This window comes from Medicago truncatula, chromosome 1 (assembly GCF_003473485.1).
Source record: "Medicago truncatula cultivar Jemalong A17 chromosome 1, MtrunA17r5.0-ANR, whole genome shotgun sequence".
Classification (NCBI taxonomy): Eukaryota; Viridiplantae; Streptophyta; class Magnoliopsida; order Fabales; family Fabaceae; genus Medicago; species Medicago truncatula.
Genome location: NC_053042.1, coordinates 36,602,840 through 36,734,725, shown reverse-complemented (window position 1 = coordinate 36,734,725; position 131,886 = coordinate 36,602,840). Strand labels below are relative to the sequence as shown.

General features: G+C 32.6%; 11 protein-coding genes and 1 pseudogene across 15 annotated transcripts; 7 read left to right on the top strand and 5 right to left on the bottom strand.

The window, feature by feature from the left end:
- Window positions 1-1,152: 1,152 nt before the first annotated feature.
- On the top strand, window positions 1,153-1,885 carry LOC25484400 (AT-hook motif nuclear-localized protein 20-like; annotated as a pseudogene).
- Window positions 1,886-7,524: 5,639 nt separating this feature from the next.
- On the top strand, window positions 7,525-8,731 carry LOC25484399 (AT-hook motif nuclear-localized protein 20; the record flags this gene model as incomplete). Its single annotated transcript, XM_024775040.2, has 1 exon — window positions 7,525-8,731. A coding segment is annotated over one exon (930 nt), but the record flags the coding sequence as incomplete, so codon positions are not given.
- Window positions 8,732-19,235: 10,504 nt separating this feature from the next.
- LOC25484398 (ethylene receptor 2) lies at window positions 19,236-23,412 on the bottom strand. The gene is made up of 3 exons (XM_013613204.3): window positions 22,903-23,412; window positions 20,603-22,463; window positions 19,236-20,059 (listed from the first exon to the last, which is right to left on the bottom strand). Exons 2-3 carry the CDS (start codon window positions 22,343-22,345, stop codon window positions 19,523-19,525), a joined length of 2,280 nt encoding a protein of 759 aa, XP_013468658.1. The 5' UTR covers window positions 22,346-22,463; window positions 22,903-23,412; the 3' UTR covers window positions 19,236-19,522.
- Window positions 23,413-36,246: 12,834 nt separating this feature from the next.
- Window positions 36,247-47,402, top strand: LOC25484397 (TNF receptor-associated factor homolog 1b). Its single transcript, XM_039831025.1, has 11 exons — window positions 36,247-36,477; window positions 42,675-42,795; window positions 43,534-43,654; window positions 44,437-44,525; window positions 44,640-44,708; window positions 44,795-44,933; window positions 45,089-45,247; window positions 45,697-46,042; window positions 46,478-46,590; window positions 46,985-47,138; window positions 47,346-47,402. The coding sequence occupies exons 1-11, from the start codon at window positions 36,247-36,249 to the stop codon at window positions 47,400-47,402; spliced, it is 1,599 nt and encodes a 532-aa protein (XP_039686959.1).
- Window positions 47,403-51,787: 4,385 nt separating this feature from the next.
- On the top strand, window positions 51,788-64,947 carry LOC25484396 (TNF receptor-associated factor homolog 1b). The gene is made up of 13 exons (XM_013613202.3): window positions 51,788-51,939; window positions 52,481-52,640; window positions 53,923-54,034; window positions 54,817-54,905; window positions 55,022-55,090; window positions 55,174-55,306; window positions 55,473-55,631; window positions 56,395-56,740; window positions 57,950-58,062; window positions 59,910-60,060; window positions 61,541-62,013; window positions 62,126-62,327; window positions 63,190-64,947. Exons 2-13 carry the CDS (start codon window positions 52,484-52,486, stop codon window positions 64,579-64,581), a joined length of 3,396 nt encoding a protein of 1,131 aa, XP_013468656.1. The 5' UTR covers window positions 51,788-51,939; window positions 52,481-52,483; the 3' UTR covers window positions 64,582-64,947.
- A 9,760-nt stretch (window positions 64,948-74,707) lies between these two features.
- On the bottom strand, window positions 74,708-79,319 carry LOC25484393 (protein unc-13 homolog). The gene is made up of 5 exons (XM_013613199.3): window positions 78,597-79,319; window positions 77,136-78,017; window positions 76,492-76,947; window positions 76,184-76,370; window positions 74,708-75,922 (listed from the first exon to the last, which is right to left on the bottom strand). The coding sequence occupies exons 1-5, from the start codon at window positions 79,140-79,142 to the stop codon at window positions 74,943-74,945; spliced, it is 3,051 nt and encodes a 1,016-aa protein (XP_013468653.1). The 5' UTR covers window positions 79,143-79,319; the 3' UTR covers window positions 74,708-74,942.
- A 7,921-nt stretch (window positions 79,320-87,240) lies between these two features.
- On the top strand, window positions 87,241-91,287 carry LOC25484392 (cellulose synthase-like protein G2). Its single transcript, XM_013613198.3, has 8 exons — window positions 87,241-87,915; window positions 88,002-88,100; window positions 88,577-88,699; window positions 89,066-89,278; window positions 89,377-89,476; window positions 89,809-89,978; window positions 90,074-90,421; window positions 90,565-91,287. Exons 1-8 carry the CDS (start codon window positions 87,298-87,300, stop codon window positions 91,114-91,116), a joined length of 2,223 nt encoding a protein of 740 aa, XP_013468652.1. The 5' UTR covers window positions 87,241-87,297; the 3' UTR covers window positions 91,117-91,287.
- A 308-nt stretch (window positions 91,288-91,595) lies between these two features.
- Window positions 91,596-94,420, bottom strand: LOC25484390 (splicing factor YJU2). 2 transcript variants are annotated; one of them, XM_039828419.1, is made up of 2 exons: window positions 93,327-94,420; window positions 91,596-92,982 (listed from the first exon to the last, which is right to left on the bottom strand). In XM_039828419.1, the coding sequence occupies exon 1, from the start codon at window positions 94,261-94,263 to the stop codon at window positions 93,367-93,369; it is 897 nt and encodes a 298-aa protein (XP_039684353.1). In that variant the 5' UTR covers window positions 94,264-94,420; the 3' UTR covers window positions 91,596-92,982; window positions 93,327-93,366. The 2 variants fall into 2 exon arrangements, with proteins under 2 accessions (XP_039684353.1, XP_039684352.1); XM_039828418.1 differs by having other exon boundaries at window positions 91,596-92,979.
- A 7,970-nt stretch (window positions 94,421-102,390) lies between these two features.
- LOC25484389 (uncharacterized) lies at window positions 102,391-110,797 on the top strand. Its single transcript, XM_013613195.3, has 24 exons — window positions 102,391-102,751; window positions 104,354-104,568; window positions 105,188-105,293; window positions 105,396-105,497; window positions 105,597-105,656; window positions 105,980-106,058; window positions 106,173-106,320; window positions 106,400-106,523; window positions 106,609-106,789; window positions 106,943-106,971; window positions 107,110-107,258; window positions 107,710-107,812; window positions 108,192-108,287; window positions 108,375-108,427; window positions 108,510-108,633; window positions 108,734-108,796; window positions 108,916-108,975; window positions 109,060-109,221; window positions 109,383-109,456; window positions 109,547-109,640; window positions 109,825-109,961; window positions 110,115-110,195; window positions 110,291-110,396; window positions 110,488-110,797. The coding sequence occupies exons 1-24, from the start codon at window positions 102,578-102,580 to the stop codon at window positions 110,548-110,550; spliced, it is 2,583 nt and encodes an 860-aa protein (XP_013468649.1). The 5' UTR covers window positions 102,391-102,577; the 3' UTR covers window positions 110,551-110,797.
- A 1,168-nt stretch (window positions 110,798-111,965) lies between these two features.
- LOC25484388 (heterogeneous nuclear ribonucleoprotein 1) lies at window positions 111,966-115,754 on the bottom strand. 2 transcript variants are annotated; one of them, XR_005643364.1, is made up of 3 exons: window positions 115,296-115,754; window positions 112,860-114,176; window positions 111,966-112,385 (listed from the first exon to the last, which is right to left on the bottom strand). XR_005643364.1 is itself a non-coding variant. In XM_013613194.3 (2 exons), exons 1-2 carry the CDS (start codon window positions 115,515-115,517, stop codon window positions 112,989-112,991), a joined length of 1,410 nt encoding a protein of 469 aa, XP_013468648.1. In that variant the 5' UTR covers window positions 115,518-115,754; the 3' UTR covers window positions 112,636-112,988. The 2 variants fall into 2 exon arrangements, 1 of the variants encoding a protein (XP_013468648.1); XM_013613194.3 differs by lacking the exon at window positions 111,966-112,385 and having other exon boundaries at window positions 112,636-114,176.
- A 9,590-nt stretch (window positions 115,755-125,344) lies between these two features.
- Window positions 125,345-126,854, top strand: LOC25484386 (nuclear polyadenylated RNA-binding protein 3). 2 transcript variants are annotated; one of them, XM_039828407.1, is made up of 3 exons: window positions 125,345-125,680; window positions 125,757-125,827; window positions 125,925-126,854. In XM_039828407.1, the coding sequence occupies exons 1-3, from the start codon at window positions 125,594-125,596 to the stop codon at window positions 126,664-126,666; spliced, it is 900 nt and encodes a 299-aa protein (XP_039684341.1). In that variant the 5' UTR covers window positions 125,345-125,593; the 3' UTR covers window positions 126,667-126,854. The 2 variants fall into 2 exon arrangements, with proteins under 2 accessions (XP_039684341.1, XP_013468646.1); XM_013613192.3 differs by having other exon boundaries at window positions 125,347-125,680; window positions 125,760-125,827.
- Window positions 126,855-126,970: 116 nt separating this feature from the next.
- LOC25484385 (uncharacterized) lies at window positions 126,971-129,943 on the bottom strand. Of its 2 annotated transcripts, XM_024780612.2 has the most exons (3): window positions 129,154-129,943; window positions 128,270-128,330; window positions 127,513-128,198 (listed from the first exon to the last, which is right to left on the bottom strand). In XM_024780612.2, the coding sequence occupies exons 1-3, from the start codon at window positions 129,411-129,413 to the stop codon at window positions 128,175-128,177; spliced, it is 345 nt and encodes a 114-aa protein (XP_024636380.1). In that variant the 5' UTR covers window positions 129,414-129,943; the 3' UTR covers window positions 127,513-128,174. The 2 variants fall into 2 exon arrangements, with proteins under 2 accessions (XP_013468644.1, XP_024636380.1); XM_013613190.3 differs by lacking the exons at window positions 127,513-128,198; window positions 128,270-128,330 and adding an exon at window positions 126,971-127,505 and having other exon boundaries at window positions 129,154-129,939.
- Window positions 129,944-131,886: the final 1,943 nt, after the last annotated feature.

The following is a 131,886-nucleotide window of genomic DNA, read 5'->3' as shown; positions in this document are numbered from 1 at the left end:
ACTATGATATATCTTGCTAGTGCGATTTGGTATAAAATATCTAATTTGTTCAGATTGTCTTTGGTTTTGTCTAAGGAGCCTTTTGTCATGCTTCAAATGAACATAAGTATGTCACTCATTATAGGATGGAAACTTATAAATAATACATGAAGGCTTATTTATTTACATAAACAGTTTTACACAAACTCTAAGATATGCCAATCTAAACAGGCCCATAGTCTTAAACATCCTAAAAAAGTGCTAGAAACATAGGAATTACAAATAATAACTAATATATAAAAATTACTAAATAGCATATTTACACTAATAATTTATTAATTCAACTAAGCATCCTCTGTCATTTAGTTCTCTATCATGTTTTAAATATATGTAACTCTAGTAAACAAAATATATAAAAATAAAAGTAAAAAAGAAGAACTGTTATTGAAAAATAAAAATGAGAAAACAACCAACCGGTAACAATGTTTGTTGGGTTGGATAGTGTGCTAGTAGCTGAAATGGTTACAACTTACAAGGTTGAAAGGTTCACCAATATGTATGTCTTTTTTCTTTGAACGCTTACATAGACTCACTCTACTCATAAGGTCTAGTTCTTCTTTTTGGACAAGAATTTAATGCTATTAAACTATCTAATTTGAATAATCACTTAATCAATCAATTTGAAAAGCTATTTCAAAGAATCCTAATAATCCTTTCTTTTTTCGCATAATTGTGTTTTTATTTTATAAAGGGCTTATTTTTATTATGAGAAATGAGCTTCCAATTTCATAGAAACGACCCTGACATTTAGGTGAATTTGGACACCACATATTTTCACTCAAAATTCTAAGGCATTAGGTATATAATTTATTTCACTTATATTCTCTGTAATATTTACTCTTCTATCTGTGAAATTTTATCTCACACTTGACATATCAGAACATCAATTTATCATGTAAACTTTACCTAATTCTAACTCAATTTGATATTGGGGAACATGAGATTAATGACGTTCAGTAAAAGCGGATAATACCTTAGTTTTGATGAGTCAATAACATACCATATGATTTCAAATTTGTTTAAGAGTTTAAAATTTTGTATTCGTTTAAACTTTATCGACCGGTGCAACATCACTTAAATGCTACACTAGTGTAATCTAATCACTCCATATAAATGTATGTTCTAATATCAAGTCGACATGACCACATTTTTATGATTTTTTTCATTGAATCTTGCGTAAACAATCACAAAAATCACGATGAAGAAGAAGAAGAAGACAATGAGAAAAGAGATGAACCTAGAGAAGATGCAACTGAAATTGGTAACCGAAGACCAAGAGGAAGACCACCTGGATCCAAAAACATAGCACAATTCGCAAGAAGGCGTCAATGTGGTGCTTTTTTTTTTTAGTGGAAGTGGCTCTGTATAGCAGCTAATGTTACTCTTAGACAACCTTCAGCTCTTGGTGCTGTTGTAGCACTTCACAGGATTGAGATTTTGTCCTTAACTAGGAAGTTTCTACTCGGTCATGCTTCGATTGGCCTTATAGTGTACCTGGATGGAGGTCAAGGTCACGTAGTTAAAGGTTTTGTTGTTGGAACTCTTGTTGTAGTAGGACTTTTTATGCTTATTGCAGCTACTTTTACTAATGCAACTTATCAGAGACTTCGACTTGATAACAATGATAATGATAATAATGAAAAACCTAGTTCTGTGGCGCTGTGCATTGTGGAGGAACGTCTGGTGGATCGCCTTCGCCGGTAATTGTCTATTAGTTGTAGGGTGGACTTCCAGACCCTTCTATGCTTTTGTACAATTTGCCTCCAAATTTGATGCCTACAATGGAGGGCATATGGGACATGAGGCTCTTGCCTGCGCTACTGCTCATGGAAGATCACCTTATTGAGTGGAGCTGTTTGATTTGCCAACAATTTAGAGAGGTTGAGATCATATATCTAAAAATCAAATGTTGATATGTGAATTTGTCTGGTATTTTCAAGGATAGGGTATTGGGAAGAAGACTGTGAGGAAGCATGCTTCTTAATTCTTAGTAATATTGATGTATATGAATTATTTTTATGAAATAAGCTAAATGACAAGATCAAAAATATAGAAGATGAGAGTTTTTGTCTTATTCTCATTTCAAGTGTGTCATTACGCTAAAATATGAGTTTTATTTATAGAAAATAATTGAGCAAGTGAATATTCAAATCAATTAAGGACCACTAACCATATATTCACTAATGGGGTTATAGGAAGGTGGAAGATTAAGGATGGAAATCCATGAAGTTTATTATTCATAATACTCCCCCTTGAATGTCCATAATGGACATGCCTCATTAAAATCTTACATGGAAAAAACCTTGTAGGAAAAAAATCTCAGTGAAAAAAAAAGAGTACGATATCTGATATATCTGCCTCGTTAGAAGCCTTACCAAAAAAATTCAGGGGAACAAAATCATGGTTAAGGAAAAAGAGTGCAGAATATATTTATTTCTCCCTCTCAACTAAACAACCATCTTCGAGAATATGAAGATCAATCTTTCATACCAGTTGCTCAATTAAACTAAAATATGGTATTTCAAGACCAATTAGTTCTTCATTATTTAATCAAGTTCTCAGACAATCATTGAAGTGTACAACAAATGAGATTTTCCTATATATAACCATTTTAGCACTTTGCTATATAAGTTTCATGATTTAAAAGATTGTCATTCTTCAAATATTCAACTTGTAATCTCAAATAAATATTTATCATTCCTACATATTTTATCTCGATATCTATTATTTAATAAATCATCTTCAAAAAACTCTTCAGAAGTTCTCAGATTTATTTTAAAATGAACAAATGATATCATTTTTATACCTCTCTTTAGAAAATATTCACTAAGAATATCATACAACATGTTTCTATATTTCAAGTTGATTAAGTAATCTCTTCAAGAATATGAATTGCATGCCCCGATAAAATAATTTCTTCGGAAAACTTTATATAAAAATATCAAGTGAGTCATATAAATATATTGTAACATGTACTTCATATATAGATAGATTGCAGCTTTCAAGTGTTGCTATAATTCACTTCAGGTGAATACTCATGAACCATTCAAAATTAATAGTAGTTTTTAACCACTACTCATGAACGATAAGTCCGACTTTACATATAGATAATCCATAATTCTCATTTTATTTTTACATAATGGACTACTGACCCAAAAACCATTCGCTTTGCAAAGCTAATTTAATTTTGCACAAAATGCATCTTTATATTATGTCAATCATTGTAATATCCTAATCTTTAATAGACTATGATTCACGATCCTCGTTATCATTTTTCACATATAACGCTATATTTTGTATAAAAATATTGTCAACGTTGACTTTTTTTTGGTTCCATCGCATTTCATTCATGACATAGTTTATCGAGATCTCTATATTCTCATAAGTTTCAGGTACCTGAAAAGTTCTGCTAGAACTAAAAGATAAATTATGTATAATTTCTCTTTTGAAATTTTTATATCCTCACATGGGTCATCTTTCTTTTGAGATCATTTTCAAGGATTTTCGTATGTGGAACCGACTGCTCTACCATGCTTAAGGTGAATTAGAAATTCATTTACAATATTAGATTGTCCAACCCGAACTTCTCTAATGGTATGAGCATTAACATTATATATTTATTTTGCGTAACTTTTCAAATGAAATCATGTTTTAAACTTCTGGCTGAGATTGGTCTATACAAGATCATGGTTAGATAGTAGTAATTTATTTCAAATTTTCATTTAAACTTTTGTTTCAGATATTTGACCGTTTATTCTCCCCCTAATATTGGGAAAATAAATTCATCAATTGATACAACATACTAGGCTGAAAATATGTGTTCAATTATTAACTCAATATACTTTATAATATATGAAGATTCATATCAAATACTCCCTCCGTTTCAAAATGAGTGTCGTTTTAGCCTAAAAAAATTGTTTCAAAATGAATGTCACTTTCAGTTTCCAATGCAATAATAACTTTTTCTTTTCAATTGTACCCTTCAAATAATACTATGTTACACTACTTTCAAAGTATTATTTTTTCTTTAATGAAAAACAAACCAATAGTTGATTAGGATAATTCGGTAAAATTGCTATGACATTTGACTACTTTATTCCATTCCTTAATATGTGTGCAACTGGCTAAAGCGACAATCATTTTGAAACGGAGAGAGTATATTTTTCTAATATTCGTTTACAACTCCTCTAAGCGCATTGTATTGGAGCAATTGAATCATACACAACACATTAAAAAAATGCTTCTATAGTAAATATTAGCCTAATAAACCAAACTTCAAATTTTGTATCAGGGAACGATCTGTATATGATAACTTGTTGGCTTGATGTGAATCAATGTCTCATAATGCAAGATGTTATATTCTCAAGTACAAAGTTGAAAGATCTTATCTTATAAGTATTGATCGTACAATTAACATTAGTCGTCTAATGAATGGATCTTTAAGTCCATTCTTAAAAATGAATATATGTTACTGAATGTTTGATATCAATTTTCATATACATTCAATACTTATCAAATGAGTAAAATGAAATGTTAGTCAAATACTCTCACAAACTTCTGGTTGTGAGTTAACAACAATAAACATACATGTGACCATAATTGATGCATCAATTGAATTTATAAAATATATATCTGGTCCACATGATTGTTATGTGTGTATTGATTCAAAAATCTCCCCAAATGTGAGACCCATTTCCTCAAATTATCAACTTTTTTTTGGGAATTAAAAAAGTTATTAAATTTGAAGAAACTTCTAACTCTTCAATACATATCCATAAAAAAAAAAAAAAAATCAACTATTTTTTCTTCGCATTGTAATATACTCAAGATGACCCTACCGGTCTAGCCAACAACAAACTTAATATGATTTTGTAAACTCCTGATTTACAATAATATGTGTCAATATTGATTTGTGAGTGTACCGTAGAAGTTCTCTTTCTTAATTTGTTATATATAGCTATTTGTCAATATTTATAGTTTATAGAGCAACATTTCATAAGAAAAAGCATCATTTAATTGTTTATAAGAATCATAGTAACTTTTTTTTACATATTATCGTAAAAAATAATGAATGTTCTTAATTATGAGTGATAAAAATTTAAAAAAATAAAAAATTATTTCGTTGACACTTTTGATGAATAAGATTTAGTTATTATAATTATAAATGATAAAAAAAAAAGATTTTTCTTCAAAAATCAACTCATTTAACTTTGAATTTAAAGAGTGAGTGTACCAATACACTTAAATATAGTGGATGTACCATAGAATTTCCTAAGAATGACGGATAGAATTTACCTAAGAATGGCTGATTAATTAATTAGTATACGGAATAGAAAACACTAATCATAATATATAAAAATATAAAAAAAATAAAAAAAAAATTCAATTCTGTAACCGAGACTTATCGGCCACTACAAACAAGAATATGACAAATCAATATTAGGAACAAGAAAGTATCAATATTACCTCTTAGTGGAACATTAACTTACCTTCATCTCCACAACTCTACTATTGGCTATAAACTTTCGAACATCGGTTGATTAGAGTTTCATACTTCGTGCTAATGAAATAAACTAAATAACAAGATCAAGAGAATTTAAGAGTTTTTGTCTTCTTTTCTTTACAAGTGTGTTATTACACTAAAATATGAGTCTTATCTATAGGACATGATTGAGTATGTGAATGATCAAATCAATTAAAAATTAATAATCATACATTTATTAATAAAGGTTATAGAAAAGTAGAAGATTAAGGATGGATATCCGCTAAATTTATTATTCATAACAATTAGTAGCACTCCATTTACCCTTTGTTATAGTAACCATTATTGTAAGATATATACTCCCGACATTGTAAGTTGTAGTAGTGCTTAAACTGAGGTTAAACATTAGCTAGTAGCTACTTCTGACACAACCATTTACCCTTTTTATGATCTGGGAACTAGAGAAAGAATCCACTGCATGTTAGGGTTTCTCAACACAAACTTTTTCTGCATTTGGAGTAACTTATTCTACTTGTTTTGAGAGACTACTTCTACTACTTCTTCTTCATCCCACGTTTTCTGCTTCCCTCGACTGCTTCATCGCCGCCGCAAAGGCCCATAATTCTGCCAATTTCGACACAGCGTGGTGGAGGTAACGAGCCTTGTCGAAACATCATGTCGGACGAAAGATGACAAGCAGAGATGTTTTCATGAACTACATGATCTCTTTTGGAGCGTCTCTATTGTGTTTTCTTTCAGATGTTTTGTGAGTAATAAGAAGAACAAAGACACAGTGGTGGTGGATCACGGCGGAGTCATTGACCTTCACGGCAGCGCTTAAGGAAGCAGAAAACGTGAGAGGGAGAAGAAAGGGAACAGTGAAAGGTTCATTTACATTTTAATCTCGGCCATTGATTTTTTACATGCCTGCCACTTGTCATACATCTAAGAAAGGGATTATTGGACTGTTGTTTATCTTATTTGTTTGGTCAAGTAGTTAATGACTTAAATAATACTCCATTCTTCTTATAATAATTGAGTATTGTGTTCATTTCACGAATTTAAGAAAAAAATGTATAAATGCAAACTAAAATATATGAAATTGAGAGTGATAAAATTAGTAGTAATTAATACTTCCTCCGGTCAAATTTATAAGTAAAAAACAGTTTTTTTAGGTACATTGAATCATTAATGTATCTATCATATAAATGTGACTGAATACATTAATTATTATCTAAAATGTTTTTCCTTATAAATGTGATCAGAGAGAGTAATAAAAAAAATAATTAATATTGTATTGAAAAATGAGATGAATTAAATATTTTGGAACACTTTATTTTAACAAATGACTCGATTATCATAGAACGTATGGAATATCAATAAACGACAAAATCAATAAAGTAAGTAAGAAAACAAATATTTTATCTCCCCATGTCAACAACAACACAGCTCACACTAACAGTAATGAAATCAATTTATTCAAAAACACTTTTTCTCTCCTTAATTTGTCCTCCTCAAACAGTTAGTTAGTTTCGTGTTCTTCTCAAATTACTTCATTATTATAACATCTTTGTCTCACTGTCTATGTTCTAAATTTTTATTTCTTAATTCTCTCTCTTTTTACTTGAGTTGAGTCTCTGAAAGGTTTGGTATCTCTTCTATCTTGTAACCAATAGAATAAACAAAACAAATAAATGAAAGAAAAAAAATTAGACAGTGTTTTTTTTTTTAATCAAACCCCTTACTTGATTCTCATCCAATAATTGCATCTAATTCTCTCTTCTAAGCACATCACTTTCCTTTACCCTATCATCATCCATTTGAGTAAGTTAGTGAGTGAGCATCATATGTTAGGTCATCATAAACATACATATCCCTTTTGTTTCTTTTTTCAGCTTTCTTATTGAGTTTGACTTTTTTGTTTCATCCCTATATTTCAAACATCAAAACAAACATCTGAAATCAAACAAAACTAATCAAGCTCAATTGTTTTCTCATAACATCATCAACAAAAGCATCATCTTCTTCTTCTTAAGTGTAGAAATACTACAACAGCAGTTCTGGCTAATCCTTGGTGGACAATTCAAGGAGGGTTATCTGGGGTTGACCCAGGAACCCACTCCCCAAGTGATTTAAACAAACACCACAACACAAACCTAACGATCAACGAAAATCACGATGATGAAGAAGAAGACGATGACAACAGAGATGAACCTAGAGAAGGTGCAGTCGAAGTTGGTAACCGAAGACCAAGAGGAAGACCACCTGGATCCAAAAACAGACCAAAACCACCTATCTTTGTAACAAGAGATAGCCCAAATGCTTTGAAGAGCCATGTCATGGAGGTAGCCGGTGGAGCTGATATAGCAGAAAGTGTAGCACAATTCGCAAGGAGGCGTCAACGCGGTGTTTGTGTTCTCAGTGGAAGTGGCTCTGTAGCTAATGTTACTCTTAGACAACCTTCAGCTCCTGGTGCCGTTGTAGCACTTCATGGCAGGTTTGAGATTTTGTCCTTAACCGGGACATTTCTACCTGGTCCTGCTCCACCAGGTTCAACTGGTCTTACAGTGTACCTGGCTGGAGGTCAGGGCCAGGTTGTTGGAGGTTGTGTTGTTGGAACTCTTGTTGCAGTTGGACCTGTTATGCTTATTGCCGCTACTTTTACTAATGCTACTTATGAGAGACTTCCACTTGATGACGATGATAATGATAATAATGAAGGGCCTAATTCTGCAGGCGGTGTGCAAGGTGGAGGAGCGTCGACTGGTGGATCGCCTCCACCAGGAATTGGTCATCAGTTGCAGGGTGGGCTTCCAGATCCTTCTTCCATGCCTTTGTATAATTTGCCACCAAATTTGTTGCCTAATAATGGAGGGCAGATGGGACATGAGGCTCTTGCCTGGGCTGCTGCTCATGGAAGACCACCTTATTGAGTTGAGTTGTGTGAATTTTCGAATAATTTAGGGAGGTAGAGATCAAATATATCTAAAAATCAAATTTAGATCTGTGAATTTGTCTTGTATTTTGAAGGATATATGTATTGTGAAGAAGACTCTGAGGAAGCATGCATCTTAGTTCTTAGTAATATTGTTGTATATGGATTATGAACTTCTTTTTTATTCTCTTTTGCTTCTGTGTTTTGAATAAAAAATATGATTGTGGGCGTCTTTTTATTTTATATATCTATGAATGAATAATTTAGTAGTTTTATCTCCTTTACATATGTATATTGGTGAGTTGGTTGCATTTTATATATCTCTTGGTTGCTTTTTAAATTTTATTTTATTAATCTCATGTGGAAATTTCATGGCTGTAGATCTGTAGTTTAATATGATATCGATGCTGTTGTTTTAATGATTAGACTTTGCAATTTTGTGTTTTGAGGGGGGAATCATGTTCTTAATTGGATTTATATTTCAATAACCAGTAGTAGTACACCATTTACCATTTGTAAGATATACTCCCTGAGTCCCTGTATCTAAGCACCATTTTATTATACGTAAATGGTGCTTACATGTTGAGACAGAGGGAATAATTAATAACCATTATTGTAAGATATATACTCTTGACATTGCAAGTTGGAGTAGGGCTTAAACTGAAGTTAAAAATTAGCTTCTTCTGACACATCCATTTAACCTTTTTATGATCTGGGAACTAGAGAAAGAAACCACTGCATGTTAGGGTTTCTCAACACAAACTTTTTCTGCATTTGGAATTTTGCTGCAGTGAATAGTGATAGTTGCTGCCCAAATCTTAGAAAATTGTTCTTTAAATATATGTTTTTTAAGAAGAAAATTAGCATTTTTTTAATATTAGAAGAAATCAATTTATTCAATAAGAGGTAAACAAAATACAAATAGATTAAGTACAAATTGTACTCTATTTTTTACCCACAACTTATTGATATCGATCTAAACTTCATGTTAGCTGAGAACTTACCTTAAAAAATTTGCTTAAAATAGATAGGTTGATTTTACCTAAACAATACCTCCATCGATGATTTGACATCACTACGAATCTTTGATTGAACCAAGTAAAGTGGTTGAATAAAAAACCAACAAATTTGAGAGATGTTCTTCCCTCAAAAAGGAATTGTCTTCTCCAAACGAAATTTCCGACACCAATTAAATTATTCGTTTTGCAGAGGAATCTGGGGAAGTAGGTGAGTTTCTTTGTTTTATAATAGACTATAGATCTCCGAAATTTATTTCAGTTTATGAAGAAATTCATCCCATTTATTATTAACTTTAAAGTCTAATCGGTTTTTTTAGGCAAGGTTTCATGCTTTTGTATATAGATAAAATAAAAATTATAAATTTTATCAACAAAATAAAGTTAGGGTTTTTCTATCCTTACAATATTGCATAGGTTAAGACCACTAAAAATAATAAGTTTTTATTGAATGCAACAATTATTTATTATAAAAATTACTATATATTTTTAATTTTGGAACTTATGCAAGTTTGCACATGATAGAAAAATCTATAAAGTTATAATAACTTTTGTGAAGAAAGTGGTTGATTACTTCAATAAAGAAGTCGAGACATTACTGAATTTAATAACATTATGAATGTATGTAAACATTTGTGTAATGTTTGTTTTTAAAGCTTTCATGTTGAGTAAAGGTAGCCCATTATTGACTTGTACAAGTATTTGCACTTTAAATGTCAATATGCTATGAGATTTTTCCAATATAAAATTATAACAGCTTCCATTCAGCACCAAATATATATACAAATTAATATTGCTAGGATCTTTGAATTAGATGCAAAAACATCGGGACAACATTTCTTGTATACGGATTTGGATCCTCTTCAACCATTCCTCTCATGTTGTTTGTCTTGCTATAATTTAAGCCATTTTTTATTCACCTATTTTCTCTCTCTTTAGTGCTGATTTTTGTTCTTTTATGAACCAATCAACTATTGGATCAGAAAAGGAGAGGAAGCTGCGCAAAAAATGCAGGAGAGGTTCCAGATCTCTTGTATACTGTCTGATCCTTATTATAAGAAGAAAAACCAAAAAAACATCAAAATCAATAGAAGCATTAATTGTTTCACTTTTTGAATGTTTTTACAAATGTATCCACTCATAGAAATTTGTGAAATATTAAATATACTCTCACTAATATAATAAAATAAAGGGTCAAATAAGTAAATAGTCCCACTAAATATATCAATATTTGATTTTAATCCTCATAAAATATTATGTAGGTTTTTGGTCCCTCTAAAATTTTTTATGTATGAAATTAGCCCCGATGTAGAGCAAAAAAAAAAAAAAAAGTCTTTTACATCATAATTAAATACACCTTAAAAGATTTTTTGAATCGTCTTTTCTTATATAGGTTAATTAATTATAATAATGAGGAGGTCATTTTCCCGTCAAAACAAGAATCTGAACTATAGTATTAGTGTACCTTGTACTGATCTGTATCCATTTTTAAGTGGTTGATACAACAAATGTGCAGGCCATGAATAAATAGCGTAACATATTTGTCTTTTGATGAAAATAGTAGAAGTCTTGGCTAAAAAGTAAACCTTTGAAGTACATATACCTTTTGTTTTTGAAAATTTGTTGTATTTCTTCTTACTCGTATTAGGTGTTGTACCAATATCTTTTTTTATTGAGTCTCACACCCGTATCTATGTATCATAGTGTTTAACTTAAGTCTTAACTATCAAATTCTTGTATAAAAAAATCTTAACGCTCTTTGAACAAATTATGAATCTCATCAAACCATAATATAATTCTCTTTTGTCGAATTATTTCAAAAAAGAGAATTCTCCTTTGTTACGTCACCTCAGTGTTGCACAATGGAAGTACTATTTATAAGCTTTCTGTGGACTGTGGAATATGTATATATCCTGTTTGTTCATGGTCTTAGTTTTGACGATAACTTCATACAAGTGATTCGTTGGCTTTATCTGCCTAGTGCAAAGTCTCATTTTATTAAATTGAAATGTTGTTTATTTTTATAGCCCATATAGATATACTAATTTAAATAATATATATCGTTTTTTTAGCGTGGGAAGAGGATTCCGTTGTGGAATGCTCGTCCTTATTGTGTAATGTTCTTTTGCAGGATTCTACTCTTGATAGGTGGCGTTGGATTATTGATCCTAATTAGTGGTTATACCGTTAAGGGGACTTATCAGTACCTCACGATATGTCGGCCATACCTATAGAGACAGGCCTTTTCGATACTGCCTGGTTGAAACATGTTCCGTTAAAGGTGTCTATGTTCGTTTGGAGATTACTTCGCAATCGACTCCCCACCAAAGATAATCTTCTTCGTAGGAGAATATTCCCGCATGACGACACTATTTGTGTGGGTGGGTGTGGCTGCCCGGAGTCCCTGGGTCATCTATTTTTTCATTGCGACTTCTTCGGTAGCTTGTGGCACCTTGTTTATCGGTGGATCGTTATCATTTTCACACCTCCCCAATCCGTCTGAGAACATCTACATCAATTTGGACATTTGGCAGGATTACCGCGGTCAACTCATTCTTTTCTCCAAGTGATCTGGCTGCTGGGTGATAAGTGCTAGGAAGTGTTAAATTCATGATATATTTTAGGCACTTTTGTTACTTGTTTTGCAAGTTATAAGGGAAAAGCCGAGAGATAAGTGATTATTGCCCTTTTTACGCTTTATCTATCTTACTTTACCCATTTGTGCAGGATTCTAACTCAAGACACCAAGAAAAGATGAAAAAACAAAGAAAAGTACAAAATAGGCAGGGGCACCACTTTGCTCGCCTCCAACTCGCAGTGGCGAGCAGCAAAGGTTAGCAAGAGACAGGAAGGCTTATGTACTCGCCATCAACTCGCAACGGCGAACGAGCAACTCGCCATGGCGAGTGCATGTACTCGCGAGGCGAGTTAGGGCGGCCTAAACTCCTCACAGATGACGTGGCACAAACCCAATCGTGAAGGAACTTCACTTGCCATAGCGAATGAAGGAGCTCGCGAGGCGAGTTGAAGCAGATCAGAAGTTCTATAAATAGCCCTTAATCATTTCAATCGAGAGATAGTTTTTTATCTTAGTTTTTCTCAAATTTTTCACTTGTACTACTTTTAGAGAGAGATAGGGCTTGTTCTTCATAGAGTGAGAGTGATAGAAAGTGGATTCTTTCTCATTTTGTTGAGAGATCACAAGTTTGTAATGAATCCTTCTCTTTCAATTCATTCTTGCAAGGCTTCCATGACAATGAGTAGCTAAATCTCCTTTGTTGGGATTAGAGGTACTTGATCTTAGCTTAACATGTAATCTTTTGATGTAGAAATATATGGTTCTAGCATTTGATTTGATATTGATGTTATTCTTGCACTTTAATGCTTATGTTTGATTTAATTGTGATTGAGAAAATACTTTTGAATCTAGGTTTAGAATAATCATCTATCAAAACATAAGTTCTAGACATGGAATTGATGTTTTGATAATCACATTTTGTATCCAAACTTAAAGTTTTCTTATCATTCGATAGATTGAGAAATCATCGATTAAATGATAAGACCGACTTTTGAATCATTCAATACTTTGAGACATCAACGATTGAATGATACAATTGATTTCACAATATTGTTTGGACACGAATGGTGTTGTCGAGGGATACGTGATAATATCAAAGAAAAGCTAGAATCCATGTATGGTCATTAGGTTACGTGTGACGCTTGATTAAGGAACTCTAATCCTAACAAGTTTTTACGCCCTATTACTCTTGCAACTTAGTTTCTAAAACAAACAACAAATTATCTTTAACTTAGAATGATATTTGGTGTCGAACGGTCCGTGATATCGCACTAGTCTCTGAGGAGACGATATAAATACTTACTATTGTTTGATGCAAAAATACCACATCACTGGGTTGTCTGAAAGGAAAGAAATAGCAAGTATATTAACAAACACAAGAAACCAATCATAGGCTCGTAGCATATCAACATAAATATAAGTAATATTGACGATTAAGAGAGTGATGATTAGTCAATTACATATATAATATATCCCAAAAAGAGCACCATCAATGATATACTATATCCAAAATGAACATTATTAGTGTTATAGTAATATAATGTTTATTTCTTACTTTTTAAAGAAAAAAACAGAAATCAAAAAAATTAAGGCTCTATATATTTCCCTAAAAAAAAATTACGGCTCTTTGCAATCTCTTCAGAGTGATTTTATTTTTAATGTTTTTAATGACAAATATTAATATGTTTATTGCATTCATAGAAACGAGAATTTAAAATGCATTGTAATTTCATCTTAATCAAAGATATTTAGTTACACGTTGTGGAAAATATGCAAATACAGAAATTGAAATTTCTTGATACTTCAATTTCTTGTCCCAAGGTCAAATCCTCAATTTATGACACACCTTCTCAATAATGCACTTAAATATTGTGCAAAATTAAACACCATCGGTTGACAAAAGTGTCCTCCATCGTCAGGCGATCTCAGTCACTTCGTTAGGCAATGCGAGACGATACGTAGCTTCAATATTTTGAAAACTCCTTCCTCAGAAAATATATGACCCTCATGTTGGGCCATGAGATGAAATCTTATTGGATGGGATCGATAATTGGGTTAAGAGCAACCATTCTAATGCACACGACTACCCAAGTCGTAGTACGTGCTCCCTCCGATCACTATTATAAACAAAAATTCACTTTTTAGATTCATTTAATAAATAATGCATGGTAAAGAAAAACTCAAACGAACTCCATATTTATATCAAGTGTCTACTACTTTTTTCTTTCCACCATCCATCGTGGGACTTGGGTGAATACTTGTTTAACACAACATCCTATTAGGCGATGCATCAGATAGTCCCACTGGTGCAATGCAACTTCCCACTAAGCAGCCACTTGCTTCGCTAAGTAAATAACAAAACAAAACTACAATAAAGGGTTTGATTAATCATAAAAGTAAAAGCATAATTCCTACTTCAAAATGTTAGATTTCATAGACCGATTAACTCCTAAAATATACTAATTAATGACCTCAGATAACAAATATAAATATAGAGTAATGTAATCGATATAAGTTAACATTGGCTTCTCCATTAATTAGCTAAAAGCGACAAGTTAAACATTTCAATATGTTTACTCTCACCCCCATATGTTTTACTGGCACCCCACCAGGTTAGAGTCATCTCTATTTTTAAAACAAAATGGAGGGTTCCGTTTGAAAATAGATAATCCTAAAAGCTTTCTTTTACACGAAGTTGGGATTTTTATTCAAATGTTTGTTAAGGTAAATAAAACATTGTTTTTGCAGTCAAAAGCAGAGAAGTTAGTTGTCCGATCAAAAGGTGTAAATTTTATTAATACATAAGTTGCATAAAGAATCTCTAAGTACATGAAGAGTAGTTTCATTCTCCATCCTATAGGGGCCCAAACCCCACATAATGTGAAGAATTTTCAAAATATGTGAAGAACCTTGTGATGTTGAAAGGACTTGTTTGGTCTAGTGGTTTGATAGTTGTTCGGTCATGGGGTCGATTTTGTTCAGCCACAAATTATGTTTAAATTTTTATTTGCAAAATGCATTATATTTCAAAACATTAATCGACACCGGTTGGTTTCGAACAAGCAACCTTTCAACAAAGGGTTACAAAGTGCTTATTTATATATGTAGTGTTCGGATCTAGAAACTATTTCCGTATGTTTTTCCCTTTGCTGAGTGGCATGAGTTTCTCTATAAATTGAGTCTACAAGCAGTAATAGAGAAAGAATTTATGATTTTCATGTGGCAAAATTCTATCAAAATTATTTCTAAGTCATTTTTTATTTTCTCTAGTGCATAGTAAATTGGTGAACTTTTTTATAAACTATCATTGATCAATACATTTGATATAATTGTGTAATTCATGCTAAGGATTCCAATATATCGTAAAAGAGATTTGCAAAATTTTCAATTTACATCCGGTTTGCATAAATTGATTGGGGTGAACAGAGTCTAAAGTTTAGTTTGTCGTCCACACACATTTCAGAGTTCATGTGAAACCACCATTTTCGTCTTAATCTTCTCTTTAGTAAGTTTTGCAGTGATTTTCTAACACATACTACGACGATAATTATTTAAAATACTATCATGAACTATCAGTCCAAATGAAGGATTTATATCATGGGGATCCTTCCGGTTCCAATTTTTTTTTCCTATAATCATATCATTTACGGTTTTTACATATATTAAGACAAACATGTAGTGTATTTAAAGGATTGTTTATGCATAATTGCATCTAAAATACTCTTTTGTATATGAATAAAATTAGTACTTACTTCTCATATTCAACAATTGATTAGAGGTTTAAGCCTATGAAATAAATATACCGCGTAGCTCAACTTCAAGAACAAAACATAGAGGAATTTTTTTCTCAATATGTTAGTAAAAGAAGGACATTCAAAATATATAATTATAAAAAAAATGGGGATACAGAGCCCCTCGCACAACAGTCACCATTATATCTATATACTACTAATATAGTTTTGGGCAAGTTGGATTTTTGTATATAAAGATAAAGTCTTCACCATAACATATTATATCAACTTTCTTAATTAAATGACCTACTAACTAAAATCACCCCAGACAAATCATCTCTTTCTTAATAAAAAGGTCCGGCTGCAAAGTGACCTAATAAAATGATATATGAGGGAAACACGGTATTGGACACTACCTAATTGTGCGGTAACAAAAATAGAATTTTATAAAATTATTTTAGCTTAAAGTAAGTTGAATGTAAAGTAAATAATTGATAGATGTTTAAATGCTTAGACATTTTCATAGCATAGTTAAAAGTCTCTTGATATTTAATGAGTTTAATAGATTAAATTGTATATGCTTAAGTGTCCTAATTTTTCTTCCGTTAATCGATTAAACAAAAGTAATCACACTTTCGTGTGTAGACAATCGTAAATAAAACTTAATATGGGAAGGAGAAAGTATATTTTACTATGTATTATTTTTAGTTGCTATTGTGAAAAAACCAATAATTTTTTTCTTTTACAAATCAAAATGAGATATATTAAACCAAGATGCTACCCTTCCGTCACAACGTGTGTCAAAGGAGATAGTAAATAATTACATCAGTGTCTCAAACAGTAAGAAAGCATTAGCCAACACTCAAACATAACAAAGGGTGCTGATACCAATCATGGAATTTAAAATGATAAACAACAAATTGCGCTTTATACCACCAAAAGGAAAGAAGCTTGATATTTTTCAAGAGCTGGTAAAGTGTGCTCTCTTTTGATCGGAAAGTTCTAGCATTCTTTTCCTTCCAAATTACTCATGAACTTGCAAACCATATGAGATACATAAAAGAACACCGCGATTTTGCAAGACCTGAAGAGTACCAAATTGGATAAAATGGTTAACAATGGTTAAGGGGTCTGCTGAATGAACACCCAACCATCGCCGAACAAGTTGTCAAACCTGCCCGAAAATACAAGACAAGAAAAGATGAGCATCCGTCTCAATCTCCGCACAACCTGTAATACACAGCTGATCATCAAACTGAATTATTCCACGAAGAAATAAATTAGCCTTCATAGGCAATCTATTCTGAAAATGGCGCCAACCGAAAATAGATGCCTTTGAAGGAACATTTTTCCTCCAAATAAGAGCCGCAGGTACCACTGGAGTATTATGAACTAGAACCATCCCACTTGTAAGCGCGCAATAAGCCCCTTTAACAGTGTAACCAAGTGAAGGATCAGGGATCCAAGACCAGGCATCATCAACATTAAAAAAAAAAAAAACAAATAAATTTTGATACTTCTGACCGAATAATTAATCTTTTTTTGTAATAGTAAAAAAAATGTCAAGTAGCTTAGTGACCAAAATTTCAAGTAGTTTAGTGACCAAAATTTTACCCGTTAAGATGAATAATTGAGAAATCTTGGTTCAAATTAAACATCAACCCCTACATATTATAATGTTCTCACTAACTGAGTTGTGATCACGGAGAACTATTTATTGACTTATTATACATGTTTTTCTCTCTTCAATAATTAACCTCTATATTAATATTACATTGAACTTTGAAAAACACAAACTAAATATATACACAATTATTCTATTGAAACGAATATTAAAAATGAAAGAAAGGAATAACATTAAAAAGAAAATAAGAACTCAATTATTGAAAATTTCGCTATTGAAAGCCAATTCAAAGCCTCAAACCGTTAGCATGTCAAGTGTGAGTAAAAATCACATATATTATTATATAAAAAAAGTGGATGTTTAACACTAAATAAGTGATATAAATCATGACTCATGCATAATGCATTAGGATTTTGGGTGAATATGTAATATTCAATTTCACTTTTATTTAAAAAAGGTATGGCTAAATTTACTCATGTGATTGTTATAAGCTTAGTGTGATGATTCCCATGTTCTCCTCAAGACACAACACAAGCTTGGAGACATGGCTTGGTCTCCTCCACAGAATTGACCCAAAATCTATTAGGGAGATCACCATTTGTCTATTCATGTCTTGGTGTGAGTTGAAATGTTAAGAAAGGTCAAGTTTGCACATAACCTAACTCTTTTTTATATATCTCTGATGGAAAACACTAATTCATTTTTGTTAGTAGGAAAGTTATTTGTAAAAAACACATGAAGGATTTTTTACAGAAAATTTACAAGTTAAAAAAAAAATCATGATTTACAATTTTGGTATTTTTTTTTTATAATAAATAGTATATTTGATGAAGCATCATAACCGGCCAAGTAATCTTAAAAACTAAATGAAATTTAATGTAAATTTTGATATATAAAACATTTTTTATAAATTTTAAAAAGAAAATTATTGATAGGTCTAAATCGAAGGCTTTAATGGTCTTACCTTTAAACCGACCGTGACATCATCATAAATTACGTTTATTAAAGTGTGACAATGGTTTTTCTTCCTTAATATAATACTCTCATGAACCAAAATAGAAGCCAAAGTTAAAAAATCATCCAAATAGACAGGCAAAAGAAATGATATAATAATGAAAATAATAAAAAAGAAACCAAGTTGGGCAATTGGAATGGTGTTGGGATATGGGGAAATTAAAATAAAACAATGGGTCCACGTGACAAAGACAAGTGTTCAGGTACGTGCCCAGGTTCATGCATGGTTTCAACTTCAACGTTAATTGGCCCATAACATGAATTGAACTTAACAATTCAAATTTCTTAAACCACTAAAAACTTTTCCTCTTTGCAAATGTACCTACAAATTCTATATTCATACGTCTTCCAAATATTCACCTTTTTTCTTTTGCTTACTAATTTTGATTATCTATAAAAGAAAACAAATTAATATCTTGTTATAGTAGTAAGTTGTTAAACGTTCTCTCTCTCTCTCTCTCGGTGCGTGCCAAACGTTGAAATAAACTTTCATTATTCTGTCACCTTTTGTGAACCAAACTTTAATACTAAACTTTTTTATGTTCAATGAACTTGATTTAATTATGTATATTTTTGATAGACCAATAAACTTTATTTAAGGAAACAATAATGACTCATATCGCATATATAACATTGTCAAAGTAAGAAACGATAAAATCATCATAGATCATCTGAAAACTATTTGGTTTCATTCAAAATTCAATATTCTTTTTCAAGACTTGAAAACCAAGAAATAGGAAGGATGGTGATAGATGCAATATTTATACTATTATTCTCATTAATAAATGTACAAAATATCAAACAAGATAAAATTAATTATATTTTCTAATTTTAATTTTTCTTTTCCATTCTTCTGATTATATTAGATTTGAAAACTACATACACAACAATAACTTGAACACGTTGAAAGAAAGAAAGAAACTAATCTGTGTAACATTTTTTCTTCTTATGTATGACATCTCTACGTGGAAAATTGGTAGCAAGGTAGAGCCAAAGAGAACTGTGTTCTATAAATTTCTACCAAGAACAAGAATGTGACTTCAAATAACTTTAATTAATTACTAGATGCTGTAGTGATTTTTTTAACTTGCACCATCCATTTTTCAAAGATTTCCCTGCATCAGAATTCTTCTGAGTTCACTAGCAATTCCTTGCATCAAAACCGGTTTTCGGATTACTCCATTAACACCAATCTGCATACACTTTTCCCACAAATCTTCTTCTGCACTTGCAGTCAAGGCAACAATTATAGGCCTATTTCCGCTTTTAAACTTCCGAATCCTTGCGGCGACTTCGAATCCATCTATATCAGGCATTTGGAGATCCAAAAGAATGACTTGAATGGAAGATCCGACAGGTCCAATGACAGTAAGGCATTCGAATCCTGTAGAAGCGGAAGTCACGGAACAACCTAGTTTCTGAAGCAGTTTTTGTGTCACTGCTCTATTTACATCGTCGTTGTCAACCAACAGAACTTGCAGACCTCTCAACAATGAATTTGAGTAGTTGCGTTCTGAAGATTCTCCGGGTTCAGAGATGGCTATTGCAATGGAAGGCCGTAATTGAAACCGAAGAAGAAGTGTCATGCTTTGAGGAATACCGTGAGTATATGGTACCAACCATAAGTTTCCTTGCATCAACTGCAATTAATATAGTAAACAGAAATTAAGTAATCAAATCAAGGTAAGAAAGAAATTAACTCACAGAATACAAGGATTGCAAAATAACAGTACAACACATAGCTTGGCTCCTAAGCAAAATTAAAAACTACAGCTAAAATATTTAATACACTAACAAATATACCTAACGCACATTACTTCTAAGATCCTAGAGATACAACACCTATAACATTCCAATTCCAGATTTGCTCATATGATGGGAAAATAGGATTCTAACTAACATCACAAGTCAGTAAAACACATCTCGTCAATTGAAGCTTAATACGGCTTTTGAAACATAATCCACAGTATTCAAGGAAAACACACAAGTAAAAATAATGCAAGTTCTGATCAAAAGAACCAAATTCAGCTATTTATGTCACAAACAATGAAAAGGTTTTGACAGATGTCTATCTAAATTCAGTTTTGCAAGATGTATATAGGACATGACTCAAGAATCAAATGAAATCAATGATATGATGCAGTTATTATCTATGAACACATATAACAAACAATGTAACTCACCTGGACTATCCTCTTGCAAATACTAAAGCTCAATCTGCCCTCATATCTATCGCTGGTATATGTCCGACCCCCAGGACCTGAGGACACTGAGCTCCCAACTTCAGAATCACTACCGTTGATCCCTATCTCAAATCTAATATTTACATCACCGCTAGATGAGCTTGGTCTCCAGGTTGCCCATCCTTTTTCATTCCTCCCTTGACTTCCAGCATCTGCCGAAACCCGAAATACTAGGATCCCCCCTTCCCCATGGTTACAATCCAGTAGATTCCCAACCATATGCAAAATCACCTGAAAAACCCTCCTCTCATCACCCATAACATGGTTTGGTAAAGACTTATCAACCTCAACCATAAAACCCAAGCCCTTATAAACACACATGCATTTGGCAAGGCACGCTGCTTCTTTTATCATGGAATGTAACCCAAAAGACCTTATCTCCAAAGGAAATCTTCCATCATCCTTTGCAGAGCTGTCCATGGCATCATTTATCAAGTTTGATAGGACATTGCTCGTCTTTAACATTGCATCCACAATAAGCTTCTGTTCATTCTTTAAATTATCGTCTTGTATCATTGAAAGCAATCCCAAAATCGAGTGCATAGGCCTCCTCATACCATCACTCATGACTTTCTGAAATGAGTTTCTTGCCTGGCTTGCCATCATAGCATTCCTTCTCGCCAGTTGCAAAGCTCGATTGCGTTCTTCCAACTTCTCTCTCATGAGTTGAGACTCTTCAAGAATTGCAGCATGTGATAGAGCCACGGCGACCTGATCAGCAACCACCTTAATTATCTCCAGCTCCTGATTGCTCCAAGATCTAGGTTCTTCGGCCGGAAGAATCAAGACCAATATTGCATAACAAGCCTGAGTTAGCTCAGGTGTTCCTCCTTTAAAATTACAAACACGTAACATTGGCATTCGAATTGCAGCAACCGGACCTGCGTCACCAGAAACACCAACACTGGAAACAGCAAGCGCTGATTCAGAGCTAAGTATATTCACTCCATTGCTTCCCTTAATTTTTACAACATCTGGATCAGTAATCGGTATAGAAATATCCAAGTTCCTTGCGTTCAATTCATGAGTGAGATTCATCACTGTCTTTTCTTCATTTGGCATCCACACAGCACAATTTTGCAAACCTAATGTTTTCGAAAGCTCCACCAAAGTAGTATACAGAATAGTATGTCTATCGAGGGATTTCCGAATCTCTTGAGTAAGCATTCTTACATGCATTGCAGCCTCCTTTTGCTTCATAATAAGACCAACCTCCCGTCCAAGATCCCATGTCTTTTTCTTGAGCATGAATTCCCTGACCTTCACTTTGAGAAGCAAAGGAATCAAAGTGACAAGTGTTATCGCAGTTGCACAAGACACCAAGGCGGTGAGAATCTTAAAGATGGTAAGTGCCACCATAAGCTGAAAAGTGTGAGGACCATAAGTCCAACCATTCAAAAAATGTGTCAATCCACATAGTACTATAAAAGCAATGAACTGAACAAGGACCCATTTGAAAGGGACGTTCGAGCAACTGACAAAATAAAGCAGCTCAAGAGGGATTGAGAAGTAGGCCACAGCAATCAAGAAATCACCAACTCTTTGACACTCCAAAATACTCTCAATAGTCCAGAAACTGGTCTCATCATCACAATTACATCTAGGAAATTCATTATCTGTTGTTGCAGATACACACAAGAGGATAGAGGCAATCAACAGCACAGATACTATTGCTTTTACCATTGATCCAATATGCTGTTGATTCTTCAATCCATCTTAAATTATTGGACCATAGTCATTCCCCAAGATAACTTAAGTTACAAAACAAGAAAAGTCTTAATCAATTTCAACCAGTCTGGCCCTGTCAACAGTTCAAAAACAAAATTCAAAACTCAGTAAGATCCAAATCAAACAAAAAATAATATGAAATCCTAAACAAAACTTAACCATATTTTTTCACAAATTAAATGACCTAAACTATTCCAATCTTATAATTTAAGTTTAACCTAGTTTCAGTCAACATAGACCTAAGGTATAGACTGGAATAAATCAATGAATAAGACAGTACCAACCGATACAGAGGATATAACCACCATCAACACATATACCATAGAATAAAAAATAAAAAAACATGAAAATCCAAGATATACTAAACCTGATGAAAGCCAAATCCAAAAAATAATATTAAAAAAACCAAAGTCCAACAATTTCTAAGTTTAATACTCCCTTAATCCCCCACCTAAAAAAAATTAAACAATAAACAATAAATCAAGTAATGCAGACCAAAAAAGAAATAGTACCTGAAAAAAATAAAGCAACAAGATATTCCACCTTGATCAGATCTTAACAAAGCTTTGTCAGGAATGCATTATCAACAATACATTGAACAAATCTTCAGCACTTTCTTTAGCATCAAATCAAAATAGCCCAGTAACAAAGTTCATTACTTTATGATGAATAAATTTGAACAAAGTGCACCCACCTTCTTGTCATTGGAAAAGAGACACTAATTCAAAACAAAATAATTAAAAAAATAATTTCTACTGTGCTAGAGATTCTGCGGCACGAAACCGGGTGCGACCCTTTATTGAAAATGGCTTCATAAGCTAGAATTTCATAGCAGAAAATGAGAAAAAGTAAAATAAAAAAAAGTTGTTAAGAAAGAACAAGGTGAAGAGAAAATGAAAGTGTTGTGGTTTTGAGAATGTTAAGGTTTGGAGAAATTAGAGTTTGTGTTGTGTTTTTTTGATATGGCAAAGGAAAAAAATAAAATAAAACCACGTATAAGAAGAAAAGAAGAGAGAGAAAGCGCCGTTGTTTTAGTTTTGAGAGAGAAAGAAGGTGAGTTGTATTTAGAAGAGAAGAAGGACAGAAAGTGGGACCCACTTTCTTACATGAAGAGAACTTGGACGCCCTTGTGTTTTTTGTTTTAAATATTCCTTCCATATTTTATTCATCTCTCTTTCCTTTTCAGTTTCCCCTCTCTCTCTCTCTCTTCTTTGGGTATATGCGTTTTATCAATTCATTAATAATTAATAAGGTTTTTTAATTCATATTTAAAGAGTGTCCCGTGACACTCTTTAAATGTTTTAAATTAAGTAATTAATCTTTAAAAATGTTAAAGTGTTCAATTCCTAATACATTTTATTACACAAATTTTTATAAAAAGTTACTATTTAAAATATTTAATCAATGCCCGAGGGACACTAGTTAACGTTTTCCTAATTAATAATGTTAAGTCTCTCAAATAATACTTAGGTGATATTGTGATTCGTGATATTTGTGACATTGACCAATCACAATATCACAAGTGGACAAAAAACAAAAACACCTTGTGAAAGAGAGAGAAGAAAACCACTGGCGATATTGTCATTGGTCAATTTCATTAATGTCACCCAAGTACTACTCAAGTCTCTCACATTTTATGTTAAAAATATCATGGGAGATGTTCAGAAGAATTTGAGTTTGAATCTTACATCGATTTTAGTTACTCTAGCTTGAATTATGGGGTATTTTTTTATATGTTAAACGGTAAATACCCGTTCTCGTGAGCTTAGATCAGTTGGTATGGACAAGTGCATAATATATGCAGAGGTTAGGGTTGGAACCTCGAACACCCTGAAGGTGAGAAAAACACAAGAAGGGGGGTTGAATTGTGTTAGATTTTTTTTCTTTTTCTCCTAAGTTGTAAACACTGATCAGAAGCAGATAAAGTTCCACTTCTGAAGTGATGTTCGTAATTAGATGCAGCGGATAAAACAGAGAGAGAGAAAGAGAAGAAAGACACAAAGCAATTATACAGGTTCCTTCCACAAACTGGAAGTCAATCCTGTCTCCCTTGCACTTCCAAGGAGAGTTCACTATGTAATATCTGATTACAATTGCTCACTGCTAAAACTAACAAGAGACTTCAAATTGCTCAAGCACAACTGCAAGAGACTTCCTATGCTCCTGAACACAATCAAAAGACTTCTAATGCTCGAGCACAACTGCAAGAGACTTCTTAATTCTAACAGAATTACAAGAAAAATGTTTGAGGTTGAACACTTGATATACAATCAATGGTGTTCGCAATACAAATCAGATACAGACTCTTAAGACTCTAGAATTTCTAAGATATGAACTTTGATAAGAAATTCTAAGTGAACTTTTGAATGCAGAACAATTTCAGCAGAGTTTTGGCACTTGTAATTCTTGGTATTGTTCTGTATAAAACTCTAAGTCTTCACTCCTTTATATAGAGGTGTAAAAGAGACGTTGTGAATTGTCAGCGCATTCAAAATAGAGCCGTTTGAAGCTTTGATCAATCATCAATGATCTTTTGCCTGATATGGTTATTGTCCTATGAAGGATCAATTTCAAATGCATTCCCATTGTGAAGGAACATCTTTGCAAGCAGAGCTGTTTTTCTTGTCTTTTAGCGGAGACAAAAACATAGTAGTGGAGATAGTGGTTGTACACTTCGTACAATTGTACTTTGTCAACGCTCTTTGAAGAACAAGCATCCAATGCCTTCAAATCCTTTCAAACTAGTCGTTGCTTCACTTTTCCAGTCTTCTGCAATGCTTAGACGAGATTAAATCCATGAACAACCTTTGAAGCTTTAAGTCTTGCATCTCATGATGAACTACAACTTCTAGTGATTTTCAGCTTCTAATGAACTTGCTTCTAATGACGTTACCACTTCAGGGGCACTTTGCCTTCAGGAGCAGTTTTCTTCAGACGCTTTAAGCTTCCTTTTTGTTGATTCATTTGCTTTCTATTGTTCTTCCAGAACCTTTTTAAGATGTCAAATTTTTGTCTATGGTCCTGTATACTTGAACAAATATTAGCATATCCAATGGACAATTTCTAATACCTTGTTATCATCAAAACTCTCAAAGGGTAATGTTAAACACATTTTGTTCCAACACACCCCACTTCTGCACATTTAAAATGAGTGATCTCCAATGACTATGCTATTTGACCAAAAAAATACATTAAACACTGGACAAAACAATACAAGATAAAACAATATAATACAAGGCAGAACAACACAAGACAAACTTTTATGGTAATGAATAATTTTTGGTCTTAAACATATTTTTTTTTTATAAAAGCTATTTTGATATTTTTTAACAACTCGTACGTGGGAAAAAAGTTGTGTAGATTTAACGACGGATGAGAATTTCAGTTTTTGTCATATCTCTTGTCTCCGGCCAAAAACAGCTTTATAAATCAAACATACAACTGAAATTATCTTATCATATCCTTCACTTTTTAGCAAATCAAGCACACTCGTAGATTACCAACCTATTCTCTTGAGAATCAAAGATTTCTTTTAGAGAGTTAAAAGGTTTACGTTAAAAGAAAAATTATCTTTATGGATGTATGTATTTCATATGGATTTGTTGTGGTCAGTGTAATTATGATATCAAGCATGCCTCATGCATAGATGAAAATATCTCAAAAAATTGAGTTATACTATAATAAATTAGATTGTCATGCTAACAAAGGTTTTAAGGAGATTTGTTTAAAGAACTCACACAAAAAAATATTATCTTTGAAAATATAAGTTAAACACATGTAAAAATCATAACTACATAATTTTTAATGTAAAAATTGCTACTTTTAAATGTTTAAATAATGTCTAAGAGCATTTGTTAGCATCTTCCTAGATTTGATGAATCAATAATAACTAATAAATTGATTTTATAGTATTCTCTTCGTCTCATTTGCTATAGAAAAGTGTTAAAAAGTGTCTGTAAAATGTTTGTTAAGAAGATAAAAATAGAAATATTGTGTTAAAAATGATCAATTTAATTTATGAAAACTTTATAAATTTGTTTTCAATACAAACCTACTAATTTTGATTTTCTTAACCATAAGACTTGTTAACATTTTGTAAAATTTGACAAAAATAAACTATATTCATTAATTCAAATTGATAGAGTACATCGATACAATACAAATTCAAATTCGCTAAAAACAAAAATGATGAATTTTTTAACAAACTCACAACATTCATGTTAATAACATATAACGGCAAACTACTTATGCCTACAAATATGACTAATATGACTATATTTATGTCTCCGGAATACTCATGTCTCCGGATCTGCAACGTTGACGACGCTAAAGTCATTGTTATTGATCGAATTTGCACTTGCTCAAAGCTAATCTTTCAGCCTGAATCAAATAAACACCGCACTAAGACGGAAAATCAAAAGAAACATAGTCGTTCAGAGACGACGAAATCACAAAAACAAACAAAAGAAAACAGAAAATATGTGAAATCACTTATTCAATAAGGATAGAAGGAAAAACAATTCGGAGGGGTGATTTTTGGGTCAAAATTGACCCTAAATCACCCCTTTGAAAAGAAGAAGAAAGGGGTGACAGCTGGGGTTTGAGAAGAGAAGAGAGAGACGAAGAAAGGGGAGGATAAAAACACTTGTTAAAATGACAATTTACAATATCTAACTCAAATTTTTCTTAGTTACATTTCTTGCTGTAAAAAAAATGAACGGTATGCATTTAAATAAGACGGAGAAATACCAGAAAAGACTAAAATTAAATGTTAAAACATGATTTTAAGGCATTGTTTAAAGTATAAAAATGTAATTTTTACATAAAAATTTATGTTGTTATGATTTTGACAAGCATTCGACTTGTATTTTTAATACAAAATTTATTTTTAATGATTCTTTAAACAATATTCTTAAAATGCTTATTAGCATAACTTATCTTCAAAAGAAACTCAATAATATAGCTCTAAAACAATAGTAGTCCTTCGAAACGATCTTTAAAAAGATTAAATGATAAGTTTGTATGAAAATTTATGTATTCAGTTTATTATATGCTGACTATTATATGCTGAAGTATTTGATTTTTTGAACAAATACTTCCACCCCTCTCAAAAAATAAATAAATAAATATTTCATTCGGTCGCAATTATAAATAAATTTTTTATTTTTTAAGTTTATTGAATAAATGATATAGACCACACATATCATCTAGTATTGAATTTAAAAGGTAAAAATTGCTCATATTTAAGATTGAAGTTGTTAAGAGTCTCACATCGGATAATAGATGGTTTGACATGTGTTTATAAGCGGGGGCAATCTTCATCTCACAAGCTAGTTTTATGGAATTTTGTTAGATCCAACCACGATTTCTAAGATGGTATCAGAGTCTCTTCAAGATCCATTGTACCACCTGCTATCAGGTTTCTGCTATCAGGTTTCTAAGATGGTATAAGAGCCTCTTCAAGATTCATTGTAGCACCTGCTATCAGGTTTCTGCTATTGGTTGTGACGGATGTTAGATGGATAAATCTAATGATGGGGCAATCATCACCTCACAAGTCGATTTTGTTTGATTGAATGTATTGAAATTTATAATATTTAACTTTTTTTGAATGAATAATTTTTAAAATTAAAAAATTATTCATAGTTAGATAGATGGATAAAAAAGTCCTATGAATTCTCGTTCAATGTTCGATCTTCTCGTGTCAGAACCCCGACCTGTTTCCCATCCCTATTAATTTTCTCTGTCTCTCTCTAGAATTAGGATATTTTTTTGGGTGCTACGTCGTTCCACCAAGTCCAAATGCGTGGATACACTGTATGTATACTGTATACTTTGGGGATGTCTCCTTACTTATTTGGGGGCACACAGATTTAGCCTTAGATATGTTGATGGTATCAAAGTAAGGCCATCTTATTCTTATCAAATCCAAATCAAAATTAATAGTACAATATATGACTAAGACACGTACCATAAATTTAATAATACAGTCCTTGTTTAGTTGGCCTTATTTTTTTTTTTTGTCAAATAATCTAGTGATTAAAGCTCACACAATTTAATTGTGAGTTGACTTTATTTAACCTCTCAAAACAAGCCTTATTTAATGTGGGTTAGTCTAGAATCAATTAGTTGAAAATTTACTCATGAATTTTGATGATTTAGATTTGATACTCCGGCATGCTAAAAAAATTGTCTTATTTAAAATGAACGGGCTTTAGAGAATTGGAAATTTGCCGGGGTTGGTCAATTCGAGTTTTAAAACAAGCACCAGTCAAATTCGTGAATGAATATAGGAGGGTTCAAAGTCGTTCGATTTTGCATTTGGTTCTATGGATAACGCAAGCGGGTTAGACGATTACATATGGGTTGGGCCAATATTTCAAACAATTTTTTTCTATAGAGTTAGGCCTCCAAAGTTTGGAGATCCAATATATATATATATATATATATATCCAATATACTATTAGCGCGCTTATATTTTAAGTTATGCAAATTCGGCCTAGTGAGGGGATGGGAGTAGGCTACACCGCAAGGATGACATTAGTTGAATTGGTATAAATCTCTTTTGGTTACAAAATTGGTATAAATCTCTATGTCCATTTTTCTTTTCCCTATCTCTCTTTAATTTATGAAAATTTGAATACTTTGTTGATTGATTGCAAAAGAAATTTTTTAATCTCAAGAAATTTTTCTGCGCTATTTTTCAAACACAAGTTTTGCAAAGATTTCAACTTTTTCATGGTGTAGGAATTATTCTCAGAATATTGAAAAAATCTTTTTAAAGACTCAGAAATTCAGACTTAATTGTGATTTTTGAATTTCATGAGAGTGTTAATTTTTACTTTATTGTTGATATATCGCATTGAGTAGCTCAGTAGTGATTTTTGTGATAAGCGGTGTTAATTTGCTTGAGTTGATTCTTAAATAATTAGTAAATTAATTTGCTTTGATTATTTTATTTTTATCATTGTTTGTGTTTTTTGGTAGGGTTACAAAGTAACAAAGAGAAAAAAGAAAGAAAAAATTGGAGAAAAAAAAAGGAATTTAAGTTCCAAGCTTATCTATCAAGAGGAGCGACTCCATGTTCTTTGGGGGACGGTCTGAGGTAATAGTAGAAGCTAAATGAGAGTCTTATTTAACCATAAAGTATGCATTCGTATTTTGCTAACATAAAATATGCACCAAAGTAAAATTCACTTCTCGCGGTAAGGTCTCGGAGATATGTAGAATAGTTGAAGTATGAACATATATATTATGGCTACTGGAAGTCTGGAACCACCGAAGATATTCACAACTTTCAAGCCATCGCTTTCACAAATCACATTTGTCTAACCTCGATAATGACAAATGTCAATCCATATAAATATAGCACACAACTCAGCCAAGAGAGTTTCCCACCTCATAATAATGGGAAGATCCAGCGACCCATTCACCCTCATGGTTCCGGATGACACCACCCGCGCCAAGGCACAAAGATTCTTTAGGAAACTACCATCTACATTAAGCTTAAGCATACCCTCAGGAGGTGAGTCCAATGAACCAATAGCCGTGAAGATGATATATCAAGGCCATTATGCGGGTAATAAGTAATGCAATCTTCATGTAAAATGAATGTTTTTCTCACCGATCTCACCGAGAGAAAAAAAATAATGTTTTTCTCACCTCCTCTGTATATTTGGCAATGTTGATCTTAAAAAATGATTGCCATAAAACACGTAATTAAAATATTTGAGGCAACACTACAAACCATATCATGAATCCAAACTTTGACATTTGTTTGAAGGAAAGAAGTCGAGTGAAGGCCTATTCCCAAACAAAGCCAAAACTCTTTTGAATGAGAACATTCGCGTAAACAGCGAGAGATGTCCTCTATGGGTGATGAGCAATGGGTGAAGCTTGGGAAAGTTTCCATGTTGCAATAATGTTGACGTGCATTTGTGAGGAAGGCTTTATGGCAACAAAATCAAATAAAATGTTGTAGTTTTGCTGGGACTTTGAGTTTCCAAATCCAATTCATGTAACAATTAACATTTCAAGTTCTATTTTGTTTGAGAAGCCAATCTCATTGTTTGTGTTTAGAAATCACTTAAAAATTTTGTATAAAGTTATTCGAAAATAATGTTTTGTTTCGAAAATAATAAAGTTATCCGAAATGCTACTAGAGTCTTGAAAATTAGTTTTATCCATTTTCTTAAAAAGTGATCTGTTTCTATCCCCCAAAATTTAAAAAATATTCCTTTTGTCGTTTTTGTTGTAGATTTTAAAGGAAAGACTAAATTGAATTATGGAGATTACAAATGACAAATTTTAAAAGTTGAGACAAAAATGTCATTAAATTTACAAATGCCAAAGTAAAATTAAATTTGAAATGTTCCGTGAATATAACACAATTGGTAGAGACATTATATTATATATGTAAGAGTCATGATTTAAATCCCATACAATCGTTTATTCACTTTAAGGGTGAAGTTGACGAAATAAAAAAACAAATTTGGAACAAACTTTACATGCCTCCTTTTTATTTTTTGGAGAAAACTTAGGTGCATTTTTGTGTTATAGTATTGTCCTTCACTTAAGTAAGTTGTTAAGGATACATTTGTCAGGAATTTTTTTTAACAAAGGTCATACCAAAATTATATATCTCCTTTATATATAGTATAGAAGATATATATATATATATATATATATATATATATATATATATATATATATATTTGACAAAAGAAGATATATAATTTTGGTATGACTTTTTTATTCTATTGTTATACTTGATTTAAACTATTTTATGCTTTCTAGAATATTATTTAAATATATACCTTCATATAAAGGGGATACATAATTTTGTGTGGTATTTTCCTTCCATTTTTATCATTTATTTAAACTATTTAATTAACTATTTTATATTTTTTATAATATTTCCTTCAAAAAAAAATAATTTTTATAATATTATTTAAATTATTAGTTAAAAAAAGTTATATCATAATAAAATGAGAACTAGCCAACTACAATTAAGGGTGGCAAAACGGGTACGATCCTTCGGACCGATCCGTTTAACCCATCATTTTAGGCGGGCTGGGTTGAGGTTGTGAGGCCACCCCCTATAGTTGGTCTGTCCCGTTTAATCCATTGAAAAAGCGAGCGATCGCGAGGTGGGCGGGTTGGCCCGCATGCTCATTAAAAGTTATTTATTTAATTTTTTGTACTAATAAATATTAAATGTCTCAATTTTTTAGTTTTTTCCCTAAAAAAAAATTGAAAATTCTTTATTAGACAATTGTTTTTCTCTTTATGTGGGATTAAAATGTGATATCCCTCTTCTCTTAGTATAGTTAGGTCATCTTCAATCGGGGAGCTTGGCTTCATAAGTTATATTACCTTAGGTATCCCCGTTGGAGGGGAAATAAAAACGGTGCTTAATGGAAAAAATGACTTTGTTAAGCACAATACTTGGGAGAAAATGGTGCTTAATGGAAGAAAAAAAGTGGCATGTATTCTTGCTCAAGTGGGTATTTGTGGCTTTTCAAACACAGTAATTGAGATGTTCATTGTGACATGAATTGGATCTGGAAACTCAACGTCCCAACGAAGCTACATCACTTTATCTGACTTGTTACCATAATGCCCTCCCCACAAATGCATGCCGACATTATTGCAACATGACAGCTTTGCCAAGCTGCACTTGTTGTTCATCACCTATGGAGGACCTCTTTCACTATGTACATGAATGTCCTCATTCAAAAGAGCTATGATTTTGTTTGAGAATGGACCTTACTCGATTTTTTTCCTTCAAATAGATGCCATTGTTTAGATTTATGATAGAGCTTGTGGTGATGCCTCAACTCTTTTCATCGTGATGTTGGAGAAACAACATGATATTTGAAGATCAACATTCAACATTGGCAAATACATGAGGTGGCGAGGAAAACATTCCTTTTGCACGACAATTACATTACTTACTACGACATAATGACCTCAATGTATCCTCTTCACGTCTATTGGCTCATTTGGACTTCACCTCCTAAAGAAACTTTTAAGCTTAATGTATATGGCAGTTTCCTAGAAGACTCTTTGCGCCTTGCACTAGTGCTTTTATACAAAACTAGAAGGGTGAATGCGTCGTTGGATTTTTCCATTATGAGCTAGGTGGGGATGCTCTCTTGGCTAAGTTGTGTGCTATATATATATATATATATATATATATATATATATATATATATATATATATATATATATATATAAGGATTGACATTTTCCATAATTAAGGGTACACGAATGTGATTTGTGAAAGTGACTGCTTGGAAGGAATGAATATCTTCATGGTTCCATTAGCCATAACTTACATTTCATGCTTCGATCATTCTCGAAATCGATAAGACCTTAAAACAATAAGAAATTTTATTTTGGTGTATATTTTAGGTGAGCAAAATACAAGTGCAAATTTTATGTCTAAAGAAGACTCCTATTCGGTTTCTACCGTTTATTGAGACCATCTCCACTAGGTATAGAGTCACTTCTTCATAGAGACAAGCTTGAAACTTAACCCCTCTTTGTTTCTATTTTTTCCTTTCTTTTTTCTTTTCGTTACTTTGAAACACTACAAAAAAATTTAATTTTAAAATCAAGGCATTTTTTTTTAAAGAATTTTAAAATCAAGGCATAATGAGTTGTCTTTATGTTATTTATTTATATTAAATTTGGATTTTATTTTATTTTGTTACCAAATTGATTTTTTTAAGTCATAAAACGTGTCAACTGTTACTTTTTTTTTTTTTTTTTATCACTTTTCTGTCCAAGTCAAATTAGTGTTCATCAAATTCATGGATGTTTATGAGTTCTTAGTTTTTAAACTCAGAATTTGTTTCGAAGAAAATAGTCGTTGACAATTTTGGTAAAAAGAAAAGATAAAGAAAAACGATCCAGAACTCAAAACTGTAAGTTGAATGGATGCTATATCTCGTACGAGGAAAAGGTTACTAAGCATTGTAATTGAATATTTCAAGTGATGTTATTTCTTGTGGTTGACTAGGTCACAATTGTTGACGATAATATGAAACTACAGCAGTGCAATAGTATTCTTCAATCAAATCTTAAATTAGCTCATGCCTCATGAGGCTTTTAGACAGAGACAGAACAAAAAAAAAATCAATATCAATTCAAAAATCACAAAGAAATAACAATTAAAAAAAAGATATTTTTGTATTTTCCAATATCAATTTAAAAAAGTTAAATGATCACAAAATGTAAATTGAAGTTGTAGATTGAAGGAAGCAATGAATAAACAAATTACAATAAAATTTCCTAATATCAATGAATGTTTATTTTGAAATTTAGCTTAATTATTTGTTGCTTGGATATAGTGGTGGGTGACACCATGGACCGTGCACGACATCAGACTTAGAAAAACTCCCTTTTGTCAAAGACTTGGGGCCCTTTGTTTGTTCTCAGTACATTGTATTTTGTTTTCAACTTCATGTTTGTTGTGAATCTTTTCAACTGCCTTGTCACTCATTTTATTCCTTCTTTGAAATCAGCTTTTCCAAAACCCAATATTCTAATTTTTGACCTTTTGGGTATAGAACAAATTCTTTTTACAATTGCTCTTTTGATATATAGAAAAAGTCGAACGATACTACCGTTGGACACATTTTTAAATCGCATGAATTGAATTAGAAAGCGTCTTAACCGATCTTCAAAGTATTGAACGCCAATTAATTGTTGTTTGATGGGTGTTTGAAAGCAATCACTAGGTGCTTAAAAGCAATCCTCAATTCTTTTTCAAATTTGAGCTTGATGCCCTCCATCACGGTGTGAGATTTCACGCCATTGTGAAAATTCTGTTTTTGAATTTGATTTCGCTCCTCTGAAATGAGTGAAGTATAAAGTGATCAATTAATAGTTGTTATTTTAACAAACTCAATGTATCTACAACATACACATTTAATTTGTTTATGCAAAATTTGAAAGATTGTTTCGAGACATTTGATAGGTTCCTCTGAAAACTCCCCTAGTATTTTTGGAAGGATCACACTCGAGAAAAGTGTGATAGTTCAATTTAATTTCTAAATTAAGTCAAAAGCCTTTAAGAATTTCCCTCGAAGATGGACATTCGAAGAAAAGTATTTTCTGCTACAAGCATAAAGTCTGGAAGAGTGTTTTTTGAAGATTAATGCAGAGAAACTCAAAAAGAAATACTCCCTCCGATTACATTTATAAATAAATAATTTCTTTTTTAGATTCATTGAATGATTATTGCATCTTTACTATAATGTAGTTTAGATGCATCATGAAAAATAAATAGTTATTTATAAATGTGACTGGATAAATTATTTCTAAAGATATTCCTCTCCTTTTTTGTTACTTTAATCCCAAAGGTGGATGCCCCGTTGTCTTTAAAACAATACTGTCTCATCTCTCTTTTGGGAAGCTTGTATAAGCTTCTTTCAAAAGTTTTGGCGAAGAGACTTTCAAAGGTGATGAATTCTATTATCTCGGCTTCTCAATCGGCTTTTTTGAAGGGGAGACATTTGGTTGATGGAGTATTAATTGTTAATGAAGTGGTTGATTTGGCGAAAAGGGTGAAACATGAATGCTTGATCCTTAAGGTGAACTTTGAAAAGGCCTACGACTAGGTAGATTGGGGTTTTCGTGATTATATGATGAAAAGGGTGGGGATGGAGGATAAATGGATTAGATGGATGAAGACTTTTGTTTTCGGAGGTAATATGTCTATTTTAGTAAATGGGAGCCCAACCGAGGAGATAAGTGTGCAAAGAGGCCTCAAGCAAGGTGATCCGCTAGCCCCGTTTTTGTTTCTTTTGGTAGCCAAAGGTTTTAGTAGTTTGATGACAAATGCGGTTAATCACAATTTGTTTAGAGGCTTTGAGGTGAAAAGGGGCGGAATGGTGGTTTCTCATTTGCAGTATGCCGATGACACTTTATGTATTGGAGAACCAACGGTTGAGAATCTTTCGTTGTTGAAAGCCGTTCTTAGAGATTTTGAAATGGCATCGGGGTTGAAAGTTAACTTCCATAAATGTTCGTTAATTGGTATCAACGTTAATAGAGACTTTATGGAGGCGGCGTGCCGATTCTTACATTGTCAAGAGGAAGCAATTCCTTTCAAATATTTGGGGTTGCCGGTAGGAGCCAATTCAAGGAAGTTGTCAACTTGGGAGCCTTTGTTGGATCAATTGAAGAAACGACTCAATTCATGGGGAAATAAATATGTGAGTCTAGGAGGTATAATTGTTCTTTTGAATTCCATTTTAAACGCCATCCCCATCTTCTACTTATCCTTCTTGAAGATTCCGGCTAATGTCCTTGAGAAGGTTATCCGGATCCAAAGAGAGTTTCTTTGGGGAGGGGTTGGAGGAGGTAGGAAAGTTTGTTGGGTAAAATGGAGGAAGGTGTGTCAACCTAGAAGTAAGGGAGGCCTTGGAGTAAGCGATGTGAAGTTGGTGAATTTGAGCCTTTTGGCAAAGTGGAAATGGCGACTACTTCAAGAGGAGCAACCTCTTTGGAAGAGGGTTTTGGTGGAAAAATATGGTGACAATGTTAGTGGTTTGGCATCTAGTGATGTAGTTAGGTGGCCGCGCTTCACCTCTCTATGGTGGAGGAATCTAATCGTTGGAGGAGGGGAGTGGTGATTTTTGGTTTACAAAAAGGGTGTTGAGGAAATTAGCCGATGGAAGGAATACTAATTTTTGGAATGATAGGTGGGTAGGGATAGTTTTTGGAGGGGAGTGGTTGTGTTTCGAGGAGGAGGAGAGGGGGGGGGGGGGGGGGGGGGGGGCACTTGGAATATAACGTGGAGGCGACATCCGTTCATTTGGGAAATAAATCTAATTGTTAATTTGATGTCCCATTTGGAGGAGGTTGTGTTTAGAGGGGAGAAGGATAGGTGGGTGTGGCTTCCGGATGATGGATGTTTATTCTCAGTGAAATCATCTTATTCCATTTTGGAAAATATCTTGCTTTTGGAGGAAGGTGTGGGAGATTTAAATGAGGGGGTTTTCTCTACTTTGGATGAGTCCGGCTCCGTCCAAAGTAGTGGCGTTTTCGTGGGCGTTACTCGTATTCCGGCGAAGGTCAATCTCGTAAATCGTCACATCTTAGCCCCGAATTCGTCCCTTCTTTGTGTGTTATGTGGGAGGCAAGTGGAGACATCTACTCATCTTTTCTTACATTGTGATGTATCCTCGTTAATTTGGCGTGGCATATTGAATTGGCTTGAGATTAATTTTGTTACTCCACATAACTTGTTTATGCAATTCGATTGTTGGAATAGAGAAGTAATTTCCAAGAGACTAAAGAAGGGGCTTTGGTTGATTTGGAAGGAAAGAAATGCAAGGATCTTCAACAACCAAACGAAGGAGGTTGAGGATTTAGTGGATGAGATCAAAGCGGTTTCTTGGGTTTGGACGTTGAGTAGATTAAAGATAGCCTCATTCCTCTTTTATGAGTGGACTTGGAATCCTAGAGAGTGCCTAAATAGAAGATGAATGGGCTTGTGTATAGCATTGTTTTTGTGGTGTTTTGCTTTGTTGTAGCGCCTTCCTTTAACTGGCCTTATTTGCTGCCCTGGCCCTTCGCTGTGTTACAGTAGGCAAGGGTCTTTGTTTTGTAACAACTTCCCACTTTTGCACTACTGGTGTGTGCTGATCATATATATATATATATATATATATATATATATATATAAGCCGATTCTAAAAAAAACCATGTGGAGACCGTAGAAGAAGTTTTAAAGAAGTGGTTATTCTTGAGAAGTTACCAAGGACTGAAATTCGCTAAGACTAACTTTAATTGGGCACTAACTTTAATTGAACTTTCGTTAACTTGTGTTCCACTAGTTATAAGGTGATTCGCTAAGACTAACTTTTAAAGCAAGAAATGTGCTAATATAAGGTGATTCTCAATTAGTTATAAATCAACTAAAACATAATTACAAATGTTAAAACCCTAATTTATTGAAATGTTTCAAAATAACTAAAAGGCTATTTTCAAAGGTTGATGTAGTGAGTGGTTCGTGAATATATTCCTCGAATAGAAAAGTTCTAGGCAAATGAACTATCCCAAAATACTTTTGGATATAAAATCCTAAGCAAACATTTTGATAAGATTATTGAGTTTCAAAGAGCTATATCATAATATGATTTCATATTCAGAACATAAATACATTAGAACCAAGAGTTTGAAGGCTAGAGATTGTTGAATATCTAAAATACCCTACTTCGAATTATAGCAATAAATTGAAATATAAAGCTTTGTTCTACATCATAATTGGTGATGAACTGTATGTACAAATGTCTGATGGAACTTTAGCAAGATGCTTAAGTGAAGAAGATGCTTATGTGGCTTTGGTTAAAGTACATGACGGTATGGAAAATGAATTGGGAAATGGAAAACAATTTTTCCAGTTGATACTAAAACTCGAGGATCTGGGAAATGGTTCCCGAATTAGGAAGGGCCTTTCGTCATTGAGTTTTTTTTTTCTTCTTCTTCTTCTAATAATGCATATTTGATTCAAGATATAGGTTTGAGCAATCGAGAAATGTAAATTAATGGACAATATTTAAAATACCATAAACAAGACATTCATGAGATTAAAATGACTAATATTATTTTAAGTGGATTCTAGAGTGAGGGTTTAATTAAATCACACACCGGTGGACCACCATAAATAACAATAAGAGCCATTAGATTAATTGAGTTCATATAGTTTATTTTTTTTGAAAGAATTGAGTTCATATATCTTATTATTCACCATATACACCGAATCACATTTATCTTTTTCCTCTCTCCCCCTCTTTCTCCCCTTTATCCCCTCTATTCCTTGAATTTTTAAATTAATCTCAACGCTAGAATGGCAGTGATGGTAACAACCACAAATCAATCAGTTTTACTGAGAAAAAAAACTCATGACATATTTTAGAACAGTATCACTCACACACTCTAATCCAACAAAAGTGATTTTGTGAAAATTAGGAATATAATAAAAAGAAAGTAAAGAGAATAGAAATTCAATTGTCCTACGTATGATTATTTTATACAATCTTGTGCTTTTGGTGATGGATTTTTCCTTGAATACACAAACTTTCGTTAGAATTTGGAGGCATTTCTTTTGGTTTAATTTTTGGGTATATGTGTTATTGTTTGATATAATTTACCAATACACTACTAGAACATGGTAACCAAACCGCCAACAAGACACATTGTTGAACTAGTTGATGAAGGAGAGTATAATAAGAGGCCACATTTGCACCCTGAATGTTGAAAAAGGGTAAGCAAATTGAAACGGGATTTGAAATCTCAAACAAGCGTTTCTTGGAACAAATGGAGACCAAGCTCTGCCATGGTCCTTGTGCAACACAAAGTCAGATTTGCTAGGGCTAGAGAAAGAGAGAGGAGAGACATGATCGAGTGTGGTTATGACTATTGAGATCATATAGACTTATTTAATCTAATGGTCAATTAAAGTGGTACATCGGTGAGGGGCTTAATTGAGCCCTCACCTTAGAATCTACCATTATTATAAGAAAAAAGTGTAGGGTAAATATCCAATATACTTTTTTTTTTTTTAGGGAGGTAAATGGCCAATATACTATATTTCAAATAACATTAAAAAAAGAAAGGCTCCCTGACCAAAAAAAATAAAAAAAAAGGCTAAAATGCATTTTTGACCCCCAAATTTAAAAATAGCACTTTTGACCCCCTATATTTCACCCCCTTTGCAAAATCATGACCCCCTTGATTTTGATCTAGTCAAAGCTGATGTGGACACTTTTTTTTATAAAATATTGTCAACTGTTCAGACACTTGACTAAGAAATAACATCATTCCTTATTATCTAGCTACTAAGAAGATAAAAGTTTTTCACTATTCAAACCAAAACCCATTTTAATTTTTTGGTGTCGGATTGTTTTAAATCCAAGTTGATAAACTTGAATCTATAGATAATTTGAAATCAAAAGCGACAGAGAATGAGGACAAAAACCTACTTCAAATGCAAATTCGAAATCAGAAATTTAAGAAAAAATAGCTTCAAATCTAAACTCAAACCCCAAAATAATAGCCCCAAATTTAATTGGTTGAAGTTATTTCTTTTGACGTCGGTGATGCCGCTGTATTGTCAATAAGAAATCGAAAAGCTTGCAAAAATCTTGATCCATGCTATCAAAATCAAAGCAAATCGTGCTTGATTGTTTAAGTGGTTCTTCAAACAAAACAAAAAAAAGAAACAAAAGTAAGATTTGATATGTGATGAAATTTTGATTGAGGCTAACGGTGGTGAAGGGTATGAAAATGGTCTTTCTAGAGTGAGATTTTGAAGGTGAATATGTTGAAAGATGGTGATGGAAGAAGAAGTAGAGGTTGAAATTCACTAGAAGCAGATAGAAAATTCTTCAGGTGGGAGAAGAAGATATTGTTCTTGTTTATTTATTTTTAATTTAAACTATTTTTCACATATGTATGTAGTTGGAATTTTTTTTATATAAAAATGTCCACATCAGCTTTGACAAGGTCAAAATCAAGGGGCGCTATAGTTTTGCAAAGGGGGTGAAACTTAGGGGTTCAAAAGTGCTATTTTCAAACTTGGGAGGTCAAAATCGCAAGTTTTAAAAATTTGGGGGGGTCAGAAATACATTTTTGCCAAAAAGAAAAAAGGTAATATTAACATAACACAAGAAAATACATCTAAAGATTTGGAAGAGATGGGATTCTGGCCCAAGTTTGTTCCAAGTTATTATTTTTCTTACCAGCCACATCACAAACCCTCGCTGCAAAATTCAAATTTCATAAAAGATCAGACTAGGTTGTACAAGACTCTACAAACTCCATATCAATGTCATGGAGAATATATTTGGTTGCAGCAATAGCTTCCATTTCTTCCTCTTTCGAAGTTCTTCTTTTGGTAAGTTGATAGCATTATCGACTATCATTTGATTTTCTTAAAGCTTATCGAGGTTAGAAGAAACATTGCTACAATGATCACTCAAGTGGTTTGAACGAGCACGAGAAATGAGATATTATTCTCAATTATTGCCTAGAGAAATGAAGAGGGCACATGTATATGCAAATTTTGAATGATAGTATTTTAAGCGAACTAAGTCCAATATCTTTGAAGATCGAGAACAAGTCAAAAGTTTGAAGAGTATATTATTTCGAATAAGATATTAAGAAGTAGCGTCCAGAGTTACTCAAAGAATTCAAATTACACAACTTCTAAAAATTGCATATGAATTGTATCCAAGAAGTTTTCCACGCAACAATTATGAGCTTTTCAACGCCGGTGATTTAAATTCAAAGAAGAACCTTGCAGAAAAAGACTCTTGGAACGTTAGTAGACATGTGACATCCAAGCAACATATATATATATATATATATATATATATATATAGAGTTAGTTAGTTAGTTTATTTTCTAATTTTAAAAATTGTAGAATCAAACACAATGCAAATGAGATCATTTCCGTTTGATAAAACTTCGCCTAAGGGGATAACACATCCGCTATCATATATGATAACTTTTTACTCATAACTTTAAAAGAATGATGGATGAAACTCAATCACATCTTTATTATTAGATTTTTCTCTTTTGTAGGCTTCGTTCCTTTATTTTCCCTTTCTTGTGCATTTATTCTTTCACGTTTTATGCCCATAATTTCTTCATTATCCAATTGTGCGCTTGTGATCTAAAACTTATCAGCTAAAAATTCTATAAGATCTAACTTAAATCATAGATTGATCTTCTGAATTCATTTGTTGGAGAGAAAGATTTTCACCACAACACATTCTTACCAATTAGATAATTTTTTTGTTCTTCAAAGTAAAAATCTCTTGGAAGTCAACAAATTTAAGTTTTTAAGTCCCAATAAATATATCAAAGTTCATTTTTCATCCTCATAAAATAGGTGATATGTTTTTTTTCTGCTGTACTCTCATGTCTAAATTTGAGTTCTGAAAGTTAAGCTACAAAAGATCCAATCGTTAAATAGTACTCCCTCCATTCCTTTTTAAGTGTCGTTTTAGAAAATTTTCACGAAAATAGCAAATTTTATTTTTTCACATTTTCTTCCTATTATATCCTCAATTTAATCCACCAATATATCTCTATTTTTTTGGCACACACTTTATCTTTCCAATAAATTTAATATGTTATATTTTTTCCATAACATAAGACCATAACAAACATTTGTTACTTACTATCTTTTTCTCCAACAAATTCTTTTTTTTTTTGCACACTCTCTCTCATAACAAATAATTGTCAATTTTTTAAATATTGCACATCTCTTTAATTAATTTAAGTCAATATAAAAATTATTTCAACTTCACATTAATCAAAAGTTAAGAAAAAATTAACTTTCCTCCAACTCCTTTAATCAAAATTAAGGTTTCAACTATGACTTCAACCAATGTTAGATCCGCACTGGATGAAGATAACTTAGTAGAGCAGATAGAAAAGAGCAACAATGGTATTGGTACAATATTTATCTCTTTACATTTGTTTAAATATGAAGATAACAAGAAACAAATTTTGTTTTTTAAAAAATAAACTTTAGTTTTTCAAATATATATCATTAATTAGTTTTATTAAAAAAGATAAGATTAACCAAACAAAGAAAAAGATACGAGTAATTGATAAAGAGTATAATTGACAAATCGTACCCTTAAAATATCAAGACGACAGTTAAATAGAACAAAAAATTCACCCTAAAACGATACTTAAAAAGGAACGGAGGAAGTAAAATATAATTGAAATGAAAATTTATAATATACCTTTGAAGCTGCATATCTCTAAAATAAAATACATGGCACAAAAAAAAAAACTTTCAATGAAAATTGATCCGTTGATAAGGAGTTGGTTTGTGAGTTGAACTCTCGGTGCCAACCTGAGATAGGTGATATATAAGTAGCTCCGTTTACCCGTCGATAAATTTAACTCATGGTGTCAATGCAAGTATCTGATTTTGTAGGTACATCTGTTAGCGCGCAGATGAGTCTTAACAACTGTTTGACTCTTATGAACTCCGGAGCCGAATTCGAATAAACTTTCAATTACAATAAATAGATAAAATTAAAAAGGAAAATTTTCATTATTACAATTTAAAATAAAAAATAAAAAACAAAATAATTTTGTTTAGGGTTATGCTTTTCACAACCGCTACTGTTTGATTCCAGGTTCTTCTCCTTCTATTCAATCACCTCCTCCATTTACTTAATCATTTTTCTCTTACTGAAATATGATACAATGTGAGAATGTTACTGAAATATTTCTTGATCAGGGAATGGCTGGGGTGTTGAGTGAGGAGTCTGGAGTGGGAACTTCACGTGTGCAGCAGCAGGTTGAGAATGAAATCACGCCTACTTTGGCTCCTTACCGCGACACGGACGAAGACGATGGTGGTATATTCAATTTTTTCCTTAGTGTAATTCTACTGGTGTTGGTGTTGTTTTATTGCATGCATGTGTTGTTGTTTATCCAATTCTACTCTTGTTGTTGTTTTATTGCATGTATGTGTTTGTGTTTTCTAGGTGAGAAATAGATGCTAGGGTTTGTGTTGCGCCGTTCAGCTTCATCTTTCATCCATTGAATTCCGTTTGCTAATTACTGTTCAATGTGATGAGTTTCTCCTTGTATCATGTATTATTTGTATTGTTTGGATCCAAATGCCATTTTGTTCAATACGTGGACTTTTGCGCTGCTTGACTCTTGTTGCCAATTGGATTTGTGTTGAATTTTGGACAATTGGTAACCAATCCACTCATCATCGTTGCGGTTTCACAACACTGGAAATTAAAGGAGATATGTTATGCATGAAGATAACACATCACATATGTGAAAAGACTCTTGTGGACTGCCAAAGGCGGTTGAGCAACACCTTCTCTTCTAGGGCCATTTTTTCTTTGCTTTCCTTATTTTTTTTGGTTTCCCCCCATTTATATATATATATTTTCTCGGTGGCATAGAATGAGGGTGTTTATGCTTCAGACTCACCTTGATGCCTCGCCTATCTCTTAGCCTATAAAATAAAAGTTTTCTAGGTGAGGTATAGGGATGGTAATTGTGGTATAAAGAATACTTGAATTAGATTGTGTGACAATATTTCCATAAAAAAATTGTAAAAATCTTACTTCTTCTTCTCTTCGTAGAACAAAAACCTTCTGAGTTATATGGGAAATATACATGGAAGATAGAAAAGTTTAACCAGATTACCAAAAGGGAACTTCGCAGTAATGCATTTGAAGTTGGAGGCTACAAATGGTATGAGGGTCTAGATAAACTTATAGAAACGTGTAGTTTCACTCTGACTTACAGTTTTACTCTTTTAGAACTATTTATATGCAGGAATGTGTTGTTATGCTTGTATTATCCCGAGTCATTCATGACAGCAGTTTTACCTTGAGTTTTGATAAAATGTCGGTGTACTGTAATTTTTTGTAGATTATATCTCTGAGATGTCCTGATTTGCTAGGGCATTAAATAAATAATAAATTAAATTATTCATTTAATCAAGGAAAGCACGATGAATTTGGACGATTGAGATCCTCCATGGGAACAATGGAAAAAAAGGAAAGGAAGAGAATTATCAGTTGAGCACATTTGCACAATCCTTCTGTATATTTGTCAACACCCTTTAAGAAAGATTGCATGCTTTGCACCGTTTAGAAGTCAATCATCTAATTCCATATGAGCTTCTAAGATAACAAAATATCCTTCAAGATACAGGGTTTATGCTCCAACCAAATTCATAATATCATTGGCACAAATCACACGTTGACTTAAAATTTAGAAACTGGCCTGTATCACACATTGGCTTTTAAAAACTGGCCTCTTCAGTTCCACTTCTAAGTATTGACCTAAAAGGATGAACAAGAAATGTACATGTCATGATTACAAATGACAGGGTAAAGAGCAAGACATAATGTACATATCAGGGAAACAACTTTATGTGATCTGTGATCCTGTAGTATTAATTCTATCAAAGCACCACAGTTCAAATTATGTTTTGATTTTCGACAGAATCTTTCTTTGGTTATTGGCAGGTATATTTTAATTTATCCACAAGGATGTGACGTTAGCGATCATCTCTCACTATTTCTGTGTGTAGCTAATCATGACAAACTTCTTCCAGGTAAAATCAATGATTTTTTTCCTTGAGTTTAAATTAATAATTGTTAGTTTTACTTACTAAAGTTTGTTCCATAGTATTTGGCTTATTTTTCCTTTTCTTTTTGGGATGATACAGGATGGAGTCACTTTGCGCAATTTACAATAGCCGTTATCAATAAAGACTCAAAGAAATCAAAATATTCTGGTATGTTGGCTAATAATTGGCTTAGTTACTGGAGATTACAATTTCTTCTGTCATCATTACTCATCATTTGTTCTTGAGTTTTTCAGATACATTGCACCGATTTTGGAAGAAGGAGCATGACCGGGGATGGAAAAAGTTTATGGAGCTGTCAAAGGTGAATGGGCATGACGGATTTGTCGATTATTCTGACAATTTGATAATAAAAGCTCAAGTTCAAGTCATCAGGTATTCCATACTTAAATTTATGTTATTTAAGACTCCAAAGTTTGGCATGCCATCCATTTTATGACTGTTTGATCAGATGGGATAATCTTGTCATCTTGTTTGCCTTTTTAATTCAGACGTGTGAACATTTTATTTGTTATTGGTTGCTGATGCAGGGAGAAACCAGACAGGCCTTTCCGTTGCCTTGATTGTCAATATAGGAGAGAACTAGTTAAGGTATATTTGACAAATGTAGAACAAATTTGTCGGCGTTTTGTGGAGGAAAGACGAAGCAAGCTTGGGAAGTTGATAGAGGATAAAGCTAGGTGGTTGAGGTATATGCTCTCCTTTGATAATGCTTGGTGTCTCACTTCTGGCATATATGCATTGTCTATTATGTCACACATGATGTATTTTGTAATTACCATCTTGCGCTAAAGTGTCTCACATCTTCCTTAAAATATATTTTGGGTTGATTTACTTCATCTTCCATCGATAAAGGTGAAAAAGTTTGGTCAATTTGAGAAGAAAAGATACAGAAGTGGGTGAATTCCATTAATACGTCTAATTGTTGACCATGGTTTGATGTATTATAAATACCCATGGTTTGTGCCTAGTTTTGAAACTAAATCTGATTTTCATAATGCCATTTCTTATTTATTACAACGACACTGTTTCCTGATTTAATTAATTAATATAATGTAATAGTATCCATTGTCAGACCTTCAAATTGTGGGTGTCTGATTTTATAAGTTGATCAAACAGTTATTTGCAACATTTACAGTTTCTCTGCTTTCTGGAGTAAAATTGATCAAACATCTAGGCGCCGCATATCTAGGGAGAAGACAGATGTAATTTTGAAAGTAGTAGTGAAACACTTCTTTATCATGAAAGATATCACCTCTACTTTGGTAATGGAGTCCTTGTATAGTGGATTGAAGGCTCTCGAGGGTCAGACTAGCAAAAAAGAATGGAAAAAATTGTTGGATTCTGAAAAAATACCAACACCTATTGTTCGCGTTGAGAATGACATGTTTGTACTGGTGGATGATGTTTTACTGCTTCTTGAAAGGGCTGCTACAGAACCGCTCCCTCCAAAAGATGAAAAGGGTCCCCAAAATTGTACGAAGGTAAGATTTAGAATAATATTTGTTAAAGCAACTAAGGATTTACTTGATGACAGTTAAAAGATGTTGATATGGTTGAGCATTGAGCCAATTGAAATGTGATGGGTTCAAATATGGATTAGTTTATTCTAAAGTTGCACATGCTTGATAGCTTGATATTGAATTTTTTAGTATTTGCTCACCACTAACTGAAATATTCCCTTTCCAACTGAATTCATTTTAGGCCGTGTTTCCTTTTTTTCTTTACCATATCTCGTAGATGTTAATTAATGATAGTGTACATTTTTACATGTATAATTTAGAAAGAAACAAACCTATCCTGCTCGTATTTGAAGCATATATTAGGTATCTGAAATGGTATCTTCGGTAACAAGGAAGTGCCAAAAGGGCTCTGAAATCCTTTTGATTGCTAAGGACCTGTTTCCCATGTTCTTGCAGAATGGACACTCTGGGGAGGATTTCGACAAAGATTGTATTGAGCATGATGAAAGGTGTCTCACAGAATTAGGGCGCATGACTTTGGAAATATTTGTCCTTAACTATATATTCAGGTATCATACACAATATTTAGTTTCATTCTCTGCATTTCTCAACTTAACTAATTGTTTATACACTCCCGGATTTTGTCTCTCTGTCTGTGCACCGTTTATTCGCTAAAATTACTTGGGAGTAGACTCCACTAATTTAATCAGTTGGTTTTGTTGCGGTTATGGTTTTGGCGGTTTCCAGTTTGTAAGAGATGATCAGTACAAGGATAGCTCCTATGTGATTTCAGATGTATTTCAAGAGATTGTCAAATTCTATTTGGCTCCTATGTGATTTCAGTACATGGGTTCACTGCATCTGTACCACACTTTTTATTTATTTGTGCTCTTTACATTTATGTATTAAATTTAAATGCATGTAGTTAGAAATCCTAATTCCTAATTTCATGTATATATGCAGCAACAAAATTGAAGTTGCTTATCAGGAAGCAGTTGCTCTAAAGAGACAAGAAGAACTCATCCGTGAAGAAGAAGAGGCATCATGGAAAGCTGAAAATGATCAGAAAACAAAACGTGGAGCAAATGAGAGGAAAAAGAAGTCAAAGAAAAAGCAGGTTGTGTTACAATTTGATTTCACAAATGCTAAATGCTAATGCATTATCTTGTTCTCTTGTTAATTGTGTTTCGTTGACTATTTATCAGACTGAAATGCAATTGTTTGACTTGTTAATATTATGATTTTAGGCATTTATAATTCTATAAGGCTAATGCATAATGTTTGTTACAATTGTTAGTTTTTCACATACTTTTTTTTATTGCAGGTTGGTGGAAAATTAATGAAGAGCCTTGACTTAGATATTTTGAATTTAGGTTCTTGACTTTGATATTTTGTAAATGGAACTTAGGCTCTTGGTGAGCCTAACTTATGATTTTGATGCATTTAGGCTCTTGAACCTTGTTATTTTGTGAGCTGTGACTTTAGTTAATTTAGGACCTTGTACTTTGGTTATTTCTTTTTTATGCTTGCAAGCATTTTATGCAATTTTAAGCCCTGAAACTTTGGTTATTTTGATGCTTGCAAAGTTATTTGCAAGTATTTTATGATTTTGATATTCTCATTTATGTTATGTTTATGTATTTGATTTTAACAAATATAGTAAGATAAGTTACACTATCTATTAGGGACTCAGCGACCGGCTTACATTCTGTTTCGAACACCATAGATTGTAATCCCTTATTAATAGCCACTATGATGGATTCAAGGAGACCAATAGCTACAACTTCCATGGCAGTTGCCTTGTATTGCATCCAACATTATTTTCCAGAAAGAAAAGCCCCATATAGTCTCCAAAGAACATTCCATAACTCATGATTGTGCTTTGTTAAAGGTGGCACAATCAACATTACACTTTACTGTGATGAGGTTTGGCCCATGCACAAGAGTGATTTGTACCGTGGATATTGGAAGTTTTGCTCTTTGCATACAACCTCATTCGTTCGTAATATCCTTTGCTCGCGTGACAATGATCTAAGGAGAGGTTGTCATCGCCTTGCCACAATTTTATGTTTCGCTTTTTCCACATAAAATATGTGCATATGCATATCAGTAAAATACGTGCATATGAATGGATATGATAATCTGCCAAATAAATCAAAGAACATGTCAGTAAAATATGTGCATATGCATATCGCAAGTCACCCAATTATCACCACTAGCTACACATACTGCTCCATTCAACATGATTTGTGAGGAGGAGATGAATCAATGAGCGAATTCATACAAAATTATATATGCAGATTTCACAGTAGTCATCAAGTTTATAAATTACATTGTTCTAGGTAGTAATGAAAATGCATGCTTTAGAGAGATTACATTTTATTTTTGTTTCAACTAAGACGAGAGAGAGGAACTATTTTTTTTCTTTCTTTCTTTGCTTATGAAGAGAAGCAGTAGAGGATCCAAGACCAAGAGTCACACCATTTCGGGACCAACTAAGTCAAAGACTTTATGTACTCAATTATTTTTTTCTTTCCAAGTCAACAGTATGTATAATACTGAAATGAATGATTATCATTATGTCAAGTAGAAAATAATCTTGGAGGTCAACAAATGAGTATTTAATCCAGGTCTCTTATCAAAAAGAGGCGTCGTCGTGATATGCATTCAAGTTCCTTCAAATTCAGTTAACTAAGCAGGAAAGACTTTCATACATAAGATTTTAATTGTATATATTTCTATGGTATTATACCATTGTGTAATTATAATAAGATTATTTCCCCCTTTCAAATTTATGTTCATAATTTGTCCCAAAAAAAAATCATAATAATTTGTGAAAAAAAATATAGTAAGATTATTTCCTAAAATATCCACAAATGTGCTTATATGTATACATTTTCAAATAAGTTTCGGAAGTTAAAGTAAACTAAACTATATATTAGTTTTTTCGGATAATTCAAGAGACTAATATCTCAAGTTGAAAAAGAAGTAGTAACACTCTTGCTTAAAATTTTCATTATTGAATTCTGAAAGATACTCAAACGCAACAGAGATTTTGAGGATGTAATGTCTAAACATTTTTTTAATAAGAAAATGATATCACATACGAAAACTAAGAAACAAGATGAGGGAAGAAGAAGATCCTTTTACAATTACCAGAATCTAATAAAAATAAAGAAGAACGGGGTATGAAACTCTATAAAATCAAGCTCGCCACCATGTTCAAGATTTGCAATACAATCAACGCAACGACTAGCTTCTCAGTAAATGTGCTTGATCTCACAATTTCAATATAATCAATCCACGAGGGATGAATCTTCTTGAATAGTCCATCTTCTTATGCTTTGTGCCCCATCTAAAATCTAGAAGGGAGGGTTTAAAAGATTTATAATATTTTCTTAGAGAGATTAAGAGTTAGAATGAAAGACACGAGATCATACTAGTTTGGTCACATTTTTCCTTGCCTTGTGACCTAATCATGTCCTCTCACAACTTGTGAGTGTTTCTTTCATTTACAATATTAAATTTTTTTGAATTAATGTTCACAACAATAACTCTTTGAGCCCTCAAATTGTCTTTAATTCCCATTAAATCTTGAAATACTCAAATCTTGAAACCCTTCAAAATTTGGACCTCGATCTTCACCTTGAATCTGTCCAATTTCAATCTGAAGTCTTCGATTTGAATCTTCAATCCTTAATTTAATTGACCTTTTACATCATGAACGATAAAAAATCTTAAAACCCTAAATTCTCAATTTAGGTGAAAAGGATGTACTCTGTTTCCTTCAGATCTATAAAAGATTGAGCAATCCTTAATATATTTCATTGAAACACTAATGTACAAAGAATCCCTATCTAAACTTATAAGAATCTCACTCAAAGTTTGTGATCAAGAAGATTAAATTGAACCTCACAATGATGGATTTTAGAGTGAAATGAATGTTTAGATGTTCATGTGGCAATGGGTGAGGTTTAGATATGAATCAGTACCAGAAAAATAATTTAATGTATTAAAAATCTGAAAAATCACATGCATGATTAAGATTACATTAGTATGTTGATTTGAATCAACATTCTTAACCAATGCGATTCATATCACATTAATAGTTTGATTTGAATTTTAACTCTCTAATTGAAGTTTAAGACCTAAAATTTCTTAGGTGATTCGAATCACATAGCTAGATGATTCAAATCACTTCATTCTAATTCTAATTGACATCCTAAAACTTGAAAAAAGATAGGCGATTCAAGTCACCTTTAAGCATGATCGTTTCTTTTTTAAAAAATAAATTGTAATTCATTCAAACATAAGATGAACTGCAATGTTGCAAAATCAAATTGAGTAGACAATCTAATGGTGACCACTGACCTAATTAATTTACAATGCAAATATTTTTTTTCTTTCTATTATTATATATATTGTATGTAATTCATAAGAAGTCTCTCCCTATGCGTGTCTTTCTTCTATTCACATGATTATCAGATCAAACTAATACCCGTATAAACTATGACTGGACAAAAAATCAAAGTCTACAACGGTCGGAAGTGAGTTAGAGTTTTTCACTTTCAATTTTCTTGAGTGAGTCATTTTGGGCCCGAACTCGCCCAATGTTGTACTCTACGTGCGATATATACTCACATATCAACAACGATGAGGGTGAACCCAATCTACTAGCCATTCTCAAACAATGTACACAACCCTACAACTTTTCTACAACTAAAGTAGAATGCCCCATATGATATAAGAAGCCGCTAACATATATGCAATGTTCCGCAAATCGAGTGTTAACACTCTGAGTTTACGTTTTTAGGTACCAAAATCGTGTTAACTCTGAGGTAAACTCGGTTTCTAGTAAAATCGGGAGGCTTAACGAGTTTGACCGAGTTAACACTCACTAAACTCGTGTAAACTCGATCGAGTTTACTTCTAAAAAAAAAAAATTGGCCCTTTTTTTGGGTCCATTTTTTTCAAAACCCAATTCCTTTTCTACAAACCCAAAGACTGAAACGTTACTGAATAATTACATTTACGTTAACATGTTCCTGAAATGAAACATTTCTTTTTCTTTCTTCTCTGAGTTCTCAAACCATGAACAAGGGAGCACATATCAGTTAGGGTTGCGATTCCGACGGTGAAAATTCAGATTTCGACGCCGGTGATTGCGACATCGGTTAGGGTTGCGGGGGTGGTGTTTGTTGACCATTTGAAGAAATTAACTAGTTTATTTTTTAGATAGTTTTATTAACAATTTTTTGAACTTGTAAAACTTGGTTTTTTGGATGGTTTTATGGATGGAAGACTTATTTTATAAAAAAAAAATGGATGGAAGACTTATGAAACATATGATTTTGTGCGTTAATTTTTGTATTTTGATGCTAAGTTTAGCATAACGTTTTATTATGGTAGTTTGGTATAATTTGCCTTTGTAATTAAGTCATATTTTGTACTATTGACCTATTTACGATATTATATTAGCTTATATATATCTTGCATATAATAAATTTTATATTAATTTTTATTTTAGGTAAATTCGTACGAATTCTCGAGTCGAGTGTACGAGTCGAATTTACTTAGACAAAACGAGTTGAGGTAAATTCTCGAGTTATAAAACTTGCATATATGCATGCCCTTGGAACCATCATAAGTCGCAAGTCCAACGTAAAAATATATAATTGAAATTAAAATCTATATTTGATTGAAATAAAATAAAATAAAATTGAAAAGGAAACTTTCTTGTATTAAAATTATTAAAACAAAAAGAAGAAAAGAAAAAAATAGTTGTGTTGGGTTATGCCTTTGCTCTCTTCTTGTGTTGCTGCTCTTTCTCTCTCCTTCACTTCTCTCTCTTTCTCTCTCTAAAATTTCACAGTTTCGATTCTACCCTTTTCACAACCGCTCCTCTTTCACGATTCCAGGTTCATCTTCTTCTCCTATTCGATCCACTTTCATCTTCTTCCTCTTCATCTTCAACCGTTTTTCTTCTGCGCCATTTTTTCGATTTCAATTTTTTATTTTTTTGGTAATTACTGCCAATGATCTTCTTGTATTCATTGTTGATTGTGTTTTTGAATTCTGTTTTTTTTTTTTTTGTAATTTGGATTCACGAGCCTGTTCTTCAATTTTGTTGTTCTTGGTTGGTTATCTTGTTTCAATTTGTTTGATTTTAATTTCATTATCTGTTTTGAATTTAGGGTTTTTGTTTATGAATTTGGTTTTTAGTTTTAGTTTCATTGCCAGTGAATTGAAATTGGGAAGTTAACATTTATGAAATTTTCATTGGAACTGATAGCTTAGAATTAGAATTATTGTTATTTCATTTTGGTGTGTTGAATTCAATTTTATAGGATTTTTGAGAAGTATACACTAAAAATTGTTGCTTTATTTTTATAATTAATTTTGGGTTTAAGGGATGATTTAGGCTTTGTACAAGTGATTACTGAAATATTTCTTGATTAGGGAATGGCTGGAGTGTTGAGTGAGGAGTCTGGAGTGGGAAATTCACGTGGGCAGCATTCTACCGGGGAAGCATTGGCGGAATGGAGGTCTTCTGAGCAGGTGGAGAATGGAATCGCGTCTACTTCTCCCCCTTATTGGGACACCGACGAAGACGACGGTGGTAAAGTCAATTTTTTTTTTTTTCTTTTCCTTTTTTCGCTTATACAATTCTACTGAATTTTTGTTGTTTTATTGCGTGTATGTGTGTGTTTTTCTAAGTGAGGTATAGGGATGGTAATTTTGGCATAAAGCATACTTCTATATTAGATGTTGTGCTGTGTGACAATATTTGGCGATTTTGGGATTATACTTTCCCTCAGCGATTATGAGTCGCAAAATCTTATTTTGGTGGAATCCTGCATAATCTACATTACTTTGAAACGATTCTACGATTATGGTCGCGGTTTTGGAACTACAGAAGGCAACTTTAGTTGTTGTTTCGTTTGAGACTTATGAGTTTGATTTAGTGTTTTAATTAGATAAGTATTTCAAGTGCTATACTGTTGTTCTGTGATTGTGTTTTATTACATACTAAGTGTTTTAAGTTTTAATTTGTAAGGGTTATGCACTATGCTATTATTTGAGCTATGCTTATGAATTTAAATTTACACAAGTATTTCAAGTGTGATTTAAGTTTTCTTTTGTTTTAGTTATGCTATTTTATAAGCATATATATGAATGAATTTATATGCATATATTTGAGATTTATGAATTTTGTATGATCTTACAGTTGCATGATTTACGATTTAACATCTCCTTTCCGATCTTGCGTAAAATCTTATTTTGACTACCTTTGATCAACTCATCTTAATATATACATCCTGTTTTTATTACTTGGATACACTTTTATTTGTCTCAGTTTCCAATTTATAAGATTTCTAGTGAGGTTAATAGATCATCAAATTTCTCAGACTGTTTATAGTGGCAGAATGGAATATGGATGTAATTATGTTTCAACTTTTACAGTGTATGAAGGCAAGTTATACGAATAAGATGGGTAATTCTATTGTGCCGATTGCCATAAAAGGTACTCTGGTGCTTTAAAGTTCCTATCTTAAAGGGAAACATTTGTAGAGAATCCGAGTCTACAAATTTGAACCCACATCATCTTAGTCACGTCACTCACTTGGCAACAACTTGAACTGTTGTACCAAATGTACCTTCTGCCAATTTTCTTAAAAGAACCTTTTCTAGGCTAGAGTGGGGGAATTCAGCAGGAAGTTGTGTCTTGTTCCTGAACAGTTAGATTAAATTCTCTTCTAAATGATTTTTTTTATTTTTTATTTTTATTTTTTTAAATTTAGCTTGAGCTGATTCTTGATCCTTTCATGATGGGTGGTGGTTGATTGCCAATATTTTTCCATAAAAAATTGTAAAAATCTTACTTCTTCTTCTCTTCGTAGGACAAAAACCTTCTGAGTTATATGGGAAATATACATGGAAGATAGAAAAGTTTAACCAGATTACCAAAAGGGAACTTCGCAGTAATGCATTTGAGGTTGGAGGCTACAAATGGTATGAGGGTCTAGATAAACTTATAGAAACGTGTAGTTTCACTCTGACTTACAGTTTTACTCTTTTAGAACTATTTATATGCAGGAATGTGTTGTTATGCTTGTATTATCCCGAGTCATTCATCACAGCAGTTTTACCTTGAGTTTTGATAAAATGTCGGTGTACTGTAATTTTTTGTAGATTATATCTCCGAGATGTCCTGATTTACTAAGGCATTAAATAAATAATAAATTAAATTATTCATTTAATCAAGGAAAGCACGGTGAATTTGGACGATTGAGATCCTCTATGGGAACAATGGAAAAAAAGGAAAGGAAGAGAATTATAAGTTGAGCACATTTGCACAATCCTTCTGTATATTTGTCAACACCCTTTAAGAAAGATTGCATGCTTTGCACCGTTTAGAAGTCAATCGTCTAATTCCATATCAGCTTCTAAGACAACAAAATATCCTTCAAGATACAGGGTTTATGCTCCAACCAAATTCATAATATCATTGGCACAAATCACACGTTGACTTAAAATTTAGAAACTGGCCTGTATCACACATTGGCTTTTAAAAACTGGCCTCTTCAGTTCCACTTCTAAGTATTGACCTAAAAGGATGAACAAGAAATGTACATGTCATGATTACAAATGACAGGGTAAAGAGCAAGACATAATGTACATATCAGGGAAACAACTTTATGTGATCTGTGATCGTGTAGTATTAATTCTATCAAAGCACCACAGGCCAAATTATGTTTTGATTTTCAACAGAATCTTTCTTTGGTTATTGGCAGGTATATTTTAATTTATCCACAAGGATGTGACGTTTGCAATCATCTCTCGCTGTTTCTGTGTGTAGCTAATCATGACAAACTTCTTCCAGGTAAAACCAATGATTTTTATTTCCTTGAGTTTAAATTAATAATTGTTAGTTTTACTTACTAAAGTTTGTTCCATAGTATTTGGCTTATTTTTCCTTTTCTTTTTGGGATGGTACAGGATGGAGTCACTTTGCACAGTTTACAATAGCCGTGGTCAATAAAGACCCAAAGAAGTCAAAATATTCTGGTACGTTTGCTAATAAGTGGCATACGTACTGGAGATTACAATTTTTTCTATCATCATTACTCATTTTTTGTTGAGTTTTTCAGATACATTGCACCGATTTTGGAAGAAGGAGCATGACTGGGGATGGAAAAAGTTTATGGAGCTGTCAAAGGTTAATGACGGATTTGTTGACTCTTCTGAGAATTTGATAATAAAAGCTCAAGTTCAAGTCATCAGGTATTCTTTTACTTAACTTTATGTTATTTAAGACTCCAATGTTTGGCATGCATCCATTGTATGGCTGTCTGATCAGATGGGATAATCTTGTTAACTTGTTTGCCTTTTGACTTGGAACTTTTAATTCAGATGTGTGACCATTTTTTTTTATTGGTTGCTGCTGCAGGGAGAAATCAGACAGGCCTTTCCGTTGCCTTGATTGTCATTATAGGAGAGAACTTGTTAGGGTATATTTGACAAATGTAGAACAAATTTGTCGGCGTTTTGTGGAGGAAAGACGAAGCAAGCTTGGGAAGTTGATAGAGGATAAAGCTAGGTGGTCGAGGTACTTTATGCTCTCCTTTGATAAAGCTAGGTGTCTCACTTCTGTCATATCTGCATTGTCTATTATGTCACATGATGTATTCTGTAATTATTATCTTGCCCTAAAGTGTCATCTAATAAAAGTAAGGATCCTTAAATTTTTATTTTTCACAGTCCCCGATTAATAATAGCACTCAATTCATCTTCCTGAAAATCTATTTTGGGTTGACTTAATTCCTCTTCAATCAGAAAGGCGAAAACGTTTGGGCAATTTGGGAAGAAAAATGCAGAAGTGAATCAGTGATGTTGGTAAATTTTGTTAAAATTAAGAATCTTCAGATATTCCTCTAATTGTAAAACTTCCTAGATTGATTGTTATTACTCCTAGAGTATACAACTTCCTTGGGTAGTGCTTACTAAATAAGCATTCAATTTATTTATTGTAAAACCATTATAAATACAAGGTGTGTGATCTCATTATAGACAGACAGAATTTACACTAATTGTACATATTTCACAAATCTAATTGTTGATCATGATTTGATGTATTATAAATACCCTCAGTTTATGCCTAGTTTTATGCATATGCATTCTGAAATTACCTCATTTTTTAAATTAAATTTGATTTTTATATTGCCATTTCGTATTTATTGCAATGACACTTTTTTTCTCGATTTAATTAACTAATAAAATGTGATAGTATCCATTGCCACTTGTGCCAGACCTTTAAGTTGTGGGTGTCTGATTTTATAAGCTGATCAAACAGTAATGTGCAATATTTGCAGTTTCTTTGCTTTCTGGGGGGAAGTTGATCAAACATCTAGGCGCCGCATGTCTAGGGAGAAGACAGATGTAATTTTGAAAGTAGTAGTGAAACACTTCTTTATTGAGAAAGAAGTCACTTCTACTTTGGTTATGGATTCCTTGTATAGTGGATTGAAGGCTCTTGAGGGCCAGACTAGCAAGAAAGGTTGGGTAAAATTGTTGGATTCTGAAGAAACACCAGCACCTATTGTTCGTGTTGAGAAGGATATGTTTGTACTGGTGGACGATATTTTACCACTTCTTGAAAGGGCTGCTATAGAACCACTTCCTCCAAAAGATGAAAAGGGTCCCCAAAATCGTACGAAGGTAAGATTTAGAATAATGTTTGTTAAAGTAACTAAGGATTTATACGTTGACACCTAAATAGACGGCGATATGGTTGAGCATTGAGCCAATTGAAATGTGATGGTATTGATACAACCGTGGAAGGAAATTTTCAGAGGATAAAGTTTTGGTTATAAGAGTAGCACAGTTACGCCTATTTGTCGAACGAAATCTGTGAAAATATAATACCAAAAACTTGGATACTGTATTCTGAACTTCGTATGTTTAGATTGAGTTTTTTTTTTTTCTTTCTTTTCAATTGCTTCTTCATCTACTGGCAATCTATTTTTAATAGACTAAAGAACTCTTCAGTTTATGTTTGTTCGCTGCTTAGGTTTTTCCTGCTTATATTTCATATTTTTTGTTGCTTTTATTCTGTCATTTCTGACTGATCACACGTATGGTAGCACTTTGGAGTTTCATTGTTTGAAGAATAACAAGAAAGGACTCATATATATATATATATATATATATATATATATATATATATATATTTAGTTTTTGCTTGCCAATAGCTATTGAACATCACTTTGTGCCAAATTACATTATTTGTATAAAATTACGTAATCTAAAATGGGATCTAATAATGAATGACAGCAAGGCAATTATATTCATATTCTGAATTAGTGAGGCCATTCATGGGAGTTAGGCTGCTTAGTGTTAGGTCCATGAAATGCTTTCTTGTGCAAACACAATTGCATCTTGAAAATAAATTTCCACTACATTTAGTAATTTGATAAAAAATTGGTTTTGGCTGTGGGAAGGAACTAATTTTTCATCCCTGTAAACTAATATTGGGTGCAAATATGGATTATTAGTTATTTTAAAGTTGCCCATGTTTGATAGCTTGATAGTGCATTTTTTACTATTTGTACAACACTAACTTAAATATTCCCTTTCCAACATTAATTCAATTTAGGCCGTGTTTCCTTTTCTTTTTTCTTAACCATATCTCGTAGATGTTATCTTTCTGATATTAATTAATGATAGTGTAGATTTTTACATATATAATTTTGAAAGCAACAAATCTAGCCTACTGATTTGCATATATTAGGTATCTGGAATGTTATCTTCAACAATCTGGTATATTATTATAAGTACCAACAGGGCTATGGAATATACGACACCTTTTGGCTTTATAGGTTTGGAATCCTTTTGATTGCTAAGTACCCCGTTTCTTGTGTTTTGTAGGATGTAAACTCTGGTGAGGATTTCAATAAAGATTCTATTGTGCGCGATGAAAGGCGTCTCACAGAATTAGGGCGTAGGACTTTGGAAATATTTGTCCTTGCTCATATATTCAGGTAGCATACACAATTTTTTTTGTAATTAGTCTCGTTCTGTGTTTCTCAATTTAATTGCTTGTTTATACACTCCTGAATTTTGTCTGTCTGGGAGCTGTTTATTTGCAAAAATCACCCGGTAGTAGACTCTACTAATTTAATCAGTTGGTTTTGTCGGTTTCTAGTTTGTAAGAGATGGTCAGTACGTGGATAGCTCCTTTGTGAGTTCAGATGTTATTTCAAGAGATTGCCTTGGCCATTGTTTTCAAATTGCAAGATTTTATTTGGCTGTTTCTTTTGGAATTCAATGTACTTTCATTTTTTAAAAGTATGTCTGTTCATATCTTGATTGGGTACAGGATCTTTCATTTTTTATTTGACGAAAAAATGAAAGATATAGTTAATCAAGATATAAACAGATATAGTTAATAACAATTTTGTTAGCTGCAAATGACACAACACTCTAAAGCTTCATTATGAACCTTTGCTATTGGGAAAAACCCAAGTCCCACATAGAGTGAAGATAGAGCCTGAAATGAGTTTATAAAGGGTGGCACCCCTCACCTTATAAGCCGGTTTTGTAAGGATGAGTTAGACCCATTATACAAACATAATATGGTATCAGGCCTATCGATTGGGCCGTCCACAATTTATAAATTATAACCATGCAACAAGGCCAACAGGACTGGACATTTTAGAGGATGTATTGGGAAAAATCCAGTTCCACATAGAATAAAGATAGGAGAAATGCTTAATATAGCGAACACTCTTACCACGAAAATTCTACGAAAACACATACAACAACTGTGCTTTTTATGGCACTAAGATATGAAATATTGCTAATAAAAGTCGGTTTAAGGGTGATATAGCTTCGTGGTTCCATTAAACAAAAGGTGATATAACTTCAGTACTTATCATGCTAGCAATCAAATTCAACCATGAGTATTGCGGTGTTTTTTCTTTTGGAGGATGAATCATGTTTTCATTTTCATTTGGTTAAAACACGTGGTCCTTATTTTATTCTCCTATTTCATAGCAGTCATATAGCAGAGTTTTACGTAGCAAAGATTGAAAAAAATTAGTAGAAATCAATATTCGTGATATATTCGCATGAATTTCATTCGCGACGTATAGCACAACTCTAAAGATAGAGCCTGAAATGAGTTTATGAAGAGTGAAAAACCCCCTCACCTTACCAGCCGGTTTTATAAAAATGAATTTGACCCAATATAAACATCTAATAGCTGTAGCTTGATGCCAGTTGTTTCAGATGGTGTTGTAATTGTAAATTTGGGTTCCCTGGTGATTTATCCTTGTGAAAAAGCAGTGAAATATAAGTATTTTATTATGAATAAGTAAATCTATTTGTATAAATTCTCTACTGAGTACTGACATGCCCTCTGTTGCTTTCTATGATTTTGACTTAATAACATATAATGAGCTCCTAACTTGGTATCCTGACTTGGAGAGGGGGATACTTATAGACAGTTACAGATCCTAGTTTGTGAAGACTAGGTGTTAACTAAGTGTTTGATATGCTTACATGTAAATAATATTTGGGTATATCCTTACATACATTTTAAATGTATAATATACTTGCCGGATAATTGATTCCCCCATCGTGTGTCACATCTTTAATGGTTGTGCATGAATATGAAGTAATCATGTTACAAAGTATGTGCAATTTCACTTTTACGAGAGAACTGATGATTTGTGATGTGTGGAAAGATAGATAAGTTCTTAATAGTGTAAGGCATACTTTTTGTTTCACTACATCTGAACCACACATTTTTTTATGTGATCTATACATCTATGTATTGGATACACGATGTAGTTAGAATTCCTAATTCCTAATTTCATGGGTGCAGCAACAAAATTGAGGTTGCTTATCAGGAAGCTGTTGCTTTAAAGAGACAAGAAGAACTCATCCGTGAAGAAGAGGCATCATGGCAAGCTGAAGGTGATCAGAAAACAAAACGTGGAGTCAATGAGAGGGAAAAGAAGGCAAAGAAAAAGCAGGTTGTGTTACAGATTGACATTGCATCATTAAGGAATCTTTATATATCTAAATATTGATTTCACATATGCTAATGCATTATCTTGCTCTCTTGTTAACTATTGTTTTTTTATGGACTATTTGTCACAGACTGAAATGCAATTGTCTGACATCGTTAATATTATGATTTTGAAGTCAATAGAGGCAAGATGAAAGTTGAAACCATTCTCATAAATTCCAGTACAAATTTTTTTTAAAGAAAAGTGTTATAGGTGACAATTATAATGAGATCTGTTGAGATTCCCAACTGATTAGAGTTATGGTTAATGATCCGTATAAGGCTAGAACACCTTCACCTCTTAAACTAGTTTTTGGAGTTGAGGTAGAACTAACTCCAATTCCAAGATGGTACTAACTCTACCCTAGTTTTGTTTTTGGGCCAGGCATATTTGTCTGCGCTTCAGATACCAGTCCTGAGTGTAAGTTGTGCTAAGATCTCTGTTTTTGGGCCACCAAATTTGTCCATGCTACATATTTGTGTAATTTTAGGCGTGATAGGTGTGTTAAGATATATGTTATTGGACCAACCACGTGAATCCATGCTTCAGATATTTGGATTTTGCTTATATTGAGCTCTTTTGCTTCAAAGCTTTCTCGGTAAAATTGTGATTGTAATCCTTTTTGAACACAAAAATTTAATGCAAGCATACATGAAGTGCGATTTTGCATGATTTGCCAATCTTTATGTTTGAGTTGCTTGTTTTAGATTGGTTGCGTCTTTACCATCCTTGCCTTCGTAGAAATTACATTATATTTGATGCAACATAATAAAAACAGATCTGTGATGCATTATGTAGAAAAGAATGCAGCACTGTAACAAAATAGTTAAGGCAGGAGATTAAAGTGGAATGTTGAAACCTGGGGTCTAGAACCGCAGAGAAAGCTTCAGAACTGAAGTTTTGTTGACTTATACTGGTTATAATAATTGCATAGGATTTTATGGTATTCCCTTTATAACCCTGGCATCCTAAACATCCATTTTATAAAAGTTTTCAAGCAGAGCCATCCAAGTCCATTAATTTCACATGATGACCAGATGTCTTAATAAATGAATTTTGAGAAACAATGACTGCAGAACTTCTAATGATACATAAAAATATAAAATAAGTAATAAACTAAGGACCTAAAATATCAAAGACTCAAATTACAATTCACCAACTGGCTTGCTTTTCCTGTTTTTATGCTGAGTAGCCTTATCCATAAATTTTTTGTTTGACTTGTAGAAAAATATAATTTTGAACTTTCGGACAAAATATTATAATTTAGGAACAATTACTCAAATTTGTAGTTAATCAGTAACCATTTTTCAGTTGAATTGATACTTTCAAGATTTTTCTGTTGACATCTCATTTTCCTATGCCATACCATGTACATGGGAAAAGGAGAGTTGTTAGTTTATTTTCATTTTAGTTGCTGACTTGTGTTCCTTTCTTCTCACTGCAGGCCAAACAAAAGCGGAACAATAAGAAAGTAAAGGACAAAGGGAGGGACGAGAGGACTACTATGGCTGTGCATGAGACGAACCAAGAAGACAATGGAGTTGATGAGAAAATGGATTCTAATGAGGAAGCTCAAACTCTGTCTGAAAAGCCTGATGCCATGGAAGATATTTCTGATGTGTCTGACTCTGTGGATGGAGTTACTGAAATGCTTCATCCGGATTCAGAAGACAGAGATACTAGTCCGGTTAATTGGGATACTGATGCATCAGAAGTTCATCCTCTAACTGAGGCTTGTAACAAAGGCATAGGTGATGTTTCATCCGGACAAAATGGAATGACTGATAAAAGGTGCAGCTCAGCAATAGATGATAGTTCATCAACATGTTCTTCCGATTCTTTGCCATCAGTAGTCATGATTGACCCCTACAAGGGGAACTCTTTTTCAAATTGTAAAGCCCAGAAGTCACCCAGCAGGCAAGTATTTAGCTTAATTTTTTTTTTTTTTTTTTTTTTTTTTTTTGTGTTGACGGGTCGTATTGGTGATATTTCAGAAGTGTTATTTTGATTTGGCTCTTTTTATCTGCAGAGGTAAGAACAGAGGCATAGCATCATGCGACACTGGTGGTTGGACGAATAAAATAGATAGTCGGCCATCTGGTGCTGCAGCAGATGCTGGGGTTATTAACAAAGAGTCTGGAAGTGGAAAGGCTGGAAAAAATGAGTCTGAGGGTGCTGTTGTCACATTGAAGGATCGGTTAAAGTGGGCTGAGAAGCATGTTGTCAGAAAGGTTTGTCCCATTTCTACTCTTGTTGGCAATACTCGTCAAATTGTTCAAAAATAAATTCTTCTCCGGAGCTTATCTGTTAATTTCTTACTGATTGTTAATGTCTTTCCTTTCTGTCTATTTTATTTCTCCTTGCTTCAATGTTGTATGGCCTTCTCATCTTAGAGAGCTAGGGTCCCAAACAATTTTTCCTGTTTCTTTTTCACAATTTAGGAGGTGCAGAGTAGTTTGCTCTTTGAGCAATTTTAAAAGGAGGAGTGCTAACAACACTTACTCTCTCATTGGGTGAAATCAATGTGGACCCCCCTACTTTAAATGGGATCCACATTAATTTCATCCAATGAGTGTTAGAGAGTTTTGCTAGCACTCCTCTTTTTCAAAAGATAAAAAGGGTCTTAAAAATGGATTGATGACTGAACAACTTGTATTCCCTTATTTAATATTCATCTTCAAGAAATATGTCTGTTTTTCCATGTTGTTTCCACCACCCGGGACAAATCAACAATGATTTAGTCCTTAATTGATTCCACTCTTTTGTTATTCCAAGGGCCTAGACAGATGTACAAAGATTTCCATGTCTCACATTATAGACACCACCACCACCCCAAAAAGAATCTGAGTTGTTTATGATCTCTGAATTCTGTTTTCTGATTATTTTATTTTTGATAGATTTGTTTTCTGATTATTTATTTGCTATTTGTGATTAGTTTAAGGGAGAGGCTTGAATATTAAGGTTTTTGGCCTTGTTGTTGTTAGGTGAAGGCTCATAATTTTTTTATTTAACAATCATATTTATGAAGCTAAATGGTTTTAAATGTGTGATTTATGTACCAGTATAAAGCCTTGTATCTTTTCTAATTGATAGGACGAGGAGGTTCTTTCACTTCAAACGAAACCCAACATCAAAGACGAAGTTGGGATAGAAAGACTCACTGACAATGAATGTCTACATAAAGCTGTGCAATCTTCACCTGTCAGTCCTCCTAGTAGCTCGCCTGGTCAAATGTTAGTAAACAAGACAAGTGCTACTTTAGATCCTTTTCATGTCACTAAAACATCTTCAAATGGCTCCCAACAGACTGATAAAGATCCATCTCCCCCCTTCACCTCTGCCTCACAAGTTACAACTTCGTCCAAAACTGAGATCCAGAAGACTTCAACTGCAAGATTAACTGAAGGATCTGTATCACGAGTGCCCACTATCTCAAGACCTTCAAGTACTCCTTTGGTTTCTGGTCCCAGGCCAACTGCTCCTGTGGTCTCAATGGTTCAAACAGCTCTGCCACTTGCACGCTCAATGAGTGCAGCTGGCCGGTTAGGTCCTGATCCCTCACCTGCCACTCATAGTCAGGTTCCTCAATCCTACAGAAATGCTATCATGGGGAACACTGTGACCTCAACTGCTGCCAGTTTGACCCATTCTAGCTCGTCATGTTCAGGAGTAAACCCATCCCTTAGCTATTCTCAACCATCTACCTTGGTGTCATCACCAATCTTTCTATCCCGGAGCTCTGATAGAATGGAAACTAATGCTGTCCAGTGTGGTGTTCCCTTTGGCTTGAGAACACAGGATGTTTTACAGAATGGTCCCCAGTGGATTGAAAGTTCTCAAAGAGAATCGGCTAGAAGCATGTATGATCAGCCCACTGGTCTTAATGATGATCAAAACCATGACTTGTACAGGCCACTACACAGCAGATCTATGGGTAACATGTTAACCGAGTTCCCAGCCTGCACATCCGGGCGTCAGAATCAAACGTTGTTGGTGGATGAGTTCCCACACCTTGATATCATAAACGACCTGCTTGATGATGAGCATACTGTTGGGAAGACGGCCAGGGCAAGTTTGGGATTCGAGTGTCTGAGAAATGGGCCACAATCACTAAATCGACAATTCAGCTTTACTGGAGACTTGGATGCAAATGATGACCGCGGATCCTCAACCAGTTCTTGCAGGCTCGAGCGTTCACAAAGTTACCATCATGATCATGGATTCCGAGGAGGGTATAGCTCGTCCCATGGGCATTTTGATTCATTTAGGGATTACGTCCCGCAAGTTACTAGCATGCCTTACGTCAACGGACAGGTTGATGGATTGATTACAAACCAATGGCAGGTGGCCACCGGTCCTGATCTATTGTATGCAGGCATGAGAAATACAGAGAATGATGGCTACCCATATTATCCAGATTATTACTCAAATATGGCATGTGGTGTCAATGGTTATACTGTATTCAGGCCTTCAAATGGTTCTTAGAGGGAAGGCCTGCTCACAATTTAATGGTCGCCAAAAATGTAATGTATTTGAGGAAATGTTGGTTTTTTATTTTTTTTTAGATTGGAATGAGGTTGTAATCTCTTCACAAGCAAAAATATTTTGTAAAGAGTGTTGTGTTTTTTTCTGCCAGCTCTTTTTTTATGCATGTTTGGCATTCTAGGGTTATAGTTGAATCCAGACGAGGTCTGAAGCGTTATGTCATCATAACTCTTTACCATGCCTCTCATTTCAGATGCAATTTGTACCCAAGGCTGTAATAACCCTTGTCAGCTATGGATATCAATAAGACATTTGCAAATGCCTACAAGTAGTTTTACTTCAAATTATAAAAAGAAGGGTTCAATATATTCAGTGGCTTTATTAAACACCAGTTAATTAATTTATTGTTGTTATTTAGGGGATTGCAAAGTTAAGCAACGTTAATTTATTTATTCTATGTAGAGACTCAAATTCAGTTTCTTTGGATTGCAAATTAGTCAAAAATAAAAGTTGAGCAATCACAATTGTATTAGTACTAGTTAATTTCTTTAAAACTGTTGTTATTAAAGAGAAAAATGTGTTTGTGTGTGTGTCTATATATATATATATATATATATATATATATATATATATATATATATATATATATATATATATATATATATTAAGGGGGAAATCTAACAAGTTCATGACACTTGTTAAAAAGATTAAAGTAGAAATTTTACATTGGAAATTGTGTAATCAACACATTGAAACATCAAAAAACAGTCGTTTCTACATAAATTTATCAATTATTTCTATTTTCGAATACTTAACAAATGTGCATTTGTTAGCATAACCCATATTATATTTATTTTTTTTGGTTACCCATATTATAATTGCTTAAATTTTCAATAGATTTTAATTTGAAAACTTGAGGAAATAAATTTAATTATGGAATGTGAGGAATTTTAATTTGAAAATTAAAGCAAGCAAATGAGGTGAAGATATATTATTATAAAGAGAATTTACTTTGGAAAAATCTAGCTATTCATTGTGTGTAGTGCAATTGATGATTTATGAGATAATATTGTGAGACAAATGAGATCTACTTAAGGGGTGTCTGTTAACATTTGTTTTCTCATATAGTCACCGATCGAGCCTTCAATCATTTGGATAAATAATTCAAGCATCCATCATTTGTACCACACATCATAAATGAGAATTCATTTTTTTATTAAGAGAAAAAAGTTTATTTCAAAAACTAGAGAAAACAATTTATGAAGATTTAATTGTGAAAAGGAGAGTAAAATCAAAGTGAGATAAGGAGAAACCAAATTTTTGTATAGTTGCCATTCAATATTTTTTTTTAAAGTTAAATTATGACTTAACAAGATGACTTGTGCTCTTTAATGCAAAAAGTAGATCTTACACATCCTTTGCCATATGTACACATGAAATTTACAGTAAGAAAATAACATTTGTCCTATGTTATTAGGGATGATAATAAGTTGAATCGATGCAGAATTTTGGAAATTCAAACTTTGATCCAGTAAACAAATTTAAGACTTTGAGTTTGATTTGTTATGAGTGATAAATCTACTCTTAGATCGAGTATGACATTTTTTTAAAGTCAAGTATGAATTATTTTATATTGATGTTTTTAACTGTAATTAAACTAAAGAGCAAACACTTGAATGAAATTATGCCCCATTTGATATTTAACAATATATTTTAGAAAATCTGGATTATATTATATTTCAATATTATTTTTTCCATATGTAAAATTAATTAGAAAGGGTCCAAACCAGTATCATAGTGAGAGCGACTCTACCATCCTTCTATGAAGAGTTGTGGAGGGTCCATAAAATTATGTGTTAGAAGGTTGGGCACACACCATACAAAGTTAAAATACAATAGACTTGTTACAATACAAAGACATGGGCTTCTCTTTTCACCCTAATAATTTCTCGCCTGCCGTCCAATTTTTTTACCCCATTAAGATTGTATAATTTGAATTCTGTTTGCATCATTATGAATAATATAATTTGAATCCTGTCAAAACTCATAAAATATATTATAATTGATGCGAAAGTCTCTGCTGACCATCATATCATTCCACAAAAACCGCACATTAGTTTTAGTCCTCCATCTGAGTGAACTGAATGCTTCCATCTGATGGATTGGTAGATGAAAGACAATACTTAACAGTGTCTAGGTTTCTTGTGTCTATGTGGTTGGATTCACAAATCTTCCAAATGTAGAGCACACAAGGCCCAAACTGTTGTAGGAGATTTATTGAAACCATTTAATTCAAAATATGTTTAGTTTAGTTGATCATTAAAGGAAGACGATATGACATCAACACGGACCCTAAACATATTAGGTTTCTCTCTATTGTAGTAAACTACAACTATCTTAACGTTCATATTTATTGTATAAATATTCATAGTTATTTGGTGTAGTTTGCAAATGAACCAAACAAATAAATTATAGAAGGTTTTGTGCATAATAGACCATGAAAATTAATATATAGTAGAACCTTTCCTCAAATTAAATCAACATAATTTACCATTCATAACAAATGAAACAACTTGGTACAAACGATGTAAATTTTAAGTCTGATATTGTTCAATATATCTATGTAAACAATTATACTAATGTGAATCAAAGTACAAAATTTGTTTCATACATGAAAAACAAACAACACTATAGTTATATAAGTCAAAAATAGTCATAAACAAAATTTACAACACATAAGACCAATAAAATAATTTGATCTTACTCTTAGCACATATATCACAAGGTAAAAACAATTAATACATTCTATATGATAAATCAACGCAGGAGAGAGATTAGGATTTCCTCAACAATTAATACATTTTTAGTGGATTGTATAACATTTTTCATCAAATATATTTCTCTAAGAGCCGCAACTTTATTAAAAAATGTGTGGAAATCAATGCAGAAGAGAGATTAGGATTTCCTCGTGTTTTCTTAAAAGAAGGATTCCTTCGTGTAATAGTCACATTGGTTCTTGAATGAGTAACAAGTAATCATAGTGGTCCTTCAACGTATCAAAATTTTAAAATAATCTTTGATTGTACATTTCGTTAGTCAAAATAATCTCTGACATTAAAATATTTCGCTAATATTCTTATATTAATCATTCAATATACTTACTTACTGTCATATCAGTCTTGATACGTACTTACTTATTGTCATTTTAGTACCTATATCAAAAGAGTTATTGGGAGTATTAAGAGATTATTTAAGTGGAAGATACTATTTTGACTAACCAAGAGCACAATCAGGAACTATTTTAAAATTATAATAAATTGAAAGATTATTGTTGTGACTATTTGTTGCACATTCAGAGATCAAAGTGACTACTATCCATTAAAAAAAGCATAAAAATATGAGGAAATATTATGAACGATTTAAGTTATTGATATATAAATCGGGAGTGATTTTGAAAGTTGAAAAATTAGTTAAGGGTTGAGATGAGAGAATTGAGCAAACATGAGATAGGACAAAAATTGAGAGAATCTATTTCTACATGAGAATGTAATAAAATGTAAAATGGTCTCATTAATCCTACACGCTTAATAATTCCTTAAAAAGTAAGCATGGGTTGAGATAATTTCATAATCTATGATATATACAACACTTTGAGAATATCTACAAACAACATTATAGATCATTATGGGAATTTTAATTGGACACTTTTTTTTGCTGTTGTTGAAGATATGTGTGTGGAAACACCGTCTTTCCATATTTGTATATGTATAGATAAATACTACCATATCTTCTACTCCTAATAAAGATATCTGAATTAGCTTCTAGCAAGATTCTCAGTGTCTTTCATAATTTCTAAGTGTGTTACACATTTATCCATTTTTAGCGATTTTGCTTACTATTAAATAATCCAAGCACAATTACGTAGATGACTCAGATTCTACTCATCATATCTGGATTAATCACAAAGGACATGGACACAGATGAACTATGATGTGTTTCTGCCTGCGTAAACATAAGATGAAAAATTAAATTTTATTTAACGGTATTGACTTTTAAAAAGTTGATTGCGTAGTTTTCTAAGATTTATTTTGTTTACATTTAATTTTCTCTTTCTTTCATTTTTTCCATAATCAATGATTAATGAAAATTGTTTTTATATTTTTTTATAAAACTTTTTTTAAAGAAAACACAAAAAACTATACTCAAAATTCTTATGCTTTAGTTTTTTTAATAAGTGTGATTTTTTTTTTGCTTATAATTTGAAATAGAGGGAGTATATTTCTATAATGAATTCTTTAACATATTCCTTTAACTAACACATGTTAGCATATGTCTTTGTTTAACGTATATGTTACTTTTCTTTTTTACAAAACGTATATTTTACTTTTGTTTACAAATTGATATGTACATCATCATCCCCCTAAGCTAAATAATTATATACCCTAAAGGCAGTGCCAAGAAATTTGGCAAATTCGACCATCTACTTCTTTTTCCGGACAAAACATAGACTCAATCAAAGAAGAGCAAAGTAGTAAACTTTATCCTTTGATTTTAATCAATATTTATTTATAACTATAATTGATCTATATCCTTTTCAAAAGTTATATTCAATTAGGCTACGTGGTTAGAAGGAAGTGCGAGAAAGAAAATTAAAAAACCATGCATTCAAGTCAAAGACTCTCCATAGCAGGAATCATATATCATGTAACCAATTCAAAACAAATTTGATGTTTTTGTTTTTCTTCTTTCACATGTAGTAATATAATATGACAGTTAATTAATTAATAAATGATCACTAGTCAACATTAAATCGTTAAATAAAATAACACATGAGTCACACAATTTATTCTTTTACTCAAGAATGTTAGGCAAACCAATTAATATAAATAGCACGACCCCCCCATGAGATGCTTAAATATTATAGTAGTGCAATATTCATCTTGCTTACTAAATCTCCAATTCATTTTCAAAGACACACAACACCATGAAGGTTCTCAACGTTATTTTGGCCTTGCTTTTGCTTCTTACTATATCTCATGTTGAACCAAACATAGCTAGTAGGGTATTGAATACCAAAAACAAATTTCAACTGAGCTTACAACCTCTTGACAAGGGTCCTGTTCCTCCTTCAGGGCCTTCTGGCTGCACCTTTATCCCCGGAAGTGGTGGCCCAGTCTGCCCTCCTATGAAGCACGGACACCTCCAGGATTAGGCGTGTCTGACACTCCTATGACACTCGTACGACACGTGTCGAACCAGCGTCCTAAATAATTGTTATTTTTTACTTCGACACTCCTACGATCGGTGTCCGACACTATATAACACTTATGCGAGCCGTGTCAAACAACTCAGGCAAATATCTAAAACAATTTTTTTCTCTCTTGCTTCCACACACCATAGATACAAGAGTTACATATGTTTTGTGAAATGTTGATCAATTGGGGGTTATAGACATTACAATTGATTATCATTTTTAGCTTTTTTGATGGTAGATGAATAAATAAAGGTCAAATACTATATGATATCTTGTTGAACTTTTTCTAATTAAATAAATTGCTCAAGTTAGATGTTTATATATGTATTTTAATTTTCATTTTAGACCATCTTTAGATAAATTAACATATATGTAGTGGTGTCAGTGTCCTATATTTTTTACATTAATAGTGTCGATATGACCGTGTCAGTGTCGTGTCAGATGTTCGTGTCGAAGTCTGTGCTTCATAGCTTTCCTATGAAGGAAATGAATGTCGCCGGAAACACTCATCAGCGTCGAGGTTATCCCGTCTTTTTGTTCCATTTGGTGTTGCAAACAATCAATGAAGATCTCTTTCAAGGTGAGACACATGCACCTTGATGAAAGGGTTAAATTTCATTCATTATTGAAGACTATTTGTGTAACAAAAATAATTAATTAATTATTTTTTTCTTCTTTGGATATAGACAGGTTATGAATAAGGCAATTGTAAATTGTAATTATAGACTTGTCATATTTTGATATGTTATATTCATCTAATACAAATAACTTTTAAAGGGTTATATTACAACTTACAGATAATTTATTTATTTATTTTAGAAAAGTTGCAGATGTATACTTTGTTTTCCAGTACTGCTTCCTTGTTATTTGTATAAATATGTTTTTTTAATAAGCAAATGTTATACTTATATAAACCTCATTGTAATTTATGTATCCACATATCTCTTATGTTTCTTTTTATAAGAATGAGCTACAATTTCTCAATTTCAATACACTGAATATTTGAGTTTTCTTTCTCATTATGGGACAGATTATTTTCCCTATATCAAATGCACGATTTAACGAACTATATGATAATACAGCCGTGGAAAAGTTAGTTAATTACTTGGACAAATTTTTTAAGGAATGTGGTTTATTTTAATATTAGTTAATTCTATATAATATTAGTTTATGATAAACTCGTGCAATATAAACGAATGTGCTTGCGTGTGAGCTTTAGTTTGCGCGACAAAGGGCATGCGCATGTAGAATAATCGGGAATGTCTCCACCAAGTTGGTGAAATTCTTTATTTTTGCATATCTAATATCTATATTTCATTTTCAAGATGTGAATCTAGACATATTTTATTATATATTAGTTGTTTTGATATTTTCATACATACATTAGATCTTTGAGTCAAGAAACTTATACAGACATTAGATCTCAAACATGCATTGATGGAGTGATCAAAACACAAAAATTGTCATGGTAACTTTTTAGGGGTGTTTAGAGGTTCGTTATGCAATTGAGGTTGCAACCATATAGGCAAAATTTAGAAGCCGTGGATTTGGTTCTCTCTTGTTATATATTTTACAATCTCCACTTTTTCAAGAAATTTGAAACTTCTAATTCATCTCATATTTGCCACAATAATCTGGCCCTCAAGTGAGTCGTCTCATCCATTCGGTTATGCTCCCCACTATATAAACAAGACTTTTGATAGAAGGATATAGTTGAATCCTTCATCGATCCATATATATTGATAAACTTTTACTTATATATTGATAAACAAGACTAGTTGGACACTACATCTTAACCAAAAACCTCTAGACATTGATTTTATACGTCTAGTTACATATATATTGATAAACTTTTACTTTTCCAATCAATGTGGGACATCTAACTCATCTCACAATTGCTACGAAACAATCAATTAACGAGGGCAGTGTAATGAGACGACACCCCTATAATAAAGCAATAACTAGAATTGTTCTTCCTTTTCTCCATTGTCATCACTTTGAAAAACATGAAAGATTGACGATGAAGCCATGAACACACCAACAACACGGACAAGAGACATTAGGGAATGCGACGAACACGAGTCGTCGGAGATGAAAACGTAATACGCCTTTTGGTTTTGGAAGCATAACCCTAAAACCAAAATAAAAATATTACGCCCATTCTTTTGATTAAATGTTTGTGTAAAATGAAAAATTAAATTCCATTTAATGTATATGTTACCTTTTTTTTTACAAATTAATATGTATATCATTATTCCCCCTCGGCTAAATAATTATACACACTAAAGGCAGTACCAAGAAATTTAGCAAATTCGACCATCTGCTTCTTTTCCAGTCAAAACATAGACTCAATCAAAGAAGAGCAAAGTAGTAAACTTTGTCCTTTTGATTTTAATTAATAATTTATTTATATAATTGATCTATATCCTTTTCAAAAGATCTATTCAATTAGGCTACGTGATTAGAAGGAAATGAGAAAAAGAGAATGCATTCAAGTCAAAAACTCTCCATAGCAAATAGCATGAATTATATCATGTGACCAATTCAAAACAAATTTGATCTTTTTGTTTTGCTTCTTTCAAATGTAATAGTAATATAAGATAACCGTTAGTTAATTAATAAATGATCACTAGTCAACATTAAATCGTTAAATAAAAATAACTCATGAGTTAATTTTTTACTCAAGAATGTTAGGTACACCAATTAATATAAATAGCACGATCCCCCCATGAGATGCTCAAATATTTGTCTTGCTTATTAAATCTCCAATTCTTTTTCAAAGACACACAACACCATGAAGGTTCTCAAAGTTATTTTGGCCTTGCTTTTGCTTCTTACTATATCTCATGTTGAACCAAACATAGCTAGTAGGGTATTGAATACCAAAAACAAATTTCAACTGAGCTTACAATCTCTTGACAAGGGTCCTGTTCCTCCCTCAGGGCCATCTGGCTGCACCTTTATCCCCGGAAGTGGTGGCACAAACTGCCCTCTGAAAGAAATGAATGTCGCCGGAAACATTCATCAGCGTCGAGGTTATCCCCGTCTTTTTGTTCCATTTGGTGTTGCAAACAATCAATGAAGCTCTCTTTCAAGGTGAGACACATGCACCTTGATGAAAGGGTTATCGTTCATTCATTATTGAAGACTATTTGTGTAAAAAAAAAGAAAAGGAATAATTAGTTTTGTTTGTATAGACAATTTGTATAAATAAGGCAATTGTAAATTGTAATTATAGACTTGTCATATTTTGATATGTTAATACTGCAGAATGCAGATCTAATGCAAATATATTTTAAAGGGTTATATTATATTACAACTTACAGATAATTTATTTATTTTTTAGAAAAGTCACAGATATATAATTTGTTTTCCAGTACTGCTTCCTTGTTATTTGTATAAATATGTTTTTTTTCATAAGCAAATGTTATATAAACCTTATTGCAATTTATATCTACATATCTCTTATGTTTCTTTTTATAAGAATGATTCATAATTTCTCAATTTCAATATACTGAATATATGAGTTTTCTTTCTCATTATGGGACAGAATATGGTATGAGGTTCCATGATTAAAAAAAAAGAGGAAATAGTACTTTCAAATATTTTTTCACCATTTTTTTTAGGACCAGCTGACAAAAATCTAATTATTCTTATATATATGTCATATATTACATCTTCTAAATGGAACATAGGCAGTGGCAGATCTAAGACACTAGACCAGGGGTGCAAACTTGCTTCAACTTTGAAAATTTTGTATAACTATGTTAAGAAGAATAATATCATCAATATGACTTAGTTATATATGGACTAAAAATTATTTAAGCCATTCTAATTTTTAGCACTTGAAATTTTGGATGAGTAAATATATCAATAATAGATATATAACTATCACAATGATTGTTGTGAATTCGAACAAATAATCATAGCAATGAAATTTATGAGTGGAGCAAAGGAAGTGGTGATCAATGAGCAAAGTAGCCTCAAGCAACAACAACGAAACAGACTTAGATCTAAGTGTGAAGCAACACCACAAATATAATCAAAGCTACAATGAAAAGAAAGAAGAGAAAGAAAACTAGACACAAATATTGTGTACTCAGATCGATCCAAAATGACCTACTCTGGGAGAGAGAGAAACTCTCTGATCAACTATGATGAAGGTGATACAAAGAGGTTACAAAAAATTAGCTTAAAAGTTCATAAAGAACAAACCCTAATTTCTACCCATTTTTCAAGTCATCGACACTCACAATGAATCCTAAGAGAAAACCCTAAAGGAAGGATTTGATCATTCCTCTAATGAGATCTCACTACTTCCTTTGTCGCTAAGAAGTCGTTTGGACCTTGGAAAGTTTGGCTCATGACGACCTGTTAGTAGACGGAGAAAGTTTTCTACATTAACATCATAGCCACGATAACCAACCTCAACTTTTTCACCGTAAAAGTTGAGGCATTTTGAATGAATTGATTTTGGTAAAATGTTAGTTAAATACAAATTAATTTATGTTTAAATACATTCACGTAAAAAATCGAGTTCCACAATAAATTTGAGGTGATAAATTATACTCGGAGACAAGCAATTCTACTTGTAAACATGTAAAGTATGAAAATCAATTTTATACTTGTATCTGTTTTAAAAGTGAATCAAAACAAATACTTAATTTCCCTATTGTTGAGATCAGCCATGAACCTGCTTGTTTTGATGTTATGAACATGTTTGTAACATAAATCTTTTTTAAGCTTTTTTTTTTTTTGCTTGAATAAAATTACATTTCACCACTTTTCTGCAATCTGTACAAAAATCAAATGATTGAAAACACAACAATTGTTTTCTTGACATTTTTTTTTCTTTTTATTTTTTTTCTCCATTCCACAACTTATGTCCTTTTCCAAATACACATGTGCTCCCTCTCCTTCCCATGATCATAAAAATGAATAGATACAACATCCATTTCCCATCACCAAAATTTCACAAGTTCTTCACTTCTTCTTTGTCTTGAAGATCATAAGAATCATACAACAAAATTGCATTGACAATTCAGATCTATGATTTCATCATTTCACCAATATCTTGTCCTTCTTTTTTAGTTACATTATATTATTACTACCTCCTCTTAGCTAACTGAAATGTTCTCTTCAAAAACTGATTTGCAGCACCATCATTTCTATAGCACAAAACCCTCAACATTGTATTAGGATCTGCTCTATTCCATTTGCATGTAGTAGGAGGCATTGGTAACTTTTGTCCATTTCCCATCATACCTATTCCACTTGATTCACATGCAGCAATAGTGAAATCTTCCATCAACTGTTCAGTACTTTGTCCCATCAATGCAATCACTCCTTGCACCACTGCAGCCTCTCCATCCACAACATTTTCTGCTATCAAACCTTCCACATTGTTGCTGAAAACTCTCTTCAAATTCTCAAAATCATCTCGGAGTGCCATATGATCATGCCTGTGAAACACCCTTGAGGTTCCACCAGCAAGCAAAACCATAAGGAATGCGTCGAATGAAGCCTTCATTATTTCTTTTGTTGCCAATGGTTGAGCTCTATCTGTTAAAATTGTTGACATTTGTATCAGGTTCTGCTTTAGGTTTCTTACCACAGGCCTAATGTGACCCCTTGTTACACCGCCAACATAGAGCCTGTCGTAGAAGACAGAACTTGAGTCGAGGAATACAAGACGGTATGAAGTGACTTCTGAGACATGGCGGCATGCTGCTAGAATAGACAAGTTAAGGGATTCAAAATATGAATTGTTGTTGTTTTGTGCCCTGCGGTTGTTTGTGAACCGAAGACGGTTAGAAGGTACAACACCAGGGTTCATTGCTAGAGCTTTTTCAAGGGAGTGGATGTTAGTCATGAGATAGTGCAAGGTGTTGATACGAATGTAGAGGCGTTGTGTTCCTCGGCTAGTTGAAGGACGAGGATTGTGACTTTCGTGTGTTCCATTAATTTGATACGTGCCTTCATTATTAGAACCGCATGGAGCAGCTTTCTTCCATAGCTTGAGGAATCTTGAGTCCCGGTTGCATCTTGTCAATGGAGGAAGTAAAGGAATGTAACTTTGTTTTGAACCTGAAAAAAAATACAGGTCAAAAGAAAATACATGTACATTACACATTTTGCTTGTATATATTAAGGTAATGAGGCAATTTAGACACTTGAGGTGCTAGCTCAGCGGTGGGAGCTTAGCCTTCTAACCTCAAGGTACATAGTTCAAATTTCTTCGGGAACGGTTGTAAAATATCCATTAGAGCCACTTTAATTAATAAAATTAAAAAATAAAAGAGGCAATTTTGTATTATACTATTATGTTATTAGTCTCTTTTTTCTTACCACATGATGCAACAAATTTCATGTAGTCTAGGAAGAGGATTTCCAATCCATCAACAAGGTCTTGAACTAAATCTTCTGTAATTGCTATTGGAACTTGGAAGAATTCGTCCACGATCGTCTCTACCAATTTCATTAGCTCAGAAGCTGATTGTGCATATAGTTCTGTTTTAGACTTTGGATTCCATGTCTGCAATATAAATGAAAAAAAGTTGTAAACCATATATTCTATGGTAAGAAAGTAACACATAATTTTTATGTCCTTCAACTATGAAAGAACAATTATCATGACTCATAAATACAAAACTTACTTCAGTCTCTTTTGCCCTTTGCAAACTCTCTTTGCCTTTACTGAGTGATTCATCGATCCATTTTCCAAGAAGACTTAAAATCATTGAATCAACATCAAAAGGAACCATTTCTCCCACAACTGTTTTTCCACCATCATCACACTCATTAGAGTCTTCAACAACTATTTGGACAATTAGCTTTTCAAATTTACCAGTCCTTTGCAATACTTGAACTGATTCAGATGTCAATGAATTCACTTCACTAACATACTGCCTCAGAACTTGGCCATAACATGTGTGCAGCATCATTGCTGCAACTGCACCTGCTGTTGGATGCCATTTCCTTAGTATTGGACTGAAAAGTTGTCTTTCCTTCATCACCAAAACTTCAGTCTCGTGAGCTAATTGAAGCAGAACTTCACTCAATTCTTTATTTCTTTCAAACTCACCATATCTCGCATTCACTGCCTCCAATACCTTCATAAATAAAAAAAACACATTATGATTACATATTTCACAAACATACCTTTCTGATTCTGTTTAATTCGTATTTGTTGCTTTGAACTGTTAATCGATTAAGTAGAATATGATAACTGATTAGGCATTAATAATAACCGATTAGGATAGTAAGCTAATCATAAAACATACTAAGAAACCTTACTAACCCTTTCAAATGCATTTTTCATGGATGAACGAATATAGTTATCAACGCGATCACCAGACGAATCCACAATGGTAAAGTCTCCTCTCTCACCCTTTTCACCATCCGTGATTGTAAGATCTTCTCCCGAAATCTTTGAAGCTAACAACGCGACAGGAAAAAGGATGTCTATCTGAGAAGCATTCCCTCTTTGAAAATATTCATGATAATTGAGCAACCTCTTCTCAGCCCAACTCTGCATTGAAATCAAAACCGAAGAAAGAATCTTAACATACAAAGATTCCTTCTCCCTCTTAGCATCATTTGCAACCTCAGTCAACATAACATATGAAGCCGAAAGAAGATCAGGTTCAATCTGTCCAGTAGCTATATACTGATGAAACAGAACCCAAGTGAAGCAAATATTGTGAATTGGCAATGTGATCCCAAATGTTGACCATGTTTTCTTCATGAGTTCAAAAAGCTCATCAACTTCATCAAGGACTAATGTTTCGTCCCGTATATCAAAAATCGCTTGAAGAAGAGAAGTGTATAGATGAAGATTGAAAGGGAATCCATCTACCCAATGACAAACATCAGTTGGAGTACCATTGTTACTTCTCCATGCTAAGGAAACCACAGAGTTACAAAGGGTTCTCATTGTGTCTGAATTTTTGCCTATATCTATAGGTCTTGATTCACCACTGTCTATGATGTCTCTGAGGCGTGAGGCAAATGTGCTGTTGTTTTCCAAAGGGAGTGATGGGTATAGGAGAAGCCCTGCTTCAAGGATTTTGAGCTGTCTCTTTTGCCACATATGGTACTCATTTGAATCACTGAATTCTGATGGCTTTAGGTGTCTTATGAGTTCCAATGGTAGAATTATAATTTCTGATCTCTTTCCCATCTGCAAATATTATTCATGAAACTAGTTATTAGACCAAAAAACATTTTAATTTAGCCATCACTTCATGTTATAGGCTCATTTTCATTCATGACATAAAGAGACATCATCAAATCCTATGCAACAAAAGATATAACGGTAGAGCAAATAGTCATTTTGGTCCATGAGGTGGTGTCAATATCGTCTCTGTATGTATTTGTATCGAAATCACAAATGTCTCAAAGTGTCTCTTTTATTAATAATTTTCTGACTAAATTGATTGACAGAAAACACATTTGAGGACTAAACTAACTAACAAAAGACGACACGTTTAATAATGAATATGACTAACAAAAAACATATGTTTTTTACATTCAAGGACGATTTTGACGCGCCCTCAGTATATTTATGAACCAAAATGATATGAAAAAAATCTATTATAATTCAACTTTTAATTTTTTTTCTTTGTATCACATCACTTTTTCTCCTTTCTTAAAATGATTTGTATGTCTTCATCATCATCTTGTTTTCCCCAAATTAAAATATAAAATTATAGCACATGAATGAACATGAAACATTGAAAAAAAAATAGAAAGAACATACTTGACCAACAAGGGTTCTCATAAGGGTCTTGCGCAATTTATTATCATCATGTTCCGTAACCCTCATCTGCTGTCTCATAATCTCGGCAGCAGTCATTGGCCGCCGCGGCCTAAAAGGAGGCGGCGTATGAGAAAGAGGACTACCTCCAGCCACCGGAGACGACGGCAATGAAGATATTACACCACCACCAGCCATTCTCTTCGACGGAGACCTCTTTATCAACCTCAATCCCAACGCTCTCTTCACCCTACTCGTTGGTTTCGACACCGTCTGGTTCGGCTTTCCACCATCTCCACCACCTCCACTATTGTCATGGTTAGAATAAAACGTCAGCGTTTGACGTCCACCAAACCCCGGCGTTGATCGGCATGACGTGAAAAAGATCTCATACGCTGTCTCCCTCACATCATCAGCGCTCATACTTTCCACATTTCCAAATGGCCATTCCAGCCCATCTTCTTCACCAATAACCGTTTCAATATGGCGTTGGTGGAGGAAGTCGTATGACGCAGAAGGGTAGGACTCACGGCGGCTATGCTGACCCATGCGCCGGAGGGTCAGGATAACCGGTGGTGATGATGGTGGCGATGGTTGAAAGGATGAAGAAATTGTATGATCAAAAGGAGGGAGAGGGCGAGGGAGAGAGAAAGGTAAGTTGTTGGTATTAAAAGGGTTTGCATGTTGTTAGCTTAACGTTGTTGACAGCAGTTTCACGTGTGATTATGGGTTTGCCAACGTTGTTATTTGCGAAGAATACGAGATATGCTGTGGTGTACGTGTAATGTACTGTAATCTTCCTTCCTTGCTAAAACAGAAGATGCTAGCTAGTTCTTGCATGTTTTTTTTTTTTTTTCCTGCTTTTTTCTCGGATACAAAATGTAAAAAATAAAAAATAAAATTTGGTCGTTTTTTATTTACACGCGCTTTAATTTTTTCCTATTAGGTAGGAGGGTTAGTAATAGACACTTTTTTTGTAAGCACTTCTAACAAAACAATGACCATCCTTTTCGACCTTCCATATTTGTTTGTCTTCGTTAACTTGTTGGATCAAAGGTGTACGCGAGATAGAATTCATAGTTCCTTGATAAAATAACTATTGAATAGCATTTTGATTCCATTTTTGTTTCCACCATCAATTAGACCAGAAATCTCTGGACTTACATGTCGAATAAGAGAGAAAAGTCCTTCACATATGAAGAAAAGATAAGGTGACAAGGAATCCCTTGTCTTAAGCCTATGCATGGGATCAGTGGCGTAGCCATTGTAGCAAGATCATTTTAAATAATTTGGAAACCTTATTTTAATTTTGTAGCAGGGTTATCTTAAACAATTTAGACGTCAATGTACAATAATAATTTAGAGACCGATACCGATTTAGAGTAGTCATTTTGGTCTATAAATGTGTGATGTGTTATCCCTAAAATATTTGAATTTTATCAAAACTAAGAACACATTTTCAAATGTTTTTTCTTTTTTGAACAAGCCAAAATGAAATGCAATAATAACAAAGGCAAATCATCCCACAAAAGGTGTGCAAAGATAACAGCTCCAAACAAGTTACAACGTCACGGATGCCATAAAAATGAAGGCATCATTAAAAAACAACAATAATAATTACAAGTGGACACCCATACACAAAAGAGGATGTTTCCACCATTCATAAAAATTGTAAATGAACGACACCTGTTTTGATTTCACCCACAAGAAGGAATTGAGCTTAACCTTCTCAATGCGAGCTGAAGGGTCTAAAGCCGTATTTTTAAAGATACAATTATTTCAATCCTTCCAAAGAACCCAAACACAAGCAAGCCAAATAACTTTAAAGAAAATGTGTGGAGATCGCGGCATGCCTGCCATATAAGCAAACTGAACGAAGTGATGTCTAAGAGAATTAGGTGCAACAAAGTCTATATCAAGCCAAGTTCGAACATGATGCCATACGCTGTCAGATGTCGCACAGCCTAGGAAAAGATGATTTTTCGTTTCTGAAGTGCCGCAGTTTGACACATACGGAAGATCATTAGTGTGAAGAATGCTCCTTCGTGACAAATTGTCTTTTGTCGGTAATCTGTTACGAAGGAGTCGCCACGCAAACAAGGAAACCTTCGAAGGAATATTCTTATGCCAAACGTGGTCAGTTTGATTCCTAACCACGGGTTCATCAGTTGTAGTAAAAAAGCGATATACACCTCGCACCGAGTAACCATGAATAGGATCGAGCAACCATTTCCAAGTATCATGAGTTTGTTCCTGCAAAACAACGTTATGCAATAAAGCGGAACAGTCCCTCACACTCTCCTCCTCCCACGCTAACAGACGATGCCTCCACACCCACGACTCTCTACTGTCCGCCCACCCTAACCTCAACATCTCATCCACCAAGGACTCCTGATTCACGGCCAAATCAAATAGGCGAGGAAATTTGTTCATCAACTGAATTTCCCCGACCCAGTTGTCGTGCCAGAACAAACAGTGGCTACCGTCGCCTACCACCCTTCGAATGTCATCGTCAAACCAACTCCCCACTCCAACGGAATTTCTTTTGTTACAGTATAGTATTAGTGAAAAATATGTATAAGGATTAAATTAACTAATTAAAGACACATTTAAAAATCAAATTGACAAATAAAAAACAAAGTTTAATTTTGTAATTTTGATAGAAAGATTTTTTTTTTTTGAAAACTCGGTATCCGATCCAAAGACCGACTAATCCAAGGGGATCAATCCCACCGCCCACTTGCGGGGACCCCATTTAAAGCCAGAGCAAGCTCTGTATGGACTTGCCCACCGAAATTGGCACCATAGGGAATCGAACCTGAGACTTTGAGAGGAGCAAACTCGAAGATCCCAAGCCAACCACTAGGCCAACCCCAAATGGGTTTGATAGAAAGATTGATAACCCCTCTTGATTCAAAACCTTTATATTTTTCCATAATATTACGTTACATTAATATTATATATTAATTATTATTAAAAAAAAAAAATGAAACGAAGGCAAAAGATATTGATGTTGAGAAATGTCGTGAGTATTTTTGTTTCATAGGTTTAAATCAACTTTTTTTTTTTAGTAAATTTTATATATAAATAATATATGTATAGAGTGTGTATACATATATGGTGACAACTTGTGTACCCATCTCGCTATGGTGGGTATTTGTACCCATGACCTTTTAAGTCGGTTAAAATGTTAACTGACGTCATAAGATTTTTTAATTTTAATTTTTTTTAATTTATTTTTTTATTTATTTAGGAACGAGGTTTTCTCTGATACCAGAGTTTTAGCAGAGTGCGGAAGACTTTTTCTATAGACAAATTTAAATTTTTTTGTTTAGTTTTTCGAGTTGTAGAGATAACTTGAGCTTTGTAATAAGGCTAAAATATGGTTTTAGTCCCTGCAAATATGCCTCGTTTTGGTTTTAGTCCCTGGTAAAAAAAAAATTGTTTTTGGTCCCTGCAAAATTTTTTGTTTTTGAAAATAGTTCATGACCCCACTTTTGTGATGATTTGCATACGTGGCACATTATAACTGAACCAATTTTGTAGTTTTTGGTCCCTGCAAAAATTTTTGTTTTTAAAAAAGGTCCCTGCAAAATTATTTGTTTTTGAAAATAGTCCCTGGAGGGACTATTTTCAAAAACAAAAAATTTTGCAAGGACCAAAAACAAATTTTTTTTTTACCAGGGACTAAAACCAAAACGAGGCATATTTGCAGGGACTAAAACCATATTTTAGCCTTTATTTATCTCTTTTGGGTGGTGTTACTCTAAGGCTCTAATTCCTGATCAATGGTTTTTATGTTTCTTCGAATAGATATTTCTCAGCTTCTATCAAGGAAAAACTATTTCTTGCTAAATTTCTATATATACGTGACTTTAGGGTAACTAAAGGTTTAAATAATTCATCAATATGAATTGTATTTTTTCCTATAAATTCTATGGTGTAAATTCTATGCTATGGTGTGAATTACTCAAAGCATAATTAATTCTATAACAGATTGTAAAAGGATGATTACCCTTTTTTATAAAATTCGAGTTTTCCAACTTATAATGAAAAACTATAGATTTATCTAGATGTTTATCTTTTAGGGATATCCCATTTGTAAATTTATATCAAATTTTATTTTTCCATATTTTAAATTACATTTTACTTGTGCAATTTTTGCTTGTCTTTTGTCTAAAATCATAGAGTCTTCTAGCGCTATTTCTAGAGGTGAATCAATACCTTTCATAAAGGTACTTTTGATTAAAATTTGAATAGTTGATATATGAATATAACCAATTTTGCTTTTTTCTTTTTCAGAAAATGTTTCGATTCTTTTTTCAATTTGAGTTTTATGTATGGTAGATATGACTATATTTCCTTGAGTGTTTTCAATTGAAATTGCTTCTTCTCCTATCATTATTCCAAATTTCAAAATATTTTTTCTTGAGAAAAATTCTTTGAATTTATTAAACTTTCTTTTGAAATTTTCTTCAGCAGTTAAAGATAAATCTGCTTCTTCTATCTTATTATCTATTATGTCATCAACATAATAACTAGATGTTCCTTCAAAGTATGAAACCTCAGTCATATTCTATAATGTTTATTATGTCAATACTATGATACTGAAAAGTAAATTTTGAATTTAATAAAGATATATTCATACCTGATTTGATCTTCTTTGAGATTTTGTTGATATTTTTGGTTTTGTTGTAACTAGATATCATCTTCGAATGTTTATATTTTGTAAGGGTGGGACTAACTTTCTCTAATTCTACGTTGTATAATTCTGAAATTGAGTTTAGCATGTTGTAGGTTGTAGTTATGAGAATTTGAGAATTAAGTTTTGAAGTTGTAATGGGTTGTTAATAGAGTAGAAAATCCGTTGAATTTGGTAGAAGTGATGTTCAGATCATGAGTTATTTTTAGTGCAATGTTTTATATGGTTTTGTGTGCCTTAACATGTATAGAAATGGTTAGAAAAGTTTTTGGATCAAATTTGGGCATAGGGAAGTTAAAATTGGAAAAACGGGGTATTATTATATCTAACTACAACGAAACCAAAAATATCAACAAAATCTCAAAGAAGATCAAATCAGGTATGAATATATCTTTATTAAATTCAAAATTTACTTTTCAGTATCATAGTATTGACATAATAAACAACATAGAATATGACCGAGGTTTCATACTTTGAAGGAACATCTAGTTATTATGCTGATGACATAATAGATAATAAGATAGAAGAATCAGATTTATCTTTAACTGCTGAAGAAAATTTCAAAAGAAAGTTTAATAAATTCAAAGAATTTTTCTCAAGAAAAAATATTTTGAAATTTGGAATAATGATAGAAGAAGAAGCAATTTCAATTGAAAATACTCAAGGAAATATATTCATATCTACCATACAAAAAACTCAAATTGAAAAAAGAATTGAAACATTTTCTGAAAAAGAAAAAAGCAAAAGTGGTTATATTCATATATCAACTATTCAAATTTTAATCAAAAGTACCTTTATGAAAGGTATTGATTCACCTCTAGAAATAGCCCTAGAAGACTCTAGGATTTTAGACAAAAGACAAGCAACAATTGCACAAGTAAAGTGTAATTTAAAATATGAAAAAATAAAATTTGATATAAATTTACAAATGGGATTATCCCTAAAAGATAAAGATCTAGATAGATCTATAGTTTTTCATTATAAGTTGGAAAACTCGAATTTTATGAAAAAGGGTAATCATCCTTTTACAATATGTTATAGAATTAATTATTCTTTGAGTAATTCACACCATAGCATAGAATTTATAGGAAAAAATACAATTCATATTGATGAATTATTTACACCTTTAGTTACCCTAAGGTCACCTATATTTAGAAATTTAGCAAGAAATAGTTTTTCCTTGATAGAAGCTGAGAAATATATATTTGAAGAAACAGAAAAACCATCGATTAGGGATTAAAGCCTTAGAGTAACACCACCCAAAAGAGATTTTGAAATCTCAGAACAAAAAGAGATAAATAAATTACAAAGCTCAAGTTGTCTCTACAACTCGAAAAACTAGACAAAAGAATTTAAATTTTTCTATAGAAAAAGTCTTCCGCACTCTGCTAAAACTCTGGTATCAAAGAAAATCTGGTTTCTAAAAAAAAATTAAAAAAATTAAAAAAAAAAAAATCTTATGACGTCAGTTAACATTTTAACCGACTTAAAATGTCATGGGTACAAATACCCACCATAGTCAGATGGGTAACAAAGAATTTCCCTACATATATATGTATGAAGAAACCTTCAAAAATTAGTGGGGGCACAAGCCCACAGATTGCCAAACGTGGCTCAAAACTGCATGGGTTAATATTGGATTGACAATCTCTTTATTGACAATCACTGAGTAGTCGAGTGATTTGACATATAACATGATCCATTTCACCATTGTTGAGAAAACCTCATTTTCAACGTAACTTCTTTGAGATAATCCCAATCAACTAGATCATAGGTTTTGATGATGTCCAGATTAAGGGCCACATTATCTTCTCTGTCACACCTCTTGGACTTCATAGAGTGGACAATCTAAATAGCCACCATCACATTATCAAGAACAAACCTTCCTAGCACAAAAGTTTATTGATTATATCTGAAATGCATTTATGTGAAACGACTTTCAATCGCTTGGCAAGGAATTTCAACACCTAATGCAATAGGTCTCCAATACTTCATAGAGTTTTGTTAATTGCCTTTACGAATTAAGGCTATATTTGTCATATAGAGAGCCATAGGAAATTGTCCTGTTGATGAAAAATGTGGAAACTAGGACAAACTATTCCAAATAATAAAGTAATAAGTTATCGTCTTCACAAGAATTGTTAAAAAATTTACTAAACTTATGATTAAAAACTGTAAATTGAGTTTGCAAGATTGTTGTTGTACGATGAAAAAAAAAAGTTTGATTCAGAGAATCTAACGACAATTAGAATTCTTCGAATCTCTTTTGTATCTATATTGGATTATTGCATGTTCCTAAATCAATGACTATCTAAAGTTTGTATTTGTAAAAGTTAACAACAAAATGGACTATGTTCTTAATCGGGTATTAGGTCATCCTGATGTCGTATTGCTCCGCAACAAGTAGTCAGAATTTAAGCTCACAGACGTCTTAGAAAGTTTATAAAAAAAAATTAAAAGAGGGGTAATACGATTTGAACTTCTCATGTATAGAATATAATTTCAACTTTCAAAAAGAACATGAGATCAAATGCGGCGGCATAAAAAAAGACTTTTCGTACTACGACAGCTATAAGCATCCAAAAGTACAAGTCACATAACAACTTGTTTCAGATTTCTTGGGATGCAAGTTAAAATATTGAGCATATTCTAATTCGAAGGCACTCACAAGACAACAATTCCAAGTTTTATTAGTCAAGCACTAATTGACCGTTTACGTTGCAATGTTGATCCTATTTTTCATAGTTGAGTATTTTACACATATTAAAAAATATTATAAATAAACAAAAGATAATGACTTGACCAATCCCTCAAAAAAAAAACATAATGACTTGACCAAAAAATATAATATTGATTTTACTCAATTACACTACACTAACTAAGAATAATAATTTGGGAGTAGTGTGCATAATATTCATTTGGAACAATTTTTTACCGTTTCAAATTAGGTGTTCTTTTTTGGTTTTACACTGTTATTAAAAAAATAAGTAGTAGTGATGTTTTTTTTATTGTACAATATTAATTGTTTTTCTATTCAAAAAAACAAAAGAAAATGAATATTTTTTTTAGGGGAAAAGGAAATGAATATTGATTTAGTTTTGCTTTTTGAGTATATTTGTTTTCATTATCTTTTTGGCTTAATTGCGCTTTTAATTTTATCACACTAACAAAGATAATCTTCATTTCTTTAAATCAATTTTTTTGTCATTCAAGTATAACATATGTTGCAATTTCAATCATAACTTTAGCTTTTAAAAATGGTGAATTTTGACTAAAAAGTGGTGATTTGTTGTCTTAATTTGAATATGAAAATAAAATACCACTTTTGAGAGTCATTTGTTTTTAATCCATATTCGTCTCATTATAAGTGTCGTATTTGAGTTGTGTGTATTCTTAATAAAATTATTAATTGTGTAGATTTTAATGATAGAATAATTATTTATTAAAATAATTATTTATTAAAATACTTTTATTAATTACAATTAGTTAAATAGTTTGAAGGACTAAACATAATAAATAATAATATATTCATAGAAAAAAATATTGGTATTTTAAAGTCACAATTAATTTGAGATCCAAAAGTGTTGCATATCAGACATATGCTATGAAGTACGGACACCGAATATGACACGAACACTGATACGCCGACATCGTTAATAATTTGAGAAATTTACATAATTTAATGTAATTATATGTGTCAAATTATAAACATGTTTGATGTCGGGACACGTTTAATCTGAAGAGTCTTTGTGCTTCATAGGACATATGAGACAAAAGAAGTATTATAAACTTGTTATAGCAAAACAATGACTATGGTTAAATTTAGAAGATTCTCGACCATTCGATAGTGTTTGGTCTGTTTTGTGATAATGACATAAAGTGTATCTTATCAAATTATCGATATGTGTGAGACTATTATTCAACAACTACTAATATTTCAGTGAAATAAATACAAGACTAAGATTGAATATTTCCATAAGCCATTAAACAATTAACTGTACTATGAGCTCAATGGAGGAGGAAACTCTTCCTCTGAGTGTGATCCATGTCAACAAGTCCTTAGTTTTCATCAATAGGTTACACACAATCCTCCATTCCATTGCTCTTTGTTTCTTAGTTTACTATAGGCTTTGTTTCTTCTTTCAAGACTCAAAAACAAGAGAAACACCATTGTTACCTTACCTTCTAGTCTTTTCATCTGAAATCGTTCTCTCTTTCATTTGGATTTTTGACCAAGCATTCCGTTGGAATCCGATTAAAAGAACCGTCTTTCCAGAAAGACTACCTGAAAATGACAAACTTCCTAACATTGATGTGTTTATATGCACTGCAGACCCAACTAAGGAACCTACTTTAGATGTTATGAACACTGTTTTATCAGCTATGGCAATGGATTATCCACCTGAGAAACTTCATGTGTATGTTTCTGATGATGGTGGTTCGCCTATTACGTTGAATGGTATGAAGGAGGCTTGGAAATTTGCAAAGTGGTGGATTCCTTTTTGCACAAGATACAGAATTTCGTGTAGGTGTCCTGAGGCTTACTTTTCGGATTCTCAGAATGATGGTGATGATTTTTCTGAGAATGTCGAGTTTATTGCCGATAAGAGAATGATTAAGGTATACTCTAAATTGGAGGGCTTCTCAATTTTTGGAGTTTAGGCAGAATAATATGTTTGTTTTATGATGTTAATTTTATTTTGCAGGAAAAATATGAGGCATTCAAAGAAGGTATAATGAGAGTAAAAGAGGATCAGAACCATACTACTGGCATAACAGGTCAAAATCATCCTTCTACTATAGAGGTATAATTAATGTTACATATACACAATATTAATTCAACTGGAAATGGACTTTTTGGAATTTCATTTAGCTTACTCAAAGTTCAATTAGCATATATTACTACTAGAAAAAGTTGAAATAGTGACAGAATTTTAGAGACGGAAAAATATGAAATTCGTCTCTAGTTATGTCGTTAAGTATGATAGACACCAACCAAATTTGATGACCAATGCTATTTTTTTTGTCTCTAACATGTTGTTGGTGTTTGCACTAAGTTTCTGGGAAATGATAATTAATAAGTTGTATGTTTGCTTATGATGTTTGGTTAACAACTAAACTGTGATTATGGCATGTCCAATTACACAACTTATCAAATTAAGGATATTTTGCATTTTGCATTCATGGTATCTTTTCATTTTTTTTTTCTCCCTAATGTCATTGTTACACATATTGAGAAATTTATCTCAGACTAAGCTCTATAAATACTGATTGGTGGCAGGTGATTCAAGAAAATTGCAGTGGTGAAATAGAGCAAGTGAAATTGCCACTGCTTGTATATGTTTCCCGTGAGAAAAAACCTTCTCATCCTCATCATTTCAAAGCTGGAGCCCTCAATGTCCTTGTAAGATTATCTGTCTCTATTCTCTATACTCTTGTGATCAGTGATACCTTCCCCGAGTCCACAACTATGGAGCATTCACGGACATCGAACACGAAACTAACACTGACACGTCGATACGAACAATATTTTAAGAAAATAAAATAATTGAATGTAACTACATGTGTCGTGTCGTTTGGGACACCGAACACCCCTTTAACATAAAATATTGGTGCTATAGATCCACAAACATTAACAATAAAACTAGATATAAACTGAGATTATGTGAAATAAAACATGAGAACCCAAGACCATGCATTCTCAAACCTCTTTCAAGATTTGCAATCAAATATTTGATTACTTATAAAATATGTATATATTTTCTTGCAGTATCGTGTCTCTGCAGTTATCAGCAACTCTCCGTATCTTCTAGTACTGGATTGTGACATGTTCTGCGGTGAGCCAGCTTCAGCAAGACAAGCAATGTGTTTTCACCTTGATCCCAAGAAATCACCTTCACTTGCTTTTGTTCAATTCCCTCAGAAATTTCACAATATAAGCAAGAATGACATATATGACAGTCAGCATAGATCAACATATACAGTAAACACTTCAAATTTTGATATTATTTCATGTAATCTATATCTTCAAAATGATGATTCTGTATTTTTAATTGTTCTTTATTTTTTCTGCGACTTAAGGTTTTATGGCAAGGTATGGATGGAATTACGGGACCCTTATTATCTGGAACAGGATTCTATATGAAAAGGGAAGCGTTATATGGGAATTACAAAATTAAAGGTATAGATCATAATGGTTTATTCAACTTCTTTAATAGAGAGGTTGTAAGTTTGGACCAACATACCAGTGTTATCAAATGCAGATCGTGGGAAATAGCAAATTTTTCAGATTCTGCTAAGCAACGCAACAGTGCTATATCGGCTATTTGACAACATTTTGTACTAAATAGTGCTTCGCAAAACAATAACAATTTGTTCGAATTCCGCTGCATTATAGCTCTTTAGCGCAGCTATAGCCGCTATTTAACAACACTGCAACATACACATAAATTGTACATTACATACTACTAGTACTAGTACTATACATATTTATGTTTTTTGTTTTAATTTCAGACACAGATTTTAAACTCCAAGAATACGTTGGCACATCCAATGAATTCATCAAATCCTTAAAGCAAAATTGCAGTCCAAATATAGTCACTGATGGGAATGCATTGCCTATAAAAGAAACTTTGCTTTTGACTTCTTGTAATTATGAAATTGGAACTAAATGGGGTAAAGAGGTATGCAGATTTTATGATTAAAAATCTGTTTAATATTAACAATTTAACATACATAATGCACTTTAATACTTATTATTTGGTATGCTTGTTTGTAGGTTGGATTTATGTATGGTACTGTATGTGAAGATGTTCATACTTCAATCATGCTAAGTTGCAATGGTTGGAATTCAGTTTACTGTGATCCACCTAAGCCACAGTTCCTTGGAAATAGTGCCACTAATTTGAATGATTTGTTCATTCAAGGAACTAGATGGAGCTCTGGTTTGCTTGAAAGTGGTTTGACCAAAGTGTGTCCCCTTATAAACTGCCCTTTAAGGATGTCTCTACTTCTTAGATTCTGTCTTACATACATTACATGTTTCCCTCTACATTGCTTGCCTTTTTGGTGTTTTGCTATTGTTCCACAGATTTGTCTACTATCTGGAGTTTCTCTGTACCCTAAGGTAACAACTAAAATTATCCATCTCCTATGCCATATTAGTTTCTCCTTGGGTTATGTTTGGATAAATAGCTTAATCAAGCACTTGTAGTATAAGCTCTTATCATATACTCAATGTTTCTTCTTTTTTTATGTTTTGAATTTCAGGTCTCAGAACCATTTTTCTTCATTTATGCATTCATCTATCTATCAGCTCAAACCAAACATTTATTTGAAGCCCTCTCAACTGGAGGAACATTCAGAACAATGATAATAGAACAAAGAATGCGGATGATGAGATCAATCACATGTCATCTATATGGACTTTTAGATTGTCTAATGAAGGAATTTGGTTTAAGAGAAGCTAGTTTCATGCCAACAAATAAAGTGAAAGATGAGGAACAAACTATGCTTTATCAAATGGACAAATATGATTTCAGAATACCAAACATGTTTCTTGTACCAATGGTTGCACTCATCATGATCAACATTTCTTGTTTCATAGGAGGCATCTATAGAGTTTTGTCTTTGGGAGAGTTGGACAAGATGTTCATACAAATTTATCTTATGGCTCATATCATTCTTGTCAACTATCCAATCATTGAAGGGATTGTTATAAGGAAAGATAAAGGAAGAATTTCTCCTTCAGTAGTTGTAACATCTAATGTCTTGGCCACAATTCTCACTTGTGCACTTTATCCTTTACTAAGGAAGGTATAATAGGGTCATTTCTTTATGGCAAAAGATACTAATACATTATTGGTTTTTATGTACCCCAAACAGACTCACAGAAATGTTGTGTAGTAAAGAAATATAACAGATTCCAACAGCATCATCAATTGATGACTGTTGGATGGAATAAAGTGATATAGATTTCAGAATTATTGTCAACTTTGATTGCCATTTTTAATTTTGACATTATAAGAAATGTATATTGTAAAAATGAGATTGTATCTTGAACCATATTTTAACATTATAATTGGTTTTTTCCTGTAAACCCAAGAGCACTTGGATAAGATGGTAAGGGTCTGTTCCAACTTAACCAGAGGTCTTGGATTCAAATTCAATCTTAAAAATGCAATTCAGGAAGATCATTGTCATCAATTGTGGTCTTATCGATCTCGAGCTATTATTCTTTGTTGTTGTGAGCAAAGGATATTCTGTTCACAGATTAAGGAACATAATAGTCTAATAAAATAATAATTTACATATTATGATTACAACTATTTTTTTGGCAACAAAAGAATATTATTATAGAAGAGCAAAATTGGCATAAGATATGCCAAATACAACTCCCAGTCCAATATAATTCAACACAGCCTGATAAAGCGCTGATAGGACTGAAAAACACAGCAGCAGAATGTAATGTAGAGGCAATTAAATCAGACATGCCGCCCTGGGATCTCGCTCCTAGTCACAAATACACACAGGAGCCACAAAGAATAACATGAAATCCTTCACACCCGTCTAAAGGACTAGAATTGTGAGATACGACCAGAACACGACACACCAAAACAAACCACCAAACAGCAAAAACACTGCTAAATGCATACACTAGTCACCCAAGAATCCATCTGATACATTACGGCCCCCTCCAAATTTCCTCAACACAGACCGATAATAACAAAACGCAGCATAGCATTATAATCCCCGCAACAGTCCCCTCCACAACCCCTCAACACAGACCAGAAATAGCAGAACGCAGCGATTGAATCACTGCAAACAGATGGCAAAAACATTGCAGGCAGCCACCCCCCTGAACCAAAACCGCTTCCAACAAAGCACATATTTAGCGAGAACAAACATCCCCTGATACCTCTAAGCATGCTAGAGGGTTCAACCAGCACTTTCAAATCATACTTAAACTTTGACGACTCTAATCTCTGCCAACTCCACGATAAAAGCTTGACACTGTCCATAATCGATTCATCATCTCAATCCTTATGATGAAAAATCCTTGCATTTCTCGCCTTCGAAATGTTCCACATACTCGCGAACCAGATGGCTTCCAGTCCCTGAACTGCATCTTTTGTTATGGGAACCAGCCCTGTAAATGTAATAAAGTGGATGGTACTCATATTGTGAAACACCACCTGTACACCAAGCCATTGCGCAATTCTGAACCAGACTTTTGAGACAGTCGGGCAAGCAAAAAATAAGTGGTTGGAAGTCTATCTCTCCACATCCTCCTATGCAATGTAACTCCTCCCTACCTATAATTCCTCTTCTACATAGATTGTCCTCGGATGGAATACGATTTTGCATTACCTGCCATACAAACACAAACACCTTCGACGGAATAATTTTATTCGAAAGTTTTTTTATCGGAAACTACCTTCCCTAACATTAACTTCCTCTAACTCCTCCAACATTGTGTTCAACATGTCTCCATCCCAACTATATAGCGCTCTAGACCAGTGCAGATCCCACACCCAAGTATTTTCAACTTTCCTCCTCACATATGAGACTCTAGCTTCCTTACATAATGACAGGGAATAAATCAGGTCAAACCCCCTTTTTAAGGTGACTGCACCAACCCATTCATCAGTCCAAAAAACTGTATCCTTGCCTCTCCCCATATTTCTACTAACCCGGTTTAAAAAATGTAATCAAAACTTTCGATTATTCTCAAATTTTCAAATCAATTCTTGTTAAAGCTTAATCTACACTATTTACACACACACACACACACACACTCACACTCACACGCAAAGGAGATTTATAGTTTTGACGTCTATTTTACAGTTTTTATGATTTTTTTTGTTATGCATCTTTTTTCATTGGTCTTGAACAATATGACAACTTAACCAGAAAAACATTGGTCTTAAACAATATGACAACTTAACAAAAACAAAAAACAATATGACAACATGAAATTCTGCAAGAACTTGAAAATTAAGAAACTATATTCTAAACCACGGTATACATACCATTGGAAGCAACTATTGAAATTCCAAATATTTATGACAACTAATCCTCATCACTACTTCCATAGCTTAGGCACAAAGATAACAGTGCACCATTAGTATTTGTAGAACGTTTGACATTAGAGGTCTCTGGTTTCTTGACAACAGAAATCATCGCCAAAGGATTAGGCTTTTGACGACCGCCGATCAATTTTCCTTGTTTGTCAGAATCATCCAAACCGGCTTTTGTCAGAGTACCAGCGGCTTTTTCTGAAAGATCTTTGGAAATTTTTCGCCTCTTCAGATTATTATTGGATGTTTCACCATGTCTGTCACGAATTCTGCTGATAGAAACTTCAGAATTATTCGAGAAAATTGATTTTATCAGTGCTTCATCTTCTTCTACCAGCCTTTTCTCCTTGTCTGCTGCCTTACGTTGCAAGGCAGCAAGCATTTTATCAACACTAACAGTTGCATGCCTAGACTTCATTGACTTCATCTCATCCAGTGCAGCAAGGATATCCATCTCTCTTTTAGAATCTAGGGTTTTATTCTCTAACGATTTCATTGCATCTCCAATTTCTTCGGCTTCCCTCTTCTTTTTCCTTTCGTCGCTTTCCTTATCCTCTGCGCGCCAAGGTTCAAAATTTCTCGTTGCACCAAACTCAACGACGTAATCTGAATTCCGCGGATCAGTCTTCATGGTATATTCAGCTGAGCAGCAGGTGCATTTGCCATAGAATCTGAAAATTTGAATTCCAAGATATGTCTCGCCTTCGACAACTTCTTTTCTGGAGTTTAACTTGGTACCTTTGTACATAAAATTACCGCAAGTGTTGCATCGAATGGTCATCGAAAGCATATGACGAACAGGGATTTGTTTGGTCTTTTTTCCTCGAGGAAGCTTGGCAGGATCGAAATCCGGTGGGTAATACTTGTTCAAAACCTTCCTCTCACCCATCTCTCTTCAAATTCAACGACGCGGAGAACAACCTAGATAGGGTTTCTTTCTCTCTTTCTATTTGTGTGAAGAGCGATAATTATCGGTTTCAAAAGGTTATGAACAATATATAAGAGCAAACTAGGTTATCAGAAAGACTCAATAGTGTATATATATATATATATATATATATATATATATATATATATGGATTCGCTAGAACACCCATTAGTTTTCGGTTTTCATGTAGAAGTGTTTTATCAAGTTATAACTAAAAAGTTAATAAATACATATGTGTATGTTGCTATAACACACCTTCTAAAAAAACAAGTGGGTGTGTTCTAGCAAATCTTATAGGCATTTGCTAGAATACACCCACTTATTTTTAAGAAGGAGTATTTTAGTAAGTGAATAACTAAAAAGTGGTTAAATACACCTTAAGGTGTAGCTTTGCTAAAACACTCCCACATAAAAACTAATGGGTGTGTTCTAGCAAACCATATATATATATATGATTTGTCTAACATGTGCAATATTGCACATGTTAAGGTAACTAAATGAAGTAACTTTTCGTTGAAAACAAACAATTATTGATTAAATGTTACATATTTAATATAAAAAACACAAGTTCCTAATCAAAATTACTACTTTAAACTTCTTTTGCACATGATATAATTATGATAGTAATTAAAAGTTTTATCCTATCGTTCTCACCAACAGAACCAAATTAAGTTTGATTGACCAATTGTGATTACGATTTGCAATTCACATATATTGCTTTTTGGGATCGGTGCTTCTGCTTCTGGGATTCCAATATACTCCCTCCGTCCCTATATCTAAGCACCCATTTGATTTTATTTTTGTCTCTAAATGTAAACCCTTTTCAAATTACTAGATGCGTTTATTATTTTTTTCATAAACATACCCCTAATTAATAGTCCCTTTGGTCCTTTATATAAGAAAAGAAACCAAAAATCATCAAAACCAAGACAATCATTAGTTGTTGTAATTTTTTGAATGTTTTTACAAATATATCCTCATAAAAATTTGTGAAGTATTAAATATACCCACTAATATTGAAAAGATCAACATTAAATGAGGGCTAGAAAAGACTTTTAAACAATAAATGACCTTAAAATTTGTGACTTTTTCTTATAAATAGGACCAAATTTTTTTTAAAAAATTTTGTTATATATAGGACCGGAGGGAGTACTATTATTTTGTCTTGAAATATAAAAAGTCAAATTTAATACACATACAACAAAGTATAATTTCGTAATATTAACACTAAGGGTGGGCAAAAAGAACCATGAACCGAACAGAACCGCACGAACCGAACCGAACCAAAAATAACCGAACCATTATAATGGTTCACAAACCGAACCGTTAATTTATTAACAGTTCTTGAACCATAACCGAACCATCTTGAACCGAACCGAACCGTTTGAACTGAACCAAACCACTTGAACTGGTTCTTTTTTTTTAAGGAAAGCACTTGAACTCTTTGTTAGATCTTTCCAAAAAAAAACAACTTATTTAAAATAGCTTATTTTAAAAAGTATATTTTATGCAAAACACCTTATTTTAAAAACAACTTATTTTAGAAAAACAGCTTATTCAAAACAGCTTATTTGAAAAACAACCTATTTTATGCAAAATAGCTTATTTTTAAAATAAAAAAAAATTATTCAAAACAACTTATCTTATGCAAAACACCTTATTTTAAAAAAATAACTTATTCAAAATAGCTTATTTTATGAAAACAACTTATTTTAAAAAAATAGCTTATTCAAAACAGCTAATTTTATGCAAAATAGCTTATTTAAAAAACAACTTATTTTATGAAAAACACCTTATTTTAAAAACAGCTTATTTTCAAAAAACAACTTATTCAAAACATGTTTTGAATAAAATAAGTTGTTTTGAATAAGCTGTTTTAAAATAAGCTGTTTTTTTTAAAATAAGTTTTTTTCATAAAATAAGCTGTTTGAATAAGCTGTTTTTTAAAATAAGTTGTTTTGCATAGAGTAAGTTGTTTTGATTAAGTTGTTTTTAAAAAGAGATCGTAACAAGCTATTTTAAGCTTTTTTGAATAAGTTGTTTTTTGAAAATAAGGTGTTTTGCATAAAATAAGCTGTTTTGAATAAGTTGTTTTTCAGAAAATAAGTTGTTTATCAAATAAGCTGTTTTGAATAAGCTGTTTTTTAAATAAGGTATTTTCACAAAATAAGCTGTTTTGAATAAGCTATTTTTTAAAATAAGGTGGATTGCATAGAATAAGCGGTTTTGAATAAGCTATTTTTAAAAAGAGATCGTAATAAATCGTTTTTCATAAAATAAGTTTTTTTGAATAACCTGCTTATTAAGATAAACTGTTTTGCATAAGATAAGTTGTTTTTGAAGAAATAAATTATTCTAACTTTTAATTTTAATTTGTTATTTTTTATAATTAAAGTGGTTTTATTCATTGAATAAAAAATATATGTTTTGGCATCTATTTATCACCATATTAAATAGGCATCCCTGTTGTAGAGTATAATATATGGGTGGCTATGAAGGAGGGTGTTATGGAGCACCCTCTCTCTTCATTTTCCATGGGTCACATTTAATGAATCTTAATAAATTAAATAAATTTTGTTGAAATGTAATGATATAAAATTATTTGTAGGACTTATTTAATAATTTCTTTTGAGGTGATGGGTTGGAGAAAATTGGTGCTTATAGTATTACCGTAAAATGAGTGATATGGACATATGAAATTAATTTAAGCACCCAATGTAAGGTCCTCTGTTGTGGATAATCGGAGGCCGGTGAAAGGGATACATTACCATTTCGTCCAATTGTTTGAGTTTAATGCATTTTTTTTAAGAATAATGATTTTTTTCTATAAATATATTGGGCGAGAGTGACTATATATTTTGATTATCAAACAAAAAAGTGAGTACATATTTTTTTAAGTTGTTTGTTAGGACTTATAGAAATTTATACCGAGGAAGAATTTGAGCCCCTGTGCAAGATGTGACTCTTTCCCAAAATTCATGTGTTACCCTTCCTCACATAGATTTCTGCTCTCCCCCGCACAAAACACTCGCGTTCTGCGATGTTGTCGAAAATGCTCCTGCGTTAGATAACTAACGTAAGTGTAAAAAAAATTGACTTAGTTTTTACACATGCGTGACGTAAGTCACGCTGGATGAGTTAAAGTTACTCCTCGAGTAACACTCGCCAATTTGTATTTGCATTTTCACAATAGAACTGAGTTAAAGTTACTCCTCGAGTAACACTCGCCAATTTGTCACCCACCACTTCACTATGCTATGCTTTTTTACACATACATAAATTCTCTTCTTTTTTTCCATTCTGAATTCAATTTTACAGCATAAATAACTCACTCAACTACCTCACTAATTTCATTAACTACGTCACCAATTTCATTATTTTTGTTCAACCAATTGTAACAAAATCAGTGTCTTAACATAACACATGCATGACCTCTCACTTGATAATAGAACTGTTCATTGAAACATTTTGAAAATGCAAAAACAAAACTTACGTGAGTTAACTCACGCAAGTGTTAATTTTAGCGTGAGTTAACTCACGCAGCGTGACTTAAGTCACGTATGTGTTAAAACTAAATCAAAATTTTTTTACACTTGCGTTAGTTAGTTAACTAACGCAGATAGTTAGTTAACTAACGCAGAGGAGCATTTTCGACAACGCTGCAGGACGCGAGTGTTTTGTAATGGACAGAGAGCGGAAATCCCTCACATAACCTTTGAATGGACTTTTCTTTTTAGGTACAATCCATTGAATGGACCTTTTATTGGCACACTTTGGGTTAATTCGTCAACAAATGATACAAGTATGCCTTAAATGAAGTGAATTTCTTATTTGCCTTCTCGTGCGCTTTACTTTTGAATTCTAAAATTTATAGGAAAAAAATTCGGCCCATTTGATGCATAGGATAAAAAGACAGGATATAATAACACTATCATATCCCACTTAAATTTTTCGTTTGGTGCATCATTAGGAAAGGATCAAATAAACCTATTACTTATCCTATCCTATTGCTCGTAACCTGATAAGAAAATTTCGCTTCATCTTTTCATTTTCTCCAACACCTCGACATCGGATGTATCACATCTACAATTAGTGGACTTAATGGATTTAATTTTTATTCTCTGTAATTGAAAAACACTATTCAATCCATTGGCTTTATTCCATTACCTTCTGTGATTAAAGAACTGGAAAATTGTAATCTTAATCCAGATCCATAAATTTAGATGCAATAAGATGATGGGGTATTTCATTTTAGCAAGAATAGAGAGGAAGATGGAGACGTAAGCAGTATCCATGGGAGGTAGGTATATTCACGAATGAGAATAGAACCAGGTGAGAAACAAAGAAGACGAGACAATAGTTACGGTAAACGACGAGGAGGGAGTCACTTAATAAAATAGGGCAAATAACTCTTTAAGTTTTTAAGGTTTTAGATAGGTTTTAAGTTTCGAGTTTGTTTCAGATCCTTTCTATCAACCTCCCTTAAGCTAAGGTTGATTTAATAGAAAAGATATATCCGAAACAAACTCGAAACTTAAAGGACTTATCTGAAATCTTAGAAACTTAAAGGATCTATCTGAAACAAACATGAAACTTAAAAGACCCGAGGAGGTATATCTTATCATGTGTGCACCAAACGCATGATAGCATAAGTATCTATCATGTTACTATCATATCATATTCTTATCCAACTCCTTATCATATCATGTGTCTATCCTATCATGTGCACCAAACGAGAGTTTTGAACATATATTATGTTTTTGGGAGCTAAAATCCAAAATGCATCAAGATGTTTGAGAAGAGAGAGTATGATGCCATAAGAAATTGACATGTTTGAAAACCTTGAAGGTAAATTCAAAGCTGCATCCATGTTTAAAAATTGTTTTTCTAACATCAAAAATTTTCTAGAAACACATATAAAATACAAAAATATCTTCGATTGTAGTTAACTATCGTTGACTTATAACTAAAAAACTGACGGTAATTAATTACCGCTGAAATTTTTAATCTTTTTCATGTGTTTTTAGAAAACATTTAATGTCAGAAAAGCAACCATTTACATGTTTCCTAGAAAAATATACTTGTAGGCCCAATTATCACGTTCTTCACAAACTACTTTTCTGCAAACTTAACGCCACCAAAATAGAAGCATGAAAGTGCAAGGTACGGCAACTTATTCAAAGCAGACTTCAAGAAATTAAGCCATTCTTTTACAGTAGTAAGTTAAAAAAAACACTGGTCCCCACTCCAATCCGTAAATTACCATTAACAAGCAGGGAATTTCATGGAACAATAATTGTGTGAATACTACTCATTTTACATAATTAAAGAGAAACATTAGAAATGAAAGAAAGAAAACAACAATTTTACCAAATTAATTTTATTCATCAATGTCTGATTTTTATTATTATAAACGTAAAGTGAAAATTATTAATTTATAAGCGATGCACATAATAAGTTAGAGCATGTCCTTCAAAAATTAGTTAGAGTATAATTGAAGGAAGAAACAATTAAAATTACATTTTTTTAAATATTAAAAAGTAACTACTTGGCTAAATTGGTAGAACAATGCATTATTATATGCAGGGCCGGGGTTCGAACCCCAGACACCCCACTTATTCACCTTATAAGGTGAATTCTAGCCACTAGACTATCTGACCAAAAAAAAAAAGTAACGCTCTTTCTAAGACATTTTTAACGGAACATGTTTCAACCAAGCAGCATCGAAAAGGCCAGTCTCTGTAGGTGTGTCAGACATCGTGAGGTACTGATAAGTCCCCTTAACCGTATAACCGCTAATAGGATCAAGAATCCAAAGCTACCTGTCAAGAGTGGAATCCTGCAAAACAACATTACACAACAAGGACGAGCATTCCACAACGGAATCCTCTTCCCACGCCAACAAACGCCTCCGCCACTCCCAAGCTCCGCCGCCAACTCCCCACCCTCTCTTCGCCATCTCCCTCACCGTCGCCCCTTTGTTTTTAGCCAGATAAAAAAGGCGGGGAAATTGCATGCGTAAGGGCGCTCCCCCCACCCAATTATCTAACCAAAAATACGTGGTACCTCCTCCACCAACCACCCGACCGACATTATCCTCAAACCAAGTCCCCATCCCCATCCATACTCCACTACGAATACCACACATCATCCTCCACCAAGCGGACCTGTTCTCTCCTCCATCCAGCAACCACCCTCCCTCCTCACTGTATCTAGCCTTTAAGACTCGATATCATAACCCCTCCTTATCAACCAACATACGCCAACACCACTTCCCAAGCAACACTACGTTAAACTCATGCAGCCTCCTAACTCTTAAACCCCACTCCGCCTTTGGTAAACAAACAGTGTCCCAGTCAAACCAAGCGATCTTCCTAACCTGGTTGTTGTATGTAACTCTTTTTTCTTCTTTTTTTTGGTACAAATATGTCACTCTTTTTAAATCCTGGCCTAGCATTTCTTGTGTCAATGTGGAGCTTTGTTGGTTAATATATTCCATTTATTTTATTTTTCAGAAATATCATATTTTTCAGAAAAGTTCCATCACAATTGCAAACTAAGCTTAAACATTTTTTTTTAATAACAATACAACTATTGTAATATTATAACAAAATAAGGTATGATATATAGGCAAATTCTATGGTACATCCAATATATTTGAGTGTACCGGTACACTCACTTTTTAAATCAATGGTTAAATGAGTTGTTTTTTGAAGAAAAATATTATTTTCTATCATTGATATTCATTACATTCAATGTGTTTGTAGTATAACTTATCATAGGACTATTACTAAAAAAATTATCATAGGACTAATAATAAATAAATTAAAATTATTTTTTTAAGTATTTCGTATATGTATCCTTTTTTTACCATTATATATGTGCTTTTATATATATATATATATATATATATATATATATATATATATATATATATATATATATGATTTAAGTTAGCTCAAATTCACCTAATTTGATTCATCAACCAAATTCCACAAATTCATTGTGGTGCCAAGTTTCGAATTATGTTGGAATTTTCAGGGTTCATTGCAAACCTACCTACCAAGTACGCATTTTCCCCATTGTGTACGTAATACATATTTTCTACTGGTCCATCTTTGTCACGTTAATTTGTTGTAGTTTATAAACATGTACCTTAATTACTTATCACGGACAGGGACCTTGTGGAGTGTAGTGGCAGCTGCAGCAGTACCCTTTGTTGGTCAAATATTCATGTGAAAACTGCAAGAACTATGTAACACATTTGTATGATAACATTGGATACTTATTTCAATAACTTACTTGTTACAAAACAGAAACGGATAAGAAATAAATGACTATGGTAAATGCTAACTGACATCTCTCTATTAAAATAATTCGAAGACTTACATTTTTACTATTTGTCACTATTATTTCACTTCTAAAGTTACTTATACGATTATTGGTTGTATTTTTTTTTTTTATCAAAATAAACTATTACTTATGTATTTTCATGTCATGTGATAGTGACCTTGCTTTTGTTGAACGCATTAGGATTATTATTTGTTTTGTTTTATCTTATAATTAGTAAGAACTAAGAAGGGTATAACTTATAAGTATAATATAACCAAGTGAACAATGTTTTTGGTTATTCAAGGATATTAATGATGCCAAATTGCTATTAATGGATTAATTAATTAATCATAGGGTGATTAATTTACACTCATCTAAAAACACTAAGGTGTAAGTTAGCAACATACATCCACTTGATTATATACTCATTTTTATAAATTTTATCAAATTGTTTGCACTCACCTCACTAATTTACACCCACTTTCATGATTCCAAATATTATTTTCTTAAAAGTTTGTCTATTACATGTTTTGTATCTTAAATATGTCATTGTCTTTTTTGTTTCTTTTTTTAAGGATCTTCCTTAACATAGTTACAAAACTGTCATTTTATTTAAATTTAATTAAAATAGAAATAAAAAGGTGTTTTTAGTAAAATTAGCATCCCCGTAATGATAATAGTCTTTGTAGTTTAAGTATTAGCAATATAAATAATACTAATATACTATATATGTATATATTATAGTACTTTTCTTGTTACAACTTGTCACGGTCTCCACTTTTGTTCACTCACTTGTTTGTGGAGGATTAAGTTCCACGAAGAACGGGTCCATTTTATTTAAGACTTTTGGATTCTTTATTTTATTCACATTGTTGCACAAAAAGAAAGTTGTTAATTTGAACCTTTGTTGTTTTGTTCTCATTGAGAAAAAGATAAGGCAAATATGAGAGTTGCAGTGGTTGGTGGTGGGATTAGTGGTTTGGTTTCAGCTTATGTTTTGGCCAAAGGTGGAGTCAATGTGGTTCTGTATGAGAAAGAAGATTACTTGGGTGGACATGCAAAAACTGTTAATGCTGATGGTGTTGATTTGGACCTTGGTTTCATGGTCTTCAATAGGGTAATTACTACTAATTCACCACTTTTTTTTTTACTTTTTTATTCTGCTTCAATTGTTCATAATTCATGAGGATTTTGCTTGGTTATGTTATAACTGTTTTATAAGTCAATATTGAATTGTGAAAATAATCTTAGCTTCAACATAAGCATTACATTATCCAAAACAGTGAAAGTGAAGCTTTTTGGATTTTATTTTCTTTCAAAGAAAGTATAATTATCTACATTTGTATGATTTGGTTTTTGAGAATTCAAATAGCTTATGTTGTCTGTGATGCAATGTGAATTTGTTGTGAATTGCATAGAACATTTGCATAGAACAGAGAAGAAAATTAATGACAAGTATAAATTAAGCAATATTTTATGGGTTTTTGCTAACGAATCCTCTGGAGCACTCTTTAAGGATTCAAAAGTGGTATTATCAAATAAGTTATATATTATACTGGTATATATTATAGAATATTTGTATAATCGATGCATTGAAAATTGAAATATCGGTTTTCATTAGTGGTATTATTAACATAAATGGTTAGTTATAGCATTTACACTCAAACTTGAGCGTCACTGTTTCCATCTTTAAAAAACTATTTTTTGGGCTGGAATGAAAACAACAGGAATATGGTGCCAAATAAGATAAAACAAGTGCCAAATACCAACAACTATTTTTAAGGTATTATTTAAGAAAACTATACAAAATTTCATTTATTGTTTAAAATTTTATTTATTTCAATGGTATATTAGATTATTCTTAATAAAAGAAGAGCAAGACACTCTAAGACAATAAATGAAGTCATCCTTTCAAGGATTAAATATATTAGATTTTTGTAGATATTTTTTGTGCTTATAAGAACCAGAGAAATTTTAAATCCACAGCAAAAGTTGGCATGTGGACCCCTCCACCAGTGGTCCTGCCATGACAGTTCATTCATGCAAATGTAGCATTCCTTTGGTTAACTAGATGATGGCTCTCACAATCTTAGCTAACCTTAATGATGAAATATCAATCAACAAAGAATGAAAATTACTTGTGTGCAAATAGCCAAATTTATTCCATGTAGTCTCGTCACTCTTTTTAAAAATTCTTGAATAGACATAAATATATTCCCACAACTTATAACAGTTGGACTAATTCTCAGAGAATATAGAATACTTATCATGTAAGTAAAGTCTGACCGATGATTGTTCCATCCAGAAATCGATTTAGGTTCTTCTAAACAATTCGTCATTTGGTGGAGTTCATTAAACCACTTGAGCAACTACTTGTTATAATTTTTACCATTTGATCATCATCATAATACATAAAATAAAATTAGTTGGATCATTTTTTTCAGTCTTGATTAATTAAAAATAGTTATCTTAAAAACTTTGGTACAAAAATTATCATAAACATTACAAGATTATGTAAGCTAGCAGCCTTAAGAATATCCAATACAGTGTGCAATATGGCAATCATTTTGAAACCATCCTGGCTTGATCCTGAAAATTTTAGTTATTGAATGCATTTGTATACCTTGAAATGGATCAATTATGTTATGAAAAATGATTATAAATTTATAAACAATGTTATTTTGAGAATATTGATAATGTAACATGGACTATTGAACAGGTGACCTATCCCAATATGATGGAATTCTTTGAGAGTCTTGGAGTTGAAATGGAATTATCAGACATGTCATTTTCTGTCAGCCTAGACAAAGGCCGTGGCTGCGAATGGGGCAGCAGAAGTTTGTCCGGCTTATTCGCACAGAAGAGAAATGCATTGAATCCTTATTTTTGGCAAATGATTAGGGAAATTGTCAAATTCAAAGATGATGCTATAAGGCAAGTACATAATCGATTTATCGGCTGCACTTACTTTTGCTCATCCATAGTACAAGTTCAATTTTTCTGTAGGTGTTTGACTGTTAGTGAACTCAGAAATATCAAGTAATATATTCAAATTAGATTGTGCTTTCTTTCTAAAAGAAATATATCCTGTGAAACAATTGGTATCTGCTGAGTATGGCTCATAATCACTGATAAGTGGACAAATGCTCAAGCGTAGTAGAGAGGTTTTTGCTGCATTGTACTCTACACCCTAAGAATTGCATAATTGAGAAACTATAGCAGTCACTCAACTGTCGGAGAATAGTTACAACGCGCAAAACTTCATGATCAATCGTTTGTGTTCTTGTGTGCGTTAATTTATGTGTTTTCATTAGAACTGAATTTGTTATTCTAACGGTGTCCCATAAAATTATTCAAAGTTGAGTGTTTTCTTCATGCATAATTCAATTTGCACTCAACTATGTAAAATACTTCAATTTGGAACTCAACTATGGAAAGTTGAAAATTGAGAAGAATACTACTGGACAACGTATTGGAGAGAGGTCTTCTTTTCGATGTCCTGAATTCTGATATATTAGTTGAGAACCTCATTTCCTCTCATTTCTCAATGCAGTTATATTGATATGTTTGAGAATAACCCAGATATGGATCACAATGAGTCTCTGGGGCAATTCCTCAAGTCAAGGGGTTATTCAGAATTATTTCAGAAAGCATATCTTGTGAGTTCAATCATATATATTAAACTATTCCTTTTTGTTTTCTCAGTAAATATCAACTTTTTTGTTAAGTGTACATTTATGACACTAAACATTTGTATGTAGATTCCAATTTGTGGTTCTATTTGGTCATGCTCATCTGAAGGAGTTTTGAGCTTTTCTGCTTTCTCAGTTCTCTCATTCTGTCGTAATCACCACCTACTTCAGGTACTAGGACAAATAATTGACTCTCTTACACATTTATATACTGATTATTATCCAAATAAATTAAATATTGCGTATTGATTCAATTGGTCCTCTATGCAGCTCTTTGGCAGACCGCAATGGCTAACTGTCAGATGGCGCTCACAGAATTATGTTAAGAAGGTACTATTTATTGATTAAATCTTAAATTTAACCCTAAGCTATATCGTACTGATACTTCAAATTGAAGACGTATCCGGTGTCTGACAAGTATCGGTGTCGTACTCATAATTATTTCAGAAATCACGTCTATCATTGTTAGTTGTTACTGGTATTTACGAGTCAGTGTCAGATTTTCAGTGCCGTGAATGTGTGTGGTAGTGTTTCATGGGTCCTAGATCACTTAGGGAGTGGTTTTCAGTGTCACTTAAACTTTACCATATATCTTGCAGCTTAAGCAATAAACCAAACATTCCACATTAACTATTTGTTGTTATAAAAATCAGGTTAAAGAAGAGCTTCAGAGTAATGGTAGTCAAATAATAACTAATTGCGAGGTGGATTTTGTTTCATCATCTGAAAAAGGTGAGTAAGTAATCTCAGTTCTCAACCCTTGTTACTCTTTTAATTCCTTCCCCTTAAGAAAAGGAAAGTAAATTTAATACTGTTTAAGTAACAACTATTGAAACAATTTCGCAGGATGTGTTGTTTACGGCAAAGATGGTTCTGAAGAAGTGTATGATGGATGCATAATGTCAGTACATGCACCTGATGCTTTGAGATTATTAGGAGATGAAGCAACATATGATGAGAGAAGAATTATTGGTGCTTTTCAATATGCATACAGGTAAAAATCCATATTAATATGAAGAGAGTTTTGTTGTCTAAGTCCAAATGCATAATTATTGATTGATCTGTATTGGCAGTGATATTTATCTTCATCGTGATAAAAATTTAATGCCGCAAAACCCAGCAGCATGGAGTGCTTGGAATTTTCTTGGAAGTAACAACAACAAAGTTTGTGTCACATACTGGCTAAACATTCTTCAGGTTGGTAACATTGCTATAAAAATACATTCATCGTGATTCATTTGTGACTGTGAGTGATTACTATTGATTCTAATTTTATTTGCAGAATATTGAAGAAGCGGGTAAACCTTTTTTTGTAACTCTAAATCCAGATCATGTACCAGAAAATACATTGCTTAAGTGGTCAACTGGCCACCCGGTCCCATCAGTTGCCGCATACAAAGCTTCAGTAGAGCTAGACCGTATTCAAGGGAAAAGAAAAATCTGGTTTTCTGGGGCATACCAAGGTACATTCCTGATTATTCTCTTTATTTACATCAAAATTCAAAAGTTTTCATAATTGTTGGGTCACGAATGGAGCCAAACCGGAGAGATCTCACATTTGGTTAAAGGTAAATTATACATGTGATCTGATCTAAGTAAATGTTTGTGCTTTTTAGGTTATGGATTTCATGAAGATGGATTAAAGGTAATCAAAGCTTAGTCTGTAATGGAAAAAGAAATTTATATTTTACTAAAAATATAATTCTAGTAAGAGTTCCCTTGCAAAATGTCACCAACCTGATGAAACAAAACAAACAACTGATGTGTAAGACTGAACTTTCAGGCTGGCATGACTGCAGCTCATGGAATTCTTGGAGACTGTTGTACCCTTAAGACCAACCCTAAACACATGGTACCTTCTTGGAAAGAACTTGGAGCACGCATCTTTGTAACTAGATTCCTGAGTTCCTTTATTACCACTGGTTCTTTAACGTGAGTTCACTTGTCTTGCACTAGTGTGTAAACTTTTAATATGAATTTTCCACACACAAAAATGTCTTGTAACATATTCTTCATTTATCATTTGCTTTGATATGATTGGAAAGGCAAAAGCATTCTCATTGATGAATTGCTTGGAATGAAATTACATAGGCTGGTGTTTATATAAGATAAACACAGTTGACAAAAAACTAGTATAGCTGTGACAGAATTAACTCTAATAAAAAACTATTAACTTGCTAGTAAAAACCAGTTGACTTCTAACTGTATAGCTGTGAGTTAATCTCCTAACAGATATTATGCTCTATATTGATCTTCCTATAAAAAAATTATTTCAAAGCTTAAGTTATTGATACTGATACATTTTAAAGATTAGAGATGTAAAAAATTAGGCATGTTAAAAATTATTGACTTTACTGATACATTTTATCTTGAGGTGTTACAGCTTATTGGAGGAAGGAGGAACAATGTTTACCTTTGAGGGAACTGGGAAAAAGTGTTCCCCCAAGAGTGTTTTGAGAGTTCACAGTCCCCAATTTTATTGGAAGGTATGTACTTCTAAATTTTGCAAGAACTGGGAATCTAGGATCAATGAATGATATCCTACTAGCTATAGAAGTGACAAGACACTATGTAGCCTTCATACTTCAGATTGAAACTGTATTTGGTGTCTGGCATGTGTTGGTGTCTGACATCGACGCATGTCGTTTTTTTTAGATAAGCAATGGTGCATGTAGTTACATTCAATCACTGTGATTTTTTCAAATTATTACCGATGTCTACGTTTCATTGTCAATGTCGTGTTTGATGTTTGTGTCTGTGTTGGTGCTTCATAGACAGGACATGTTTACCTGTCATGAAACACTAAAATTGAGTAGCTAGAAATGGCAATGATGTAAAACTTAATCATCTGTACATGTTTGTCAGGTCATGACACAGGCAGATTTAGGCCTAGCAGATGCATACATTAATGGGGACTTTTCATTTGTTGATAAAGATGAAGGTCTCTTGAATTTTTTCTTGGTAAGCATACTGGTCTAAATCTTATGCAGTATTGTACCTTTGGGATTTTTCTCTTTACTTCCATGTGCATTGGTGTTTTTAATGTAGGTTCTCATAGCCAACAGAGATTTAAATTCATCCAATCCAAAATTGAAGAGCAGGTAAGTTTATATGATGAAATGAAGCCTACACTAAGGCATATTAATTGGTTTAACATTTCCAACTATTCTCATGTGTCTTTAGGGGTTGGTGGACACCAATTTTATTTACGGCCGGTTTGACATCTGCAAAGTTCTTCATGGACCATGTTTCAAGGAAAAATACTCTCACACAGGCTAGAAGGAACATTTCTAGACATTATGATCTGGTATAAATTAAGACATTATGGACCATGTTTCTGATTTTTCCTTCTGTGATTTTTTATAGTTCTGACACTAAATCAAGATATTCTTCTTTGGTCTTTGTAGAGTAATGAACTCTTTGCACTTTTCTTGGATGAAACTATGACATACTCATGTGCAGTGTTCAAGGTAAGAACAACAATTATTTGATGCTTGAGCCTAAATATCATGTAAACACTACTACTACTTCAGTTTCTGCATTAGCTGATTAACATTTTTATATTTATTTTTCCCAAATAATATGATAGGATGAAGATGAAGACTTGAAAGAAGCACAAATGAGAAAAATATCTCTTCTGATTGAAAAAGTGAGTGACTTTGATCTTGATTATATTGCTACATATCAGATTCTATTTTGCATAATATATAACTTTTCCTGAAATAAAATCAAGGCTAGAATAGAGAAGAAACATGAAATTCTTGAGATTGGATGTGGATGGGGAAGTTTAGCCATTGAAGTTGTTAAAAGAACTGGTTGCAAATACACTGGTATCACTTTGTCAGAGGAGCAACTCAAGCTTGCAGAAAAAAGAGTTAAAGATGCTGGCCTTCAGGTATTAATCAACAACCTAAAGTTTTTTATTTCATGAATTTAATCATATAAAATCAGATATATTTCTCATAAGTTTAGCACAAAATCTAATTAAAATGTGTTCAAATTAAGCCTCCATAATATTTGTTATGTGTTCTTGATGTTAGCAAATCATGGTTACAGGACAATATCAAATTTCTTCTATGTGACTACCGGCAATTACCAAAGACATACAAATATGATAGGATTATATCTTGGTAAGCTTTATTCCATTTTAATTTTGCAGACTTAAGTATACATACCATGTATTTCCAACATATTCCATAACTTGTGTGAGCATATTTCAGTGAAATGATAGAAGCTGTTGGGCATGAATACATGGAAGAATTCTTTGGTTGTTGTGAATCAGTAATGGCAAATGATGGACTTCTTGTTCTTCAGGTATCTGTTTATACTGTCAAACTTTTGCTTTACCTTAGTTAGGTATGATGTTTATGCAATGTTTAGATTATAAACTTTCTGCAAGGCATGAATTGCTTATATGTGAATGAAATAGTCACTACAGATACATTGTTGTTGGTATTTAAATTTGTGCTAACTATTGAAGATGGTTTATGTTCTATAGTTCATATCAATCCCGGATGAGCGTTATGATGAGTATAGGCGCAGTTCTGATTTTATAAAGGAATATATTTTTCCAGGAGGTTGCCTACCCTCTCTAAGTAGGATTACATCATCCATGGCATCCACATCCAGACTATGGTACAATTTATATACGAATTCTTTTTCTTATAGTTAAAAGTTTAAGTGAGTTGAATCTCAAAAACTCATTAGGGATAAGACAAGGATAAGACCGTAGCCGTAACAATTCTATTCATTGTTCTCCCTTACTTAACTGAATATTCGCAAATGCAGCGTGGAGCACGTTGAAAACTTCGGAATTCATTACTATCAAACGTTAAGATTGTGGAGAAAAAACTTCCTGGAAAGGCAGAGGTATATTATTGATTTGATTGAAACATAGTACTTCTCTATGCTATATTCAAGTAACTTATACTAACTATTAGTGTGAACTTATTTTTTTGTTGCAGTGAAATTTTGGCTCTAGGATTTAATGAAAAATTTATCAGAACATGGGAATACTATTTTGATTACTGTGGTGCAGGTTTTAAGTCACGCACACTTGGGAATTATCAGGTACATTATTTACCATATTATAAATCTAGGCCAAACTACTTAATTAACAATATGGTTCATTCAACAGTGATATGTTTCATGTGGCATGTAGGTGGTTTTCTCACGCCCTGGTAACGTTACTGCATTCACCGATCCATACAAAAGCTGGCCCTGAGCACAAGCCTCACACTCATTCTAGCAGAATACTTACATGTTGATGCTATATAGTGTCTCTGTTGTGACTTGTGATTATCAACAAAAAAAACTAAAGAAAATCATTGTTGTTGTCGCCTGAACATGGTTAAAATTAGAGGAGCTGAATTGTGCTTTTTTCGAGTGGCAAACAACTACGTTTGTGATATTTATTTTCATGTAAAAAAAATTATACTTTTTCAAAAGGAAATTGCTACTGTTAAAATTAACTCTTCCCGTCCTTGATTCTACAACTTTTAACCGTTAGTAATGGAAGGAAGATAAACCAAACGAACTCAACACACACCAAGATTGAAAACTTCTGAGTATTACATCAACGTCTTTGTTGGCCATATATATACACGCCCATCAAGAGAATGAACATTAGCTCTTTTCACCATTCATCAATAAATGATAACATAAGGGTGACCATTATAATCTAATGTAAGAAAACCTAACGTTAAGAAAATGACTACAAGGCACTTGCATCATATAAAACACAACTCTTTCTACCGACTAAAAGTAGTAGATTCATGCAGTGTGGCTAACTAAGGTTTGAATCCCGACCAAACATACTCACATTTAGTATCAAACACAGCTTTAAAAAGCCAAGACCAGCTTTCATCTCTGTGATGCTGCATCCATTTCATTCTTTTTCCCCAAAACACTCGGCCCTATTCCATTATTTTCCTGAACTACCATCACTCATTTTCCTCCCACTCTTAATCTATCAATGAAATGAACCGCCATATTATCCCAATGGCCTGCTAGCTACAAACTCAAAAAAGAAAACCCTGGAGACAATACAACTTTGGGCATACATTGCCACCTTCAAGTTCCGCTAGATTCTCATCCTCCTTGTCCGCCTTAGTCAATCTTCACCACCACCACCACCACCAGAAGACATCAACACCCACCACTGTCAAAGAAACACAATATCTCACCATTATCTTAACCTTCTTCCCCTTCCCAATCCAAATACAACAAAACCCACATTCAGAAGCCACCACCAGATCCGCTACCATGGACGAGGTGGTTGTGGGATTGCAAAGGTGATTGCTTTTGTCTAGTAATTTGTGGGTAAAGATTTAGATGATTCCCTAAGTAGATGGTGATGGTGCAGGAACACCAGAACAGGGACAAAATTGTTTATTTTTTAAAATAAAATATCGAACTTGTTATAATTATAAAAATGATATCATGCACCTTCTATTTGATGGTGCATGCTAGACACCAGTTACTGGTGAATTAGTTATTTCTAACTCAAGCAGCAACAAATAAGGGTAACACAGTATAATATAAGAAAGCCTATCATCTATAAAACAAGATGAAAGCAGTTCCTACATTAAAAAAATGGCAATATAAACCCTTGACGGGTAGGACAGAAAGGCACTAGCATAAATAGCAAAACCAATTTCACAGAAGCTGAAACTGAAAGACAAATGCTGGGAATGAAGACAACAAGAAAAGTAAAATATCCTATCACAGTAAAATTGTTTTGACAGTTCTCCAAAGCATGAACTTTAACACATAACCAAACTCTAAGATAACACTCAACTAGACATCTAAAACACATGTCAAAATTTTAATGAGTCACAGCCAACTGATATAATCAATATGCTGCAAACCATCCCCCACAAATCTGTCAGCCACCACAAACCAGGTTGAAGGCTATGACATTTTATCACTTGAAAAGCCAGGAATCTCCAAATTTGATGATGTGTTGGCCCACAAATGCACAATAGACTGAATAAGTTCATTCCTTAGCCATGACATGAGTGGACACTTGGCTCCACTTCAAAACTCGTGCACCTCCTCCTGTACAACACAAGTGCAAATACAGGGGGAAAATGATTATGCCATCCTCAAAGTTTTTACTATCACTACCATTACCGCTACCATTATCGCTAGCCATTATGAAGTGATCAAACCAAGTGTCCACTGCTATCAGAAAATACCTTGACTACAACAGCTTATTTCTACCTGTACTAACAGTTAAAGCATGTGTCTACAAAATAAGATTTCCTATTAAAGGAAAGAGAATAAACCACAAAAACGACAACACAAATAGCTGCATCAAACCATCATATAAGGTGAAATATAATACTATAGCTGAAATGCTACAAGAACTGCCAAATCCAGATCAACTAAAACCATAAACACGCAATTTAAAACTACACGCAGAAATAAATAGTAAAATAGAAAGTATCATCTAGTATCTCTTCAACCATACTACTTATTATAAACTAGGAAAACAAATACTGCAAACTACTGAGATTCAAGCAACTCAACCAGTCCCATTGTGTATGAAGATCGAACGCGAGTTTTGCCGCTGAAAGAAATCATTGTAAGCTCATGTTGTAAGATTAACAGGCAGGGATAGTCAAGTTCAAGATCCAGCAAGAGATTTAACTATCAAAATTACTGCTGTTGGGCTTGTCGAGACTGGGCAGCACCATAGCCACCACCATAACCAGCTTGCCCCCCATTTCCCTGAGGAGTCCCATAATTACCAGATGCTTGAGCCTGTTCAGATCTCCAAGCTGCATTTCCATAGCCAGAATTTCCATTTGTGTCCCCATAGCCGCTGCCCATATAGCTGCCACTGCCACCACTACCTTGCAGTTCACTACCACCCTGACCACTAGCATTACTATTTGGAGCACTCCCAGTACGCCCACCAACAGCACCATATACACCAGGATTCCCATAAGAATTATCACTTGCACCATACCCGCCACCATAACCACCATACCCATAACCTTGATTCCCATATCCAGCCGCTGCACTGGGAGATTGACCTGCAGTTGCTGCACCAGATCCAGCACCACCACTTGGAGCACCCCAAGGAGCAGTGTTACCGTAACCCATAGAGCCATAGCCAGAGGGAGCCTGAGCAGGCCATGAACTCCTTGGGCCACCACCAGCATAAGCAGCATTAGGGACATTTGGGTTCCCATATGTTGCAGCAGCAGGTCCGCCATAACCAGCAGCGGCACCACCATAACTTCCATATGCTGCACCATAACCAAGGCCATTGCTAGCCGAACCATACCCATATCCAGCAGCAGCACTGTATGCAGAGGATCCATAAGGTGGGAATCCACCTGCAGCACTTTGAGGCTGCATATACCTAGAATCTGAACGACCATCATATGCATTTTGGTTTCCACCAGAAGCTCCATACCCTTGATAACCACCCATTCCGCCACTACCACCTCCAGCACCACCCATACGACTATTTGCACCAGGATTGGCATCCTTTGGGAGTGCACGCTTTACCTCTACTTGTTTACCATTTAAATCATGAAATGTCTTGTGCAAAACCCTATCAACTGCCTCCTCAGTATCAAAAGTAATAAACCCAAATCCTCGTGGTCGTCCAGTATTCTGGTCATACATAACTACGACATCAGTTACATGTCCATAAGCCTCAAAGTACTGACGGAATTTTTCTTCAGCCAGAGTGGGAGGCAACCCTCCAACAAATATCTTTTTGGTTCTCATATTTCCACCATTCCCAGAATTCATACCAGAATTGGAGTTTCCAGATCTTGAAGAGACAGAAATCTGTTGGTCCTCTCTTGAGAAAGCCCTCTTGGCATCAACCTGAATAACAAAATTACAACATTGCTAGTTAGGCTTATAATCGATAGTGGGAAGTAAAGCAAACACAGGGTCTGGGTCACAACAGATTTAAAAGTACAGATAAATTTTCAAATTACATATATAGCTTATAAGAAGCAGTATCACCTGTCATAAACATATGTAGCTTATAAGTAACAGTACATATAAGACGAAAACATAATATATTTGACACAACAGATCCAGCTTCCAGGACGTCAGCAGACAAACAGCGAAAATATAATTAAATGCTTTTCAAGTTCCCAACATATCGAAATCTTTTTCTGTTTCATTTAATTTTTTCGGCTTTATATATGCAATAAGGAGGGTTTCAGGAAAACAAGGTATTATTGTTTTGAAACAACATTATGATATTCCAATGTATCTTCTCCCAAAGTGAAACAATTCGATACATTCTATTTAAATCCTGTCACTAATGTACCTAAAACCAAGGAGATACCTATTCCACAATGGAAAAATAATGTACCTACAACCAAAGATGCAACATTTAACCTTTTCACGACTAACAAAGTTTTTACGGCAAACAAAAAGCAGGGGAATATGCATCCACACCGCTCAATTCCGTTACACAATAATCTACTAACGATAGTTAACCAAAGCTAGTAGCACAACTTTAAAGCCCAAACAAACATTGTCCACAAACACAACATAGAACCAAGTTAAGACAATCAAATCAAACCATGAACGAACTAATTAGTCTCATGTTATAAAACCCAGACAACAGAACAAACAATCAATCCATTGATAAACAGCTCATAAAAATTTAAAAAAAAAAAAAAAAAAAATCACTATACAAAGTAAATAACAGCCTTTACCATTGAACAAAACAAAACCCACCCACAAAAATTACCATGAAAACCACTAAACACACCCCCCCCGACCCCCCTCAAAATTAAAGCCTTAATCTTTAAACAAAACAAAACCCACCTTCAATTCACAACCCAAAACAGAAATAAACAATCTAAAACAAAAAAGACCAAATTTTTAAACAAAAAAACGCACATACATTCACATAACCCTAAAATAGGTAAAAGGGTGTACAAAAACATTGAAAGAAAATGAGAAAGAAAAAACAAAACCGACCGTTCTGCCATCAATAACATGTTTGTCTTCAAGAACCCTATCAAGAACAGAAGGATCTGAGAAAACCACGAAACCAAAGCCTCTAGGTTTACCAGTGTTCTTCTCTCTCATAACAGAAGTGTTCAAAACATCACCATAATTGCTGAAATGCTCCTTCAGCTTCTCCTCATTCGTATCCCATGAAATCCCACCGATGAAAAGCTTTCCTTGATCCGAATCCATTCCTTTTTCTCTCTCTTACTCTCTCTCTTACACTCTCACTCTCTACAAATATATAGATATAAAAATTGGGTTTTTAATGGTGTTGCAGAGAGAGAGAGAGAGAGAAGTTGAGGATTTGGGGGTAGAAGAGAGGAAGAAGAAGAAGAAGAGGAAGAATAAGGAGGAAGAGGGTTTCGAGGGTTGTGGCTGTGTATATGAGAGAGAAGAGGAAGAGAGAGAAACAAACTAGAGAGAGTATGTGAGAGAGAATAAATATATATAGGATTTAACGGCTCAGATTTCTTTGATTTGATTTGATTTACATTTTTTTTAGAATTAGAATATGCTTCATTTTTTTTTGAGGGAAATATGCTTCCATCTTTGTTAATTGAATTTTAACGGAATAATAAAACGCGTATATGCGGAGATTAATCTCGTAAGTTAATTCATTAAGCACTTATGAATGATAAAATTCTTTTTCGATAATTTTGACATTTTTTTAAGGAAAGAATTTTAACGTTGTTACTTTCTATTTTTGGAATCAAATTAGAAATCACTCAAAGAAACATGAAGCATTTTTAAGTTTTTTTAGTAGAAATATTTAAGTGTTTTTGAATTATGAATTTGAATTGAAAACATATGTGTTAAAGTTTTAAAGAGATGCCTAATTTAATCATATCTCAAGGTAATGTTATTGTGTAATATTATTTGTAAAATTTTCTATAAATAGCAATGTGATAGAATATAATTGGATGAATGTGTAAAACAATTACAATATAAAGTTGATGAGTATTTTAAAATATTAATTGAGAATTTTAAATAGTAAAATATAAAACAGTTAACTATGCATAATATTATGTGCTATATTTTATTTCGTAATTAACTACATTACGGCGCTTCTTTAAAAAAAACTACATTAAGACGCTTATTAATATTTACAAAATTGGTAAACAAAAAGAAAGGCAAATTTACATTTTTAGTCTCTTAACTTAATTTCAGGTAACAGTTTGGTCCTTTATCTTTTTTTCATTTCAATTTGGTCCTTTTTGTCCATTTTCATATACATTTTCAAGCTTCAAATCTAATATTCTTATGCAAACATAAACGAGGATCATAAATTTGAAGACTAAAGGACCATAAGAAAATAAAATCATGAATTTTAAGCTTAAAAATTCATACGAAAATGGACAAAAAGGACCAAATTAAAATGAAAAAAAGATAAGGACCAAATTGTTACCTGTAATTAAGTTAAGGGACTAAAAGTATAATTTTGCCAAAAAAAATATTTACCAAATTTAATATTAAATTTGGATTTTGCCCATGTGATGATAGGCGTGAAAGGATGAGTCAAGATCACGGACCAAACCTTCTAATTTATCGTTTTACGCGTGCCAGATTGGACATGTAACTCACTAATCACATGTCTTGTTTTGTTTAATAGAGCACGGAACAAGACAATTAGGTGTGAAAGGATGAGTCAGGATCACGCGCCAAACTTTCTAACTTATCGTTTTACGCGTGTCAGGTTGGACGTTTAACTCACTAATCACGTATATCCTATTTTGTTTAAGAAAGTACGGAACAAGACAACAACTTCTATAAAAAATTATAGCGTGTCTGGTTGGATCTTTAACTCAATAATCGCATATATCCTATTTTGTTTAATAGAGTACATAACAAGACAACAACTTTGTTCACAAAAAAAATAAGACAACAACTTATAGATCAATTAACTTTTAGATTTTTCAAGTTTTACTTTCTTATTTTTATATTTTTTAATTAGGTTTAATTATTTTTTACTTCATGAGATTTTTTGTGTCGACCCTTCAATTTTTAGGGGAAGGGAGTCATAGTAATCCGAAGTTTTGCGGAGAAGTAAGTAAATTCTGACAAATAATTGTTCTATTCAAAAATTCAACTCGGAATCTCGAATGATCTGTCGTTAGATGAAGCTCATATAAATTTTCCAAAGTTTGATATTAAAACTTTATTTGAGTTTTTACATTTTTATTTTATATTGAAAAAAAAAATATTTGCTTTTAGTCTTCATATAATTAAGGTTAAATTGATTGTTTGGTCCCCTAACTAATTTCTTATTTTTATTTTGGTCTCATAACATCTCAAACGTCCATATTGGTCCTTTAACTTTACATCCATCAGTCAATTAGTCCTTTTATGTTAACTTTAACCACAAATGTCTAGGGTGGACCAACATTATTCGTAGCCCATCGTAGACCTTATTAAATTTCTTAAATTTAAGCATTTTATCTTTTGTTTTAAAAAGGAGATGTTGGATGATACAGGTTTATTGTATTTTACTGTGCATCACCAACATCTAATTTTTTTTCCTACATTTCTTCATCTTTTTCCCTCTTCTTCTTCTTCTGCTTCTTCATCTTCATATACATTCATCCATAAAATCAAAAATCTAAAACTTTAATTTTTTTAATAAACTAAATATTTATCTTTTCTTCTCTCAAAATCAGATCCACCATAACCTATTTAACTTAAAATCCAAAAGTTTTCATCGTCATAACCTATCTAACCTAAAAATCGCATTACAACATGCATCACCTAAAGTACATCACCAAATGGAAATCATACGCAGAAAATTGAAAATTGTTTTTTAAGGGGTAAAAAAGCAAAGTGCACAGTGATAATGGAGTTAATAAAATAGGGAATGTAAAATGAAGGAAGATGAAAAAACAAAAACCTAAAAGGTGGAAATAAAATGGGTATGGGCAGATTAAGAGAAGGATGAAGAAACCTTGGAGATTTTCTCCATTAACAAAATTCCAGCGTTGGTTTTTTTTATGGAGGAACAATCTTATCAACCAAAACATGATTGAATGGAGGACATTGTGGTTTTGAGAAGAAAAAAAAAACTCTCAAAATCAGATCAACTATCTAGATATGATAAGGAGATGGATTGAGAATCATAGAGTTGAGATTCAACAGATTTGATTTTGAGAGAAGAAGAGATGAAGATTGAGTTTATTAAAATATTAATTTGGGTTTTAGATTTTTTATTTTCTAGGTTTATGGATGAATGTATGAAGATGAAGAAGAATAGGAGGAAAGAAAAGGCTAAAATGTTGTTTTGGTCCCTTAAAAAAAATTAATATCGCTTTGGTCTCTTAAGTAATAAAAAGTCTGTTCAGATCCCTTAAGTCCTTCTCTGTTACATGAATAAGAATTGAATGCAATTAGCTTTGAATATTAAAAGTGACAAGAAAACCAATGGTGATCTAATCACAGTCACATAATATATATATTATTGAGATTTTGAATATTATTTCATTAAGCAATCACTATGTTTTGGCATATTATTTTGCTTGAAATATCTTATTGAAAACAATTCATTTAAGCTACAAGTAGAGATTGTGTTCAACTAGTCGGGTTCATCAACATATTAATCCATTGATTTATCTGATTTACACAATTTAATATAAGTATAAGTGATACTTAAGCCACTTATAGAGTGTATATGACAGTCAATCCTCACACTTTAATAAGTTGAAGTCTAAATCTAACCACTTCAAGACATCAACTATAACATTATTGAGAAGGTTTTTACTTTATTTGAACTCTACGAGGTTTAATGAAATTAATTTTGACTCTTGTGGTAATATAATAAACTTGTGGACTGAGTTAATAACATTTGGTTTGAAATTAACACAAAAAATTAAGTTTGTCATTATGTTTGGTATGCAAAAAATCACATGAATTACTTCAAAAAGTATATGGTTAAAGAATATTTCTTAGTTAATGACACAACTAAACATGATCTCATAGGCTCATATAGTACAACTTGTTATGAAACACTTGGTTGTATTCAATCTAAATTGGAGAGATTAAAAGCATTTTTTGCTTATAATTAACGATGATTTAAAATTTATTTTATGATCGTAAAATCCTCTTATGGAGTTTATGTTATTTTCTCAATCACAATTTTTTATTACAAACAAAATTGTTTTGTAAAATTTACTATTGATGTAGTTATGAAACTAACTTATATTATTTTTCTCAACAGCCATTTTCTCAGAAGTTTCTATGTATATGTAAACTACAATAATATTTTAATTTCAATGTTTCGATAAAAAAACATTTCAATGTCAAATTCAAATACTATTTGAAATCCATGACCTAACTAACCACATCATAACCACAAAATCTATAATATTGAATTAAAAAAACAACATAAATTCCAATTCAATAAAAAAACACGAAGAAATTAATTTTGAATGTTCTGGTAAAATAATAATTTTGTAGTTTGATATAATAACATTTGGTCTGAAATTACCATCAATATAAAAAAAAGTTAATTTTGTCAATGATGTGTGATATTCCAATAATCATATGATTTATTTAGAAAAAAAATATAACGTAAAAGAAAATTCTTTAATTGATAACACATATAAACTTAATCTCTTAAACTTGTATTGTAAATCATGTTTTGAAATATTTGATTATATTTATGTTAAATTGGTAAGATTCGAAATATTTCTAATTTCTTGCTACTCATGAAGATTTGAATTCTACCTTCTGTCCGTAAGTTCTTCTTGTTAAGGTCTTTGTGTTGTTTTCTCAACGACCAATAAATTTATTGATGAATAAAGTTATGCCCAAGAACTTAGATTTTTTTTTTAATTATCATTTATTTAAGTATTTGTTTTGATTATTTTTAAACTTGTTTTGATGATGTATTTTGCTAAATTATATCATATTGTTCTCAACTATGCATCAACATATTTAGACATTCAAAACTTATTTAACAAAATGAAAATATCATATAACAACAATATAATGTATACAATGTTGTTATATGATATATTTATTTTTAACTCAATAAAAATGGTGTATAACAAGAACAAGAACAACAACAATAATAATAATAACAACAATAATACTTCTTCTTTCAAAAAATAATAATAATAGTCCTTCTAAAATAACAATAATAATAGTAGCTATTTATAACACAAACATATATATTATTATGATTATGAGCATTATTTGTGGTAAAAAATAAAAAATAAAATTGAGCATCATTTCAACAACAATCACTTTACTTTGGCTGGCACATCATTATGCTTATAAAATCTTATCGTAAATAATTAATGTAAGCTATTAGTAAAAGTTGTGTTCAATGACTCGGGTTTCTAAAGTTATTTATTTAATGATTTGTTTGATTTTCACGATTTTGGAAAGGTACGAGATTTACTTAAACAATTTATAGAGTTTGTATTTGACAATCAATTCTTACAGTTTAACATTTTGAAGTCCAAATCTAATCATTTCAAAATATCAGCTAAAACATTGTTGCAAAAGTTTTTAAATTGTTTAAACTCTACAAGATTTAATGAAATTTATTTTCACTCTTGTGAGAGGATAATAAACATCTTCGATCGAGCTAATTACATTTGCTTTGAAATCACCAACAATAAGAAAAAAATTAACTTTGTCAATGTTGCATGGTATGTCAAGAATAATATAAATTACTTCAAAAAAATATAAGGTTTAAAAAATTTGTTGGTGACAGAATATCTAAACATACACTTTTTAGGCGGCTTATATTGTACAACATGTTCTGAAACATTTAGTTGTACAATGGTCAGACGAGAGAAATTAAAAGCATATCATGCTCCTCAACCACCAACTTTAATTACAAACAAAAGTGTTTTGTAAAATTTAATACCGAGAACAATAAATGAAGTACACCCACGACGATTACCTTAAGATGAAAGATTGTTTGGTGAATAATTTTGTATTTCTCAAAAAGGATTGTCATCTCATGATGGACATTAACCTGAACAATACACAGGATGTTATTACATGTGTTGCAATTTTAGAGAAAATAAAAAACTAATTGAATTGTCTAAACCTATGAATACTTTGATTATTTACTTTAGTGATCACAATTTCTGTAAAAAGAAAAAAAAAAACTTTTATGACTGCAGCTGACGACATTCATGTAATGTAAATGATCAAGCACTCATTGAGATACTCAAAGAAATATATAGGGGATGTACCATAATTTTGATTATTGATGCGTGTTTTGGAGGAGGATTATTTAAAATAGTTGTTGAACTGGAGTATAAGAATCAAGTGGCAGATATCGCGGTTCTGTATTTACTAACTCTTATGGAATTTATAAATGTGAACTATCACAAAATCAATGATCATATGATAAGCAAGCTCCAACTGCAATCCATTGGAAGCGGATGCTTATAAACATCCGGTCTCATTTGCTTTGATAACAAATTACAATCAAAGATTTTTCAATAGTTTGTCTTTGATTTCAACTTGTCTATCATATCCTCAATACATATGATTTTTGTGTTATTTTAGCTCCTTGTGCTTTAATATGAGTAATGCTTATTTTTAATGGAAAACATTTAGCTAGGTTGTATTATATTTCATTTTAAAGAAATGTGATCATTTTTGTGGATTTAGGAGGTTTGTGGTTTGTTGCTTTGAACAAATAATTCTAGTTGACTTTTTCTTTCTAAAAAATATATTTAGACATTGTTGTTACATGATATTTTTAACCAAATAAAAATGTCATAACAACAATAATTACAGTATATCTAAAAGAAAAATAATAATCATAATAATAGTAACTATTTGTAATATATATATCACCAAGATTTTAAACATCATTTCAATAATCAATCGCTCTACTTTAACATATCATTGTGCTTACATGATCTTATTGAAAACAATGCATGTAAGCTTCATGCAGAGGTTGCGTTCAATGAGTCGGGTTCCTCAATTTATTTATCCAATGATTTGTCTGACTTTCACAAATTTAGAAAAGTACTAGAAACTCTTAAGCATTTTATACAGTTTATATTCAAAAATAGATTCTCACATTTTAACATCTTGAAGTCCAAATCAAGACATCGTTTAAATCATTGTTTGGGGAGTTTTACTTTATTCCAACTCTAAAAGGTTTAACGAAATTAATTTTGACTATTGTGGTATGATAATAATTTTGTGGATTGTGGTAATAAACTTCGATTTAAAATTATCATCAATAACAGAAAAAGTTAAGTTAAGTTTGTCTATGATGTGTGGTATGCGAAAAATCATATGAATCACTTGGAAAAATATAAGGTTAAAGAGAATTCCTTGCTTGAAGACACGTTTAAAATTGATTTCCATTTATTCTGAAACACATTGTTGTATAGAGGTTAAACTGGAGAGGTTAAAAACATTTATTGTTACCCATGAATATTTGAATTTTAACTTATTGCCGTAAGTTTTTTCACACATTCTATTTTTCTCATTCTGACGAGTTGAAGACACAAAAATAGATCTACACATCAAAACCTTAATCTTTCATCAATTTGAAAACAATAGTAAGAAACAACAACATTAAATTACTTGTTTTTCCTAGATTAAACCATCTTGTTGCGCCTTGTTGATGAACCAGTGATAAACTGTCTTTGCAGGAGCATCCTAGCTCTATTTCATTCATTTTTCAAAGCTCCAAGACAGATTCAACACTCTTTTTTTTCTTTGTTTCAATTTCTAGAAGGTAATACATTTTTTGTTGTTTGGATTATATGTTGATAGAGTTTGTTTATTTATATTGATAACAATAACATGACTTCACTCCTTTTCTCTTTGCTTTTCTCACGATGAAACAATGCAGAACATATGTTATTAAAGTTTCCTTTTGCTTTTCCCATTTTAGCAATTTCTAACGACTAACGTGAGAAGAGAGAAGATGTCTCTATGAGGTAGTTGTTATGTATGAGGTCATGACTATTTTTTTTTTTTTTTTTATAATAAAAAAACTCTTTTATTGCTTAATAGCATATACTACTAAAATCATATAGGCATCTATCATGAAATGAATATTAATAATGTATTAATTGGTAGCAATTTAAATTACGTTGTAGAATTAAATATGATTTAAATTCTCTTAATATCAATAAGAATGCTCGGCGGAGTTGGCGTAAACTATATGATATTTTTAACCAAATAAAAATGTCATAGCAACAATAATAATAGTTTATCTAAAAGAACAACAATAATCAATCACTATGCTTTAAGACATCATTGTGCTTACATGATCTTATTGAAACCAATACATGTAAGCTTCATGCAGAGGTTGTGTTCAATGAGTCGGGTTTCTCGATTTATTTATCCAATAATTTGTCTAACTTTCACGAATTTAGAAAAGTACGAGAAATTCTTAATCAATTTATATAGTTTATATTTGACAATAGATTCTCACACTTTAACATCTTGAAGTTCAAATCAAGACATCGTTTAAATCATTGTTTGAGAGTTTTACCTTATTCCAACTCTAAAAGGTTTAACAAAATTAATTTTGACTGTTGTGGTATGATAATAATTCTGTGGATTGCGGCGATAAAATTCGATTTAAAATTATCACCAATAACATAAAAAGTTAAGTTAAGTTTGTCTATAATGTGTAGTATGCCAAAAATCATATGAATTACTTAGAAAAATACAAGGTTAAAGATAATTTCTTACTTAGCTTGAAGACACATTTAAACTTGATCTCAATTTATTCTGAAGCACATTGTCATATAGAGGTTAATATGGAGAGGTTAAAAACATTTATTGTTACTCATGAAAATTTGAATTTTAACTTATGGCAATAAGTTTTTCTTGTTGAGGTCTTTGTGGTATTTCTCCAATGTCCAATTTTGATTACAAACAAAATTGTTTTGTCAAATTTATTGATAAAAAATGTTATGCAAAGAACTTAGATTGTTTTTGAGAATTATCATATATTTAAGTATTCTTTATTTTTTTTAAACTTGTTTTGATGATGTATTTTGCTAAATTGACTAATTTTGTTCTCAATTATGAATAGGCATATTTAGACATTCAAAACTTATTTAAATCATTGAAAATATCATACAACAAACTTAAAATGTAGAAATTGTTGTTTGAGTTTAATAGTAGTGTGTCGACCGTTCAAAACAACTTTGTACACATAACCAATCAAAACTTTTAGAATTGCCATATCAATTAATATTTCTAATATATGTAGCAACTATAAATATTTTGATTAGTTGTGTATGCAAAGTTATTTTGGACGGTTTTTCCATCATTAAAAAATATATATTTTTTGTGATATTTTTTAATGTAATAATAATTATTGTTGTTATATTTTATTATGAAGTTTACTAGTCTATTTTAAAAATATTTTTAATTTAAGTTAGGTTTTAATAATTAAAATTGAAAAAAAAATTCTACAAAACAACAACAAAAAAAGAAAAAGAAAAAAAAATAGTCTTCACGAGTCCGCCATTTCAATTGGCATACTCGTTGCCACGTCACGTTCAAGTGCGCCATATGATTTGGCATACTCATGGTTCAAAAATTCAACTAGGGCATATTGGTATTTAATTTTTCAAGTAGGGCAAATTGATAATAAAAATTCACATGTGGGGCAGACACGTGAAAAAGCCCTAATTATCAGATTATAATTGTCACATTGCCTACCAAAAAAAGTGTTTTACTTTTTTTTTTCTTTTGTGAAGGCTAGATTGGATTTACACTATTTTTTTTTAAACTCGATATCTGGTTTAAAGATCGATTAATTTGAAAAGACCAATCTTTTCGTCTACAAAAAAAAAAAAACCCATTTAAATGTAAACTAAAGTTCCGTATAAACTGTTCCATGTAAATCAAAATCGAAAGGATAAAAGTCGATATTCCAAAATGAACACTTGTAAATCCCAAATTACCACCACCGGACCAATCTTATCTTAGTCCCAACAAAAGATAAATATTCAAACAACAGAGAACAAAAATTTTCAGATCTAAACATTGTTTCTTTCTCTCATAAGAATAAAAAATGGTTGCGCCCACAAAACAATCATCATTAAAATCCTAACGTTAGCATTTTCGAAACCTGTTGGAGCTTTGTCAAAAACAGAAACTCGTTGGAGCCAAACGGCTTTAAAACTTTGTCACATGTTTCTCTCTCTCTCTCTCTGAGTTGCATTCATATCACTTTCTTTAATTACTCTTTAATAACAACACCAACATAAACATTCTTTCTTATCTTCTTCTCTTTCCATTGAAAGAGAAAGAAAGAAAGAAAGAAAATGGGTTGTTTTCTTCAGTGTTTTGGTTTAACAAGCAAAAGAAAACGAAGAAAGACTCTCTACAAAGTCCTAGCTGGAGAGAACCAAGTAAGTATATCAAAACAACCCATCATTCTTAAGTTCTTGATTTATGCAAATTCACTGAAAAAATCTTATCTTTTTGCAGAAATATGGAAACTATCAAGTTCTTGCTACTGTAACAGAGAAATCTATTGTACCATATTCTAAAATCAGGTTTGTATTTATTGATCTTTTCATGTGAAGAAATATTATTATGTGTGTATCTGTAAATGGATGGATATAAAGTTTGATTTTTTATTTTATTTGTTAGAGGTGGAGATCAAGAAAAGGAGAAGAGTGGTGTTAAGAGCAAGAAGAAGAAGAAAGTTAGCTTTAATTTGAATGTTGAGATGTATGAAGCAAACCCTGGTTCTTATCAGGTTTTGGATGATGACGAGGAAGATGAAAATAAGGAGACTGCTGTGGAATCGGAGAGAGAAGGATCTGTAGTGTCGATGATTCGATACCCGTCGAATCATAGATATTATAACTGTAGTTATGACAATGAGGAGGAGGATGAAATAGTGTATGAGGAATCTGATATTGATGAGTTTGATGATGATGAATTTGATGAAGGGTATGATTGGGATGATGAAAGTTTGGAGAATTACTGGGATGCTGAAGTTTGTGATGAAAACAGTGAACAGAAAGAAGATGCGATGAAGAATCAGAAGTCGAACGATGCTAAGTTGAAATCGAATTTGAGTGAACCAGAGAGGAGCATAAACATGAATTCCGTTCTGCACCCGGTAGAGAATCTTACTCAATGGAAAGCGATCAAAGCAAAAGTTGCGTCAAGTAAACAAACGAGAAAGGAAAATGTTCCATCAGAGCAAAAAACAAGCATGCTGCCTGTAGTATTGGAATCAAGCTCAAAGTTCTCGCCTTGCGTCTTGGAATCGAATGCCATTCAGTCGAAGCCTTTGTTGCAGGAAATTGCAGTTGATGCTAGTCTTTCAAACTGGTTGGTTTCTCCTAGTTATAATGTCTCCACTACAATTCGTTGTCAATGATGTGGCCGAGTGCTTGAAGAAACAGAAACTTAGAAAATATACAATGCATCGAATTTTGATGCTTCTGTGGATTATTCATTCATTCATTCATTAAAAGTTTGTTGGGATGATTTCATTGTATGTGTGTCTAATTCTTGTGTCCTGTAATTGTTTTGTTTTTGGTTTGTGAATGGTTATGTTGTGATCAATGAAGAGTGTATTTGTTGCTGTTTATGTTGCAGCTATGCAATTTGAGGTGTTCTCAAATCTTATGCTCACAAGGCAATGTTTGAATCAGTTAAAAGTAGTTTTAGTGTAGACAATCTAAGCAACATAGGTTGTTAATATATGAAAAGTACAACTGTATACAAACTCCAGGGACCAGGAGCGCACAAACTGATATAACCAAAGAACCCTTGTAGCAAAATTGCACGAGTAACTAGGAAATTAAAAGGAAAAAAAAGATTGAGGTATCTCCTCTTTCATTTACAACATGAACTAAGCAATTGAATGTATAATATTTCGAGAAGCATGAAACTGCTCATTTAGTTTTCATACATGGAACCTATGCTCGAATCAGCACCGTCCAAATCAAAATTGATGGATATCATGTGTTTAGTTTGATCTGCATAGAGAACTTGCAGGTGTCCACCCAAGAAATTGTCAAAATCCGGTTAGATGAACTAGATCTCTATCTTGGTTGTTGGAGAGTTGCTTTATATTTACTTCAAATTTGGGCTCTGCGGCCCCAATAATGTTCCTTCGATTAATTCAGTAGAAAGTTTGAGACAGGTTATCAGAATCATCTCTACATTATTGAGCAGATACAAGAATCCTCATCATCCGAGTCACTAACATCACTGCACACGCAATTTGGCGACCAAATGTCAGATAATAATGGATACATGACACATCTAGAGATATAGAAGTAAAACACATTTTGACATATCATAAGGAGTGTATTCAAAAGTGTATTGATAGCATTTCTGTTCTATTCAAATTTCTTTGCTACAGTGTATCCCAAGTAGACAAGAAAGCATTGGTTATTTTTTATTTATTTTTCCTTCTCTTCCAGCATCATACATAGAAGCAGCTCCTATCAATTTTCACCGTTGCATTATACATCTAGTTACAAGTTAAGTAATTCAAGAAAAAAGACCACCTATTGTGCTAGTTTCTGCTCTCCCTTTCCCCAACAGTTTCTATCATATCACAATCAGTTTTAATGGAGCTGCAAGTTTTATTTCCAGTTTCTATGTAATAACTGAAGTATTTTTTCCACCAAACACTTGTCTTTATGGCATGAATTTCGTTAAGCAGAAATGTTGACCAATAAACCTCCCTCAATTTAATTAGTGTCATCCGTTCCTTCAGAATCCACTATGTGCTTGTCTGTATCACTAATTCACTATCCCACCCATCTCATTCTATTACCAGCCAAAGATGTATTCCACCACTTCAGTAATATTTAACATTTGCAGATGTTAATCCTTAGGTGCTAAGATTTGGATTTGCTGTAGTCAGTAAATCTATGCATTGATGCAGTCAGACATCTGTGACAGTTGGATCAAGATTAGACAGTTCATCTTTTAATGCATATTTGATTTTAAAAAAACTGAAATACCATCTTAATATCTGGACAGACAGATCTCGATCCAACGATGTACGAATGCGTGAATTGTTGACTGCAGCAAATACAAATTCCTCTAATGATGTCCAACTTAGAAGAATGTGTGTTTCAAAAGGACTACAAAATATGCAAAACAGACTAGACACTACAAAATGATGCAATCCATTATCCAGCCCAATCAGTTCCTCATTCATACTTCAACTTACCATTCAGACAGACCAGAAAGTTGTGTCTATTTATGTTGTTTTTCAAAAACACTGGATTTGGATTCTCTAAATACCAAAATCACTGAAGTTTCAGCAGCCATTTATACAGATCGCAAAGTTTTTTTAATCTTAACCGCACCCTACAAATCTGACTCCAAATCATCTCCTAATAGGATTTTGCCTAAATGTAGGAACTTCAAGGATTTTGGAATTTATCGAATCCAAATCCCACAAACTCATTTTCACATTCTAACCATAGCTTCCCTTGGCCAAGAACCACAGTTCATATTTCAGAGATAATGAATGTGGAAACAATAGACATGAATGTTTTACAGATTTGATCAATTTATTGAATAATAGTAGCTTATTTACCAAAGATTCCATTCCATATGCAACATTAAAATAACAGACATAACATCACATTGCTTCACACACTTGTACAAAACAAGGAAAACAAAACAAACCAATTTCAACTACTTTTTTCTAGTATACACACTATGGTTAAAATGAGTTTTGGTCACAACTATAACAACTTCCAATAACAGTTGATATACAACTCAACTGAACCAGCACACACTGTTACTGACACACACAATTAAAGTTTCAGCATATATCAAAAGAAAAAACAATTACTTTGGTTGTAAAATGTAATGTAACTGATAATTTTTTTACCTTGGTTCATATTCCAACACCTCAACAAGCTTGTTTCCAATGGTATCAGTCCACTGCACTCTCCTACATGTCTTATCCAATTTTCGAGCCATTCCTCCTCTTTTAGGGAGTGTCGTCAACAAAGAATTGGAATCACTATCACTTTTTCCATTGACATGACCATGATCTTCAACCTTTTTACAATCCAAAGAAGCCACATCCACAGGCTTATTCACAGAGCCATTAGCAGTATCCATTTTGGTCACAGTATCATCCATCATCAACAACAAGTAGCAACACTCTTCCAAGATGATAAAGACAAATTCAACAAAAAAAAAAATATCAGAAAAATCAAGGAACTTAGAAGAAATCTATTTGAACCATTTGGCGGAAAATCAAAACCCAGTTCTTGAATTCCTCCAAAAATTTGAATTGAATTTTTGGAGGAATCAAAAGATGGGTTGAATTCAAAACAGAGGAAAAACAGGGGAAACAGAACAGAATGAAAATGAAACTGAAGATTGAAGGGTAGTGAGAGAATTTGTATGGTTGAAAATTGCAAAGTGAAAAGAATCCACAACAAGAATCTGAATTGATTCACGGAAGAGTAACACACACAGGGTTGACAGTTGAGACGGAACAGAACACAAGTTTCTCAAATTTTAAGAAGGGATTTTTTTTTATATTTTTTTTTACCACAGGATCTAAATATGAAGGATCAAACAAAGATTTTCATAGAATACAACAAAACAAAATGGTGATGATGATGATGATGTTATGTGAAGTGTGTGGGGTTAAACTCCACTTCTTGTCACTAATTAATTTGTAGTTGTTGATGAAGGTCAATTTGGTGAATTTTTGTCTTGTCAATTTTAGAAGAATTTTCTTTTTCTTTCTTAATTCTTATGGCTAGATTCACGCATCTTAAATGTGGATAAATAATCTATGATTTACTATATAATAAGTAAATTAATTTGAAAATGTCAAAGACTAATTAGATAATACATTCGATCTTATATATATAAAAAAATTAAATCAACAAAAATTAATGCAATTCATTAAAATTTTGGTCTAAATATATCATTTTTGTTGACATGATCTTTTTATTTTTCATTTTTATATAAAATCGAAAGGAACAATATCGAAAACTTAATTGAATTACGAGAAAATTGCATGAAATTAAGTATTAAATTGGGTCTTTACTTATTATTTTATTAAATGAAATTAATTTTTTTCAAAAAAAAAATTAATTAATTTTTTTTTTCTTTTGAAAGGAATATCAAATGAAATTAATGTCCTAATTGAAATTGGTTTTTTTTTTTTTTTAAATAGGATTATCTCTTGCAAATAGAACATGCAAGGAAAAAAAAGTATCAAACACTTTTTTTATCAAGTAATTTAGTGGTTAGTAGTTCACTCTTAAGATGAATAAATGGAGAATTTAAAATTTAAATTCATTCCTTGCATATATAATACGATATCAGGACCATATGCTTAAAGAATTTAAGTTCCTTACCACTTAGATCAAACAAATTTGGTATAAAAGTATCAACTCTATTATATAAATTGGTAAAAAAAAACTCTAAGGTAGCATAGAGAGCTAGATTATAAGCTATCTCTTTTTCTTGCTATCTCTTTTTCTTGGAATAGGAATGTGTATCAGGGATGAAAATGGTACTTTTGTTCTGGCTAAACAAGTACGTTTCAGCCCCATTTGCGAGATGCACATTGGTGAAGCTTTAGGGCTTTTGGCTGCTTTAGATTGGGTGCATAATTTAAGTTTAGGACCTCTGGATTTTGAGTTGGATGCGAAGAGAGTGGTTGATGGCTTTAATTCCCTAAATTGCGATGTCACTTAATTTGGGAATATTATTGAACATTGTAAATCTCTCTGTAGCAATTTTTATGTAAACTCACGTATCGAGTTTGTGCGGAGACAAGCAAACGAGGTTGCTCATAACTTAGCAAAAGCGGCCTTGTTATCAGCTAGTTCCCAAATAATGGTAGAAATACCATATTGTATTGAACACATATTGATGAATGAAATGCTATAGATTTAATTCTCTAAAAAAAAAAAAACTACAACATCGTTTACATTCATCTAAGATAACTCCACATTTTTATTTTTTTTGGAAGGAAGATAACTCCACATTTTGTAATGTTGTTCTTGCCTTGCGACTTTCTTTGCAACAAGCTCAAAATCAACTTTGGTAATATTATTAATGTGATTAAATTGACTTGTTTAATTAATGTGATAAAAAACTATAATTGAAATTGACTTTCTTTGTTATAATAATCTATCCTTGAAATTGACATGTTGAATTAATGTGATAATAACTTTAATTGCAGATATTATTTTACAAATTTTTTTGAAAGATTATTTTACAATTTTATTAATTTAAAAGTCATCCCCTAAAAAAAATTAATTTAAAAGTCAAATTGTCAAAATTTTCAATTATAGAGATTAAATACATGATGCGAAAGTCCAAAACTTTTTTTTTTTTTTAAGAAACAAAAGTCCAAAACTTAGGTGACCCTAGTTTTTTAGTGAGAGAAATTCCAACTTTTCTCTAAGTTTTCTTTCTCTTTCACTCGTCGAGGAGGGGTGGTTTTATGTCATTTTTTGACATAGAATCATCCCTCTGCACCAATTTTATCTTTTCTTTCAATTTAAATAAGTGATTTCCACATATATCAATTGTTTTATTTTGGTTTTTTTTCGTGATTTCATCGTCTGAGTGCGGCGTTGTGTTG

Coding starts and splice junctions, on each gene's coding strand:
- LOC25484396 (XM_013613202.3), top strand. CDS start 52,484: ATGGCTGGAGTGTTGAGTGAGGAGTCTGGAGTGGGAAATTCACGTGGG. Junction 54,035..54,816: donor GAGGTTGGAGGCTACAAATG/GTATGAGGGTCT, acceptor GGTTATTGGCAG/GTATATTTTAATTTATCCAC. Junction 54,906..55,021: donor TCATGACAAACTTCTTCCAG/GTAAAACCAATG, acceptor GGGATGGTACAG/GATGGAGTCACTTTGCACAG.
- LOC25484388 (XM_013613194.3), bottom strand. CDS start 115,517: ATGGATTCGGATCAAGGAAAGCTTTTCATCGGTGGGATTTCATGGGAT. Junction 114,177..115,295: donor ATGTTATTGATGGCAGAACG/GTCGGTTTTGTT, acceptor TTTGTTATTCAG/GTTGATGCCAAGAGGGCTTT.
- LOC25484390 (XM_039828419.1), bottom strand. CDS start 94,263: ATGGGTGAGAGGAAGGTTTTGAACAAGTATTACCCACCGGATTTCGAT.
- LOC25484398 (XM_013613204.3), bottom strand. CDS start 22,345: ATGGTAAAAGCAATAGTATCTGTGCTGTTGATTGCCTCTATCCTCTTG. Junction 20,060..20,602: donor TTTGCAAGAGGATAGTCCAG/GTGAGTTACATT, acceptor TATTAATTGCAG/TTGATGCAAGGAAACTTATG.
- LOC25484392 (XM_013613198.3), top strand. CDS start 87,298: ATGAGCTCAATGGAGGAGGAAACTCTTCCTCTGAGTGTGATCCATGTC. Junction 89,279..89,376: donor AGCATAGATCAACATATACA/GTAAACACTTCA, acceptor CTGCGACTTAAG/GTTTTATGGCAAGGTATGGA. Junction 89,979..90,073: donor GAACTAAATGGGGTAAAGAG/GTATGCAGATTT, acceptor GCTTGTTTGTAG/GTTGGATTTATGTATGGTAC.
- LOC25484389 (XM_013613195.3), top strand. CDS start 102,578: ATGAGAGTTGCAGTGGTTGGTGGTGGGATTAGTGGTTTGGTTTCAGCT. Junction 105,498..105,596: donor GTAATCACCACCTACTTCAG/GTACTAGGACAA, acceptor TCCTCTATGCAG/CTCTTTGGCAGACCGCAATG. Junction 106,790..106,942: donor GTTTTCTGGGGCATACCAAG/GTACATTCCTGA, acceptor TGTGCTTTTTAG/GTTATGGATTTCATGAAGAT.
- LOC25484385 (XM_024780612.2), bottom strand. CDS start 129,413: ATGATGGATGATACTGTGACCAAAATGGATACTGCTAATGGCTCTGTG. Junction 128,331..129,153: donor GTGTTGGAATATGAACCAAG/GTAAAAAAATTA, acceptor TATTTGCTGCAG/TCAACAATTCACGCATTCGT. Junction 128,199..128,269: donor TCTGTCCAGATATTAAGATG/GTATTTCAGTTT, acceptor CAACTGTCACAG/ATGTCTGACTGCATCAATGC.
- LOC25484386 (XM_039828407.1), top strand. CDS start 125,594: ATGGGTTGTTTTCTTCAGTGTTTTGGTTTAACAAGCAAAAGAAAACGA. Junction 125,681..125,756: donor TCCTAGCTGGAGAGAACCAA/GTAAGTATATCA, acceptor CTTATCTTTTTG/CAGAAATATGGAAACTATCA. Junction 125,828..125,924: donor GTACCATATTCTAAAATCAG/GTTTGTATTTAT, acceptor TTTATTTGTTAG/AGGTGGAGATCAAGAAAAGG.
- LOC25484397 (XM_039831025.1), top strand. CDS start 36,247: ATGTCCCATTTGGAGGAGGTTGTGTTTAGAGGGGAGAAGGATAGGTGG. Junction 44,934..45,088: donor GCTCAAGTTCAAGTCATCAG/GTATTCCATACT, acceptor TTGCTGATGCAG/GGAGAAACCAGACAGGCCTT. Junction 46,591..46,984: donor GTCCTTAACTATATATTCAG/GTATCATACACA, acceptor GTATATATGCAG/CAACAAAATTGAAGTTGCTT.
- LOC25484393 (XM_013613199.3), bottom strand. CDS start 79,142: ATGGGTCAGCATAGCCGCCGTGAGTCCTACCCTTCTGCGTCATACGAC. Junction 76,371..76,491: donor AAAGGGCAAAAGAGACTGAA/GTAAGTTTTGTA, acceptor TTTATATTGCAG/ACATGGAATCCAAAGTCTAA. Junction 75,923..76,183: donor GAAATTTGTTGCATCATGTG/GTAAGAAAAAAG, acceptor ATTTTTTTTCAG/GTTCAAAACAAAGTTACATT.